At 46.5% G+C, this 143,496-nt stretch overlaps 2 protein-coding genes and 2 pseudogenes across 6 annotated transcripts; 2 read left to right on the top strand and 2 right to left on the bottom strand.

Moving 5' to 3' along the window:
- Positions 1-1,568: 1,568 nt before the first annotated feature.
- On the top strand, positions 1,569-2,861 carry LOC311584170 (WD repeat domain phosphoinositide-interacting protein 2-like; annotated as a pseudogene). The gene has a single exon. The product of its transcript is annotated as a WD repeat domain phosphoinositide-interacting protein 2-like (transcript).
- Positions 2,862-28,157: 25,296 nt separating this feature from the next.
- LOC311584407 (zinc finger protein 124-like) lies at positions 28,158-45,022 on the bottom strand. 2 transcript variants are annotated; one of them, XM_084758679.1, is made up of 5 exons: positions 44,921-45,022; positions 36,326-36,454; positions 34,276-34,402; positions 34,022-34,078; positions 28,158-28,410 (listed from the first exon to the last, which is right to left on the bottom strand). In XM_084758679.1, exons 1-5 carry the CDS (start codon positions 44,921-44,923, stop codon positions 28,388-28,390), a joined length of 339 nt encoding a protein of 112 aa, XP_084614805.1. In that variant the 5' UTR covers positions 44,924-45,022; the 3' UTR covers positions 28,158-28,387. The 2 variants fall into 2 exon arrangements, 1 of the variants encoding a protein (XP_084614805.1); XR_014774856.1 differs by lacking the exons at positions 28,158-28,410; positions 36,326-36,454 and having other exon boundaries at positions 32,422-34,078; positions 44,921-45,004.
- LOC311585020 (SHC SH2 domain-binding protein 1-like) lies at positions 28,716-30,752 on the bottom strand (annotated as a pseudogene). Its single transcript has 2 exons — positions 30,241-30,752; positions 28,716-29,796 (listed from the first exon to the last, which is right to left on the bottom strand). The product of its transcript is annotated as an SHC SH2 domain-binding protein 1-like (transcript).
- Positions 45,023-77,453: 32,431 nt separating the features above from the next.
- On the top strand, positions 77,454-139,483 carry LZTS1 (leucine zipper tumor suppressor 1). 2 transcript variants are annotated; one of them, XM_084759697.1, is made up of 4 exons: positions 77,454-77,690; positions 128,495-128,980; positions 131,464-132,267; positions 135,744-139,483. In XM_084759697.1, exons 2-4 carry the CDS (start codon positions 128,636-128,638, stop codon positions 136,407-136,409), a joined length of 1,815 nt encoding a protein of 604 aa, XP_084615823.1. In that variant the 5' UTR covers positions 77,454-77,690; positions 128,495-128,635; the 3' UTR covers positions 136,410-139,483. The 2 variants fall into 2 exon arrangements, with proteins under 2 accessions (XP_084615823.1, XP_084615824.1); XM_084759698.1 differs by lacking the exon at positions 77,454-77,690 and adding an exon at positions 111,314-111,503.
- The last annotated feature ends 4,013 nt before the right edge of the window (positions 139,484-143,496 follow it).

Below are 143,496 nucleotides of genomic sequence, written 5' to 3'. Positions count from 1 at the left end.
CAAGTGAGCTTCTCGGGGGCAGCCCACTTGGCTTTTACACATCTGACAGGTGGGTGTGTATCCCTGGCTTAGGCAAGGCCCCAAGGATTTTTGCCTCAAGACTGTTTATTGTTGCTCTATTGCCTTTTTATGCTTGTCTCATGTATATGGCATGGCAGAGGGCCTCACTGCCTATTGCTTCACTCTGTTGGGCAGTTTTCCTGCAGATTAGTTTGAAGATTTACCTTCCTGACATAGTGCTGTTTAAACACATTGATGGTTCCATAACCCCTGACAATGATCTTAAAGAATTTCTGACTTTATTCAAGTAATTTTAAATATTTATTTATTTATTTATTATTTATATAGTATGCTGCCTGCATGTGTACCTGTATGCCAGAAGAGGGCACCAGATCTCATTGTACATGGTTGTGAGCCGCCATGTGGTTGCTGGGAATCGAACTCAGGACTTTTGGAAGAGCAGCCAGTGCCGTTACCTTCTGAGCCATCTCTCCAGCCCTCAAGTAACTTAAAAACCTTCCTGCTGAATAACAAAAACTGCTAGGAGCTCTGTGAACCTCCATATGTCAAGCACAGGATTTAAACCAGGAGGGGAAAGAAGACTGAAACTAATAAATAAGGAGATACATTCCTTCTAGGTTTAGTCCAAGGATATGGCCCAAGTGTACACCACTATAAGAAAGACCATATGTGGCCCATTCCTGATTCTTTCTATTGCATTTTGGTCTGAAGATCCTACAGTGGCAGCTCCATGACAGCCATGGCTATCTAGAGAGACACTGTTGCAATACACAAACTGACGGATGGGCTAATGTATGGATAAAAAATCAATAGATGTAGGAATGACTTTTTTTGGGTTATGGTGTCTCTGTGTAACAACTCTGGCTGTCCTGGAACTCACTCTGTAGACGAGGCTGGCCTTGAACTCACATCCATCCACCTGCCTCTGCCTCCCAAGTGCTAGGAGTAAAGGTGTGCGCCACCACCGCTGAGCTGACAAAATAATGTTGTTTATGTTTTTGCTTGTTTATTTGTTTGTTTTTTGTTTTTCTAGACAGGGTTTCTCTGTGTAGCCCTGCCTGTCCTGAACTTGCTTTGTAGACCACACTGTCCTCGAACTCACAGCGATCTGCCTGCCTCTGCCTCCCAAGTGCTGGGATTAAAGGGATGTGCCACCACACCCAGCATGACAAAATAACTTGAATGAGAAACTCACTGGGAGATCCATGAAGCTTCATGAACCAGTATATATAAAGAAAATTACACATTAACTCATTGTCATGATAAACAAAGAAATATTTGGGAAGAAATAACAGCTCAGTTTTCATTAGGAAATAAAGGTTATCAGAAAGTATTAGAATACATATTTAATTTGATTAAAGAGGAAAAGGCTATTCAAAAATATTGATGCCCCAGCTCTGGAGCATAAACAAGAGTGGGGACAGCATGAGGCAGCGCTTAGTGACCATATGGCAAGAGGAGGCCACCGGGCTGTGAGCCAGACCAGGCACAGATCCTGAATGTTGTACTATGCACGCTCCTACGAAAGGGGTCTGAACCCTACACGCATGCGCAGCCTTGAACTTGGAGAGCCAGAGCAGAGAGGCTCTGGTCAGCTCCTGCTCGCCATCTTCAACCAGGATCCCTTAGCTGGTGGCAGCAAGACCGGGTATACATTTTTCTCTCCTTTTTCTGTGGATAAGCTGGAACAGATCTAGGAATGCGCCCACACCGAAGGCGTCTGCACTGTGGCGAGATTGTTCCCAAGCAGCTTGGTGGCCATTGTCAGCCTCAAAGCTCCCAGGAGGCTAAAGGTCTGCCACTTTAAGACGGGAACGGGGATAACGCACTACAGCAACACCGACACGATACTGGCTGAAGCGGAACAGGCAGAGGCTCGTCATGTGGCAGCCAAGAGTCACTCTGTACACACAACATTGGGGACATGAGGGTACTTCATACCTTTCAAGAGACACCCCCCAAACCCTGCAGGCTTGTGTGCACTATCAACAAGCAACGACAGCTGCCACCTAGCGTATCCAAGGCGTGCAGCTGTTACAGAGGCCCGAGTCTTCGACACCATTAACTTGAGAGCTGCAAAAACATGATCCCGGCCCATGACTGTCGCTTAGCAGCCCTGGCTTTTGATGCAAGTGGGACCAAGTTTGCCACTGCTTCTGAGAAGGGGACGGTGATTTCGGCTGTTCTCCATTCCAGAGGGACAAAGGCTGTTTGAGTTCCGGAAAGGAGCGAAAAGGTATGTGAGCATCTGCTCCCTGGCCTTCAGCATGAAGGGCACCTTCCTCTCCTCGTCCAGCAACACCAAAACGGTACACATCTTCCAACCGGAAGTCGTGAGGGAAAAACCTCCAGAAGAGCCCACAACCTGGACCAGCTACTTTGGGAAGGTGCCCATGGCATGTACCAGCTATCCGCCCTCACAAGTGACAGAAATGTTCAACCAGCGCAGGACCTTTGCTACCATCTGCCTGCCGTTCTGTGGCCACAAAAGCATCTTCTCAATAGCCACAATTCAGAACCTGGACCATCAGGAAGGTGGCGAGTGCGCCCTGGTGCGTCAGCACAGGCTCCATGGCAGTGTGAAGATGACTAGGGAAATTGTAGACTCTGCCTCTCATGATTGCCCCTTAGTGACACAGACGTATGACACAGCAGCTGCCAAAGGTGCCTATGCTCCCACTTCCCCAACAAGACTTGGTAAGGGGCAAGACGCCAACTTAGAAGCCGACACAGAGGACCTGGGTGCAGTAGGTGGCGCATGCCTGGAGGATGAAGCCAGCGCCCTGGCCCTGGATGAAGACAATGAACATCCTCCCGGGTCGCTGCGGGGTTACCATTAGGCATGGAGCAGACAAAACTGCAGCCGGCTTGGCGGCATTTGCAGTTGTCTGCGCACTGGTCGTCAGAAGCGCACTCCTTTAGTCCGTACTCTCTGGGAGCTGGGGACGCATGCCGGGTTTCTCCGCCCTGGTTCCTTGGCATGGGTGTGAACCGAGACTTGTCAGCTCTCTTCCTACTGCGTACTGGCCCACAATGGGCATGACTGCCCTTGTCAGGTGAAAGGGCAGTAGTGGCCAATGGGACAGACTGCCCTCTATACTAGTCCATGGATGCTAGTTACTGGGTAACTGAGTGCCTCTGGATTTTTACAAAACAAAATGCAAAGCAAGGTTCCTTTTCTCTTCCTCCTCACATATCCTCCAAGGCTGACACTATGTGGATCGAAGCTTGATTTCTACCAACTTCATTTTCCTGGTCTGTCTTTTTATTTTATTTTATTAATTTATTCATATTACATCTCAATTGTTAGCCCATCCCTTGTGTCCTCCCATTCCTCCCTCCTGCTTCCCCCCTACTCCCCTCCCCTATGTCTGTGACTGAGGGGGACCTCCTCCCCTATATATGCTCTTAGGGTATCGAGTCTCTTCTTGGTAACCTGCTATCCTTGCTCTGAGTGCCACCAGGCTTCCCCATCCAGGGTACATCTGTCTTAATGCTTGGCGAGTGGGACCAAACACCCGCGATGGCTCAGAGACAGCAAAATGAATCCGGAGGATGAGGTTGACAGCACTCACTGTCTCTAATAGTTAGTGGGAAGCCTCACGGTCTAGTGAGTGCTTCGTGCCTGAGTGTATCAGCTCCTCCCTCCTGTCTCACTATCATCATTTATATTATAAGGTTACATTTGAAAAACCCAAGCCCATCGTTTTCAGAGGTTTCGGTGCCATGTAAGAAGCAAATAGAACAGAGATTCTAACCTAGAGTTTTCTGACTGTAAAACTTGAAGCCTTGAATGTGGCGCTGTTCTATTGATGGTGCAGTTCTCTAGGTGTTTCCCCTTGAGGCATCCTCTTCTCCACAGGCGCTAACTCCTGCCCTCCCCTGGAGCCCAGACCCAGCACCTACTCAGAAAGTACTGCTTGGGACACCCAGGCACCAGCTGCGGTGCTAGAGTGAGCACCAGGCTGCTGGAAAGGTGACGCAGGTGTCATGGTGCTGGCAGGATGGGCGGCCAGTCCTGGTCGAGGGTGGTTAGGTTTGCCCAGATTCTGCCATGAGGAGAAGAGAGGAAAAGAGGCTCTGAGATGTCAGCCAGGCCCTTGCAATCCAGGAGAGCCTGGCCAGAACCCAAGCACTTCCTAGCTCCGCCCACCACAGGGGCGGGGTCCTGTTTCCAGATTTGCTACTTTTTCATCCTTTTCATGTGGAACATAAATATCTACCTGTCTCTCTGTCTCTGTCTCTGTCTCTGTCTCTTTCTCCCCCTTCTTCCTTTCCTCCCTCTCTCCCTCCCTCCCCATGGGCTGTGTGTGTGTGTGTGTGTGTGTGTGTGTGTGTGTGTGTGTGTGTTGCTAGGAATGGACCCCAGCACACTGTGTATGGTATGCCAGGTCTGATCTACATCCCCAGTCCCATTTATTATTTTTTTTTACAAAAAAAATTAGTTTTAGTGTGAGTGTTTGCACCATATCTGTGCACTGTGTTCATGCAATACCTATGGAAGCCAGCAGAGGGCATAGGACAGCCTGGAACCAGAGTTGCAGATGGTTTTGAGGTGACATGTGGGTATGTGGGATAAACCCTGCATCTGCTGCAGGAGCAGCAAGTGCTCTTACCACTGAGCCAATTTTTCCAGCCCCAGAAGATAGGACATAGCTGTCTATCTTCCTTCCTTCCTTCCTTCTTTCCTTCCTTTCTTCCTTTTGAGACAGCATCTCACTGTGTAGCCCTGGCCGGCCTTAAACTCATAACCCTAGGTTCTCTGCCTCCTAGGTGGTGGATTGCTGACAGCTCGTAACTGATAAATTCAATCTATGTGATGTGGCTACAGTAGGAAGGGCGTCTGCTCTTTTCTATCTTTTTTATTATTTGATGGCTCAAAGACTAACTTCTTTCCTATTTGTTTGATATTTTCTCGTGTGTGACTGTGATCCCCTCATTTTCTCTTTGCATATTTAGAAGTTATTTTCTCAGTAGTTACCATTTGGGTTACAATAAACACTTCAGGTGATCTAGTTTCAAAGGTTGCCAATTTAGCTTCACAAGAATACAAGTTTTCACTTGTACCTCTCTCTTTCTGCCTTCCTCCGTATGCTGATACTGAGAGATAAAGGCTGTCCTTGCCTCTTTCTTAAGGCAACAAATGAGAGGGTCTTTCTTTTAAAAATCCTTTTATGGCTTTTCCCAGCCAGCGGTCTAAGAGTCCTTCTGTGGGCTCCCTCACTGCCTTATTCTCTCCCTCTGCGGCAGAAGTACCATGTTTGTTGGGGATTTCCTGTTGCTCCCACCAGACCATGAATTGTGAACTATAGCAACCAATTTGAGCTCCCAGCACACAGGAGGGAGTGCACTGCCTGGCCAACAGGAACAAAAATTATGTTGATTCATTATTTGCTCTCAAACCTGAGACCTTCCCTACTCCTGTGACTCACACTGAGATAGAGGTGACCTGGGCTCCTCACATCTGTGATAGAAATGAGGCATCGACCTAGTGTTCTCCTGCGCTAGGAAGTTTCCTGTTCTGAGCTCAGGGGCAATCACTAAGATACAAAGCTAGTACAGATGTTCTCATCCTGTGGGTCGCGACCCCAATCAGATATCCTACATATCAGATATTTTTACATTACGATTTGTAACGGTAGCAAAGTTAGTTGTGCAGTGCCAATAGAATAAACTTTATGGTTGGGCTCACCACAACACGAGGGAGCTGTATTAAAGGGCCACAGTGTTAGGAAGATCAAGAACCAGTGAGCAAGACCTTCATCTGAACTGGCTCTTCAGTGTCGTAGAGTAGTGGAACTAAAACACGGGTGTTGCAAAAGAGAAGATGGTTCTTGGGTTCATCCAACAATCATGATGGACATTGTATATATTGTTCCACTTGGTGATCCAGGAGCCGAAGCTCTTTCCATCCTTTGGCGTCGTGGTCCCCCTAGAGTTCTGTTGTCCTCGCCATGGAGCTGGTGGAGAGGAAAGGCTGTGAAGGAGGCGTCCTAGCTGCCTATGATCTTAACACAGATGTGGCAAATAACTTGGTCTGCCTTCAGTCTGCTGGCTGAAACAATGACGCTACCATTGCCACACTGGCTGCAGGGGAGCAGCATCAAGGCTCCCTTATATGAGCAGTCAGCCCCGTCTCTGTAATTCCTTGCTAGGCCAGGATGCTAATGTCCACTCTTTACATCGTTATCTTCAACAGGTGCATAAAGGAAAACAAAGAGAGAAAGAATATTTGGGAGAGATCAAACTATACTCTGAAATGTAAGTGTTGCATTCATGAGTTACACCTGGACAGAGTTGCATGCTGTGCAGGAGGAGGCCCTCTCTACCAGCTTACAGCCTCAGGAGCTCAGGTTTACCCACGCTCTCCTTTCAGTCGTATTGATGTTCAGAGCCTCCGGGTTGCCCCCTTCTCTTACTGAAGGATAAGCGTTGTCAGTTCCTAGAGAGTTCATTTTCTCCTCCCTGTTCAGACAGTGCTTCTAGGCCTGTGGCTGGCAGACTTCTACTTCTATCTGAGCTCAACAATTTTCACTATCTGCACCATTTTTGACAGGCACCCTTTAGTATGTACATTACACACTAGTGTGTATACTAGTATATAGTGTATTGTGTGTGTGTGTGTGTGTGTGTGTGTGTGTGTGTGTGTGTTCAAGGAGTCACTGGAATGGAAAATTGTAGAGAAGAGGAGAAAATGAGTAAGCAGGGACCACCAAATAACATGGTAGTAAAACCCACACAAAGAGGAAAGAAATTTTCTCAGCGAGAGTGTGATGTGGACTGAGTTACTTCCAACCTCATAGAATGGTGAAAAGCCTGAGACACTCAACTCACTTCCTTACCCTAGAAAACCAAAATGGGTTGGAGAGATGTCTCAGTCGGGAAAGAGCTGTCATGCAAGCACAAAGATCTGAGTTCAGATCCCCAGGCCCCATGTGACCAGAAAGCTGTGTGGTGGCACATAGAGGCAGAAACAGACATGTCACTGGCCATCCAGCCTAGCTGAATAAGAGAGCTCTAGGTTCAGTGAGAGGCCCTAGCTCAGAAAATAAGAGAGAACAACCAAGGAAGACCTCTGACTTCCATGTACACACAGCCACACTGGAATGTGTACACACACATACACACATATGAACATTTACACACACAGTGCACACACCCCAAGGCATTTCCTACATTTTCCATTCTTGGAGGCAGTAGCCTGCTATCCTTCCTCTGAGTGCCACCAGGCCTCCCCATCCAGGGGAAATGGTCAAATATGGGGTACTAAAGTTTGGGTGAAAGTCAGTCCCCACTCTCCAATCAACTGTGGATAATGTCCTGTCCATTGGCTAGATCTGGGTAGAGGTTCAAAGTTTACTGCATGTATTGTCCTTGGCTGGTGCCATAGTTTGAGCAAGACCCCTGCACCCAGATCTGCCTGCCATAGTGTTCCTAATGGAGGCCTTTTTCAAATAGGCTCTTTCATGCTCACATTTGCTTGTCGCCCTAAACTCATTTAAACAAATAGAGCACATGAGACCACTGCTTCTGAGAAATAATTTAGTTGCCCTAAGGGGAATGTTGGCACATTCGTTTCCTCCTCCCAGGAGGGATTTAAAAATGAACAACAGAGGGTTCTGAGTCCCCATTGGGCCGCAATTTAATTTACTCATTTACTCAGCCCTGTCTGCCTCGCTGCCATAGTGTTCTTGTCTGAGAGGCTAATATTCTCTGAGGGAGGGAAGAGGCTGCCTTGGGCTTGGGATCCTGCTCACCTACCTGCCTTGCTAACAGACCTGCCACCATCCCTAGGCTCTGATTCGTGTCTTAGTTCCTCTCTGATACCGCCAGGATTAACTGCTGTAAATAGCAAATTCCCTATTTGAGAATATATATACTCCAGACCTGACTCTAGTCCCCGGGAAACTGACTCCATATGATTGCCTGATTTTTAGGGAGTGACAGAGGGGGCAGAGGAGGACACAGTGGGTAGTTATGTGAGGGAACCTCTGAGGCTGCTCTCAGCATTGTTTTTGCCAGCAAAAAAATGAGTTAGAAAAGGACTGAAGTGCCTTACAGGGCCATTACATCTAGAAGAGGCTTCAGTTATGTTGACTAATTTTTGCCTTTAAGGCTCAATAGATAGAAACTTTGACAATAGCGCCAGTTTTCCTTCTGTGTGGGATGTATTCATGCAAATGTGTGCATGTGTGTGTGGAGGTAGGTGTATGTACACATGTACTCATATGTGCAGTGGCCAGGACTTGACATGAAGTATCTTCCTCTACCATTCTTCACATTTTATTTTATCTTATTTTAGAGGCAGGATCTCACTGTGTAGACCAGGCTGGTCTCAAACTCACAGCAATCCACCTGCCTCTGCCCACTCCATGCTGGGATTGAAGGCGTGCGCCACCACAAGTGGGCCTTTAGTTCTTGACAGGTGTCCTATTGAACCTGGGTCTGCCCAGTTTGGCTAGGCTGGCTAGCTAGCAAGCTCCTAAGATCTTTGTGTCTCTACTCCCGAATGCTGGAGTTATTAATAGCACCACCACACCTAGCCTTTTACATAGAGACTGGTTCTGAACTCAGGTTACCACGCTTGTGTGTGTGGCAAGCACTTTACCTAAACTTCATTTTTCTTAAGGTTCCCTAGGAAGAGGACAAATAGAGCATTAGATCTACACTTCCTACATCCTTGGGACCAACTAACTGTGGGGTGAAAATATTAAAAAATACTGTGTCTATTCTGAGCATATACAGACTTCTTTTTTGGCCATTATTCACTAATTGTATTAGGCATTATAAGTAATCTGGTGATAAATGAAAGTCTATAGGAGGATATCCTAAGCCACACACAAACACGATGCAGTTTCATGTGAGAGACTTGAGCATCTGTGGGTTTTGGCATCTTCAATAGGATGACTGTGCACCTACCTAACAGTGTTGCCGTGGAGATTAGGTGAGTTGGCAGAGTGCTTGTGTAGCATGCTTGAATCCCTGGGATCAATCCTCAGAAGTTAACAAACTAAGTGGAGTCTGTGAAGGCAGGAGGATCAGAAGTCCAAGGTCATCCTCCACTGTATTTAAAGTTTGACACCAGACTTATCTTCCCATTGAACAGAAAACCCTTTCCTTCTTGTATCTTTTGTTGCCACTGTTGCTAACGTTTATATATTTATCATTTTGGAGACAAGAGTCTTCACTGTGCCGCCCAGCTAGCCTCCAAATTTCAGCTTTCCTCCCTCAGCTTCTGGGTGTCCCCATGATCCATATGGAACATGTCAGGGGTTCACTCTGTCACCCCTGCTCTCATTAGAGAGATCTTTCAGCCTTCTCTCTGAAATGGCCTGATCCAGCATGATGTAATGAAGAAGGAAACATTGTGGTTCTGTAGTCCTGGAGGGACCTTGGCTTGGTCTCTTGCCTCTCGGAGAAGCATTAGCAATAGAATTCCACAGGTTTCAATCCAGGAAAACTGTGAGACTACAAATGACATCTAAAGAAGTCTCAGGGGGCTGGAGAGATGGCTCAGAGGTTAAGAGCACTGTCTGTTCTTCCAGAGGTCCTGAGTTCAATTCCCAGCAACTGCACGGTGGCTCACAACCATCTATAATGAGATCTGCTGGGCAGTCACACATGCAGGTACGACATTGTATACATAATAAATAAATATTAAAAAGAAAAAAAAAGAATTCTCACTAGTAGAATAAAGCTGTGATAAAATAGGGGGCTTTTCACTGAGATGGGTGAGACCCAGAGCTTCCCGTTCCTTCTTCCTGGTGAGCCCATCTTCTTCCTTAGGATGCCTTTGAATTTTATCAGAGCAGATAATTGATCTAAATGAACATGGACGGAATAGACCTCCTGGCCTTCGGAGTGGCCAAAGACGCTACTTGAGAGGACCACAGTTCTTGTCTCCTCATTGAATCCCCAGGGGTAGGCTCAGAGCTGAGCAGACTGCCAAGTGGAAGGGCCCTCGCTTGGAGGGGGGAGGGGCGGGCGCAGGCCAGGGAACCAATCCAGAATGGCAGCTTGAGAGGAAGTAGCTGGCTGCCTGTTCTGGAACCCTCTTCGGGTGTTTAGCATGTTCTCTCTCATTAATCCTATTTAAAGCCCTTGCTGCTGTGAGGGAAGGCAGAGAGTCCTGTTTCAACTTGAGCTGTGAGGTTCCCTGTGCCGCCTCTGCTGTAAGGCCAGGGCTCAGGGATGAGGGGAGGGCCAAAGGGCTGGCTGGCTGTCAGTGACATTCAGGAGACAGGCTTGGGCTTCCCCACCCTTCAGGCCTGCTGTTGGCTGGCCAGCCACTGGTACTGTCCTCTGCCAGGAGAGAAGATGCTGGCTGAGAAGACTGGCAAGCTCTTGGCCCTGCTCAGGAAGGTTGTTGGAGAGAGGTAGCTGACTCCTCGCTGAAGTGCAGGACGGAGGCAGGGATAAAATCTAGGGGACTCTTGAGCAAGAGCTTGCCTGGGAAAGCCCTGCAGGTGAGGAGGGCTCTAGAAAAATTTAAAAGCTAAAAATCAAAGCTTTCTTCTTTTAGGGTTCTCATGGAGGCGTGTGAGCTGGGGAAAGGGACTCTTCCCTGCCTCAAAAGGGAGCTGGGGAGATCAGCCTGCTGTTAACAATGTAGGCGTAGCCATTTGCACAGAAAAGAATAGCAAGCTACATTGACCAGCATGTTATTATTTCTGAGAATCCAAAAAGAGATTCCCTTTTGCAAATATCTCCCTGTAACTGACAGTGAGTGCTTGAGTTTCCAGGCCAGTCAACACCCATGGGCAGGGCACAGTGTGAACAGCTTTGTCGTTTTTATTAGCTGATGACAGGGGATTTGTCTGAAAAGCGGAGAAGGTGCCCTCTCCCATTTATATATCACACTGGGTGGTCACCAGGACCCACGGTGCCTGGGGTGCTGCTGAAAGATACACCCTCTGGATTCAGTGCAGGTCTTTAATCCCAAACACTCTGGAGGCAGAAGTGGACAGATCTCTGAGTTCACCCTGCCTGGTCTACCTAGTGAGTTCCAGGCCAGCCATGGCTACCTTGAAAAACAACACAACATGACAAAACCTCCACACAACCAGTTTCCCCTTTGCTGTTTTGAGACAGGTTCTCACTATGTCACCCTAGCTGCTCTTTTTTTTTTTTTTTTTTTTTTTTTTTTTTTGGTTTTTCAAGACAGGGTTTCTCTGTGTAGCCTTGGCTGGCCTGGACTTGCTTTGTAGACAAGTCTGGCCTCAAACTCAGCAATCCACCTGCCTCTGCCTCCGGAGAGTTGGGGTTAAAGGTGTGTGCCGCCATGCCTGGCTCGCCCTGGCTGGTCTTGAATTTCAGTTGCATCTATCTGGGTCCCTTCAGTACTGAGATTACAGGACTGGGCTACCACTCTGGGCTCCTTGCGACTTTTTTTATTAGCATATATTAATTATACATGATGATGGGTTTCATGCATGTGTTGCATGTGACGTAGTTTACCAAAGGCACTGCAATTATCCTTTTTCCCCTCCCACACCTGATCTCCTGTATGTTCCTAGCTTTCTATTTTCCTTTTTTCTCTTTTTTGTGATTCATTTCATTTTATTAGCATTTCTTACAAGATTCTCGGTGAGGGATTCTTTCCAAAAACATGGGACTCTTACCGGGGAATTCTAATTGTTTGTCTGTCAAAGATGCTCCTAGAAATCCTAGATGCTCTTAGAAAACCTAGCAATTCTAGCCAGCAGTGGAGAGAAAGCTCCTGTGTCATGATCAGCCAAACACCTTAGCAACAGCAGAATCTTCCAGTGAGGTCTGATGACTCAGGAGCAAGCGTGATATACCAATAGGAAATGAAACTTGGAAACCCAGGACAAACACTGGCCAAGTGCCCTTTGTAGAGGCACTTACTTTTTTTTTTTAATCTTGATTTTTCCACTCAATAAGATGTGGATAATTAAAGACGTATTTTGTTCACATTTGTCCTGCATGAGTGATACAAGAGGTTGAATGAACCTAAGACCCGTGAACATGAGGTAATTTAGACCCTTGGGTCTGTCAGGCTGTCCTCGTTATCAAGCCTGCCACAAGTCAGTACTCATGTTATCTTGATACACAGCCAACTTCAGTATGATTTGCATTAAACTCTCACAGTGCCAGGCACCATTCTCATTGCCCTGAAAGCAGTTGGGGAAAATGCTACTTTAAGATTTAAAACTCGTGAATTCACCGTGGCCCACACTAGGAGCGAGGAGTGAGAGAGAGGCTTGCTAAGTGCGTTCTGCTCTGGTGAGTAACACCAGGGCCCCCACCTGCACCGCGGCTCACTCGAGGAGCCAGGAGCCAGAGAGACTCATTGTGAGTGCACTCAGGTGAGGGGATCCACAACCCCTCCCACATCCCAAATCCCCTGAGGAGTCAGGAGCTGGAGAGAGGAGTGAAGCCCTACAGAAGCACCACTGAGCGCCAAGCTGAGCCTACTACCTGCCTGCACCCTGCTCCCAGCTCCACCTCTCTGGAACCTCACAGCGACAGGGACACCGAGACTCACCCCTCTGACAAGATCTTGGGATTGTTTGATCTGCGAGGAAGAGCTCACGGAAATTACCAGGACCCATGGTCCACAGCGAGAGCTAAAAATCACGGGGGAGACCAGGGTCCAGGTTGGGAGCGACAGACCACAAGAACTGGAGAACAAAAGGGAAGGACACCAGAAGCTACCACCCAACATCAGAGATAGCAAGATGACTAAAGGACAGCGTAAGAATGCAAACACCAAAATCCAAAATAACTTGGCATCTTCAGATCTAACCTATCCCAAAGAAAACAACCCTGAGAACTCAAACACAAGCTAAATATAATAAAAAGACCTCAAATCCTTAGTAAAGAACATGATAATGGAAGAAACCAATAAAATTCATAATCAAATGCAGGAAGACGCTGCCAAACAGGTAGAAGACATAAAAGAGGCCTATAGAGAGGCACTGGAAAAAATTCAGGAAAATGTAAACAACCAGATGAAGGAAATCAATAAAACAATTCAAGATCTGAAGATAATAATGGAAAGAGTGATGAAAGCATGGACAGAAGAAAAACAGGAATGAGAAACCTTACAGAAGAAAGCAAGCAACACAGAGGTGAGCCTATCCAACAGAATTCAAGAAATGGAGGAACAAATCCTGGGACTAGAAGATACAATCGTAGAACTTGAAGCAACCATCAAAGAAAATGCTAAATCTGAAAAATACCTGACACAAAACATCCAAGAAATCAAGGACAACATGAAAAGACGAAACCTGAGAATAATAGGCATTAAGGAAAGAGAAGCCACCCGACTCCAAGGCCCAGAAAATATCTTTAATAAAATCAAAGAAGAAAATATCCCCAATTTAAAGAAGGAGATGTGCATAAACATACAAGAGACCTACAGATCACCAAATATAATAAGCCAGAAAAGAAAATCTTCCCACCACATAATAATAAAAACACAAAATATACAGAACAAAGAAAAAATATTAAAAGCAGCAAGAGAAAAAGTCAAAATAGCATACAATGGCAAACCTATCAGAATTACACCAAACTTCTCGGTAGAAACCATAAGAGCCAGAAGGGCCTGGTCAGAGGTCCTGCAGACCCTAAGAGAACACAGATGCCAGGCCTGATTACACTACCCAGGGAAACAACAATAGGCTGGTGGATCAATGGAATTGAATTGAAGACTCAGATATGAATCCACACACATATGGTCACTCGATCTTTGACAAAGAAGCTAAATCTATTCAATGAAAAAAGGATAGCATTTTCAACAAATTGTGGTGGTCTAACTGGATGTCTACATGTCAAAAAACGCAATTGGACCCATATTTGTCACTATGCACAAAACTAAAGTCCAAGTGGATTAAAGACCTCAACATAAAACCAGAGACACTAAATTGGTTGGAAGAAAAAGTGCGGAAGAGCCTGGAACACATTGGCATAGGAGACAACTTCCTGAATAGAACACCAACAGCCCAGGCCTTAACATCAACAATTAATATATGGGACCTCATGAGGCTGAGAAGCTTCTGTAAGGCAGGAGACCCTGTCAACAGAACAGAGTGACAGCCTACAGACTGGGAAAAGATCTTCACCAACCCTACATCTGACAAAGGTATAGTATCCAAAACACATAAAGAGCACAAGAAATTAAACACTACCAAATCAAATAACCCAATTGAGAAATGGGGCTCAGAACTAAACAGAGAATTCTCAACAGAGGAATATCAAATGGCTGAGAAACACTTAAAGAAATGCTCAACCTCCTTAGTCATCAGGGAAATGCAAATCAAAACAACTCTGAGATTCCATTTCACACCGATCAGAATGGCTAAGATCAAAAATTCAAGTGACACCACATGCTGGCAAGGATGTGGAGAGAGAGGAAACACTCCTTCATTGCTGGTGGGAATGCAAACTAGTACAGTCACTTTGGAAATCTATCTGGTGCTATCTCAGAAAGCTGGGAATAAGGCTTCCTCAGGACCCAGCTATTCCACACCTTGGAATATGCCCAGAAGATGCTCCAGCACACAACAAGAATATTTGCTCAACCATGTTCATAGCAGCCTTATTCATAATAGCCAGAACATGGAAACAGCCTAAGTGTCCCTCAGAAGAATGGGTAAAGAAACTGTGGTGCATTTACACTATGGAATACTACTCCGCTATTAAAAAGAAAGAATTCCTGAAATTTGTGGACAAATGGATTGAACTAGAAATGATCATAATAAGTGAATTAACCCAGAAGCAGAAAGACTCAAATGGTATATACTCACTTATATCTGCATACTAACCCAAGGGGCATGTCCCATGAAAGTCTTCACTTATCAGGAAAGTGGGACAGAGGGGAGGACATCCTATTGGGATTCTAGGTGAGAGAAGCATGGGAGAATGGGGAAAAAGAAGGATCCGGAGGGTCCTAGAAACCTACAAGAAGAACATTATGATGGGTAGATCTGGGCCAAGGGATCCTGCTCAAACTATAGCACCAGCCAAGGACAATACATGCAGTAAACTTCGATCTAGTAAACTGCACAGATCTAGCCAATGGACAGGACACTCTCCACAGTTGAGTGGAGAGTGGGGTCTGACTTTCACATGAACTCTGGTGCCCCATATTTGACCACGTCCCCTGGATGGGGAGGCCTGGTGGCACTCAGAGGAAGGACAGCAGGCTACCAAGAAGAGACTTGATACCCTATGAGCATATACAGGGGGAGGAGGTCCCCCTCAGTCACAGTCATAGGGGAGGGGAGTAAGGGGAAAATGGGAGGGAGGGTGGACAGGGAGTGTAGGGGACGGGCTACATGGCCAATGTTCAGCCATCTTGTCAGAGCCTAGTTTCCTATTTCTCCAGCAGTCTGCCATTCACCAGAAACTAGCTGACCTTGTCGTAGGTTGGCAGTTAGACACCTGTTGCGGTTTATTGTGGGGGCTGGTCATTCTAGACCACCGAGCTACTCCTTTTCCGGTGAGACTACTGATAAGATCAGATAAAAGGCCAGCTGCCTGTGAGCAGCAGTTCCAGGAGCTTTTTCCTGACTAACCAGATCCTTCACAACTTTCCTGGAATTTCTCTCCTGCAATTATAGTAGCTGTAAAGGTAGATACATGCTGGAACATTCCAGAGTTAGGTATCCATAGCAACCCTTGCTTACGCAAATACTCATGCCTCTGTGCCTATATAAACTCTGTGAAATTTTTCAAAAAACGGGGTTTGATCAGAATGCAGACTTGCCCCCTTCTTCGTGTCTAGTGTTCTGTCTCTATACAGGAAAATTCTCCTCCCGAGTGTTAGTCGAACCCCGGCAGGCCGGGGCATGGGAGGATACAAGGGATGGGATAACAATTGAGATGTAATATGAATAAATTAATAAAATATATTTTTTAAAAAGAGCCACTAATCTAATCTCTATTTGTTTCTACTCTCCAGTGTTCCTGTCCATTAAGAATTATATCCCATTTTCTCAAGTGCTACTGATTCATTTCATTAATTTCTGTTTAGAGAATGTCTCCTACAGCCCAGACTTGGCTCATACTCTGTAATTGCAAATTGCTTTGAACATCTACTCCTGCCTCTGCTGCTCAGTGATGGGAAGACAGTCCTGCAAGGCCTTGGGGGCTCGTCCTTAACTGGTCAGTGAGAAGGAAAGAGGCCAGTGAATGATTGTCCTCGGCCCTCCCTGGCATTTTTTTTTTTTGAGACAGGGTTTCTCTGTGTAGACTTGGCTGTCCTGGACTCGCTTTGTAGACCAGGCTGGCCTCGAACTCACAGAGATCCACCTGCTTTTGCCTCCCAAGTGCTGGGTTTAAAGACATGCACCACCGCCACCTGGCACTTCCCTGGCTTTTATTGGTGAATTACAAATGAGGAGGGGCCTGTGTGAGAAGTGGGTTCACTGGCCAACTTTGAAACTGGTGAGAGCTTTCCTGCTTTGTCAGCGCTTGGGATCACCAATGAGTATTCAGGTAATCAATTGTAGATGATCAATAAATGCCCTGACTCTCCATGTCTTGGGGTCCACAGACCAGGCCAACAAGAATCTGATTAAAGAACTGAACTGATTTCTAGAAACCAAATTACTAAACCTACACTAGGTCAACCAAAACAGAAGATCTGGACAAACTCATGTGGCCATGACTAACAGGTCTGTTACTTTTTTTTCTGCCTGAAAATGTACAGCCTGGGAGAAAGGTGGGAGTAATCCTGGATGTGCCCTTATAGAGATTGCTAGTCCCTGGAGCACATGGGGTCACAACACAGGTTTAAACTTTAAAATATAGTTTTTGAAATTATAATCATATCAGTTTCAAATTCTTTTCCCTCACTCCCATGTATTCCTCCTTGCATTCAATTCCATGGCCTCTTTTTGCTTTGATTGTTGTTACTGTTTGAATTTGCCCTAAGTTTTGCTGCAGGGCTTCCCAGCTAGAAATGGCTGCACTGGACATTCAGTATGAAATTGAGTGAGCACACAAGGGACCCCGAGTCTTCCCAGAGGAACAGGAAGTGCTGTGGGGGGCTGGGAGAATTTCTACTAAAATAAAAAACTTTCATACTAGGGTGGAAGAGCAGAGCTAGGAAGGCCTGTACTGCCTGACATTTGATCTCTGCTCACGCAGTAAGGGAGCTGCTACTGTCCTGAGGCCCAGCTGGGGGCCCCAGCTTAGGAGAGACACTGCCAAGGGTGAGCAATCAGAAGCACCGGGAGAAGGTAGCTTGTGGGTTCCTTCCAGGATTCTCCTCTGGTGCTGTTTCTGGGAGCTGGGAGGGAGACTATCAGCCACACCATAGTGAGTGTGGGAGCCATTGTCCCCAGGTGAGGGGAGCAGGCCAGCTGGACTGTCAGAGCAGATGTTACTGGCATGGACTGTGAAGCAGACTGTTGGTCCATGTGGTGACCTGGGCAGTGTTCCTTGCCTCTCAGCCTCCCTGAGTGTGGATTCCCTGTGGAGAGGGAGGCCCTGTAGCCATGTCTGTGGGATGCTGTGGGGCTATTAATATCACTCTGCAGTGTGCACACACAGACACTGCTTTTGGTGCGTGGTGAGAAGAGACTGGAAAACTGAAGGTCTGGAGTTTAGAAGTTCTGAACCCTGCATTTCACTTTCAGGTTTGTCTTGTAAATCTTACAAATAGTTTAGAGACTGGTAGAAAAGGGGTGACAGGGACCGTCCTTCAGCAACACTTGATTAGCATCTCAGGGCTGGAGACATGGGTTGGTGGTGAAGAGCACTTGGTGCGGGGCTGGAGAGATGGCTCAGAAGTCAAGAGCACTGGCTGTTCTTCAAAAGGTCCTGAGTTCATTTCCCAGCAACCATATGGTGACTCTCAACCGTCTATAATGAGGTCTGATGCCCTCTTCTGGTGTATGGGCACACATGCAGGCAAAATACTGTATGTATAATAAGTAAGTAAATAAATAAACCTTTAAAAAAAAAAGCACTTGGTGCTCTTCCAGAGGACCAGTGTTCAGTTTCCAGGACCCATATCATATGGCTGACAACCTGATAATGTATTATTACCTCCTTGGGTACACACACACACACACACACACACACACACACACACACACACACACACACACACACGAGACAGTGAGAGAGACAGAGACAGAGACAGAGAGACAGAGAAGAGAGAGAGAGAGAGAGAGAGAGAGAGAGAGAGAGAGAGAGAGAGAGAGAGAGAGAGAGAGAGAGCATAGACACAAACATATACCCATTCATATAAACAAAAACTTACCAGGATGCTTGCTGGTGGTACTCACCTTTAACCCCAGCACTCAGGAGGCAGAGGCAGACAGATCTCTGATGTACAGAGTGAATTCTGGGACAGCTAGAGTTACACAGAGAAACCTTGTCTCGAAAAACCGAATAAATAAATAAAACGTAAAATGAAAACTGGAAAAAAAAAAGAATCCATTTAACTTTCAGTGATTCAGGAGAATTCAATTCCAGGGACAAAAGAGATTTCTGAGCTGCAGAGGTTTCTCAGGTGTGCATGGGGTTGTGCGGGTGGATAAGGCAGGTTCCACATCTTGTGCCACAGATCACGTGACAGGAAGCAGACATTAACTTATTCTTCAGTGTCATTTTGTGTGTGGGCTTCACTGGATCTGGGTTTGCCTGAAACCACCAGGGGACATGAGGGGCTACAGAACCACAGTGGACCTTGGTGGTCACATCCATTTCCAGGGAGCAGTCTACAGCAAGGGACTTCTCTGTTTGGAAGAAATTTCAGTAGCTACTGGGTCAAAAACAGCAGGTTAGGGAACACTTGGGTTCATTTTGTGGGGTTTGTAAAGCCTGTATTTAATTTCTTTTTCTTCTTTCATACGATACATCCTGAACAAATCTCTTCATCTTCTTTCAGCTCCCACCCGGCCTCCCCTCTCCCTGTGTCAACTGCTCCTCCCTTTGCCTTCAGAAAAGACCAGGCCTCCCAGTGATATCAACTGCACAAGGCAAAACAAGATGCAATAAGACTAGGCCTAAACCCCTCGTATCCAGGCTACGTGAGGCATCCCATTAGGAGGAAAAGGGTCCCCTGAGCAGGCAGAAGACATCCCCATGCCCCTCTGTCAGGAGTCCCACAGAAGCCCCGCGCTGGACAGTCACAGCATGTATGCAGAGAACCTTGCTCAGACACATGCAGGCTCCGTGGTTGCTGCCTCAGACTCTGTGAGCCCCTGTGTGCCATCCCTAGCTTTTCCTGTGGGTTGTCTTCTCACAGTGTCCTCAGCTCCTCTGCCTCTCACCATCTTCCTTCTCTTCTTCCCCAGGGTTCCTGGAGCTCTGCCTAAAGTTTTCATGTGGCTGTCTGCATCTTCACCCGTTAGCTGCTGGAGGAAGCCTTTCTGAAGACTAGTGGGCTAGGCAGCATCTGTGAATATAGCAGAATATTGCTAGGAAGCATTTAGTTGACTTTTTTCTATTGTCGGTCCTATTTGCTTCAACCCTAGATCTCTGAGCCATCTTCCTTTTGGTTCCTGGCCATCAGGAAGTGTCAGGCATGGGCTCCCTCATATGGTTTGGGCCTTAAGTGAGGCCAGTCATTGGCTGGCTGGCCACACCGACAAGCTCTGGGCCACACTGCCCCAACACGTCTTGAATGCAGGACAGCTTGTGGGTGGAAGGCTCTGTGGCTGGGTTGGTGTGCCAGTCCCAGCACTGGGAGCATAGCCTGCTTACAGAAGATGATTGGTCCAGGTCCTTATCTTCCATTAGTAGGAGACTTTGCTAGGGTAACCCTCCTAGGTTCCCCTGCACTAGGTATCCACGTTGGCCCTAAATGTCCAGCTGTTCCAGTAGTCTCTCCTCACACTCTCACCCTCCGCCCTCCCTCTCCCACCTGATCCATCCTGTTTCCATCCCCACCCCACATCCCAGAACCTCAAGACTCCATTTCCACTTCCCAGGGAGAGCCTTCCTCTCCTCCCCTCAGACCTTTCTACTTCGCCTCTCTGGACTCATAGATTGTAGTGCGATTATCCCTCACGTAACAGCTACTATCTACTTGTACTTGTGAGTACGTACCATATTTGTCTTCCTGGGTTAGCGTTACCGTGCTCAAGATGATGTTATTTTTTTAGTTCCATGCCTTTGCCTGCAAATGTCATGACCCTATTTTTTCTAACAGCTGAGTAATACTCCATTGTTTAAATGGACTACATTTTATTTATCTATTCTTCTATTGACATCTAGGTTGTTTCCGGTTTCTAGCTATTCTGAATAAAGCCACTATGAATTCATTTAATGTTGATTTATATAACTATAGTTTGACACCCAGTGTTCCTTTGGTAGCATGGAGCATATTTTAGGTATATACCCAAGAGTGGTATAGCTGAGTTTTGAGGTCTCAATTCCCAACTTCTGAGGAGCCATGATGTTAATTTCCATAGTGGCTGTAAAATTTGTTCTCCCTACAGGAAATAATGTTGCTCCACGTGCTTGCCAGTATGAGTTGTCACGTATTTTGTTAATCTTAGCCATTTTGACAGGTGTAGGATAGTATCCTAAAATAGTTTTGATTGGATTTCCATGAAGGCTAAGGATATTTGAACATTTTGAGTGTTTCTTGGCCAGTTGAGGGTCCTCTACTGAGAATTCTCTATTTAGATCTGTACCCCATTTTGTAATTGGATTGTTTAGCTGTTTATGTATGGCTTATTGAGTTCCTCATATATTTTGGAGATTAGCCCTCTATTTGATGTGTATTTGATGAAAATCTTTTCTGATTCTGCAGGCTGCCATTTTGCCTTATTGACTGTCCTTTGAATTCTGAGTGTATTTTGTAGCTTTTAAACAAGAATTTTTATACAGAATGAAGGCAGTATTACAACTCCTAGAAGATGTGTTTAGTGAAGCAATCATGAATAGAACATAGAGGATGTGTGCAGTGAAGCAATCCTAGGCAGAGCAAGGAACATCGTCAGTATTTGGCACAGAAAGTTACAAAATTACCCAAGGCGAATGACCTTATTCCAAGGGCAGGTTAAAAATTCTCATGGTCAGTACTATCCACCCTGTATTACTTCAAAGTGTGATTTTAAACTATTTTAAGTCTTTTAAAGATTCCCTTAACCATATACCAAAGGCCACTTTTGATTACACACATATAGCTATATGAAATTTTATTGTTGGGAAAACTTTCAATCATAACTCTATTTTGTAAATAATTCATAAAGCAAAGCACTGGTTCTCATCGAAACAAGATCATGGCTAATGACTCCATCTCAAAGGATGGTCTCTTAATCAATTTCTCAGCCTAGGCTATCAGGAACATCTTGTGAATAGGAAGAGAAAAAGAATTAATGAACGGCCATGAGAATTACGGCTCAATTTTTTTTTCTCCACTAGCCATGGACAATGCATGCAGTAAACTTTGAACCCCTACCCAGATCTAGCCAATGGACAGGACATTCTCCACAGTTGAGTGGAGAGTGGAGACTGACTTTCACACTTACTCTGGTGCCCCATATTTGACCACATCCCGTGGATGGGGAGGCCTCGCAGCACTCAGAGGAAGGATAGCAGGCTACCAAGAAGAGACTTGATACCCTATGATCATATGCTGGGGAGGAGGTCCCCCTCAGTCACAGTGATAGGGGAGGGGAGTAAGGGGAAAGCAGGAGGGAGGTAGGAATGGGAGGATACAAGGGATGGGATAACAATTGAGATGTAATATGAATAAATTAATAAAATATATTAAATATATATAGTTTTTCTCCAGCCAAGAGTTCCACAACTGGTTCCAGGAGACCTCCTTCTGAAGTTAATGCTTCAGTCTGTGGAACTTGTCACACAGAATCTACTGCAGGTGGTGTGGCAGCTTATACTTTGTGACTACAGTCCATCACGGTTGGAAGTCAAAGCTTAAACTCAGTCAGAAGATAAATTTTGGAGGCAGGAATTGATGCAGACACTATGGAGGAATGCTGCTTATTGGTTTGCTCTGAAGACTCATGCTTACGGACTGTTCTTGTACCTCCCAGAATTGCCTGCTCATGGGTGGCACTCCCACATGAGCACACTAAATCCACAGGGATGTGGTCACATATGGAACATCAGAGTTCATGTCAGAGTCATTCCCACTTTCCACACAACTATGGAGGATGTCCTGTCCATTGGCTAGATCAGAGTAGGGGTTCAATGTTTGCTGAATGTATTGTCCTTGGTTGGTGCAGTAGTTTGAGCAGACGCCCCTGGATCCAGATCTGCCCGTCATGATGCTCTTCTTAGAGGTTTCTGGATCCCTCTGGATCCTTCTATTTCCCCACTCTCCCATACTTCTCTCACCTAGAGTCCCAATAGGCGTTCTTCGCGTCTATCCCAATCTCCTGGTAAGTTGAGACTTTCATGGGACATCCCTTTTGGGCTAGTGTTCAATTATAAGTGAGTATATACCATGTGAGTATTTCTGAGTCTAGGTTAACTCACTCCATGTGATCATTTCTAGTTCCAAATATTTGCCCACAAATTTCAGGATTTCCTTGTTTTTAATAGCTAAGTTGTATTCCATAGTGTAAGTGAACCACAACTTCTTTATCCATTATTCGACTGAGGGACATTTAGGTTGTTTCCAGGTTCTGGCTATTACAAATAAGGCTGCTATGAACATGGTATGTCCTTGTTGTGTGCTGGAGCATCTTCTGGGTATAATCCAAGGAGTGAAACACCTGGGTCCTGAGGTAGCCCTATTTCCAGTTTTCTGCAAAAGCGCCAGATTGATTTCCAAAGTGGTTGTACCAGTTTGCACTCCCACCAGCAATGAAGGAGTGTTCCTCTTTCTCCACATCCTTGCCAGCATGTGCTGTCACTTGAGTTTTTGATCTTAGCCATTCTGATGGGTTTAAGATGGAATCTCAGAGTCATTTTGATTTGCATTTCTCTGATGACTAAGGACATTGAGCATTTCTTTAAGTGTTTCTTAGCCATCCGATATTCCTCTTGAGAATTCTGTTTAATTCTGAGTTCCATTTCTTAGTTGGGTTATTTCGTTTGGTTATTTGAGCTCTTTATATATTTTGAATATTAGACCTTCGTCAGATGTAGGGTTGGTAAAGATCTTTTCCCAGTCTGTTGACAGTGTCTCAGCCTCATGAGGTCCCATTTATTAATTGTTGACCTTAAGGCCAGGGCTGTTGGAGTTCTGTTCAGGAAGTTGTATCCTGTGCCAATGAGTCCCAGGCTCTTCTCTACTTTTTCTTCTAACAGATTCAGTGTCTCTGGTTTTATGTTGAGGTCTTTGATGCACTTGGACTTGAGTTTTGTGCATGGTGATAAATATGGGTCTATTTGCATCTTTCTACATGTAGACATCCAGTTGGACCAGCACCATTCGTTGAATATGCTATCCTTTTTCCATTGAATAGATTTGGCTTCTTTGTCAAAAATCAAAATGTCCATATGTGTGTGGATTTAGTTCTGGGTCTTCGATTCGATTCCATTGATCAACCAGCCTATTGCTGTGCCAATACAATGCAGTTTTAATTACTGTTGCTCTATAGTACAGCTTGAGATCAAGTATCGAGATTCCTCCAGAGGATCTTTTATTGTATAGGATTGTTTTGGATATTCTGGGTTTTTTGCTTTTCCATATGAAATTGAGAATTGATCTTTCAATGTCTTTAAAGAATTGTGTAGGTATTTTGATAGGGATTGCATTGAATCTATAAATTGCTTTTGGTAAGATGGCCATTTTTACTATGTTAATTCTCCTGATCCATGAACAAGGGAGATCTTTCCATCTTCTGATGTCATCTTCAATCTCCTTCTTCAGAGATTTGAGGGTTTTTTTTTTTTCAAACAAGTCTTTCACTTGCTCGGTTAGAGTTACTCCTAGGTATTTCATATTGCTTGTGGCCATTAGGAGTGTAGTTCCCCTAATTTCTTCCTCTGTACAAATGTCACTTGTAATAACAAGGCTACTGACTTTTTTGAGTTAATTTTGTATTCCGCCATTTTGCTGAAGATGTTTATCAGCTGTAGGCGTTCTCTGGTGGAAATTTGGGGGTCACTTATGTACACTATCATATCATCTACAAATATGGGATAATTTGACTTCCTCCTTTCCCATTTGGATCCCCTTGATATCCTTTTGTTGTCTTATTGTTCTGGCTAGAACTTTAAGAACTATATTGAGGAGATATGGATAAAGTGGGCAGCCTTGCCTGGTTCCTGATTTTAGAGGAATTTCCTCTTTTTGGAGAAAGTATGTCACTGAAGGTGGGCTTTGGGGGTTCATAAGCAGAAAACAGAAGCTACCCCCCTCTCATTCTCTTCTCTCTGTCTCTCTGTCTCTCTGTCTCTCTCTCTCTCTCTCTCTCTCTGTGTGTGTGTGTGTGTGTGTGTGTGTGTGTGTGTGTGCGCACGGGCGTGCATGCGCGCGCGCACGCGTGTGCCTTCTGGGGATCCAGATGTAGAACTCTTAGTTCTTAGCTACTCTCCAGCACCATGTCTGTTTCCTGCCATGACAGTAATGGACTAAAATGTCTGAAAGTGTAAGCGAGCCCCAATTTAAATGCTTTCTTTTATAAGAATGCCATGGTTATGATATCTCTTCACAGCAATAGAACACAGATTACGACACAAATTAAATTTATATTCACACTTTTGTGTTTGTTTTTTGAGATGGGCCTTACTATGGAACTAACTGGTTAGGTGAGAGTTGCCTCAAACCCATGGTGACCAGCCTGCCAGTGTCTCCCAGGTGCTGTTAATAATGGCATATGCAAACTTTCAAAACAAAATTTGTTTTTTAAAGTGATGGATGATACAGCAAGCAATCATTGACAACTAGTATAAGAAGTATTAGCCAAATTCCTCAATGTTCTTTTTCCTGATATTCAGTTCAGTTTCCTCCCCGACCCCTGTGTGTGTGTGTGTGTGTGTGTGTGTGTGTGACAGGCATTCTTAAAACTGACAGCTATCACACTCCCAGCATATTCAGGTAATCAAGTTTATTCCTTCTCAAGTCTCTGATGGAGTTGAAGACCAGGTAGCTTAGTTTTACAATGAAGCTTAGTTGTTTAGGGATTAAGATGTTTTTAGGTCTAGATAGATATTTTTAATTGATAATAACAAGATGTGATGGAGATTGGTTTACATTCAGAATTTTAGATGCACCAAGATAAAAAAGATGTCTTCTTCAAGGTTGCCAAATCCAAATAGCCAAAACACTAAGAATGAACATTTATATAATTCCTGATTGTGTCATGGTTCTTGCTATAGGTAGTTTATTGTATATATGTGTAATAATATAAATGTATATGTAAAAAAATAAAAATGTTCAATTAATTTAAAAAAACTGACAGTTATCTTTAAGCCTTTGCATTCCAAGTGCTTGAATCAAATTTATGCACCACATGTCCAGCTTGAAAAATAAGTTTTACACTGCAAGTTACCTCTTCCCTTTTTTGAAGGAAATAGGTTTTCATCATTTAATGTGTATTGTTGTTTTGCCTGTGTCTATGTCTGTGTACCCTGTTTTTGCCTGGTGATGAGGGAGGCTGAAAAAGTAGTAAATTCTTCTGAGCCTGGAGTAACAGATAGTTTTGAGCTATATCATATATGTCCTGGGAATGGATCCTGCATACTTTAGAAGCGTCTTTAGTGCTGTTAACTGCTGCGCAGTTTCTTCATCCTGATTTTTCTATTCTGGACCATGTTTCCTGTCCAAGGCAGCCTAGGTCACTAGGGATCAGATGCCTGTTCATTAATAAAGAGTGGAATTCTCTTTCAAATAGGAGAATTAGCCTCAGTGGAGGATGAACTCTACAACTAGCTACCCAGTATGTGGTTATAAGGCCAGTCTTGAATCTATAGACACACAACCAAAAAGAAAGCACCTCAGTGTGATGTGACATATATATGTGCAGACATATGTATATAGGAAAATTACAAAGAAGAAGGTATGGGTTGTAAATGGAGGGGTGACAAGGGAGGAGGAACATGATATGACATTTCAGTTAAAATGAATAAAAATGAAATGTAAACAAAAAAAGGGCTAAAGAGGTGGCTCAGTGTTTAAGGACATTGGGTGCTATCCCAGAGGACCCAGGTTTCATCGCTATTACTCATGTTGCCTAAATATCTGCTGTAATTCCATTCCCAGGGCATCTGATGCCCTCTTCTGGACTTTTCAGGTACTTCCCTCTGACATATATAGGCAAACACCCTGCGGGAACTGGAGGTCAGACACAGTACTGAGCAGAGTCCAGAGCAGTCCTTGCAAAGGTGAAAATGAAATGAGGGAAAGCATTTATTGACCAATAACAATCTTTTGGGGAAAAAACATAACTTGGACCATCTTGTAGCTCTTTGTCTTCCTCCCCAGAGCACCCTCTGGAAGGCTCTTAGCTCCCGTTCCTTTTTTCATGGTTACTCTTGAGAAAAAGAGACACCTCTCAGCCTAGCTGCTTTGCTGATGTGTGCATGGATACATGTATTCTGTTCTTCACTATTGAACAAGAAGCCAGGGGCTGTATGAACTCTTCACTCCTAGAGATTTGCCTATAATGCCTGTGACCATACTGCATTCTCCTTTAATTTTTATGTCGGATTTTAGCCAGTCTGTGCAGAAACCTCATCCAGCAAGACGTATGGAATGTGTGTATTGAAACTTGTGAGCTATAAACATTTTTATTTCCTCAGATGAGGGATGAAATAAGAGCCATACCCAAGCTTTATGAATATGACGGTTGACCCAGAGCATTTCTAACTATGCTTGCTCTAAGACTGGAAGCTTCTACTGTCCCTGTAATCCAATTTTCTGCAAGCTTCAACCTTGAAAGCTTCAGCTTCCAGCCTCCGTCTGCTAACTGAGACCTAGAATATTTTCAGCCTCCCAGACTTGCTGAAGTATAAAATCACCATCTCTGCTTCTTTCTGAACCCTGGCTGGCTGGTTCAAGTCAGCTGTTTCGGGTCAAAACTTCTCTCCAAGCTGACTGACTTAAACTGGATTCTCTCTGCTTTACATTGAACTGCTCTGCTTGGGAAAACTGCCTCTGATATTCACAAACTCAACTGCACTCAACGGAACCAAACTGCACTGAATAGTATTATACTCCTGAATTCTTCTTCTTCTTCTTCTTCTTCTTCTTCTTCTTCTTCTTCTTCTTCTTCTTCTTCTTCTTTTCTCTCTCTCTCTCTCTCTCTCTCTCTCTCTCTCTCTCTCGCTCCCTCTCTCTCTCTCTCTCTCATCCTTAAGTAGGTTTTCTCTCCTGAGAAGTATGTCTTTCCCATCATTTATTCATTCTGTCAAATCTTTCTGATTAGTCGCTTTGTTTCTCAAATAGATACTATTGCTTAGTATTAAAGGTGTATACTAAATTCCAGCCAGAGGGATTAAAGGGGTGTCAAGTCTATAAACCTGCCAGAAGGATAGGATTAAGGGTGCTTATTCCAGCCAGTGGAATTAAAGGTGTACAATAAGTGCATGGCTGTACTCCAGCCAAATAATACAGACCTAGGTCTGTGGGTGTGAACCCTTGCCAGACTAGCTCTGTCTCTACATTAAAATCCCTCCACAACTGCCAAAGAAATCCATAAACTTCTAAAGGATATGAATTGGGAAGATTTTTGACTCCTTGTAGGTGAAACTTTGAATACTTCCCTTAAACCACCCTTAACCCTGTTCAGTCTTTCCTCTGTTCGCTATTTTTTGGCCTGCTTGCCTACGCCACAGGCATCACCTCATCCTATATCCATGCCAAACTAAAGAGCCTTTTAAAAGAAAAGAGAGTAGCGGTGCACATTACCTGTGAGATGTGTGGACGCTGCTGGGATTGGTGAATGATAGGGCTAGGATCACCTTTCTAGAAAGTTGAGCTAACCTTAAGCAGAAAGGAACCATGTCTTTTTTTTTTTCCATCTTGGCTGGTGTCCTCATCACAATGGAAGCAGCCATGTAATTTGGCCCTCTTCTTCCTAACGGTTTCATTTTCTAAAAAAGGAAATGCCATGTGACTTGTTTTGGTTACTGTGGCATAAAATAAAATGCAAGCATCCATAAATTTCCTGTTGCCACTGGGCCCTCAGGGGATTACCACATGCACACTAAGGAGGTTAACAGCAGGCTTCCGTAGTGTGTGTTAGTTTTATTTTGAAGACATTACTACACATAACATGTTTACTGGCTTCCAGAGAGGATTGAAGAATTTTCTTAGCCTTGTGCCTCCAACACTAGTCACATCAAAGGAATCTGGTACTTTAAAAAAATGATTAGGCTTGGAAGTTTCCTGTGAATTTGCACCAGCCTAAAGGCAGTCAAGCACAGGTCCTACAAGAACTGAAAGAATATAACAACCAGTGCTAGAAAAATCTGTTGCCAGCAGGCGGTGATGACAGCTCCAGGTTGGAGATGCAGGTTATGCTGGGTCCTTTTTTTTCCCTAGATAAAAAAAAAATCTCTAATTATTTTACTTTCTTTTTTTTTTTAGAGGGAGGAAAGGGGGGAATGCTGGGTATTGAACCTTGGGCATTGGGCTGTGGGCACATTAGACAAATGCTCTGCTACTGAGCTACATCTACAGCCATATTTTATGTTTTTGCGGCTTTCTTACAAAGGAGTGCTTTGTACGTGATACATGTAGATAGAAGTAAATCTACATCTCATGTACGCTCAATCAAGTACACTTTACATAATATACAGTTATGAAGCAAACCACATAAGCAGCATGATTCTTAGGACAATGTTCAAAATACAGTATTTTGTGAGTTATTGATATTGTTGTAGCTAGCAAAAAAAAATGTGCCAAAACTTCCTTTGCCATTCCATCTAAATTGGTTTCCCATAATTTTAATAAACATCTCCTGTGACATTATGTTGTCATTGGCTTGTGTGATGCCAAGTTCACTCAATCTTTTCTTCATCTGGCCTCTCCGCATGGAAATTGCGTGTAGTTCATTTATAATTTCACAGTTTCCCTTAGCTTGTTCAGAAAAGTCAGCTGTGGCATAAAGTTCCATTTTGCGAGCCACACACTGAGGCATTTTTTTTCCAGATCTAATCCTTCAGTGGCATCCATCTCTCTATTTTTTTGAGCTATATTTTCATCAGTTCCATCTGAGGCATTTTCCTGTAGATCACAGAAAATTGCAGGCTTCACCAAACCACCATAACCCTCATTATTATGTATGATGTTATTTATCATAGATATTTTGGGAATATCATAATGCTCATCAAGGCAGTCTTTAATGAGGATTCCTTCTTTGCAGTGATGGATGCTGTTGTCATTCAGGGTACACTTACTTCCAGGATATATTCCTATACCAGAACCTTTGGCACCATACATATCTGAGTTCTTCATGAAATGGTCTGCTGATGTGCGTACTGTGACTCCTGTAGTTTCACATTGCAGCACACAATTTTCCAGTGTGGTCTTGCCATGGGGAATGATTAAGGTTCCTTCTACAGAATCACGCTGAATAAATTTTATGCTTGAAATTTTAACATCCATACCCATGCAATCCACAAAAGTATCTCCCCTACCCCTCTTTTCTATGACAATATCATCTGGGAGATCATACCCTTCCGACTGAATGCGATCTGCTACGGAGCAGGTGCCATGAGTCGTACAATGGCCAGGACAAATAATGCGTGTCACCCTCATAACAACAGATCACTATGGAACTGAATTTCTGTTTCTTCTTTGCAAGACTCCTCAAAAAACTTGTCCCTGAAGAGAGACCACAGTAGGCCTGTCTTCCTGGTAGAAGAGGCCACATGCGTGACTTTGCCCAGATATTAGAGTTCTTCTGATGACCAAAAACATATCTCAACAAAGGACCCTCAATTAGTTTTAGCTTTTGTTTCATCTGCCCAATCTCAGAATACAAACTTAACCCTTCCACCGTGGAGATATTTTCCTGCTCAGAATCTAAATTACAATTTGACAAACTGCTTCTCAGATTTAGAAATTTCCTGTAACTCCATTCAGAAATTTAGATACACCAAGATAGGAAAGATGTCGTCTTCAAGGCTGCCAAATACAAATAGCCAAAACACTAAGAATATAACATTTATTTAGTTCCTGATTGTGTCATGATTCTTCTTGCTATAGGTAATCTATTATATATGTGTGCAATTATATAAATGTATATGTACAAAAATAAAATAATTTTTAAAAATTTCCTGCGACTCTCTTCACATACAGACAACAGATTGTGGTAGTCAACAGGAGGTCCTGAGGGAATTTGATCTTCAAGTATATCATAATACAATCTCAACCGAGGTTAAACACGTCTGACAAAATACTCATATTCTTCCTCCTCTTCTTCATCCCAACTCCTCCAAATGTGTTTGTAGAAGAACCTGGCACATTCCATTGCAAGTGCCATCTGGTGAAACTCACGTGAGTCATCGGACATCACCCATAACTCCTGCAGAGGCGGTTTAAACTCCTTCAGGCCCAAAAGCTCCTTCCCATTGGCCAAGGTAAAAGTACTCAATTTAGATTCATAGACACATGGGCTCTGCAAGCTTCATTACTGCCTTCAAGGCTGAAAAGTCCACATCTGTAACCTCAACCAGCACCTCAAACACATTAGGGTGCCAGACTGCCCATCATCCAGATGGTTCAAGGACCTTTTCCAAGAAGCTGACTGGGAATTCCTTCACCTCAGAGGCCTTACAGTCAGCTAAAATGTAATCTTGATAGGCTCTGAATCGCTCATAAAATAAAAGTTCATTTGTTTGATAATTTGTGGAAAAAGACTTTTTCCTTCTGGCATCAAAGTGTTTTCGGTAGCACCTGGCTTAACATGATAACCACAATCACTGCATGGATCTGCATCCTGGGATAAACTTGCTAATTATCATCATGTAGGCAAAATATCCTTCCATGCCAGCCATGTGCTTCTCCTCCACCTAACCCATGAAGCAGCTTTCTTCCTCCTCCCCCTCCTCCTCTTCCTCTCTTTGACAAACTGCCTTAGACGTTGGGTTTTAGCACAGCATCAGAAAAGGTACTAATACACATCCATAAAGTTTTACACCCAGATGACTTATTTCAAGTAACTAAAAAAAAGTGTACCTCACCATTTAAATTGATAGTGTTTCGTCCATATGAGTTGGTAGGTGCAAACAAAATAAAGTTGCACAAAAGGTTTGAACAGATGGTTGACAGTTGCCAGATTTTTTTTTCTCCAGAATAAATAATCTGTGGTAAATGTGAGTGTGCTGGCTAAAGATCTTAGCTAATACTTTGTAGTCACAGATTGCCTTCAGTATGAGTTGTTTCATGTCCTCAAAGACAACTGTGAGATGCAAAGGCATCAGTAGACTGATTATATTCATAGAATTCCTCTCCAGTATGTGTTCTTTTATGGTTCCAGAGATAACTGTGAAGTGCAAAGGCTTTACTATGTTGCTTACATAGTTCATAGGGTTTTTCTCCAGTGTGGTTTTTTCCATGATTTTGAAGACTATTGCGACATGCAAAGGCTTTACCACATTGATTACATTCATAGGGTTTCTCTCCAGTATGAATTCTTTCATGCCTTTGAAGATGACTGTGACAGGCAAAAGGCTTTACCACATTCCTTACATTTGTAGGAGTTCTCTTTGGCATGTGTTCTTTTATGGTTTCGGAGATAACTCTGATGTGTAAAGGCTTTACCACATTGATTACATTCATAGGGTTTCTCCCCAGTATGGATTCTTTCATGAATTTGAAGACTTCTGTGACATGCAAACGTTTTAGCACATTGATTACATGCATAAGGTTTCTTGCCAGTATGTGTTCTTTTATGTTTTTGGAGATAACTGTGATGTGCAAAGACTTTACCACATTGATTACATTCATAAGGTTTCTCTCCAGTATGCGTTCTCTTATGTTTTTCAAGATAACTGTGATGTGCCAAGGATTTATCACACTGAGTACATTTGTAGGGTCTCTCTCCAGTATGTGTCCTTTTATGTCTTTGGAGGTGAGTCTGTTGTGAAAAGACTTTATCACATTGATAACACTTGTAGGGTTTCTCTCCAGTATGTGTTCTTTTATGCATTTGGAGATGACTGTGTTGTGAAAGACTTTATTACATTGATTACATTTGTAAGGTTTCTCTCCAGTGTGTGTTCTTTTATGTATCTGGAGATGACTTTGTTGTGAAAAGGCTTTACCACATTGATTACATTTGTATGTTTTTTCTCCAGTATGATTTTTTTCATGATTTGAAAGACTACTATGACATGCAAAGGCTTTACTACATTCATTAAATTTCTCTCCAGTAGGAATTCTTTCATGCCTTTGAAGATGACCGTGATACGTGAAACCTTTACCACACTGAGCATATTCACAGGGTTTCTCTACAGTATGACCTCTTTCATGCCTGCGAAGATAATTGTAAACACTTTACCACATTGATTACACTGATTAATCTTTTTATCCATAAGATTTAATTTTACAGTTTGGTCTAATTTAGTGTAAAGATGAATCAAATTTTAAAGTTTTTATCACATTGCTTACACATATTGTACCTCCTCATTATGAGGGGTGTGTGTGTGTGTGTGTGTGTGTGTGTGTGTGTGTGTGTGAAGGTATCTGTGAAGGTTACAGCCTTCAGTGCATGGTTTACATTTATAGTATCCGTTTTCCATCTGGGTTCTTTTACATCTTTAGAGAGAACTGGTAGCACTCAGGGCTTTACCACAGTGATTGCATTCATAACATTTTCCTCTAATGTGATTCACACTACATTTGCAAAGTGAACCAGGACCAATAGAAGACTTTCATATTCCTTCTATTCATGGGGTGCAGGTATAAAGGATATTGTGCGGTTTAAATCCTGATTTCTGTACCCCATATGTCTGGCTGCAAGCTTTGTTTTGAGAACTCACTGTCTAAATGTTGTGTAAACTCTGCTTCCCAATTGTCCCCCTGATATGTCAATAAAGCAGCTTACAGCCAATCAATGAGCAAGGGAGAGAATAGGGCAGGACTTCCTGCCAGCCAGGGGAGGAGGAGCTAGGATCAGATGTAGGAGAGCCAGGGGACTAAGCCACAGGCGGAGGTGAAAGAAAGATTTTAAAAACTTCAGCTGGAGCAACAAAAGAACTAAAAGCAAGTAACTTGGGGATTGTGGCAAAGATGGAGTCAGGATAGCATAGAGGGTTAAGAACAGAGTTACATTGCCCAAGATCATGCTATAAAGCCATATAAACAAATATAAAAGAGTCTCAGTTATTTGTGTGATGGCCTGGTTAAGACAGAAACTAAGTGAACCAAATACAGTTTTCTAAAAACAACTTCAACAATGGGCCTTTTATGCGGTGTGTGTTTGTTAATATATTCCCAATGAAGCTGGAAACACAGTAAGTTGTAAACTTATATCACATTCAGAAAGTCTAGTTGGTCCACCCATATATCCTCTAGATGTCCTGGGAGAGGGAGAGCTACATTGCCCTTTCCATATCCCTTAAGTTCACATGGTTTCAATCTAATATGACATGATACATGCATTACAGTACAAATAAAGCAAAATTTACCACAAGGCATTGATACTGTTTAATTGTTTTCTCATCCCAGAAAGCTAATAGAAGGATGAAGTTTTCTCCACAACAACTGTCCTGACTCTCTTAAACTGCCCTCTCACTAAACTTTAGTAAGTCACTACGGGTATGTGAGCAGCACAGGCTTTACTGTGAGCTATTTGCTTATTAGAAAGTTTTGGGCCTATGCGTCTCATCTAATCTAAGTGTATATCTTTTCTATTACCTGATGGTATAAAACTAAATGGATTGGCAGCTCTACAGAGTAGTTCTTACCAGGTGGATGATTAAAAAGTTGATAGTTGCTAAGGCATTGCTTCCTTGTCTTAGAGGAATGCCTTGCAAACATGGATCAGCTACTGACATGGAGATACATGGTACTACAGAGCTTACTAATCACCAGTGTAATTTAAGCTGTGCTTATTTACACTGTTGCTTTTCCTTAAAACGTCCAGGACACATTCAAATGTCTTCAAAGGTACATTTGTATCAGCTTGCACAGGAAACTCACCTTCCACATATTGTAGAATTTTGACACTGTTCTTCAATATTGACTCCAATTTATAACCTAAAACAGGTTACCAGAAAATTAATATTATTGATAATCACAGAAAATTTAAGTTACTATCTTCAGTGAACCTTAGAACTATGCCTTATAAATTTATCACATTCTGCTTCTTTCACAATCAAAATTACAGAAGAGCATCAATAACCAAGAAAAACTTGCCTCCATATTTTAAAAAGTAAAAGAAAATTCAGTCTTACCTATAGCAGTGAGGTTCCTGTAGGTCTCCAGCATCACATCTTTGTAGAGATTCTTCTGGGAAGAATCCAGCAAAGCCCACTCTTCCCGAGTGAAGTTTATATGCACATCATCATGGACCACTGCATCCTAAAATATCCCATACATGTGTACAACAGAAAGCATAATACTGTCAACATTGTAAATGAGGACTTTGACAATATATTCATATAACTCTGGTGATTTGCACACTTGTTCCATGACACAGAAGTTCTAATATAATCACCAGGTCATTTTAGAAGGAAACTGAAAAGGAGATTCATCCTGTCGTTTCTGTCCCTTTGAATGGGATACAGCCTTGTAAGAGAAATGCCTATTAACCGACATATAGACAGAGACAAACAAACAGAACAACAGTACTGAGTACATATCAGAGGAACTGTGTGAACAACAGTACTGAGTACATATCAGAGGAACTGTGTGAACAACAGTACTGAGTACATATCAGAGGAACTGTGTGAACAACTACAGACCACAAAAATCCACGGCCAAGCTCCGTAGGTTGGCTCATGCCTTTAATCCTAGCACGCAGAAGGCAGAGGCAGGTGAATGCCACTGAGTTAGAGGGCAGCCTGGGCTGTAGAATGAGTCCCACAACAGCCTGAGGCACTTATCAAGATCCTGCTGTCCCTCTTAAAAAACAAAAACAAAACAAAACAAAACAAAAAAAACCAACAACCAAATAAACAAAAATGAGTGGCAAAGACTCCAAAAGTCTCACTGGAATTCTTACAAAGAATTATGCAGCCACTCCACATCTGTGTGCATCTCCCAGAATCCTCAAGTGTCACAGTTTAAAATATAAGATTATGGGCCCAGGGGTCCCGCTCAAACTAAGGCACCAGCCAAGGACAATACAGGCCGGAAACTTTAAACCCCTACCCAGATCTAGCCAATGGTCAGAACATTCTCCACAGTTGAGTGGAGAGTGGGATATGACATTCACACGTACTCTGGTGCCCCATATTTGACCATGTCCCCTGGAGGGGGAGACCTGGTGGCACTCAGAGGAAGGACAGCAGGTTACCAAGAAGAGACTTGATACCCTATGAGCATATACAGGGGGAAGTAATCCCCCTCAGTCACAGTCATAGGGGAGGGGAATAAGGGGAAAATGGGAGGGAGGGAAGAATAGGAGGATACAAGGGATGGGATAACCATTGAGATGTAACAAGAATAAATTAATTAAAAAAATAAATATTAAAAAAAAATAAAATATAAGATTAATAAAATCTTACTAAAAGAAAATGCATGTTTAAATAGTTAGAGATGGACAGATGAAAATGTAAACAGTGTATATGTAGGTCATAAAAAAAACATAGCATAGGAGATATGAGTCAGGAATAAAGAGCACTGCCTGGTCTTGTAGAGATGGGTTCAATTACCAGTGCTTACATGGGGCCTTGAAACTATCATTAACTCCAAGTTCAGAGGTTCTGAGGCCGTCTTCTGACTACTGTGAACACCAGACACACAACATATGGTGAACATCCACACATACAGGCAAAGGACACATATTCATTAAAAAAAATCAAAACATACAAAAGGCAAAAAGGATATCATGCAATTTCAATCCAACAATTTAGGAGGCTCAGACAGTATTAATGTCACGAACACATGCCATCCTGGGAGATAAAATGATACCCTTTCCCAAAGTTCAAATTTTAAGATGTGGGTAAAGCTCACCACAACAGTACATGCTTGACACCTACAACATATATATATGTTGTGGCTCATAGATGGTTGTGAGCCACCATGTGGTTGCTGGGAATTGAACTCAGGACCTCTGGAAGAGCAGCCAGTGTTCTCAACCACTGAGCCATCTCTCCAGCCCCCTAGCCCACATCTTTAACTCTAGCACTCAGAAGGAGGAATCAGGTGGCTCATGGCCAACCTGGTCTCTGGAGCTACACAGAGAAACACTGCCTTCAAAACCAAAACCAGAAGTCAGAAAAATAAAATAAAAACTAGGCTAAGCAAAATGGCTTAGCAAGGTTTTCTACTATATCTTACGTTATGTAGCAGTAGAGTCTGTAATGGTGGCGGAGGCGTCGCAAGAAAGTAGACACAATGAATCGGAACTACAGTGAGGCTATAGACACTCCCAAAGAGAGTGAGGAACTTCCTCCAGAAAGGCTCCATCTGCCAAGGAACCCATCAGCACCCCCACAGAGAGCCACCAATGAGAGACAAGTATTCATAACTCTACCTGGGAGCTCTCCTGTTCAACCTACTGCTTCTGACCCAGGTCACTACAGGCTCCTGGTCATTCCAAGATGAAAATGTGTTTAAGTCCAAAGATCCTCCTCGTCTATAAAAGCCCCACATTGTTCAAACGTCCAAAGTCTCTTAGAACGCTCAGAGCAATCTCGTAACTGCGGCATCTTGTAAAGTCAGAAGACAAATTACATCTTTCCAACATGCAATACACTTTCCTACTTGAAAAGCGAGGAGAGGGGGCGTGGTGAGGGGAGATTGGACCAAGGCCTGAGACCCAGCAGGGCAAGCAACAAACCCTGTAGCTGTCGCAGACACACGGGGCTTGAGTTTCAGAGGGCTTAGAGGGCTCTATCCCTGCAACTTCTCCTTTCTCTCCCTTCCCCCCTCCTCCTCCCCCCTGTCCTTCTCTCTCTTCCTTTCACTGGTACTTCTACTCCTGCTATGCAGTTTGCTACGGTAGATATCTTCTAGCTTAGGTATCTCCGACACCTTGTGACCTCAGGATGCAAGCCAGGCTCCGCCTTCACAGCTTCATGCAGTGAACTCTTCCAGTCTCCTCACTGAGGCTCTGACTCTGCCAAACGTAGATGAGTGCAACAGTGTAGACCTCAAACCACAGAGAAGAGTCCACACATAATCTTTAAAATTTGCATCTTTCGGGCTGGAGAGATGGCTCAGTGGTTAAGAGGACTGGCTATTCTTCCAGAGGACCCGAGTTCAATCCCCAGTAACCACATGGTGGTTTGCAACCATCTACTGTGAGATATGATGCCCTCTTCTGGTGTGCAGGTGTACAGGCAGGCAGATCACTGTATACATAATAAATAAATAAATAAATCTTTTTTAAAAACTTGCATCTTTCTTGCTTCTAGAACCAATACAAAAAAAAGGGGGGGATCTTGCCAAGTATGGCCTCTATATTAAGATGACACCGCCCCACATGGACCACACTTGTAGCAGGTTCTGTCTGAAGTTGCCTCCTGGGACTACAAATCACTCAGCCTGTTCCTTCCATAAACCGAAGGCTTAGCTGGATGGAGTCTTAACCATTAGGGCACCCTCCCAAGCTTCCAATGCCATGCCGAGCACGGGGCGTCTCTGAAGTGTGCCACTTTCCTTGAAACGCCTGCCTTTGTGGCACTTGACTGCCACCTGAAACTACCTAGTGCTGTTTTTCTCTACAAACCACAGACTTTTTATGTCTTTCTGCCCCACATGTAGTTCTTTTTTTTAGCTATAGACCTGCATGAGTCATCAGTAATAACAATCCAATGTAATCAACATTTCATCTAAGAAATCAACCCATTATTTCTTTTAATACCACCATACTCGATGGCTCAGGGCACGGGCAGAATAAGAAAGAGTTGGAGCCAAATTATCATACAAAAGACCTGTAGCTTCAGTTTTGATGGAGACTACTTCCTGCTGAACTCCCCTGACCTCAACCTCCGCTGTCTGCTTTACTCTCAACAGTCCTGTTCCAAGCCCCATCAGAACAGCTAGCTAAGCTCTGTGTACAGCTCTCCATTGGCCCTGCCATGTAAAGTGCTGCTATCTCCCACCTTTCTCCAAAGACAACATCTGCAGGTTCTTTGCTGCAACAAAATCACTTGTGAGCTGTGATTTTGTTGTTGTTGTTGTTGTTCTAACTGCTTCTTTGTTGCTGTGATTAAATCCTCTACCCAAAAGCAATTTCGAGTACTGCATGGGTCTCTGTGGTTGGTACTGCCAGAACACCAGCCATCAGTGTGGGAACTTAGGTTATAAACTCAAGGTAGAAACTGAAGGCAAACCCCATGTGGGAAACATTGTTTCCTTGCTTTCTTGTTCACTGTCTCATGTCCAGTTGTTAGCACTCTTATCCACCCTAGAGACAACTGCTTAAGGACACTGCCACCTTCAGTGCAAGGGCCCCTCCCACATTAATCATCAAGTAACATGATGTCTCAAAACACAGCGACCAGCCATTCTCATCCGGACATGAGCTCAATTGATGCTTCCTGAGGTGGCTCTGGGCTATGTCATATTAACAGCTGAAGCCAGAGACAACAATATGTGTAAAAAGCTTTTTAAAACCCAAAGCCAATGTGTTAACCATATCAATCGCATAAGTAGCAAAACCTCAAACAATAGCAACAACTGGAAAACACAGATAGGCCGAGAAATCAGGAGAATGGAACCTCAAAATCAAAATCTGAAACTCTTTCTCCACAGAGAGTCCCCAGACAAACAAAACTCAAGGAACTCATAACATAATGTAGTAAATTTTTAGATTATAATAATAGTTAAAGGGTCAATGTTTTCCAGAGATACAATAGAATTAGATGTACAATAAATAAAACCACACAACACAGATGACAACACTGACAAAATGTAACACAAAGACGTACCAACACATATAACATATTCCCTTAGACGAGAATTACAAGATTCTAATCAGATTCAGAATTTTTAAAAAATCACTGGTCAGCCTTACACTGTGCACTCCAATTCTCTCTTTGTCAGTAACAGAAAATGGGTTGGGTGAGGAGGGCTGTTTCACCAAAATCAGAGAGATTTACTCGAAGCATTCTGATGTTCCAACATTGTAGAACATAGTTTTGACTACTAAAAATATGTATATCCTGGGGCTGGAGAGATGGCTCGGAGGTTAAGAGCACCGACAGTTCTTCCAGATGTCCTGAGTTCAATTCCCAGCAACCACATGGTGGCTCACAACTATCTATAATGTGATATGATGCCCTCTTCTGGCCTGTGTGTGTAATGCAGGCAGAGTATTTTATATATACCATATATTATATATATATATAATATACTATATATTATATATAATAAATCATTTTTAAAAATATGTATGACCTTATGGTAAAGGAAAGGACTAGGTTTTGAAAGCAATGGTATATGATTGGCATTGTACAAAGCAATTTGTTTGCCTCTAATTGCTTTATAAGTCATAAGCACCATGAAAACAAGTTTATTCACTTATTTATGGGTATGTTTCTGTGTATGAGAGAATGTCTTCATGTGTACACAGGTGACATATCAGAGAAGAAGGTGTCAGATTCCTGGTATCTGTAGTAGCAGGTGGCTATGAGGCTCCCAATTTGGGTACCGACATCTGAACTCAGGTCATCCTCAAGAACAATACATCCTGAATAACTTAATCTACCCACATAGTATTCTTTATCCAATAAACTAAAAGTCTTTCATAGATTAACAACAACAAAAACTTAAATAGGTAAAGAAGCAAATAAATTATACTTGGAAACATTTTACAAATACCATCATTAGATGTTGAATATGGTCAATCCACAGCATAAATTTAATACAAACCAAAGAAAATCCCCAACAATTTATAACAGGAACGCTGATTTCAAAGCTATATGTGAAGTAGAAAACAGAATGCTCAATAGGATTATAAAGAAATAGTACACACATTGATACAGTGTGACTTCTATACTTAGCACAGAGGTACAGCAAGAATGTGTTCAAAGTCTGTGAAAGAATAAAGGGATGGAGAGGAAAATCCAAGAACAAAAGCATAAAAATATAGTCAAGTTTTAATCAAAGGACCTAAGGTAACTCAGACAGGAAAAATATGATCTTGACCAGTGTTAGCCAACTATTGGTGATTCTGTCTATAGAAATTAAATAGCGGTAGGCCACCTGCAGACCTCCCTCACTCCCTTGGGTCCCGCAGGCAGACACCCACTGGCTGATCGCAGGCCACACCTGTCAGGAACCAGGTAGGCCACCCACCCTAGTCCCACAATCCTCTCCCCTCATCACCATATCCCAGCCCTCAACTTGAGTGGATACTTGATGCTGAACCAGAGGCCACACTGGCCACAAAAAGTCCAGACTCCAACTCAGGTTGATACTCCCTGCTAGATCAGAGGCCACACAGCCTGCAGAACTCTTGTCCCCAACTTGGGTCAAGAATCTCAACCACAGGCCACATAGGTTAGAAGACCAGAAAAGAAACAGAAACCAAGAGATAAAACACCCATCCAACAAATACAGAAATTAGCACCTAAATCTATAATCATCCCAAACTGACAGGTCATCTAAATAAAAATTAAACAGAGAAACACTGCAGATAACAGACACTACAAACCAAATGGACCTAACAGATATCTACAGAACATTACACCCAAGCACAAAAGAATATACCTTCTTCTCAGCAGCTCATGGAACTTACTCCAAAACTGGCCACATACTCAGTCACAAAGCAAGTCTCAGCAGATACAAGAAAACTGAAATAATGCCCAGTATCCTCTCAGACTACCACAGAAATGAAAATAGTAAAAAGCCTACAAAGCCATGGAAACTCAACAACTCTTCTTCATGAATACTGAGTCAAAACCGAAATTAAAAAAAAAAAAAAGAATTAAATACCTCCTATAATTTAATAAAAACAACTACTCAGCATACCCAAACTTATTTGACACTGTGAAATTAGTACAAAGAGGAAACTTTATAGCACTAAATGCCTACAGAAAAAATTTGGAAAGATGTAACACTGCAAATTAACAGCACACCTGAAAGCTAGAGAACAAAGGGATGCAAACACACCCGATAGGAATAGTCAACAAGAGATACTCAAACTGAGGGTTTAAATAAATAAAATAGAAACAAAGAGAACATTATAAAGAATCAATGAAACAAAATTAAAAGGGTTTTTTTTTCTTCTAGTTTTCATTTTAAGTTTTATTTATTTAATTGGTTTTTTGAGACAAGGTTTCTCTGTGCAACCCTGGCTATCTCAGAACTCACTCTGTACCTCAGGCTTGCCTAGACCTCAGAGTACTGTCTGCCTCTGCCTCCTGAGTGCTGGGGTTAAAGGTGTGCACCACCAGCAAGCATCTTGGTAAGTTTTTGTTTACATGTATGTGTATATGTTTGTGTCTATGTGCTCTGTCTATCTGTCTGTCTGTCTGTCTGTCTGTCTGTCTGTCTCTCTCTCTCTCTCTCTCTCTCTCTCTCTCTCTCTCTCTCTGTCTCTCTCTGTCTCTCTCTGTCTCTCTGTCTCTCTCTCTTGTGTGGTGTGTCTGTGGTGTGTGTGTGTGTGTGTACCCAAGGAGGTAATAATACATCATCAAGTTGTCAGCCACATGATATGGGTCCTGGAAACTGAACACTGGTCCTCTGGAAGAGCACTAAGTGCTTTTTTTTTTTTTTAAGGTTTATTTATTTACTTACTTATTATACATACAGTATTTTGCCTGCATGTGTGCCCATACACCAGAAGAGGGCATCAGACCTCATTATAGACGGTTGAGAGCCACCATGTGGTTGCTAGGAAATGAACTCAGGACCTTTTGAAGAACAGCCAGTGCTCTTGACATCTGAGCCATCTCTCCAGCCCTGCATCAAGTGCTCTTAACCACCAACCCATGTCTCCAGCCCTAAGATTCTAATCGAGTGTTGCTGAAGGACGGTCCCCATCACCCTTTTCTACCAGTCTCTAAACTATTTGTAAGATTTACAAGACAAACCTGAAAGTGAAATGCAACGTTCAGAACTTCTAAACGCCAGACCTTCAGTTTTCCAGTCTCTTCCCACCACGCACCAAAAGCAGTGTCTGTGTGTGCACACTGCAGAGTGATATTAATAGCCCCTCAGCATCCCACAGACGTGGATACAGGGCCTCCCTCTCCACAGGGAATCCACACTCAAGGAGGCTGAGAGGCAAGGAACACTGCCCAGGTCACCACATGGACCAACAGTCTGCTTCACAGTCCATGCCAGTAACATCTGCTCTGACAGTCCAGCTGGCCTGCTCCCCTCACCTGGGGACAATGGCTCCCACACTCACTATGGTGTGGCTGATAGTCTCCCTCCCAGCTCCCAGAAACAGCACCAGAGGAGAATCCTGGGAGCAACCCACAAGCTACCTTCTCCCGGTGCTTCTGATTGCTCAGCCTTGGCAGTGTCTCTCCTAAGCTGGGGCCCCCAGCTGGGCCTCAGGACAGTAGCAGCTCCCTTACTGCATGAGCAGAGATCAAATGTCAGGCAGTACAGGCCTTCCTAGCTCTGTTCTTCCACCCTAGTATGAAAGTTTTTTATTTTAGTAGAAATTCTCCCAGTAGTAGAAATTGTGCACACTCAATTTCATACTCAACGTCCAGTGCAGCCATTTCTAGCTGGGAAGCCCTGCAGCAAAACTTAGGGCAAATTCAAACAGTAACAACAATCAAAGCAAAAAGAGGTCATGGAATTGAATGCAAGGAGGAATACATGGGAGTGAGGGAAAAGAATTTGGAAATGATGTAATTATAATTTCAAAAACTATATTTTAACGTTTAAACCTGTATTGTGACCCCATGTGCTCCAGGGACTAGCACTAGCAATCTCTATAAGGGCACACCAAGGATTACTCCCACCTTTCTCCCAGGCGGTACATTTTCAGGCAGAAAAAAAAAAAAAATAACAGTCCTGTTAGTCATGGCCGCATCAGTTTGTCCAGATCTTCTGTTTTGGTTGACCTAGTGTAGGTTTAGTAATTTGGTTTCTAGAAATCAGTTCAGGTCTTTAGTCAGATTCTTGTTGGCCTGGTCTGTGGATCCTAAGACATGGAGAGTCAGGATATTTATTGATCATCTACAATTGATTACCTGAATACTCATTGGTGATCCCAAGCGCTGACAAAGCAGGAAAGCTCTCACCAGTTTCAAAGTTGGCCAGTGAACCCACTTCTCACACAGGCCCCTCCTCATTTGTAATTCAATAAAAGCCAGGGAAGTGCCAGGCGGTGGTGGCACACACCTTTAATCCCAGGACTTGGGAGGCAGAGGCAGGTGGATCTCTGTGAATTTGAGGCCAGCCTGGTCTACAAAGTGAGTCCAGGACAGCCAAGTCTATACAGAGAAATCTTGTCTCAAAAACCAAAACCAAACAAAACCCAGGGAGGGCTGAGGACAATCATTCACTGGCCTCTTTCCTTCTCACTGACCAGTCAAGGACGAGCCCTCAAGGCCTTGCAGGACTGTCTTCCCAGCCCTGGGCAGCAGAGGCAGGAGTAGATGTTCAAAGCAATTTGCAATTACAGAGTATGAGCCAAGCCTGGGCTGTAGGACATTTCTCTAAATAGAAATTAATTAAATAAATCAGGAGCACTTGAGGAAAAAAATAGGATCTAATTCCTAATTACAGGAACACTGGAGAGTAGAAACAAATAAAGATTAGATCAGTGGCTCTTTTAAAGAAAATGAAATTGAAAAAGTGATAACAATAATTGACGTTTTTAAAAAGTTAAAAATAATGTTAAAAGCTCTTAGCTACACTGACTTGGAAAAAGAGTATTCCTTAGTGAAGGGAAGACATTTAATAAGATACCGATTAATCCTGGCCCCTGTGCACAAAGTTAGCTATTGACAGCTGTCACACACAGCTACAGCCGTGAGTGTCTCAAACCTCAGAGCTCACTTAACTGTATCAATCTAGGCTGTTACTGGACCTCCCAAGTGTGTTCCTGGGTTTGAGAAGGAGCTATGTTCCTTCCCCACACATAAAGGACTCAGGGAAAGAATTGCTTGATCAAGCCAGCCCTCAACACAACAGTGTTTTTCCTTTTCTAATAGTTGTCACCTGGGGGTCTTTTTGCCCATCTGGCACCATTATGTTTTTCTCAAGAAGAGAACTGGACATTATGGCACACCAGGCCTTAGTGTTGGTTGTGACCCTGGAATGCCCCTTTGAGCAGCTGGTTAGACTCCTGCCCTTTATATGTGGGGGTTGGACTAGTGGTCGGTTGTATATCCGAGTGGTCTCCTTTGTTACTGCTTGGAGCCAAACGTCTAGACAATCCTGGTGAGCGAACTGTGTATCGCTCTTAGTCTCTAGCAAGCCTGCTTAGCATGCTGCTTATCATCTTTGGGGTGTTTTAGAGGCCACCCTCTCTTAACTAAACCCCACTTTGTGTGACTTATTACCTCTTATGCATGGGTAAATCCTTTACATCGTCAATGATAATCTTCTGCATCACAGCTTATTAGTGGAGCGCAGCCCAACACGTGAGATTATATTTACTGCCTCCACACAATTTAACGACCAATGTTACTCCTAAATGTTGAACACGGAGTGTAGACATTCTAGAGATGCTAGAGGCACTAGCGATCTCTGGGTTTGGCAACCTGCCGCCCTCTCACGCACCATAAGCGTAGAGACGTTGACTACAGGGATGTTTCTACACACAGCCCCTCTTCCCCGCGCTATGGACAGAAGCAGCCCACAGGACTGAAGTCACTCAGAGGGCACAACTCTACGGACCACAAAGGATCACACCTGACACCACATCTGGCTACTAATTCCCAAACAGCCACCGGGCTTGCCCACCACCGGAGTCTCTGCCGCCTTCTCCTCCCCAGACAGCGGCTGCTCGCTCACCATATCGAGGCATCCGAGCTCGCCTGCTCACCCTTCACAGCTCGGAACCATTAGGACTTAACTCTGCTTCAGAACCGAGCCTGGACCTCGCCGCCCGGAAGAGCCCGCCTCCCCTTCTGACTGGCAGTCCGTTTGGAGGGTCTGATTGGCTAGTGAGGCCTGAGTGACAAGAGCAGCTCCTTTAGCATTATAGTATGCTGAAAGGAGTCTGCACAGTGTTTTCTGGCGCTGATTTCCACTCCAGGCGAATACCTTCCCCAGATCTGCAGATATTTGCATTGCCCTGGCTTCCAATAACCCTTCTGTCTTCCTGCACTTCGTAGGAACTTCCTCTTCTTCCTGCTGGACACAATGTGGCTAGCTTGACCTTATACAATATGGAGTGTGATGATTCTCCTGTCCCACATGTAGAAGAGTGCCCACAATATTAACAGTTAAGAAAGGACTTTAGGAAACAAAATGTTTGTTCTACGGCTCCACGCTGATGTCAAGTGACCTGCAGCTACATTTTGTTTGTTTGGTTGGTTGGTTGGCTGGTTTTGGTTTTTCGAGGCAGGGTTTCTCTGTGTAGCCTTGGCTGTCCTGGACTCGCTTTGTAGACCAGGCTGGCCTCGAACTCACAGCAACCCGCCTGCCTCTGCCTCCCTGAATGCTGGGATTAAAGGTGCACGACACCACCGCCTGGGAACCCGTAGCTACATTTAACCTGAAGACAGGGGTACTTCAGATAATCCTGAGAGAAAAGCAGGAACCAGACCACAGACGCAGTGACAGGTCTTTCTCCCACTAGAAGGATGGATGATGGCTCCATTCCTGTAGAAGTTTTCTTCTTGAAATTCAATTCAGTCACTTGAAAAAATTAATAATAATGGAAAGTACAGTCTCCATGGTAAAGTGAATACTTAGAGAGAAATGGTTTTAATGAACACTCTTGTTAGGCAGCGTTCTTCTTGACTGTTAAGATAGAAAAACAAACAAACAAACAACAACAACAACAACAAAACCCATAGCTGTATTAGTCAAGGTTCTCTAGATGAACAGAACTGATAAAATTAATCTCTCTGGGTATGAAGAAAGGGGGTTTATTAGACAAACTCACAGGCTGTGGTCTAACTGGTCCACCAAGGGCTGTCTACCAACTACAAGGTGAACGCCTCCAGGAGCTCAGTCCAGAGTTCAGTTCAGAGGCTGGATGTCTCAGCTGGTCTTCAGTATACAGCAAGATGCCAAAGAAGTAGGCACTGCTGCCGGGAAAGAAGTGAACTGGCTAGCTAGAGATAGAGCAAGCAGGGGGAGGGAGAGAGAGAGGGGGGGGGAGGGAGAGGGAGAGGGAGGGAGAGGGAGAGGGAGAGGGAGGGAGAGAGATCCTTCAATGTCCTCTGTTTATGTAGGCTGCCACCAGAAGGTGTGGCCCACATTCAAGATGGATATTATCACCTCAAAAGATCCAAAAGGGTCTTCCCACTTCAAAAGCTTTAATTAAGAAAATTCCCTCACAGCACGTGCAACTCTTTGGGTTTTAGTCAATTCCAGATGTACTCAATTTGACTACCAACAATAGCCATCACAACAGCCAAGACAGAAGTGCTGAGACAGACTTCTCACCTGTCGGCATGGGGGTCATTGCCAAAGCAATGTTCTTCTAAACAAACAAACAAACAAACAAACAAACAAAAAGGAAGTATGTGGATTGTTCTATTCTACCAGTTAACAAATCCACTTTTGAACATGGTCACAATGTAAAAGCAGAGACATTGGAGGGCATTCTTACCTCACAGTCATACAGAAACATATATATGAATTTTTTTTTAAAGATGGAAGAAAATGCCTCTGGCACATTCATCTTTAACCACAAGGTCTTAACTGAAAAATCAAATTCGTGAGAATAAGAGCACTACCACGTTTTTAAAATTAATTTATTCATATTACATCTCAATGGTTATCCCCTCCTTGTATCCCCCCATTCCTCCCTCCCTCCCATTTTCCCCTTACTCCCCTCCCCTATGACTGTGACTAAGGGGGACCTCTTCCCCCTGTATATGCTCATAGGGCATCAAGTCTCTTCTTGGTAGCCTGCGATCCTTCCTCTGAGTGCCACCAGGCCTCCCCATTCAGGGGACGTGGTCAAATCTGAGGCACCAGAGTACGTGTGAAAGTCAGACCCCACTCTCCACTCAACTGTGGAGAATGTCCTGTCCATTGGCACATAACAAGAAAATTTGCTCAACCATGTTCATAGGAGCCTTAGTCATAATAGCCAGAACGTGTAAACAGCCTAGGTGTCCCTCAGTAGAAGAACGGATAAAGAAACTATGGTCCATTTACACTATGGAATACTACTCAGCATTTAAAAACAAGGAATTCCCGAAATTTGTGGACAAATGGATTGAACTAGAAATGATCATAATGAGTGAGTTAACCCAGAAGCAGAAAGAGTTAAATGGTATATACTCACTTATATCTGGACACTAGCCCAAGGGGCATGTCCCATGAAAGTCTTCACTAGCCACGGTTTTGAGCCAAACTTGAAACAAGCTTGCTTGTACCGGGATGCACCCAGGAGCTAGCCAGGGACTGTCTCCTAAGTTAAAGTTAAGGTTAAATAGAGCAGCCCCTTTCAAGGAGTAAAATCACAAGTATTTGCCAAGCAAGTTTACAAAAGGAAGGCAGTGAGGCAACAAGGAAATACTAGGGGGGGGGAGGGGAATTCTCAAAAAACCACCATGTGGTCACCGAGTGGTTAGGGAGGGTCAAGGGAGGGTCAGAATGGTTTCAAAAACAAGTCAAAGTCATGGGTTGGGTCAGGTCATGCTCCAGGAAACAGATTTAAAAACAGCAACTCAGCTCTTAGAGTCAATGAGAACTTATTTTTAACACTACAGCAAATGGCTCTTATAGTCAAAATGGAGTCATTCACAAGGAAATGACATTGAGAAAGGAGCTTGCTTAGGAGCCAATACTACCTGTTAATCATGACCTGTGAGCAAAAAGATAGATGTATAAATGTGACAATTCTCACACACACACAAAGGACAGAGAGCAAGAATACTGAAAGTATCGAGGAAAAGTCACCTGTTAGCACAGTTATATTGTACTTAGACAAACAGCTGTGTTGAGCTATTCCTGATGAGCTCAGAACCTGGGTGTTTTCACCTCTAAGCAGTCTGGCTCAGAGGAAGGCCACAGATGCTTCTGTACAAGACCAGAAAGAGTTCATTTTCACTAGCCCTGGCTTCTGTCTATCTCAAGACTGCGACATCATTGCAGAGAATCCATTCTTTTTGGTTTTTTACCCTTTATTTTCATTTTGGTTTTGCCTGCCTGTGTCTGTGCACAGTACCCGCAGAAGCCAGCAGAGGGCGGAAGATCCCAGCAACTGGCGTCACCGCACAGCGTTAGCTACCAGTTATGTTCTGGACCTAAAACCTGCATCCTCTGGACGGCACTAGGTGCTCTTGAGGGGACCGCTGCTGAACCCCTGACATGCACTCTGGTGACTACGATTTGGTCACTGTCCTTTGGCTGGGCAGGCTTAGCGGGCACACAGAGAAGGGGGATGCAGGCTTTCCCGATGAGACCTAATAGGCTGTGGCCAGACAGTTGGGGTGGGAGAGTCCTTCCCCCCCACCCCAATCCCCAAAGCTTGGTTCCCATCCCTGGCCCCCCTCCCTGTCAGAGATCTAGGGGAGGGGAATAGGCAGAGGAGGGAGGGAGGGTGGAAACGGGAAGATAAGAACAAGGGGATACCAATCAGGACTTATGTGAATAAATTATAATTAAAAAAAAAAAAGAAGGAAAAAATTTAAAAATAAATAAATAAAAAGAAGTAAGCCATTTCTCTTGTCCTTCCTTTTTTAATTTAAACTTTACTTTTATACTTGCTGGTTAAAGTATATTGCATCACATACCCCCTTTCTTGTCCTCTGTCCATCCTTTGCCAAATTCTTCCTTGTCATGTGTGAAGTACACTCTAACGGAAGACTACGGCATGTTAAGTCTGCTTTCTTTTGTTGTGGTGTGTATATGGTTTGAGGGCTGACCGCATTGCACTGGATAAACAACCAGGGAGTTTACTCCCGCCTGAGGCTGATTCTCCCACTTTCTTTAAGGAGCAAGAAAGTGGGAGTCTGATCCCCTAATTTCCTAGGCTGCCTTGGACAGAAAACATTATCAAGAATAGAAAACTTGGCGTGGAAAATACCTCAGGGGCTAAGAACACTGAGGAGTCTTTGAGAGCAACCAGGTTCCATTCCCAGTACAGACCGGTACGCACAGCAGTTCACAGCTGTCTGTAACTAGTGTCAAGGGTTCCGACACCATCTCCTGGGCTCCCTAGGAAGGCACAAACCCACCAGGTAGGAATGAGGCAAAGTCACATAAGCACTTGTAAAATATGACTGAAAGACTGAAATTCATTTTCTGAAAAGAAGGAAGAGGAGAAGGAGAAAGAGGAGAGGAGGAGGAGAAAGAGGAGAGGAGGAGGAGGAGAAGGAGGAGGAGGAGGAGGAGGAGGAGGAGGAGGAGGAGGAGGAGGAGGAGGAGGAGGAGGAGGAGGAGGAGGAGGAGGAGGAGGAGGAGGAGAGGCACCTCGCACCATAAAACTTATTTTTCAATCTGGGTGTGGTAGTGCATTCCCTTATTCCCAGCACTCAGGACACAGAGGCAGGAAGATCACTGTGAGTTTGAGGAAAGTACACACACACACACATACACACACACAACACACACATACACACACACACTACACACACACACACACACACACACACACACACACACGAAAGAATAAAATTGAATAGTAGAGGAAAAGGAGCATTGGAGAATTGGGACAACATAATGGAAAGTCATTTCAGGTGTTGACAATGATGCCCATAAAAAAAATCATTTTGACAATGAATATTGCCAAGCATGGTAGCCTAACATGCCATTAGCTCCAGCGTGTAGGAGGCAAAGGCAGTCTGCTATCCATGAGCTCAAAACCATCTAAATCTACCTAGTCCCTTTTTTAAATAAGACTGATCTCAAAACAAACAAACAAACAAACAAACCCCAAAATGTTTTTAAAAGAGGGAATATAATTTGTATTTGTTTTCTTAGTTTGAAACATAGTCTCACAGAGAACCTCAGCTGACCTCGATTGGCTATGTATACTATAAATATTAAATCTTTAATAAATACTCATATACCTTTGATCCTGTCCCTTCGGACCATCACTTCTAGCATTTTGGTCTTTTATAGAAGAGGGAGCTGACAGGTAATTTAATATTCTGTGGTTAAAGGCAAAGGAGAATGTTTTTAATGGGGTCCTTCTTCATGTAGTCTAGACTTGTCAATCTTGGCATCACTTCCACCCTCAAAGACATGGGGTCTAAGCTACTTTTTCAGGAGCTATAGTTAGAACAAATTCCTCCCTGGTTTCTGTACGTAGAAGAGGAGATTTTTCTGTATTCTGACCTTCCACAAAACACTTCTGTATAGTTACTTTTATATTGCTGTGGGGGGAAAAAAAACCACGCCATGGTCAGGGCAATTTAGAAAAGAAAGCATTAAATTGGGTTTACAGGTCCAGAGTTAGAGATGATGGTGACAGAATTAAAACCCGGCAGCAGGAGGAGCTGAGAGCTCACATTTTGAACCTTAGGTAGCAGGGAGGCGGCACACTGGGTGTGGTCAGAGGTATTTGTAGCTGCTAAGCCCAGCCTCATGACAACACCTCCTTCAAAAAAAGAGTCCCAGCAACTGGGAAACAAGTATTCAAACATAAAAGTCTATGAAAGCCATTGTCATTTAACCAACACATCTTTTGTCAGCTCTTAGTGACAACTATTTCTTATCTGACCAACTTCTATCATATATATATATTTGGGGGGGGGGGGTTCGAGAAAGGGTCTCTCTGTGTAACCTTGGCTGTCCTAGACTCACTTTGTAGACCAGGCTGGCCTCGAACTCACAGAGATGCGCCTGCCTCTGCCTCCCAAGTGCTGGGATTAAAGGCGTGCGCCACCACCGCCCTGCACTTCTATGATATCTTTAGGTGAAACTGAGACTGTTATGCCTCCAACACACAATGCCTCAGAATAGTAAGCACATGCTCTATTTTTGTGCTGTTCTATACAATGGTCTTGCATGTAACCTTCAGAACAAAGTTTTAGCATCATATTCACGGCCACAGTGCGTTCCTGCCGTGTGCTCCGGCTTGTTAACCTTTGATGATCTTAGTTGTAATTTCTGTTTGGGACCTCAGGTGTCACATCCTGCCTTGCTGCGACATGTCCCGGGAAACTTAGTATTTCAAAGTTAAAAATTCAAGCTAATGTGTGATAATCATTGGAGATTTAGGGTATACCTACCAACGATAGTCACTGCCTATGTTTATTCAGAAAAGAACCTGTGTTACCAATGAAGGCCGATAACCCAGCCTTCGTTGTACAAAAACAATCCTTTTACCTCTAATCTCAAGACATCTCTCAGCTACATGAATTGAGTTTCAACCAGGCACACTACTGAAATTCGCCTGTGCAGTATTCCAAGAAGCAGTGTATGTTTTGCTAGGAAAAGCTAGGAGAGGCAGCTACTCCAGAGCAAAGAAGTGCTGGGGCAAGAGACATGGCTCAGTGGTTAAGAGCACTAACTACTCTCCCAAAGGACCAAGCTTTTTTGTTTTTTCGTTTTTGGTTTTGTTTGTTTATTTGTTTTGGTTTTTCGACATAGGGTTTCTCTGTGTAACAGCTCTGGCTGTCCTGGAACTCGCTCTGTAGTCCAGGCTGTCCTCGAACTCACGGAGATCTACCTGGAAAGGACCAAGTTTTAATTCCCAGCAACCACATGACAGTTCACAACTGTCTGTAACTCTCAGATATGAAACCCTCACACAGGCATTCATGCAAGCAAAACACTAATGCACATAAGATGAAAATAAAGAAGTTATTTTTAAATAAAGAAGCACCATATTTACCTCCCATTTTCCAACAACTTCTATGGTGTGTGTGTGTGTGTGTGTGTCTGTCTGTCTGTCTGTCTGTCTGTCTGTCTGTCTGTTTTAACTTGCATTGAAATGATCACTTTTCTTCGTGAGTGAGTGGGAAGAGATTTTAGAAGTGACTTGCTATCAGCAACATTAAAATTGCATGTCAAGGCACTGGAGAGACAGCCCAACTGTTTGGAGAAGCGGCTGCTCTTCCAGAGGACCCAGGTTTGATGGTTTGATTCCGGGTACCCACAGGTTCCACAGCCATCTGTAACTCCAGGTCCAGGGAATTCAATGCCCTCTTCTGGCCTCTGCAAGCACCAGGCTTGTACACAGGTACATAGACACACAGACAGACAAGACACCCATCCACATAAAACAAATCAGGGGGGAAAGCATGTCAAGAGTCCGGTACAACTGGCCAGTGCTTCAGAAGGTGGTATTATACTGTGATCAGAATATAAGGATTTTCCCCCCGTAAGTCGTGCTATAGGAAGTGGAAATAGGTTTGATTTGCAGAGGACATGTCAGATTGACATCTATGCAAAGTGAGAAGGTCAAGTACACAGAGCTGAGGCCAAGCTGGTTGTCGTCCAGCAGGAGGTACCGGGCAACTGCTATTGAATCACTCACTGGTGAGGGAGGAGGACAGGCTTTGCTTGATGTGATTTGTACCCATCTGTGGGACCTTTTCAAAAATTAGGGCACTTACTTTAATGGCAAAGATCTCCACTGCATTGCTGCATAAAATGTGTATCTACCTGTGTCATGTTCCAACCACAAAAAAAAAAAAAAAGAAAAAAAAAAAAGAAAGAAAGAAAAGAAAAAAGAAAAAAGAAAAAGAAAGAGAGAGAGACAAGGAGACAAGGAAGAAAGGAAGGAGGGAAGGCAGGCCTTATATTATGAACTTCTTTGTAACTTAGACATTTTACAACATGCTCAAGTTTTTCCTCACTTCTTTCCAATATCAATTTTTGAATAATCGCCATGGTAGGATAACACTAACTTCTACAATCTCATTTATATAAAGTGGTTACCCGGCCCTACCTCATCATCTTTACCTAAACGTGTATGTCAACAACTTTATAAATTTTTCTCGTCACTTAGTGGCTGATTTTCTGTCTATCTGGTCAAAGAAGCCAGTTCTAACAGCTGTCACAGTCACAGACATCAGAACGGAAAAAGCACTAGGAAGCAGTGAGGAAAATATACGTTAGTAACACAGACCGCTCAGCCTTGAATGTAGGGTTCACTAACCAAAGTATGTTTCAGTTACACAGAGAAACCATGTTTCAAACAAAACAAAACAAAACAAAGTACGTTTCAAAAGGAAGCCTTGGAGATGCCCCAGGAACTAATGTCCTGGTTCACTTTATTGTGAACAACAGGAAGGGCAGTGGTCTAGTCTCACTCCTCTTTAGCTGATAAAATACCTGAGCCAAAGCAACTCTTGCATGGAAAGCATTAATTTGATTCACAATTCTCATTTATAGGCCTTCATTTTCAAGGCACGGATGCTGAAACTCAAGAGCACATCCCCATCACGCCCACAGTCAAGACCAAAGAGAGAATAAACACGTACTTGCTCGCTTCTGTTTTCTTCACTCTTAGACAACTCAAGGTTCAGCCCAGGGTACAGAGACACCCAGAGTGGGCTAGTTATTTCATACAGTTAACAACTATATAATCTACCACGGCTGAGCACACAAGACAGCCTGATCAACATTTGAACTCTTTCAAAGGGATGTTGCGTTGAGCCGACAGTTAAAACTATCCAGCAAATTCCACAATCAAAAATACCCCTTTCAAAGTTTCCCTTCCCATCCCTGGGCCCCAAAGAATCAAGTTCATCATAACAGAAAACACTTTCAACTTCTTTAATTCCATAGTCTCTAAAATCTCCAACATTAAAAAAAAAAAAATCTAAGGTCTCCTGAATGTGTGCACTTTAAAATTAGCAACAAACAGGAGTAGCATCCCACTGTTCCAAGGGGGAAGAAGAGAGAATTGCAAATAACTAATCATATTTAAGGAAAACCAAGACCTAACAGCTACTGGTGTCACAATTTGCAAATTCTGTGACCCTTTTTTTAAAAAAGATTTATTTATTTTATTTATTGCATATCTGCTTTATCTGCAGAAGAGGGTATCAGATTACATTATAGATGGTTGTGAGCCATTATGTGGTTGCTGGGAACTGAACTCAGGACCTCTGGAAGAGCAGGCGGCGCTCTTAACCACTGAGCCATCTCTCCAGCCCCAAATTCCGTGACCCTTAATGGTAACCTGGGACCAAAAGAACATGTTTCAGGCTCTTCCACGCCCAACCCACACACGGCTTCCCTATCATGCCAGCACCATTCCACACCTGAACACACTTGGTGCTCATCCTATGGTGCAGAAACCACCCTAGTTTCAGGGGTCCACTGCAACCATGTCCTCTCAGGGCCTTTCGGCAGGGATTTCAAATCTGCCGAAGGGCCATCAGATCCCCCATGAACCCTTCAGTTTGGGATCATCCGTGTTTTCAAAACTCAGCATCACATAGATGGTAATTGCTCTACCATGGTCAGTTCAGTATGCGGCCTGGCTTCCTCGGACCACACAGCTGCATGAGCTTTAGCAGTAAAACACAGGCGATGTCAGTTCTGACCCGACACAGCAGGCCATTCTTCAGTGACCCTGTTCTGTGACAGAGGACCAGGACACCAGAAGATGAAGGAGATATGTTAGTTTGGAATCAGAAGGTCTTACACAAGCCATGTCTTATGCCCAGCATGCTCGCTTAGAAGTACAACATCTGACCTCGATCGGACATTCATCTTGGCCTCGCCGCCATGTGAAAAAAAAGAAAAGAAAAAAAAAAAGTACGACATCTTATATACTATTTTTAAGGGAGAAATAGGTGAGGTCAGCAAAAACTACCATACAATGGGATGACATCAGCAGGAAGCTGATGAAGCAAAGTCGTCCAAATTCAACACAGGACACCACTAGAGCATTACAGACGCAGCACCCAGCAGCCTTGGGACTGATGACCATAGGCTAGTATGAGATGAAAAGGTGGGTCCTCATAAGCCAAAGACGATGATCCCCAAAGGCCCTGGCCTCGGGCCTACTGCTGCCAAGCATCCTCCTGCTGTAGCTATATAATATACATCAGGGCCTCGGGGGAAGAGCTGCCAACGCCCCGACCCCGCTTGTTCATGGCACTGGCAAGCACGTTTCTGAAACTACTTTTCTCTACACATCATGGTCTCGGGGAAAACCTTGGAGCAGCCAGACCCCAACACAATCCGGTGGCGCTGATCTCGTTGAGAGTCACAGCTGCCTCCACAGCCGCCGCGCAGTCAGCACGCGCAGGCTCGGAGCCCTTCACTCCGTATCTAAACCATGCGTTGTTCCCTTCTGCAGCCTCGCAAGCCAGGAGGCCTCTGTTGTCAGGGGGCCTGTCCACATCCCTCTGCTCGCCCACAAAAACAGCCCCTCAGTATCTCAGCACCCTCTGGCCTTTACAGCCCGGTCTTCAAAACACCTCCCCAATCCTCTAAGAAAAGAGTCTGGAGGCATAAAAGGCCACAAAGTCACACTGCCCGCCACTAGCAGCCACACTTCTCTAACGTCGATCTCCATTCTATTTCCTTTTTTTAAAATTTTATTTAAATTTATTTATTTATTATGAATACAGTGCTCTGCCTGCATGTACACCTATACTCCAGAAGAGGGCATCAGATCACGTTCTCGATGGTTGTGAGCCACCATGTGGTTGCTGGGAATTGAACTAAAGACCTCTGGAAAAGCAGCCAGTGCTCTTAACCTCTGAGCCATCTCTCCAGCTTTTTTTATTCTTTTATGAGTTATTTATTTATTTATTTATTTATTTATTTATTTATTTATTATGTATACAGTATTCTGCCCACATTATGTCTGCAGGCCAGAAGATGGCACCAGATCTTATTATAAATGGTTTTGAGCCACCATGTGGTTGCTGGGAATTGAACTCAGGACCTCTGGAAGAGCAGGCAGCGCTCTTAACCTCTGAGCCATCTCTCCAGCCTTCCAGTTCCACTTTATGTATTTATTCCTCTTTGTTTATTTGTAAGAACAGCCTGACCAAATCAATTCTACGTAGACATCACTTGGATTGTGATTCCGAGTTCTATCCTGTCAGTTCAGAGATGTCCAGGTAGGAAATCAAGCGTCTACCCACATCACACCCACAGTTTACAGTGAAACGGGGATGAGTGACTGCAGAGCAGGGCAGCCTTAAGTCCCGGCTCTCAGGGGGCCACGGCACTGAGACGTCCGTGAGTTCAAGACCAGGTTGATTTCCTTACTGAGTTCTAGGTCAGCCAGGCTCTGTATTTCAAAGCCAGAGCCAAGAAAACTAATAACGCAACAAAAACCATCTAGGACTGTCAACGATGCTAAAATTATCAATGTCTTAAATTGAAAGTGAAAGGAAACTCAGACAAGTACAAAACAGAAGGCAACTTGAGCAAGCATGAAATTCAAGAGGTTTTTTGTTTGTTTTGATTGTGCGTGTATGTTTTTGTTTTTGGGGGGGGTTTTGTTTTGTTTTGTTTTTTGCTTTTGGGGCCTTCTTTTTATTACAAATGGAATGGAGGACCTCTTTTAAAGCATGTGCCTGTGTTTTGATTGTTGTAGGTGGTTTGGGGTTCATTGTTTGCTATAGGGAATTCCTGCAATCTAAGTACTGTCCAAATGATGCCTTTCCTGGCTTACTGGGTCTGAGGGTTAACTCCTTTAGTCCACATTTGGGATACAAACTTCCCAACTCATTTACAAACTGAGCCTTACAGTTGTATGAACAGTCATCCAATCACATGATGAGGACTTCTGGGTTTTGGGAGATTTGTTTTGTTTTTTTCCAACCATAATCCTACACTGCTGTAGACAAGATTGTGAGGTCAAACATACCAGCTTTCTTTGTCTGGGACCTTAAATTTCTGAGATCAATACACAAAGAAAAAAATTCCTCAGCCAGGTGTGGTGGCACATACCTTTAATCCCAACACTCAGGAGGCAGAGGCAGGCATCCCCTTGCTGTGAGTTCGAGGCCAGCCTGGTCTTACAAAGTGAGTTCAGGACAGCCAAGATAGCGCAGAGAAACCTTGTCTCTGAAAACTAAAAAAAAAAAAAGTAAAATAAAAAAAATCATTCCTCTAGAATCTATAGATACTACCAGTAACAAGGTTGTATTTTTAAGTTGTTAACTTTTTTTTAGATTGCATAACAAGATATCTATAACTCCGTTGACTCTCACATGCATAAATGAACATTGAATGCATGCTTTTCCCAAAGTTCATTAAACAATTCACAGAATAATATCAAGAGACTTTTCAAAAATGTTAATAGTTATATAGTTGACAAATCAGTTGTAGAAACTCATCCTAGAGCAAAGGGCAGCCAGTGGTCAAAAATCCTTGGTGACGTCATGAGGACTTGAATTTTAACTAGACCACACGGCAGTATATCACAAATGCCTATAGCTCGACCTCCTGTGATCTGATAATTCTCTTTGGACTTTTTCAAGCATTCATCTTCATACACAGATGCGCGCGCGCGTGCACACACACACACACACACACACACACACACACAGAGAGAGAGAGAGAGAGAGAGAGAGAGAGAGAACCTGAAACAAACCTTAAAAACAAAACAGATGACTGGCAGTGGTGGCGTACCCCTTTAAACCCAGCACTTGTGAGACAGAGGCAGGTGGGTTGCTGTGAGTTCTAGGCTAGCCTAGTGTACAAAGCAAGTCCAGGATAATCAAGGCTACACAGAGAAATCCTGTCTCAAAAAAACAAAAAAGAAAGAAAGAAAGAAAAGAAAAAGAAAAAAGATCACCTGTTTTTTCCCACAGGGGTAATAGAGTTGTGAAGGATCATAGAAAGACTAGGTAGAGTACTAGAAAAAGTATCCTTTTTTATTTAACTTAAACCTAAAACATAACTCAAATGTTCACCTATTACTAGTATGCAAATGAAATATATCCTACTAAATCTTTGTCACCATCACAAAGCAATAACAAAGTTGATGCACATTAATGAGCACACCCAGAGTATAATAGAAACGGTTGGAAATTTGAGATAAGCCTTTAAACTGAGTTATCTTTGAATTGAGGGATGAAAAAATAATATCAGGCTTAGTAACTGTCATTGTTCTGATGGACAGTGACAATTCTTGGAACATTTTAATGTAACAATCTCAACTTGTAAAACATATCATATTTTCTTAGTATTTTGGCTGTTTTCTGTGGTTTGTTAATTCCTTCTAGTAAAAAAGAATGTGTGCGTTTGTGTGCCATTGTATGCATGTGGAAATCAGATGACAGAGTTTTCCTTCCTCCACCCAGGGTTCTAGAGATCAAATGCAGCCACTCAAACTTGGGAGCTGGTGCCTTGAACTAGTAAGTGACCTCAGCGGTCCTTATTTGGGTTTAAAATATATTTCCTTAGGTGGTGGTGTGCGGATCTGCATATGCTGTAGTCCAAGTGTAGAAACCAGAGAAAATTTTGTGGGAGTCATGTGGTTCTTTTAGGAACTGAATTCAACTCATCAGGCTGGCTTTTGTCTCCCAAGTGCCCATATTAAAAGCATATGCCACCACACCTAGCTTTAGAAACAATATCTATACACGTGTGTGTGCATGCTCACGCACACGTGTGCATCTGTGTATATCTTTTCTCCTATTAGCTTGTAGGTGCAAATGGAATAAAAAGGGATATCAAAAGCCTTAAACAGATTGAGTGCAGCTGTAAGATTTTTTTTTCCCTCCAGGAAATCTAATTGTGTGTAACTGAAGGGAAGTAAGTATGTTGGTCAAAGATCATCCTACGTTCTTCATAGTCATAGATTTTTTTTCAGTGAGCATTATTTTATGACCTCAAAGGCTAATGTAAAATCTACATGTTTCCCCATATTCCTTATACATGAAAAGTTTACTCCTGAATGAATTCTTTCACATCCTAAATGGTAATGTTTGTGGATCCCTGAAAGCATCTTGGTGTGCAGTGAACTAATCTGCAGAGAGGTGGGAAGGAAAACTCGATTTAGCTGGGCTGGATCAAACACTGGGTGGGGGTCTGATGCCAGGTGGTTTATTGAAAGCACATTTAGACATAATACAATTTGGAATAAAGTGTCTTGACGTAATACAATCCTCCATGAACAAGAAGGCATAATTACATCAAAACTCAATGCATGTCATTTCTTCCAGGAAGATGGGTTCTAGAGATGGGCCACATGTATTAGTTGAAGAGCCTTGGGAAGGATCCAGCATGGTCCTTTTTATATATAGTGTAGAGGTCATTTTGGCTATTAACCACCTCCAGTCCTGGTTGTGGGTGCTTCAGGGAGGCCCTGACTATACAGATAATCTAAGGGTCATTTAGACTATTAACCTCTTGGTTGTGGAAATGTCATAAAACCTTGCCCTCCAGATAACAGAGATTACAGGCTATTAATCAACTCCAATTCTAAGCGTTCTGATTAGAAAAACAGGTTATACATTTTTTTTTTGAAAAGACAACCCTATGTGCTTAGCATTCCTGGTTTTCCTAGCGATCTGTGGGTGCAAAGATCTTTGTGTTCCCAACAGTAATGTTTCCATGCCAAGGCTTTACCACAGTATTTACATTTACAGTTTCTCTCCAATGTGAGTTGCTTTATGTCTTGGGAGATAAGTATGACATGCAAAGGCTTTATGACATCGGTTGAATTTAAAATGTTTATTTCTAGCATGACTTTTTGCCACACTGGATTGATTTGAAAGTAAATCATTCGGCAGCTCAACAGTATGACTGTCATGAGGAATAATTAAAATAGTGGCATTCTTTGGTTAAGGTCTTAATATTGTATCTTAGGGAAATGCCTTGAAAATACTGATAAACTACCTTACAATGAGGTACATGATTTTGCAAAAAACAAAAAAAACCAAAAAACAAAAAACAAAAAAAAACCCCAACACATTAGTACTTCTAATTTTTTTGTTTTTTAAATATATTTTATTAATTTATTCATATTACATCTCAATTGTTAGCCCATCCCTTGTATCCTCCCATTCCTCCCTCCTTCCCATTTTCCCCTTACTCCCCTCCCCTATGACTGTGACTGAGGGGGACCTCCTCCCCCTGTATATGCTCGTAGGGTATCAAGTCTCTTCTTGGCCATCAGTACTTCTAAAGCAATGATTATTTACTCTGTTGCATGTCTTAAAATTTCTGGGGCAACTTAAAATTCCTTCCGAGGGACATTTGTATTAACTTGTACATGAAAACTAACTCCATTTTTTCTAGAATTCTGAGAAGGTTCTTCATTGTTGGAGTCTTCACATTACATTCCAAAATACAGTGCCAGAAAAAATAGATAAAATAATTTCGGAAAATTATAAAACATAAGTTTCTATCTTCAGTGAACTTTCAAACATGCCTAATTTATTTTCCACATTCTCCCTTTTCCACAATCTAACTCACTCCACAATCTAATTCACATAAGAACATAGATATCTAAGAAACACTTACTCTTCTACTTAGAATGTGAAGAAAAACTTGCATTGTTACCTACAGTGGTGAGGTTGCTGCAGGTTACCATCATCACATCTTTGTAGGGACTCTTCTGGGAAAGATCTAGCCAAGCATTTCCTTATACACCATGGAATCCCAAAATATTCGTCTACCTTCCACACTCCACTGTCACTTCCATGTGCTCCAACCTTCCTTATTTACAACTCCTCAAGTCCATTACTTACAAATCATTGTGATATGTGCCTCTGGCAAAAGCCTTATGCACACTCCTTCTGGAATAGCTTATATATGTGATGAGAATACAGAGATGGGGGCCTGGAGAGATGGCTCGGAGGGTAAGAGCACCAGCTGCTCTTCCAAAGGTCATGAGTTCAATTCCCAGCAACCATATGATGGCTCACAACCATCTGTGAGGTTTGGTGTCCTCTTCTGCTGTGCAGGCCAGAACACTGTAATCCAACTAACTAAATAAATAAATCTTTAAAAAACAAACAAACAAACAAACAAAAAAGAATATAGAGATGGAAGAAATGAAAGCCAATTGCTATCTGACTTTGTCGAATTAGGTGAAACACAGAAACAGAACACACAAAATGATACAAATACTGAGATTGTAGGAAATGGTGTAATACAAAATTTCAATGCTTCTGCTACAGGAAAACAAATGTCCTTAACGTGATGGGTGTAAGATGTGAAAATACATTACATAGTTGATAACAATTGGAATGTTGGTCTTAATTCATATAGTGTGACAGAAAAAAAAAATTAAACAGAATCATCAAAATAAAAGAAATGAAACAATTGCCCATTAAAAACCTGCTAGGCATGGTGTCACATGACTTTAATCCCAGCACTTGAGAGGCAGAGGCAGGTGGATCATTTGGAATTAGAGGCCAGCAAGTTCAGCACAGCCAGGGCTACACAGAGAAACCCTGTCTCAGAAAAAAAACAAACAAACAAAAGAAAATAATAATAATAATGATGATGATAATGATGATGATAATAATAATAATAATAATTTTTATTTGTTTTGTTTTTTGTTTTTTGTTTTTTTTGAGACAGGGTTTCTCTATGTAGCCGTGGCTGTCCTGGACTCGCTTTGTAGACCAGGCTGGCCTCGAACTCACAGCTATCCACCTGCCTCTGCCTCCCAAGTGCTGGGATTAAAGGCGTGCGCCACCACGCCCGGCTCTAATAATAATAATTTTAAAAAATCCTACCCTGTTCCTCACTGTAAAATGGACATAAACCACCTCTGCAGGCACAGAAAGAAAACAATGAAAGCATTGAGGAAATACAAAATGTAATTATTCCATGATTGATTCTTGGTGCCAATTGAAACAACACATTTTAAAATACTGATTGTGCACACAATAAGAGGATTAGAAAAGACATATATGCTTAACTGGTCCAGCGTGTCATGGACAGTGTCTTAGTCTGGGTTTTCTTGCTGTGAAGAAACACCATGGCCAAGGCACCTCTTGTAAAAGAAAACGTAACTGTGGCTGGCCCACAGGTTCAGAGCTTTAGTCAGCTGTCATCATGGTGGGATGGTGGGGTCCACAACCAGGACCAGAGGTGGCTAACAGCTCAAATGACCTCATTGCTATCCATATGGCTGAGATAAGGCTATTCCCAGTACTGCTTAAAACTGGGCCTGGTGGCATACACACACCTATAATCCCAGTACTTGGGAGATGGAGGCAGGAAGATCAAAAGTTCAAAGTTACATGGTGAGTTCAAAGCCAGCCTGGGCCACATGAGCCCCTGTCTCAGGCCATTTGAGACCCTGTCTTAGTTGGGAGGGGAAATTAAAGTCATATAACTTTTATTATAGTATGATTTTATAATTGCCCTGCTTACATACTAGTTATTGTCAACCTTTTTCTGTGTGTAATTAATTTATTTGTAAATTAAATTTTATCATAGATATATGTGTATAGGAAAACATTACATATAAAATGTATACAACATGTATATACAACATGTATATGTATATGCATATACATACATATGAGTTATTGGTTTGTTTTGTGGGGGTTTTTTGGTTTTCTGTTTTTGTTGTTGTTTGGATTTTGTTTTTTTTGTTTTGTTTTGTTTTGTTTTTTTCGAGACAGGGTTTCTCTGTGTAGCTCTGGCTGTCCTGAACTCATTTTGTAGACCAGGCTGGCCTCAAACTCACAGCGATCCACCTGCCTCTGCTCCCCACTGAGTGGTGGAATTACAGGCGTGTGCCACCAGGCCTGGCCTAATACTGTGTTTTGATGTGATAGTTAGAGATCCCCATCTGCCCTCCCGATCTCAAAGCATTTTGTAACGGCTCTAGGCAAACTCTGAACATAAAAGCCAGCACCAGTCTGAACGTCTGACCGCAGGGATCACAGATGCACACATCTTCTCGCTATCAGAGAAGACCCTCTAAGTGTTCTTCTTGGTGAGCCGTCAGAGGAAAGATTTAGAGACAAGAGGAGAGGACACATGGCAAGCAAATGAACGACCGCCTATGCCAGTACAGGTTTGGAGAGTGTCTTTGTTGATGCACAAGGCATTCCGGTTATAACATGCATCAGTTAAATTAAAAGAAATATATCTCCACTGGCTCAAGTGACAAGTCTCAGGGACAGTGATTCTACAAGCACGCACAGAAAGGCAAAGGTCAGATGCCAGGTCCAAGATGGAGACATAAAGGCATGAAGCCCAGAAAACATAATAATACAGGGAATTAGTGCTCAGTGTAAGCAAGGAGCTGGGTGCTGAGTCCGACACTTTCAGTGAATTTCAGAGTCTGTACATGCGCAATCCTCCTGCGAGAGCTCCTTAGGCGTTTGGCGAATATACGTGTTTTAACACGACGTCATGGTCTCCTCGGTAGCTGACTGGATCAGGACAGTGTCTAATCTAAACAGCGAGAGCTATGCGGGCACACTGGGGTGCCTGAGAAGGGGTGCCTGAGAAGGGGTGCCTGAGAAGGGGCGGCTGAGAAGGGGTGCCTGAGAAGGGGTGCCTGAGAAGGGGAGCCTGAGAAGGGGCGGCTGACTTAATCAGACTGTGCTTTTAACACCAGCAAGTGCAGCTGACAGCACAGCTCACAAGAACAAAGACAGGAGGAGAAGGCATCAGGAAGGAACAGTGGAAAGAAACCATGGGCAGAAGCAGGAAGGGAGTCAGTAGGGAACTCAGGGGGAAGAGGGAGACTCCCAGAGGCAGATGGGACCTGGGGCCGTTCTCCTTTTTGTAGCCGCTGTGGTCACCTCCTCGTTCACAAATAGCAGCTCCTTCTCTGAGGTCTCACAGTGACGTTTTTCTTGTTCTTAAGAGTAAGCCACTAGGAAGTGAGGAAACCCCAGTGCTGGTGTGTTCCCCCTTGCTTGATAACGTGTCTTTGTTAACAAAACAAAACCAAGAAACTAATAATAAAACAAAGCAAAGAAAGAGACTCAAGAAGAGATTTGTCAGAGACCAAAATTTTGGGGCAAAACCAGAAAGGTAAAACTGGACCTGAGTAAGTTCTGAACTGCTTCACTTCCATTTAAAAACAAAAACAAAACAAACAAAAACACAAAGCAGATCTGAGTGGGTAGTAAACAATACTTTAGCTGACTTCTAGGTACCAGAAACTAGGTTCCTGTGTTTGAACACTTGATCTCCATCTGGCAGGACTGTTTTGTGTGGTTATGAAGCCTTGGGGTGGCAGGACCACACAAGGGAAGTGCATCCCTGACAGGGATGGGGCGGGCTGCCTTAGAGCCTGCCCACTACCACCTTGCTTCTGGTCCTTGCTCGGCTTCCTGGTCCACAGAACTTATAGCGAGAGTGCTGTAAGGGGGCTGGAAAGATGGCTCAGAGGTTAAGAGCACTGGCTGCTCTTCCAGAGGTCCTGAGTTCAATTCCCAGCAACCACATGGTGGATCACAATCATCTATAATGTGATCTGATGCCCTCTTTCAGCCTGTAGGAGTACATGCAGGCAGAGTACAATATACACAAAAATAAATACATCTTTAAACAAACAGAATGCTTTAAGATTCCCACACCAGGTCATCACAGAGAAGGCACCACTGGCGATGTTTTCACCACCATCATAGACTGTACCACTCTAAAACAGTGGACCAAAATGAATTATCATGGACTTTTGTTGTTGCTGTTGTTTTGTTGTTTTGTTTTTCGAGACAAGGTTTCTCTGTGTAGCCTTGGCTATCTTGGACTTGCTTGTAGACCAGGCTGGCCTCGAACTCACAGCAATCCACCTGCCTCTGCCTCCCAAGTCAGCACACCCGGCATGAATATCTTGGCCTTAAGACCACCTTAGTCAGACATTTTATTATGGCGACATAAAAAGTACTACCCAAGAGACCAGGACAGGATGTGGTGGGATCTGTCTGGAGTCCCAACACTTTGGAAACAGAGTCATCAATGCCACTTAGAGGCCAGCCTGATCCAGCTACCCCAAGATGGAACCCTGTCTCACAACAAACAAACAAAGAAACCCACAGGTAAATGTGAAAACTTGGCACGATACAGGTGTGCCCAAACACCAAGGGTACCTGGTAGCAAGGACACAGGTTCAGTGCCTTCTCTAATACCATCTCTGGATATTCATGAACCTTTTCCAGGAGCTTGGTTAAGCCGCCATTTCCCCTAAATCATTGCGTTCACCTTACCTTATTTTATTTGTTCGGTACCTACGTGTCTGACTAGATGGAGTGTGGGAGCCCCATGAAGACACACAAACTCACCTTGTTCCCTTCTCTGCTCAGGGCGCCTAGCACAGCACTGAGCAATTGGTGAATGGATGAAGAAACCACGTCACACAGTAATGATAATGGACAGAGGGAGTGTAAATCTGACGAGGAGAAACCTCAGGGAGATTGGATCGTGGCTTTGAGAGAGCTACAAGAAGAAGGTGTCCGTTTATTATCAGGGTTACGCGAGTGGACAGAAGAAGAGCAAACGCTTGGCAGAGCCTGGCGTTCACCTGCCACTCCATAGTGGGCCCTTCCTTTAGGCCTGGAACCACCCATTGCACCATGTCTAAGCTCTACTGTCTCTTACTAGTAAGTCACCGAATATACATTATGGAAACAAATTTGAAGATATCTACTCTATCTCATCTATCTATCTATCTATCTATCTATCTATCTATCTATCTACCTATCATCATCATCATCTATCTCTATGTCTCTATCTCTATCTCTCTGTGGTCTCAAACATGCTAAGCAGGTACCCTACCACAGAGTTACAGCCTTCTCCCTTTTCATACCTTTTCTTTAAAAAAAAACATTTCTTTATTTACTTTACATCCTGATCGAAGCCCCCTCCCTCATCTTCTCCAGGTTGCATCTTCCCTCCCTCTTCCCCTTATCCTTGCTCCCCTTCTCCACAGAAAAGGGAACACACACACACACACACACACACACACACACACACACACGCACGCACGCACTCACGCATGCACACACGCTCGCACTTACTTACCTAAGCACATCAAGTGGCATCAGGACTGTGGCCCTGCAAGGCAGCTTTACCAGGGGGAGGTTTACACCTTTTTTTTTTTATTGAGACAGAGTCTTGCTAAGGTCCCCTTGAACTTGCAATCTTTTAGCCTCCCAGGTATCTGGTACTATAGCCGCACTCCACCAGACTCTGCACGGTCTTTATTTTCATTTGCCTAAACTCCCTAGACTTTAGACATGTTGAAAACAGAATGGTTTGTCTCAGAGAGCAGTGAGTTGTTTGCTAATATAACTCTTCCAGACAAGTTGATGACTACCTGCTGTGTGATGTGGTGAGAATTCTTGCACTGGTGAGATACTGGTCAGGGTGACATGTCACTACATCAATTTCCAGGACACTGTGTGTTTCATTTTGAGTGTCAAGAAGTACGGGGAAAGGGAGGACTAATTTTGTTCTGTGGCTTGTAAGGTAAGCAACAAACCCTCACCATTTTGGTAAGATTTCTCTCCTTTGTTTTCTCAACTGCTCAGGCGGCGGGGGGTGGGGGGGGCCGGGGGGGTAGTAATGGTACTAGGAAGTGGTGTGTGAGATTCAGGAGAGAGATTCTCTGAATTTTGAAAGGGCAAAAACGCACTATACAGTGGTAAGCCTCTGCTCTTGAGGCAGCACAAGGAAGTCTAGAAGGATCCCAGTGGCCGTGCTGATCCTCTGTCAGTCTGAACCAAGTGTGTTGCTCAAACCCCAGACACACCTTAGAGATAGTTTGTATGTGTCTCTCTCTTTCCCTGCCCTGTGTTGTCTTTTTTTCAGAGACAATGATCCCCTTGCTACATAATGTGTAGGAGCAGTTGACTAGGAGTTAATATATAATGTCGCTCCTTTCTTTCTGAGTACAATCCAGCTAGATTATCCTTTTGTGCACATTGATTTTTTTTTCAGTCTCAAGTCTTAAAATAGCATTTTTCCCCCCCAACTGCTTTCAAGGCAATGAGAACGGTGCCTGGCATTGTGGGAGTTTAATGCAAATCATACTGAAGTTGGCTGTGTATCAAGATAACAAGAGTACAGACTTGTGGCAGGCTTGATAACGAGGCCAGCCTGAAAGACCCAAGGGTCGAAATAACCTCACCTTCGCAGGCCGTAGGTTCATTCAGCCTCTTGTATCACTCATGCAGGACAAATGCGAACAAGAGACGTTTTTAATTATCCGCATCTTATTGAGTGGAAAAATCAAGATTAAAAAAAAAAAAAAAGTAAGTGCCTCTACAAAGGGCACTTGGCCAGTGTTTGTCCTGGGTTTCCAAGTTTCATTTCCTATTGGTACATCACGCTTGCTCCTGAGTCATCAGACCTCACTGGAAGATTCTGCTCTTGCCAAGGTGTTTGGCTGATCATGACACAGGAGCTTTCTCTCCACTGCTGGCTAGAATTGCTAGGTTTTCTAAGACCTTTATAGGAGCATCTTTGAAAGACAAACAATTAGAATTCCCCGGTAAGAGTCCCATGTTCCTGCAAAGGACCCCTCACCCAGAATCTTGTAAGAAACTCTAATAAAATGAAATGGGTCACAAAAGAGAGAAAAAAGGAAAATAGAAAGCTAGGAACATACAGGGGATCAGGTGTGGGAGGGGAAAAAGGAGGATAATTGCAGTGCCTATGGTAAACTACGTTACATGCAGCATATGCCCAAAACCCATCATCATGTATATTTATATATGCTAATAAAAAAGTCTCAGGGAGCCCAGAGTGGTAGCCCAGTCCTGTAATCTCAGTACTGAAGAGACCCAGATAGATGCAACTGAAGTTCAAGACCAGCCAGGGCAAGCCGGGCATGGCGGCACACACCTTTAATCCCAACTCTCGGGAGGCAGAGGCAGGCGGGTCGCTGTGAGTTTGAGGCCAGCCTGGTCTACAAAGCAAGTCCAGGCCAGCCAAGGCTACTCAGAGAAACCCTGTCTTGAAAAACCAAAAGAAAAAAACAAAACAAAACCAGCCAGGGAGACAGTGAGAACCTGTCTCAGAACAACAACAAAAGGGAAAGAATCGTTCAAGGGAAACTGGGTGCTTGGAGGTTGTGTCGCTTTGTGTTGTTTTTCAAGGTAGCCTTGGCTACCTTGCCTAGACCAGGCTAGGCAAACTCAGAGATCTGTCCACCTGTGCCTCCAGAGTGTTTGGAATTAAAGGCCTGCACTGAATCCAGAGGGTGCCTCTGTCAGAGCACCCCAGGCACCATGGGTCCTGGTGACCACCCAGTGTGATACATAAATGGAAGAGGGCACCTTCTCCGCTTTTCAGACAAATCCCCTGTCATCAGCTAATAAAAACGACAAAGCTGTTCACACTGTGCCCTGCCCATGGGTGTTGACTGGCCTGGAAACTCAAGCACTCACTGTCAGTTACAGGGAGATATTTGCAAAAGGGAATCTCTTTTTGGATTCTCAGAAATAATAACACGCTGGTCAACGTGGCTTGCTATTCTTTTCTGTGCAAATGGCTACGCCTACATTGTTAACAGCAGGCTGATCTCCCCAGCTCCCTTTTGAGGCAGGGAAGAGTCCCTTTCCCCAGCTCACACGCCTCCATGAGAACCCTAAAAGAAAAAAGCTTTGATTTTTAGCTTTTAAAATTTTCTAGAGCCCTCCTCACCCGCAGTGGGAGAGGGACTTTCCCAGGCAAGCTCTTGCTCAAGAGTCCCCTAGATTTTATCCCTGTCTCCGTCCTGCACTTCAGCGGGGAGTCAGCTACCTCTCCCCAACAACCTTCCTGAGCAGGGCCAAGAGCTTGCCAGCCTTCTCAGCCAGCATCTTCTCCCCTGGCAGAGGACAGTACCACTGGTTGGCCAGCCAACAGCAGGCCTGAAGGGTGGGGAAGCCCAAGCCTGTCTCCTGAATGTCACTGCCAGCCAGCCAGCCCTTTGGCCCTCCCCTCATCCCTGAGCCCTGGCCTTACAGCAGAGGCGGCACAGGGAACCTCACAGCTCAAGTTGAAACAGGACTCTCTGCCTTCCCTCACAGCAGCAAGGGCTTTAAATAGGATTAATGAGAGAGAACATGCTAAACACCCGAAGAGGGTTCCAGAACAGGCAGCCAGCTACTTCCTCTCAAGCTGCCATTCTGGATTGGTTCCCTGGCCTGCGCCCGCCCCTCCCCCCTCCAAGCGAGGGCCCTTCCACTTGGCAGTCTGCTCAGCTCTGAGCCTACCCCTGGGGATTCAATGAGGAGACAAGAACTGTGGTCCTCTCAAGTAGCGTCTTTGGCCACTCCGAAGTCCAGGAGGTCTATTCCATCCATGTTCATTTAGATCAGTTATCTGCTCTGATAAAATTCAAAGGCATCCTAAGGAAGAAGATGGGCTCACCAGGAAGAAGGGCACGGGAAGCTCTGGGTCTCACCCATCTCAGTGGGAAGCCCCCTATTTTTTTTTTTTTTTTTTTTTAAGATTTAGTTGGGCTGGAGAGATGCCTCAGAGGTTAAGAGCACTGGCTGCTCTTCCAGAGGTCCTGAGTTCAATTCCCAGCAACCATATGGTGGCTCATAACCATCTATGATGTAGTCTAATGCTTTCTTCTGGTATGCAGGTGTACATGCAGGCAGAGTACTATATACATAAAAATAAATCTTTAAAGAAAAGATGTAGTTATTATGTATACAATGCTCTGCCTGCATGTGTGACTGCCCACCAGATCTCTTTATAGATGGTTGTATGCCACTGTGCAGTTGCTGGGAATTGAACTCAGGACCTCTGAAAGAACAGACAGTGCTCTTAACCTCTGGACTATCTCTCTAGCCCCTTGAGAATTCTTTTAGATGTCATTTGTAGTCTCACAGTTTTCCTGGATTGAAGCCTGTGGAATTCTATTGCTAATGCTTCTCCGAGAGGCAAGAGACCAAGCCAAGGTCCCTCCAGGACTACAGAACCACAATGTTTCCTTCTTCATTACATCATGCTGGATCAGGCCATTTCAGAGAGGAGAGAAGGCTGAAAGATCTCTCTAATGAGAGCAGGGGTGACAGAGTGAAACCCTGACATGTTCCAGATGGGTCATGGGGACACCCAGAAGCTGAGGGAGGAAAGCTGAAATTTGGAGGCTAGCTGGGCTGCATAGTGAGGATTCTTGTCTCCAAAATGATAAATATATAAATGTTAGCAACAGTGGCAGCAAAAGATACAAGAAGGAAAGGGTTTTCTGTTCAATGGGAAGATAAGTCTGGTGTCAAACTTTAAATACAGTTTGAACTTGGATCCTCCTGCATTCACAGACCACACTTAGTTTGTTAACTTCTGAGGATTGATCCCAAAGATTCAAGCATGCTACACAAGCACTCTACCAACTCACCTAATCTCCATGGCAACACTGTTAGGTAGGTGCACAGTCATCCTACTGAAGATGCCAAAAAACCCACAGATGTTCAAGTCTCTCCCATGAAACTGCATCGTGTTTGTGTGTGGCTTAGGATATCCTCCTATAGACTTTCATTTATCACCAGATTACTTATAATGCCTAATACAATTAGTGAATAATAATAAAATCTGTATATGCTCAGAATAGACACAGTATTTTTAATATTTTCAGCACACAGTTAGTTGGTCCCAAGGATGTAGGAAGTGTAGATCTAATGCTCTATTTGTCCTCTTCCTAGGGAACCTTAAGAAAAATGAAGTTTAGGTAAAGTGCTTGCCACACACACAAGCGTGGTAACCTAAGTTCAGAACCAGTCTCTATGTAAAAGGCTAGGTATGGTGGTGCTATTAGTAACTCCAGCATTCGGGAGTAGAGACACGAAGATCTTAGGAGCTTGCTAGCTAGCCAGCCTAGCCAAACTGGGCAGACCCAGGTTCAATAGGACATCTGTCAAGAACTAAAGGCCCACTTGTGGTGGCACACGCCTTCAATCCCAGCATGGAGTGGGCAGAGGCAGGCGGATTGCTGTGAGTTTGAGACCAGCCTGGTCTACACAGTGAGATCCTGCCTCTAAAATAAGATAAAATAAAATGTGAAGAATGGTAGAGGAAGATACATCATGTCAAGTCCTGGCCACTGCACATATGAGTACATGTGTACATACACCGACCTCCACACACACATGCACACATTTGCATGAACACATCCCACACAGAAGGAAAACTGGCGCTATTGTCAAAGTTTCTATCTATTGAGCCTTAAAGGCAAAAATTAGTCAACATAACTGAAGCCTCTTCTAGATGTAATGGCCCTGTAAGGCACTTCAGTCCTTTTCTAACTCATTTTTTTGCTGGCAAAAACCATGCTGAGAGCAGCCTCAGAGGTTCCCTCACATAACTACCCACTGTGTCCTCCTCTGCCCCCTCTGTCACTCCCTAATAATCAGGCAATCACATGGAGTCAGTTTCCCGGGGACTAGAGTCAGGTCTGGAGTATAGGATATATATATATATTCTCAAATAGGGAATTTGCTATTTACAGCAGTTAACCCTGGCTGTATCAGAGAGGAACTAAGACACGAATCAGAGCCTAGGGATGGTGGCAGGTCTGTTAGCAAGGCAGGTAGGTGAGCAGGATCCCAAGCCTAAGGCAGCCTCTTGCCTCCCCCAGAGAATATTAGCCTCTCAGACAAGAACACTATGGCAGTGAGGCAGACAGGGCTGAGTAAATGAGTAAATTAAATTGCAGCCCAATGGGGACTCAGAACCCTCTGTTGTTCGTTTTTAAAGCCCCTTTGGGAGGAGGAAATGAATGTGCCAACATTCCCCTTAGGGCAACTAAATGGTTTCTCAGAAGCCGTGGTCTCATGTGCTCTATTTGTTTAAATGAGTTTAGGGTGACGAGCAAATGTGAGCATGAAAGAGCCTGTTTGAAAAAGGCCTCCCTCAGAACTGACAAGGGTCATGCCAACTTCTTCGTCCGCATGCCATTCCTCAGCCCTGGGGAGAAATTAGCTCAAAGCCACTTAGCCCATTAGCAGCCAACCACGTGCACGGGAGCAGGCTGAGTGTCACTGGGGAAGTGGTCTTCACTCTTGTCTCTTCATTACATGTTTGCGGACCGCCTGTCATGTGTGGCGTGTTGAACGGAACACTTGAAAATCTAGCAGAAAAGGAAGGCCACCGAGTGGACAATGCCTGGTTGATGGTAGGGTACGCCTATAATCTCAAGACTTAGGAGGTTGAGGCAGAAGGATTTCCATGAGTTTGAGGGCCTAGTTAGTGAACTCCTTGGCTACAAAGTAAAACCCTGTGTTTGTTGCTTTGCTGTTCCTGTGATAAAAACATCATGACCAAAAGCAGCCTATGGAAGTTTATTTTGACTCATGACTCCTGTGGGTCCCTCAACATCTTTGCTCAGGGGCCTTACCATATCCTGTCCTTTACTTGTGGAGATTCGCCAGCCTCACTTGAATGTAGTCACACTTTCTTATCTCGAAGTACAAACTCTGGGTTTGAGGCTTAACATAACACTAAACAGCTGTGTTTGGCTTATGGTTTTGTTATGGTTGGAGAGTGGCAAGCATTGGAACAGGAACAGGAGCAGGAAGCTGAGGTCACATCTTTAAGAGCAAGTATGTGCAGAGTGTGGCCTGGAAGTGCGGTGAGGCTTTATAGTCTCAAATCCACGCTGTGACATCCTTCTCTTGTCAAGGCTGCACCTTCCCGTAACCTCTCCACGCGATGTACCAACCAAGGACCAAGTGTCTAAATGGCTCAATCTATGGGGGCCATCTCTCATTCAAACTAGGCAAACCTTGTCTTTAAAAAAAAAGTCATCACTCCGGTGAACCCCGATGTTTAGCTTAAGAGCTCTGTTAAGCAATTCAGACTTTTACCTGTTGGGCTACTGGTGATTCTGGAACGCTCACTCTGGAGGTCTCTAGCTTGGTGGAGATTGAAGAAATTCTCTGTTCTAGAGAGGCTGAGAACACAGGCATTGATTGGACCTGTAAGGTATAGCTTATATGTAAGGTATCAGACAGACAGAAGAGTGATCTATTATGGCCAAACAGGAAGGGTACTTGGCTGCATGGCTGTCCCTTTCTTTGAGGAAAAAAAAAAGTGATGTACACAGGTCTAACCCAATTTCTAATCAACCCCCTTCTCAAAAGACGAGACAAAGCCAATCCAATCCAGGTAATTTTTTTTTTCCTCTTCCAATCACCACGAGAGGATGTGACCATGCCTGTTCGGTGTCAGGAATGGTTTTTATTGTTCATGAGATGCTAGAATAAAGAGCTTTTTATTTCTCAGTCCAACCCAGGTCTTGAGTGTGACTACTAGACTGATAATGTCAAACTGCCACCATGAAGCTACCATGCTGAGGGCAAAGCTCTGACAAGCACAAGGCAGAGCGAGGGAAGCACTGAAGGCTCCGCACCACTGTGAAGGAATTGACCCGAGCATAAACTCTGCATTTATTCCACTCCTGCTGAAGCCAGCCTGTGTTGGCCTTCTTAGCTACTTGTAAATGGAAACATCCCCAATCCGTCCGTTTACAGCTTCAAACAAACTTGTCAAAGCCATGGCAGAGCTATACTTCAGAACAGGTGACAGCCCAGGATCTTCCTGAGCTAGGATGTTGAATTACAACAGTGTGCTATGTTCTACTGGAAAAAAAAAGAAGGTGGAGAAGTTCACAGAGGCCTGTGCCTTCTGATTTGTCCATAGTGTGGCTCAATCCTGCACTTACATGAAAAGGCTTACTGGAGGATGGTCACCTCATAAACCAGGCCCTCAGCCTTGTGGTACCAAGACTTGGGGAGTGGGCGCAGGAGAATAAGAAATTCAAGGTAATCCTTCTTGACAGCTATTAGTTCAAAGCCAGCTTGTGCCATATGACCTTATCCTAATAACTACTACTACTAATAGCACTGTACTAATAGTAGTAATAGTAGTAGTAATAATAATAATAATAATAATAATAATAACAGCATAAAAATAGGAAACACACAATCTGGTTGTAAGTCAAACAACAAGGACTACTCCTGAGAACCCTTTATGCCACAGAGGCGGTTGTCAAGGACATCCTTCTAAGGTGGGTTTTGCTGGGCGGGCACTAGGTTTTTGAGACGGTTTCACTGGGTAGCTCTGGCTGTCCTGGACTCACTTTGTAGACCAGGCTGGCCTCAAACTCACAGAGATCTGCCTGCCTCTGCCTTGCTGAGTGCTTGGATTACAGGTGTGCACCACCACGCCCAGCAGTGGGGTGGGGGATGGGGGGTGGAGCAGTGGGGGTGAGGGGTGGGGTGTGGGGGTGGGGATGGGGGTGGGGTAATAGTTATACGCATGACAACTAGCCCCTCTTGTCCCATCTTGAGGCAGCCGGGAGACAAGGCAAACACAACCTGTGCATCCTTTAGACCTTGGCGTGGTAGCCTTAACATATTCTCTCTTCTACTTTTGGAGAGTCCCCAGACTCGCTTAAATGTACTCAGCCACAAGGCCCAGGAGTTGTTTTTTTTTGTTTTTGTTTTTGCTTATTATTTACACAGTATTCTGCCCGCACGCCAGAAGAGGGCACCAGATCTCATTACAGATGGTTGTGAGCCACCATGTGGTTGCTGGGAATTGAACTCAGGACCTTTGGAAGAACAGACAGTGCTCCTAACCTCTGAGCCATCTCTCCAGTCCCCAAAGCCCAGGAGTTTTAAACTTAACATAGTATTAAGTGACCACATGGCATTTTATATTTATACCACCTTTGGTTTTATTTATTCTTTACAGTGTCTTCACTGACAGAAAGACAGATAATGCAAGTGTTATAAGACTCATTTTGTTGATGAAAAACTGAGTTTCCAAAAGGTTATGACAGCGTTACATTTGAAGCAAAGGGGCTAAATGTGAGTCTTTTGAATCTGACTCCAAATGTTCCTTTGAGAGACTGTTCTGTGGGACTGGAGAGATGATTCAGAGGTTAAGAGCACTGATTGTTCTTCCAGAGGTCGTGAGTTCAATTCCCGGCAACCACATGGTGGCTCACAACCATCTATACTGTGATCTGGTGTCCTCTTCTGGCCTGCAGGTGTACAAACAGAGTACCGTATACATAATAGTAAATAAATATTTAAAAAAAAAAAAACAATTTTAGACCAGGAAACTTTTTCTTTTTCTTTTGGTTTTTTAAAAGACAGAGTTTCTCTATGTTATCTTAGCTGTCCTGGACTCACTTTGTAGACCAGGGTGGCCTTGAACTCATAGTGCTCCACCTGCCTCTGCCTCCCAAGTGCTGGGATTAAAGGCGTGCACCACCACACCTGGCTTATGGGAGCCATTCTTAACCAAACCCCTATACCAAGTGAGAACATGGAGCCCGTATTTTAGAGGCCAGATAGGTGAGGTGAGAGGAATTTTGTAAGCACTGGCTTTGTATACCAGGTTGATTTAGAACTCAAAAGCCCCTCGCCCCATCCCCTGGAGCATTTGTCTACTGACATGGACTACCATGGTCAAATATGATAAGTTTTTAAAACCCGCCTTTCTAGACCTGACTCAGGCATAGGGCAGTGTGATGGATGCTGCCTTAGATGGATGAGCAAGAGGAAGTAGGCACATCTTGTCGCTGCAGTGCCATATCCCTTGGGATAAACAGTTACTATGGTTTTTGTCTCGCTGGAGGTCGTGTTAGGTGTTTCAGTGTGCAGGCACGTCACTCACATACATGCACTGTACAATCCATCACAGGTGTCTGCTCAGCATTCCATGTCCTCCACTCTCGACACACCTCCCTTTATCTCTGAAGCATCCCTTCCTTCCCTAGGATGCTTCTGCTGCCCCGGGGCACATCCAGTTCCAGCCACACACCGAAACACTGCCAACCTTCTAGGCGCGATAACTGGGTCACAATAAGATGGCACGTGTGCCCAGCCCTCTACCCACAGTGTGGCTGCAGTAAGAGTGCCTCAGTCAGTCGTGGCGAGTCACACTTGCCACTTTCTGAAGGAAAGTCTTGAGCTCAAGGCCAGCCTGGGCTACGTAGTAAGTGTGTCAAAGAAAGAAAGAAAGAAAGAAAGAAAGAAAGAAAGAAAGAAAGAAAGAAAGAGAGTACACTTTGCAGAAGAGGAAGCTGAGGTTTAGCCTGGCATGTGACTTGTGCGAGAGCAAACATATAGACAGTGGTGGGACCAGGAAGCTACAGGATCCTTTGTCCAGTCCTCCGGAATGTCACGTTCCGTGACAAAGTTGAGTCTGACGGAGGTCTAGAGCCTGCTGTCCCTTTGGTCTATCTTCAGAGCCGACTGCTATCTTCAAGTGCCGGGAATGGCTGTTCCTGTGGCCTCCGGTTCATCCAGATTCCTGAGACCCTTTTACCTCTGAGCGGACATGCTTAGGCCAGGCTAGGTTAAGGAGTGGGGCAGAGAGACTGCAAGAAGCCTTAGTCAAAATGGGCATCGTTCTGCCTCTGATGGTTAGAGAGATTTGAGTAAGGATGGCGCTCTAGGTCTGGAACTTGGAGAGGTACAGCTAAGAGCCGGAGAAACACTTCTCAGAACTGATAGCACTGCCCCTGTCTCCGTCTCCCAAGTGCTGGCTGGTTATCTATTTTCCCCCCTTTGGTGTATTCAGGAACCCTAGAATTGAATAATTGAATCAATTGAATTGAATCAATCCAGGGTCAAGACCAAGAGGCAGCGGCAGAGTTTAAAGCAGGAGAGTGTCAGAAACTTTGTGTTTCCCCCATCCTGTTAATGATTCTGTCTCTTCCCTTCCTCTTTACCTGCCCCTTGGCCTGGGCTGATGCTTTCTGGCCAGCAACTCTGCCTTCAGACTGGCCTGCTTCACACACTCTTTCTTACCCTCAGTGTAAGATCAGACAGGCAGTGAAAGAGTGGGGGAAAGGGTGCTGGTTTTCTGTGCCGGAGATCGAAACTAAGGCCTCAGCCTCCACCACTGAGACACTTCTCCACCACGCCACCCGCACCCTCTGTATATTTTCAGTTTATATTTTGAGAAAAGCTTCAACTCTGGTGCTTAGACTGGTATCGAACTCGCTTTGCATCCCCAGGCAGCCGGAATTTATAATCCTCCTGTTCCAGCCCCCGAACTGCTGGGATTACCTGTTTGAACTACTAGGCCCGGCTTTAATAAGTGGCCAAGTTTGAATTGGAAATCCTTGAGGAGTGGAGCGAGGCGGCTTGGCTCAAGTCTGAAGCACAGCAGGATAAAGCAATACCACCTTTAACCCCTCTAGGCCCCTAGATTGGGGCAGAAATACTGGTGAAATCACTGGTAAGATGTAGCAGCAGCAGCAAAGAAGAAGGGAATGAGGGGAAAAAAAAGAATAAAGAAAATCCGAAGGCGAATAGAATGTAGGTAGTGAAAGCGGAAACCGAGAAGATAGTGTAAGATAAAGAAAGGGAGAGAAAGGGAAAGAAAGTCTGAACAGACGGGAGCTCCCGAAACTGCGAACAGGACCGGCGCGGGCTGTAGGGACCAAGGAGCTGGGAGGTGGGAGCAACCCCAGCTGTCAGCCTGGAACAAAGGCCGGGAAGAGAGCAGGACGGGGCGCCGGCAGCGCGAGCCAATGAGTGGGGTTGACGCTGGCCCCGCCCCACCCGTGCCCCGCCCCGCCCCGCCCCTCCCCGCCGGCGGCTGGGGACCTGGCGCAGAAGCCAGCGCGCCCGAGCGAGCGGGCGGGCGCTGGGCGGCTCCGAGGAGCTCCGTGTCCGAAAGTTTCTCTGCTCTTCTGCTGCTCCTGGGTCTTGAGCGCTGTGGGACTCGCCAGGTCCAGCAGCTCTACAGAAAAGGAGACAGAGGCACTACAGAAAATACACTGAAAAATCAAAATCTGCAGCCATTTGCAACGAGACCGGAGGCGCAGGAGGACAGACAGGTAAGGTGCCGGTAACCAGGGTCCTGTTTCTCCATCGCGGAGTGTCTACAGCTATGCCTTCGGCCCAAGGCTCCCCGCAGCCTGCCACTCCGGGAGTCAGTCTCCTTGTCTGTCGGTCTTTGTCTGTCTGTGTCTGCGTCTGTCTAGGTGTCTTTGTTTCTGCATGTAACTGTCGGGCGGGAGAGGTTGGGGCGCGGGGGCGGCGGGGCGCGGGGCGCGCGCGCGCGGGGGGGGGATGTCTTCGCCCTGTCACTGCATGTATTACTGATCTGGCCCCAGCCTGGAGGAAACGACGTGCATCAGTCAATCTTCTGTCTTTGTCTATGAGATGGGTGTCAGCCGGGATGGTGGGGGTGTTGTTTCCTCCCGACCCTGAATTTGATCTTGGAGAAATGCAGTAGGTGATATAGATGTAGAGGTGAAGAAATGAGAGGCGAGGAAGTGAGGCCGCAGGGATTAAGGCCCCAGAAAGACGATGCAGCGGCGGATGGGGACTGGCTAGTGAACTTTACTTTGCTGGCTGGAACTTTGGGGATGCGTTGTGTCTGAAGAGAATAATAAGGAATGAACTTGGACGGACAGACAGACAGACATACAGACACACACACACACACACACACACACACACACACACACACACCTCCTTTTTCTCACTCACCACAGGGAGTCATACCCCCTTTGTCTTCCCACCCATCCTGCCCTGACTTAACTCAGTAGCAACAGGCAACCCAAAAACCAAGGGCCAGGTGACATCTCCCTTTCCCGTGCCATCCTCTTTCCTTGGGATCTGTGAGTATACGGCTCGCCCGCCTGCCCATGCTTGGCCAGGCCTGGGAAGCCTGGGAAAGCACTGCAGACCTGTTGACTTCAGAGTCCTCAATTTCCCACGCACAGGAGACGTTTAGGGATCCAAGCGCCATGCCTTCTGCCCTCAGCCTTTCTGCATGCTCCTTGAATTTCTGGTCAGCATATAAGGAGGCGCTGGGTTCTGGGTAAGGCCCTCATGGAGGCTTCTCCACCAAAGGGTCCCCTCTCTTTCTGGGAAGCACAATTTACTAGAGTCTCAGAGGCCAACCTCAGAGAGATAAGCTGCCTCCATGCAATTCTTCTGGCACCAGACCCTGGAGAGGAGGCTGCTGGTAGGGGCATTTGAGGGTTTGTAACCTGAGCTTCCTTCAAGTTCAAAAACAATTTTCTGCAGGCAGGTGGGGGTGGGGGGTGGGGGGGTGGGGGGGGAGAATGGAGGTGTTTGAAAGGTGTATGCACATGGCCATCAGAGTTGGGTTTTACAGGGGTAGGAGTGTTCATTCAAGGTTGGCACAGAACAGAGTGTGGGCAGGAGTCTGTGGGCAGGGAATACACCCTAATCAGGCAGGGGCCACACCTTGTATTTATCCTGCCCTTTCTTCTGACCATTTTCTGAGCATCATAGACGTTATCTCATTTGTTATCTCCTTTCTCCTCGCAGCATAACTACCAGGTTAGCATAAGATATGATTTACTCCATGTCTGCCAGTGGGGGAAAAAAAACTGAGGCACCAAAAAGGAAGGGGTGTTTCCCCAGGTGCCCTAGGTAATGGGAGCCAAGTCCAGCATTAATGGAGTCCAAAAAGGCATGTCTTAGCCGTGTAGATGTGAGTATAGGGCACTCTCCTGCTACAGGTGAGAAGAACAGTCTGGAAAAAGAGAGGAGAGCATCTTTCCAGGCAGTCTCTATGCAAGCTGAAGGGCCAGACATCTGCTTGCTTTCGCTCAGTGGTTGTCCTTGGATATTTCTAGCAGTCTTGGAGCACGCGCTGCAAGGCAAACCTGCTTTAGCAATTCAGTCTGTGCACTCCCTAGACTGAAGGAGATATTCCTGTCTGGCTCTCTACCCTCAAACGGTTGGCAGGAGCTGAGGTAGAAGAAGTGTGCTGAGGGGAGGAGGCTGGGTGTGCCAGTTCTCGGAGAGTTTGGGGATACACGATTGCCATGCAGTGTTGAAAAGCCAGATGTCTGCATGCATGGGTGAAGATGGAGATGGGCTCTTAACTAGATAAAAATGGCCTTCTATTCCCGAGAGCTTATTTTTGTGCCTTTGTGCTTATTTCACATTCGTTTCACAATTTTTCATTGGATGCTATACATTGCAAGGCTCTGGGACCACATTCAAGCTCAGGAACAAATAGCACGGGCTGGGGGTAGTTTAGTGGAGAGAGTGCTTACCTGTCACGCAGGCAGGGCCTCTGGGTTTGAACCCTGGCACTCCATAAAACTCCATATGGTGGCACAGGATGGTCATCAAGCAATGGTGATCATCAGTCAAAGTGACTGTCGTCAAAAACGGTGGAGATGGGACGATCAGAAATTCAAGGCCGGGTTTGGACCACGTTTGGGAAGTTCAGGATCAGCCTGGGCTGCCGGAGGCAATCTCAAAAGAAGAAAACAATAATACCACAGGGGAAAAAAAAAGCAAATAATGACAAATAATCTATTTCTAAGCAAGGTAAAGTCAACTCCTCTGTGGCTAATGTTGTAACATTGTAACAGTGTGTTTTCATCCACTGAGTGCCATTGCACCTCATCTTTGTTTTAACCGCAGAGATCTGCCACTGTAGCAAAGTCCCCCAGACATCTTTTTCTTAGGTCCACACCCTATACCTTCTTCTGAGACATTTCGACCATTTGGTGCTGTTACCGCACTGACCCACTGGCTCCCCCAAGAACTACAGTTTCTAAAGCAGAGGCCATACAGTGACTTTCCAGCGCAGGGTATAGTGTCTAGGGGCTTGGACTAGGCCCTTCATGTTAGGAAAGAGGACTGGCAGGGAGCCCTGTGTCCAGTGGTAGATTTCTACGGGGCACATTTGACTTACGTGGCCTCTCACCTTCCTTGCTGTGTTATAAGGCTTCTGCCTAGACAAGCCCGCTCCATCCCAGGCCCTACTTCTAACGCTTTACAGTCAAGGGAACCCTCATTCAACCCACAAGAGCAGATGTGGATGGAGAAGGCGCTAGGCCTGAGTTAGACCTGGCGCGTCTGGCACTTGTCCGTTCAGAGCTTCAGAGCCTACAGTTGCCGGGGAATGGTGAAAGGTTTGGCAAAAAGGAAACGTTTCCAGCTGCCGGGGGGGGGCGGGGGGGGGGCGCGGCGCTCTTTCGGCCGTTTAGCAGCTCAGCTCTTTGAATGCTGTGTGAATGGATCTTCCTGATGCGGCACTCGGGACACTCTTGGGAGTCTCTGGGGAATACGAACTGCTGTTGTGTTGAGGGAGGTAAGACTAGTTTCATGTGCTCTTAACATCGGTGTTTATCGTGGCTCGTAATGGCCACTTGTGCTCTCCGGGGGGGGGGGGGGGCGGGAGGGAATGATCATTTCGATTTTTCTTTAGAAGAGCATTACTCAAGGTTGCAAGAACTATACACCTGCCTGGGAAGCAATTTATGTCAAGACTCTTTGAGTTTCCTTCTTCTGGTTAGCTGTTTTGGGACAGGATCTTATGTAACCCAGGTTGGCTTAGAACTGTCTATAGAGCCAGAGATAACCCTGCTCCCTCTGGGCAGGCGCCCCCCTCCCTTCTCTGAAATTACACTTTAAAAGAGAACTTCCAGATATTATCATTGATAACCTCCCAACTGCCCTATGCTCTTCCTTCTGTCGTTTGGCAAGTGGGGACACTGTATAGAGTCAAGGAATACACCCAGGATTTTCAACTGAGTGTTGACTTGAATCTTAGTTGCAACAGAGTGATGAGGCCATTGGGATTCATTCATAATTTTTATTTTCTTCTCGTTTTCGGGGGAGGTGTTAGTGCTAGACATAGAGCCCAGGGCATTGCTAGTACTAAGAATATAGCTCGGCACAGAGTGATTCTCCCAGCCCATGACCTTATTAATTAAACAGATTTAGGCTCCCTAAGTTATTGATGAGAGAGAGAGAGAGAGAGAGAGAGAGAGAGAGAGATATCTTTAAAAGCAAGTCTGACTACCTGGGGTCTCATGTGGTAAAAGGAGAGAACTGCCTCTTACACGGTACCCTTGGCCTCACGGCATGCATATAAATGAATAAACAAACAAATAAATAAATGTAGTCAATTTTTTAATTATAAGAGCTCAGCTATTCCAATAATTATTATAATTTGAAGATGACTACTCCTCAATTTTTTCCCTCAGTTTCACTGTGCTTCTCTTAAAACCCCTAAGTGCTGTATACATATGTCATTTCTGTTAAGCTTGAGTCAAGCCAGGAAGTAAGTAGCTAGGGTGGGATGTTCTATTTGGGGTTTGCTCCAAAGAATGATTTTGATATGTGAGATTTCTCCTGAAATTTAGTCAGTCCATGACGTTGATTGACACAGTCCACGTGGAAATGAGAGCAGATGCTCCCTCACAGGAGCTCAATTAACGCTATGTCACCGGAAAGGCAGGATGCCTCTTGGACCTGTTTCACCTTGTACATAGTAGGTATGTTCCAGAATAAAAACATGGCCACAGGCTCTTTGCTGGGGGTCAGTGCACTGGGTAGAAGCCAGACTCAAGCTTATAACATGTTGAAAATGGGGTGCCAAAGGAAGAAGGAATTGAGGGGCGAATGGAAGGGGACAGCACAGACAGGGGATTGCCCTAACCCAGTACCATAGAAGTCTTTTTTTTTTTTTTTAATGAAGTGACAGGCTAAATTGGCACCTAAGCAGATGTGATGTGGGTTGTGTCCACTACCTGGAACACAGGCTGCTCTTTGCAGACCACCAATAGCTCTGCTTTGTCATTTAATCACTGTGGAGGAGGTGACTGCCCTAAGGGCTGCTGCCAGAACACAGCTTGTTTCTCTCTCTCTCTCTCTCTCTCTCTCTCCCTCCAATTCATTCATTTCCTGATGTTGCTTCTCTTTCTGAAATATGCTTTCCTGTAATACCCATGTACAAAAGCACACGCTCGTCATGTGACACAAACCTTCAGCAACTCTCAACATCCTTAGACCCGAAGATCCACACCTTGTCTTCCTGAGGGCCCTCTCTGTGCCACGATGCCAGGTGTGCTCAGTCAGCCCACACCCTAACACCGAGGAACCTCAATTTCTACCATCCCTAGAGCAGCTTTAGGGGATCTGTGAATTCTTCACAGCTGCAGTTCCTCCCAAGGGAAGGGTCCAGTCTGGGGGAAGCCCCCAGCTTGAGGGACACACAAGAATGGGGTCCCTCAAGTGGAACGGAGGTCGGGTGTGGGAGTGGCCTTTTGCACTTTGCTCTGAAACTCTGCGTGCACCTCTCACTCCCGTCAGACTGACTTCCAGGTGGCTGGTGCAGCAGCTGCCCCAGGCACTCAGGGCAGGGCTGTGTACTTGGCTCAGCGGCCTGCTGCCTTTGGGGGTAGCTTCATTCTCTTTGCTGTTGCAAAGCCATTTGATGCTGAATCGCCCTCCTCCTGGCACCCTGGCCTGCTAAATTGGTCTCAACTTGCTGTACTTCCACCCACCACCTTAGTCATTACTCGCTGGCAGCATTCAGAGTGGGTGTAAAGCAACCGAACATTATATTCCTGCTGTAAAGAGAGAGAATTGAGTATAGACACGCACGGAGAGGGGCGAGAGGAAGACAAAGCTGGGGGGGGCGGGTTGCCAGCACCTTTCCCTGGAGACTCCGGTGACATTGGGTGGTGGGGATGTGTCAGGGAGCTAATGCATCTGAGGGGCTTTTCCTGCTGGCCTGGAAAAAGGAAAGGACAGGAGCCCCAGGGGGAGAGAGAGTCCTTGGATTCTATAATAGGAGCTGGTAGCTGCTATTGAGAGTTTGTCCTACTGTGTTAGGACTTAGCGTTTCAGCTCCGTCTCCCAGCTGAGATGATAAACCCTTTGAAAGAGGACAAGTTACCATGTGTCCAGGGCCCTGGTACAGACTGGATTCGGGTAGCTCCTTAGGTCCTCCTGCGCTATCCAAGGCACGTGGTCAGGAAGAGGAAAGCAATGTTGAGGAATCCTGAAGGGCTTGCCTACCCTTTCCACGAGGAAGTGTCGAGCAGGAAGGAATGCCACGCACGCAGATCACAAGGTGCAGAGAAATTGAAAACTCTGATAATGCCGCCCCCTCCCCAGGCACGGGGGGGGGGGGGTGTGTTTCTCCAGGACACGTAGGATATATATATATATATGCCTCTGTACTGGGGCTTGCAGGAGCTGGATAGGAAAGTGGGTTCTCAGGATGAGCATGCATCTGAGGCTGCAGTAAACAGGACAGAGCAGCCTGGACAGAAATTACTCTACCTTGCTGAGGGCGTGGGTTTGGTTATCCAAGGTGAGGGACCCGCAACATAAATCCAAGGGGCCTTGGGAGCTAGTGTGCTTCTGGACCCGGGATCCTTCCTTCCTGCCCTCTGCTTGAGCAAGAATAATAGAGAAATCCTGAAAAGGGGAGTCCAGCACAACTAAGGAGCCAGGAGCACTAAAATCAGTCAAGGGAAGGAGACCGTGAGCCCCAGGGCTGCACTTGACCTTCCACCAGCCCCTAAGAGACAACCCCATCCTGAGCTGGGGCCACCTTGCCCCTGAGGAGCGGGGTCATGGAGAGCAGTGTTTCAGAAGAGAAGTTGAAATACAAGATAGCGATCTGATCTTATTATTGAGTCCTTCAGATGTTTAGCCACAGGAGTCCTGATGGATGGTGGAAGGACACCTCAGCAGGGCAAGGGGGAGGGGGAAGGGGGAGGAAGAGGGAAGGTTGTACTGGGCTCACATTAGGAGACAACACCCCCTCTTTAACTGATCAAATTCCCCCCAGCCTTAATGCCTCTGTGGCGCCAGCAGACAAACCGCACTGCAGGCAGGTGGGGGGAAAAAAAACAGGAGAGAAGCCCAGAGGAGCCACCCCCACCTCCACCTGCACGGCAAAGAAAACAAGTTACCAAGGCAGGCTGGAGGCCCTGGAAAGAGTTTCCAGCTGCCTTGGGCTCCTCCCCCTTGCCTGACTTGCAGCTGCTCCTGCTCAGATCTCAACAACCCAGTGGCTGGTGGGCAGGTGTGGGCAGCACCCACCGCTTTTCCTCCGTCTCCATGTTATCGTCTATCAGCTTAGGAGAGCTGTGTAGAGAGCCTTCCTGAGCTCTCTCTAACAGGACCTCTGGGCCTCCTGTTGACCTAGGAACCCCCCTGGAGTTGCTTTCACACAGGAACTGCAATCAAGGGTTCAAGGCGAAGGCTCCAAATTGCTCAGAGCTTGCCAGACTTCAAGGATAGAAGAATTCCTAAATAGCATTCTGTCTGTTACACCCACTCTCTGCCCCTCCTCACCCCACAAAAATTCTTCCCCCAAGTTGCTCTTAATCTATTAGCTCTAAGAAGTCTCAGTTTGAAGCCCTAGAGTCCAATTTGTTTTCATTTAATTTCATTCCTGAAAGTCATAGGATAGTGGATAGATTGGAGTCCCTGGTGCTGCTGGTGGTGGTGGTGGTGTGTGTGTGTGTGTGTACATGTGTGTGCGTGTGTGTGTGTAGGGGGGGTGTTGAGACAGTCTTTAGCTCAGGTTGCCCTCAAACTTGCTACGTAGCTGAGAAGGACCTTAAACCTCTGACTGTCCTTTTCATACCTTCCAGGTGTTGAGATTGTAGGTGCACGCCCAGTGTTGTGTAGTGCTGGGAATCAAACCCAGGACGTCATGCCTATTTAGGCAAGCAGCCTCCCAACTGATCTACATCCATGGGCAGTGACAAGCATATAAAAATGCATTGTGGGTAAAATACTCTTTATAAGGCGTTGTGCTGGAGGGCACAGAGCTTGAGAAGGCCTTAGGGAGAAGGATGTGACTGTCACAGGGTTGAAATAGTGGGGTGGTAAGAAGGCGGACAGCAGGCAGCATGGCGAGCCGCCTTGCATGACCTGTCACGTTGGGATCAGATAGAACGGCTCCCAACTGGAAAGTGTGCACGCTGTTTGTTAGACAAAGGCAATGAGTGGGCTGAGGCTAGAGCCACGGAATACAGAAGAGATTCTAGAAAGAATGGTGCTTACTAAAATGCTTTGGGGTTTTTTTGTTTTGTTTTTTGGTTTTTTGTTTGTTTGTTTGTTTTGTTTTGTTTTTTCTTTTTTGGTTTTTCTGAGACAGGGTTTCTCTGTGTAACAGCGTCCTGGCTGTCCTGGACTCGCTTTGTAGACCAGGCCTCTCCTCCTCCCCTCCCCTTGTCTCCTACTTGACAACACACATTCCCACAGCCCCCGTGGTCTGGAAATATTTGGAGTAGCTGAGGCTTCAAGAAGGAGTAAATTCCTCATGTAAGATCAAGGTGCTGGGCCCTGGATTTACTTACCTGAGAAGTAGACATTTCCGCTTTGGACCTGCAGAAAATAAAAAATGGCCACATTAAAAAGAAAACAAGCGAGAGAGATGGTCCATTGGTAAAATGCTTGTGTGGCAAGTGTGGGGACCTGGGTTTGGGTCCCCGAGGCCCAGTGCTGTAAGAGGGAAGGCTGAGACAAACAGATCTGCGGAAGGTGATAGGCCAGCTAACATGGCCTGTGTGGCCTGTGTGGCCAAGTTTCAGGCCAGTGAGCTATCCTGCCTGAAAAACAACAGGTGCGGATGGAACCAGAGAAGTGGCTTAGCATGTAAAATGGTGGTATGGGTTTGAATCTAGAACCCAGATAAGGTTTTCCATAATGTCCTCTGATGTGCGCATACACACACACAGACACACACACACACACACACACACACATGCACACATACACATGCACACACACACACATGCACACATATGCATGCACACATGCACACACACATACATGCACACATGCACACACATGCACACACACATTTTAAGATAGGCACGGCTTGATGACTGGCACCCAAGGTTGTCCTCTGCCCTCTGCAGACGAGCCATGCACATGTGTTCCCACACATGCACCACCATGAATGCACACAAAAGCTGAAACAAGACAACACTGAGGAACACCGAGAGGTCCTGAGAAGGAGGATTTGCCCAGACTCCCTGGTAACAAGTGTTGCCGCATGCAAATTTGTGGACCAAGTATGAGGAGCCAAAAGGTTCCTTGAGATCCTGACTGGCCAAGGGTTGGGCAAGTTTTTCCTGGGGACACAGAGATGCACCGTTGTCTCCCGAGCTAAGAGATTCTCAGAACGACAGTGGTAGCTGTTTCCCTTGGCCTCCATCATCTTCTGCCTGCTTTTCTGCTGTGTGTGTGTGTGTGTGTGTGCACGCGCACGCTTTACACATCTTTCCGTGGGCTTCCGTGCTTTTTCTTGTCCTTCCACAGATCTGAGAAGTGACAGTGAAGGATTGCTGTGCCCATTTGCAATCACTAGAGAGACACACATCCTTGGCACTGTCTCAATGTGTGTAGCTTGCTTGTTGCCAGTCGATGCTCATCTCCACCCAGACAGAGCACACAGAGAGATTCCTCTATGGACAGATACATGTCTTGATGTAGGGTGGGTGGAGCAGGGATGGACAGAGAGGTGGGACAGCCTTCCAGCTCAGTAAAGCAGAGTGGCAGGGCAGCCTTGCCCTACTTCCTCTGGAAGCAGCTGGCCCTTCTAACCTCGAAGCACCCCACCAGCCCAAGGAATGACTGTACTGTGACACCTGGACATGGCACTCCTCAGGGGTCATCTCCAACCGTGCCATGCTGTTTGTCTCCAGGAAGAGTTCCCCTCACGCAGGCGTTAACCTGCTTCCTAGCAGGAGGAGAGCAGAGGAGCCCTAAAGACACGGGTACCAACCCTATAGGTCAGCTAGAGAAGTTGACAGTGATGAAAGAAATAGGGTTTGGAATCAGGCAAACGATTTTGACAAACCAACTGTGATATTTAGTTTTAATTGTCACACTTGACACAGTCAATACTCACCTGGAAGGAGAGTCTCTGTGAAGGATTATTTAGATCAGGCTGGCCTGTGGGCACATCTGTGAGGGACTGGCTTGATTAGCATGTTAGCTATGTGGGGAGGCTCAGACTGTAAGAATGGCCGTAAAGCGAGGAGGGGCATGGGAGAGATTAGAGAGACAAAAAGAGAGGAGGAAGTGATGTTAAACAAATTTAACACACACACACACATGCACATCCAAGACAAGGTTTCTCTGTGTAGCCTTGGCTATTCTGGACTCACTTTGTAGACCACACTGGCCTTGAACTCATAGAGTTCTGCCTCCCAGAGTGCTGGGATGAAAGGCATCAGCCACCACCCCCGGCATGTAATTATATTTTAATTAAAAATTGTTTAATAAAAAAATAAAGGTTGAATCCTAGCAGTCCCTGGCTTTGGGTCCTGGATGGGGCTGCGCAGGGAAAGCGATCTGAGCAGTAGCCATGACTCTGTTCAGTTTCTCTCTGCTCTTGACTGTGAACCCGAATGACTGCTCTGGGGTCCAGCCTTGACTCCCCCTCACTGATGGACTCCACAGCTGGAATTGTAAGCTAACTACCTCTTTATCCCCTAAGTTGATTTTTGCCGGTGCATTTTTATCACAGCAACAGAAATGGAGGTAGGACACAGGTTTTAGAACCTAGCTGTCTGTGTGGCCTATTGCCTGTTTGCTTGTGGGCAAGTCGCTTAGCCTCTCTGAACCCCAGTTTTGTATTTTGCAAAGTGTATTGCGTCTCATACAGCATTGCTGTGGGAATCATCCTATGAGGCAGCGGGAGCGAAATCATGTGAAATGTGGTGGGAGCCCCGTTTGCTGGTGCCCTCCCCCTCCCCCCATTAGTTTCAAAGGAAGCAAAATACTTCCTTAAGCTGAGTTCCCTGTGGGTGAGAGAGGGTCATGAGGCCCTTCATGCTTTAGGGTCAGGCTATATACGATAACATTTGTATCCGTTTACTCTGGTGACCTGCATGACTCCGGTGACCAGAGTCAGTGACTTCTGTAAACTGTGGCAAGGAGCAATATCCAACTTTGTCCCCTTGAATTCCGGCCTATTTGTCCATTTGACTGAACTTAAACGCAGTCTTAACCACGAGAGGATGCTGGGTCTGACAGTGGGTCTCTTGCTCAAAATGGCTAATGCAGAATCCCCAGGCAAAGCAGCGGGTGGGAGGCTAGAGCCTGCGACCCAGAAGCCAGCCGGGCTTTCCTGCTCGCCACCAAAGACACCGAACCTCACCTCAATCAGGATGTGACCAGACCCAGGGTAGGAAGTTCTTCGTCCAACTGACTGTTGTCTGAAGAGGGGTTCACTCCCCTTTTTTTCTATCTCCTCCTGCCTTCTGCTTGGAAGCACTGGCTTTGTTGCTGGCTAATCCCAGGAGTGTGTGTTGGCACCTACGGACAGGAAAGAAAACAAACAAGAGGGAACTTCTCTGTGTGTTCACCCTATGGGGGGGGGGGGTTCTTCATTGCCCACACGGCTGGGTCTGGCTCGAGGCATGCATGGTAGGGTTGAATCCTGCGTGGGAAGCTGAAAAGTTTGTCTCTGCCTAAATAACGTTCGATAAGGTGGGGTGGGGGCAGACTGAGTGGGCCAAGAGAAGCTGCTTCTAACTGCTTCTATTAGGGACACATTTTCCTACCAAGGAAACATCCAAGTGCTCCCACAGGAAATGTGTAGGCTGGAGTTTAATGCACCTTCCAGGAGGGCTCAGGATTGCTTTTTTTTTTTTTTTTGTCTCCTCGGTCGGTGTCCACCCCCTCTAGCCGAGCTCCACACAACACAGCAGAAGAAACTTTTCCCTGCTAAAAGTGTAGCAGTGTGTTGAGGTGACTCCCTTGGAGGTATTACAACTGTTCAAGTGTCCAATCTGAGGCTCTGATGTTGTCACAGTACAGCAATCGCTCACCAATGTGTCAGTATCTACCAGGAACAGGGTGGTGTCCTCTGCTCACACCTGCCTTTCATAGCTGGTGGGAAGCAGAGAAAAGGGAAGCCCAGGCTGTTTGCCCAGCCTAGTTAGTAGAATGCTTGATTCTAGACCTAGGCGTGAGGAAGTTGGCTCTCGCAAGCTGCTCTGAAACCCTGTGAAGCCCAGGCATTTCCCTCCAGGCGGTCACATCCCTCCTACTTAAATTATAAATTATTCAGTGGTGGGAACCACCCATCTGTGGGCGGAGTTCAAAGCCTGCCCTCTGCGCCGGCCCAGGGATGACTATTAAACTCCCACTTGACCTTGCCTCAGAGATTCCCAAGCTGAGGAGAGATAGGAAACTTGTTAATGAAGTACAAGGCAGCCAGGGATTGCCTCTTAACTCGCTCCTTTTGGGACGCCGGCCAGAACTCAAAATCGTGCTGCTGCCTTGAGGTCTCTGCTTAAGATGTCTCCACCCTGGGAGGCGGATTCCAGCTTGTAGGAGACTGCAAAGAGATGGCAGCAAGCCCGTTGTCCTCCTGTCCTTCCCTGCTTTTAAAAACCAGCGACTGAAAGCTCCAGGTCAAGGGACCCGGAAGCTGGCAAGGATCTCCTGGTAACTTCCAATTGCAGGGCTGGTTTAACTGCAGCGCTCATCTTCCGGCCTTGCCCAGACCTGTGCTTTCCGAGACAGCTGGCCTAGGAAATCTGTGATGACAGAGTAAGGGAACCCTCCTTTGACCAGCCACCTGCCTTCTTGGCCTCCCTGCTGAGAGGGCCTTTCTCAATCAGACTTGTCAGGCAAGTCCCTTGCAACCCTGGGTGACCGACAGTAAGGGCCCTCCTAGAGATGTCTGCCATCTCAAGGTTCTGAGACTCAGTGAGTGATCCCAGCATCCCAAGGCAAGCCTGGTGGTACGGACCTGTCATTCCAGCTTTGTGGGAAACCAAGGCGTGCCTGAGCTGCAGAGTAAGTTCAAGACCAGCCTAAGCCAGTTTAGGAAGACCGGATCTCAAAACAAAACAAAACAAACAAACAAAAAACCAGAAATGGGTGTGTGTGTGTGAAGGAACAAAACAGAAAGCCCCCCAAAAGGATTTTATAAAGTATGTCTCTGGATTAAGTAGTTGTGATTCAAGTGTAAATTCGAGGTCTAGCATGGAGTTCAGGTATGTGGTGTACACATGAAAGGACAGTAGACATCTAGTCCCGGTATGGAGACAAACTGATTTTGTCCTCTGGCTTCCACATGTATACACACACTGACACACTCACCACACACACATACACAGGCCTATGCGTGCACAGCACACAACTACCGCTAGCCCATTGTAAAAGTAACTTTTATTCTCCTTGCTCAGTGTTGTCTTGGGAGGTATCCTGCCTCCTACTGCTGGCCTAGGCCTCGTCCTGGAAGCTTCTAGCCTCCATACAGTCTAACTTAGGCCTAGAAAGTTTTCAGCCTCTGAGACTTCCTGCTTAATTAAAAGCTCACCCTTATTCTTTCTGAGTGGTAGGTCCTGCTGCAGGGGGTGGCTGGGGCTTCCCTTCTCCGCACTATATAAACCAGACGTTTTGGTTCCAGGACCCCCTTCCCCGCCCCACCCCCCACCCCCGCCCCACACCCCCCACCTTCCTACCTTCTCTCCTTCCCTTCCCCCCCCACCCCCAGCTCACACGCGCTCCCCCCTACCCTTCCCCCACCTGTGCCACTTCCAATAAACCTACATTTATATATTATAGCTTCGTCACCAATTAGCTCATTCTGTTTATTTAATCAATCACTGAGCTGGAGCTGGGCTGGCTGGTTCAGCTCAGCTGTTCTGGCTCAGATTCTCTTCCCAGCTGATTTACTTAATCTGGCTTCTCTCTCCGCCTGGAATTGCTCTGCTTGGCCTGAAACTAACTCAGCAATCTGCTCTAATCTCCTGGCTTTTTCTTATTTTCTGGCTTATTCCATCTTCACCTGAGCTCTCTCTCTCTCTCTGCAACCCAACTCTCTATGACTGTTCTGGTAAAAGCTGCCTCCTTTCTCTGTAAAATTGCCTCTTAAGTATCTTTCCTTTCCTCTTTTTTCTCTTGGGAGTTGGGTGGATCCTATTCCTTTTCTGCCACTCAATTAGACATCACTTTCTTTTCTTTTCTTTTTTTTTGGGGGGGGGAGGTTTGAGACAGGGTTTCTCTGTGTAGCCTTGGCTGTCCTGGACTAACTTTGTAGACCAGGCTGGCCTCGAACTCACAGAGATCCCCCTGCCTCTGCCTCCTGAGTGCTGGGATTAAAGGCAAGTACCACTGCGCCTGGGTCTAAGTTTTACTTTATCTGATACTTGCTCTGTACCAGGCTGGCTTTGAACTCAGATCTGCTTGCCTCTGTCTCCTAGATTAAAGGCGTGTTTGTATTCCAGCCGGATCACACAGACCTAGAAGATCTTTGGATGGGAGCTCTTGCCAGAACAGCCATGTTCTGAATTAATATTCCTCTACAACCTTGCCTGGGCATGTGGCCCAGTGATAGGCTCAATCCCCCAAACAAATCCCTGCCTGACTTCCTCTCTGTCTCCCACCCTTGGAAACCAACTCCTTCTCACTCTTCCTAGGCCATGCCATTAAGGTGAGAGGGGACTTTGGCTCTCCTCTGTCCCCCCTCCCGCCCCAAGACCAGGAGAAAAGGAGACCTTGCAAGTGCCCCTCTCTAAGCTTCCTAAAGGCTGGAGGAAAAATTGGGGGGGGGGTCATGTAAAGGCAAAGGGAGGCCTGCACTAGGCATGCTAGAGCCAGGAGGGTGTTAGGGTGAGGTTCAACAGAAATGCCTCTAACAGAAGATGGATGAGTCTGATCGTACCCACACCTGGGGTTGGCTTGCTTTAATGCAAAGGAAGCAGAAGGAAATAGGGGATGGTTTTAATGGAACCCCTCTAGGGCCATTCTCTGTATCGTGGAGGGAGGGGCTAGGGCTCCTCCCTCCCACTGTAGCCGCGGAGATGCTACAGTGAACTGGACAGGCTGCCTGTCCTCAGGGAGTTTATAATCTGTTTGCTAGATCAGCAGTTGCTGGGCACTCTCCCAAGAGTCTTCCAATCAGTTCTGCTAATGTCCTTCTGATGCTAATCTTTATTTTAGTCTAGTCCCTAAAGGATCCAAATGAAAAATGTTCTCAAATTCTTCAGATCACAAAGGGATGGGAAAAGAGCCCAGGGCCCCGTGAACCTGTGAGTCTGGAGAAAAATATATGAAGAATTTGAGCCTCAGCAATCTTACACTAATGTCTTGAGTCACCAAGTCCCATATGGTTTGTTTGTTTTTTTTTTTTAATGCCATAAATCAAATTCTTAATTATATACTGGTCCCTTCACAAATGAGCTTTCCCTTGATACTTCCAAAACTTTCTACCCAGGAGAAGGAACAATTAGCTCCAGGTTACAGATAGGAAACTGATACCCAGAGAAATGATCGCAAGGGCCCAAGGCTAAGAGAGAAAGGATCAGAAGGACCACAACTGACCAAGATGAGTGGAGGGGAGAGCACTTTGGAGGGCAGAAGAGGGCAAGGCAGGGAGGGTCTGCAGGGATGTGGAAAACTACTGGGAAATGGTCAGGATCTGGGCGCAAATAAACAGCCCAAACCTGATGCCTTTGTTTACTGGACTGTGGCTGAGCTCTGTTAACCATGGTCTGCATTCGCGGCATGGCATAGACATTGGCCAAGCCTAAAACCCATAGTAATGAGTTTCCTAATACTGTCCCTTTGAGATGGGATGAGGTTTTTCCCCTTGCATCCTTCATGCTTTGTCTAGTACCAGATGCATAAGAAGCCCAAGGCAGCTAACAGGAATCCCTGTCCCTTCACTTGAAGTCAGCTGGTGCTTCAGGTGGGCTCTAGCCTCCTGACTGCTGGGGCAGGGTAGGGGGAGGGGTCAGCCGCTGGATTCCTGAGCTGGGGGAGGGGAGGTTTGCCGACAGCCTTTTCAATGGAGGCTCTTATCAATGTCCGACAGCCTTTTCAATGGAGGCTCTTATCAATATGCGGGGCTTGGTTCTTGGGAGACAGTGGTGGGAGGGTTCCCAGTTGTGAGGGGGAGAGGACAGAAAGACAGACATCCGGTTTCCTGTTCTGCTGACCTGCTAGTCCCTCCCTCTTTGGGGGAAGAAGCTTGCTAGGAAGGGAGACAGCAGAGCCCTGGGGCCAGAGAGAGATTTGAGTTGGGGTCTGAGCTGATACCACATGAGTCGTGCCCAGCGTACACCCTGCTTATGTGAGCACGTGGTGGCTGTGCCTGCTGAGCGGGGGTGATAGCCTAAGCAAGAGGAAGGAGTCGTCATAACAGACATGTGTTCAACCCCTCCATTTATTCTCCTCTACATGTCCATGTGGGTATATGACTGAAGTCTTCCTGCCCCCAGGGATGGCACTGGTTTGGCCAAGTAGAGGGGAAGAGTCACAGCCAGGGGCTGCTCAGGATGGGCGTGCCTGGGGGTCCATCCCCAGATGTACAGAGAGGTGGCAGGAGCCGGGGTAAGCTTAGGAGGTCTGTTGGAGCCAGCGTGGAAAGAGGTTATTGAGGTAGGAAAAGAGGAAGTGAGTGAGTGACGGGGCTTTGTCTCTGACTTCTACTCTGCACTGAGCATCCTCATAATTATGGAGTCCAGCTCTGTGCTGACTGTAAAAAATATGGTTCACATCCCTGCTCCAAGCCCAGTGAGGAGCTGGACCAGAAATGTGAAAGGAATCAAATTTAAAGGCAGGGCATGGTGTGTAGGAACTCAGAGTCCTGGGTCGGCTTCTCATCCCTGTGTGACACTGGGTACGTGTGTGTGTGTGTGTGTGTGTGTGCGTGTATGTGTGGGTGTCCTTTTGGGACGTCTTACCTTGCAAGATTATTGTGAGAAGAAGTATAAATAAGAAACAGTATTGAAGTGTTTGTGTGTGTGTGTGTGTGTGTGTGTGTGTGTGTGTGTGTGTGTGTGTGTCCTTTTGGGACGTCTTACCTTGCAAGATTATTGTGAGAAGAAGTATAAATAAGAAACAGTATTGAAGTGTTTGTGTGTGTGTGTGCGTGTGTGTGCCTGTGTGTATACACACAGGCACACACACGGAAATGCAATCATGTCACAAATGACAAATTTTGGGCTTTCATGTCAAGAGAACACATGGCAAGACCCAGGGCCTTGGCTGAATAAGATGGTACTCTCCTGTAAGTCCATCGCCCAGAAGGGAGAGGCAGGGGAGCAGGGAGTTTGTCCTCTTTCCCTGCTATCCAGGGACTTTGAGGCTGCCTGGGCTGCCTGAGGCCCTGTCTGAAAATTAAAACAGAAGAGACAAGAGCTTTAAAATTACCCCCAGAAACTGCTCTGAAATTTCATTATTGAATATGTATGTCCACCAGAAGAAGGCATCAGCTCCCTTGGGCCTGCAGTCACTGACGGTTGTAAGCTGCCTGTGGAGGCTTCAAATGGAACATGGGACCTATGGAAAAGCAGCGAGTGCTTTAACTGTGGGGTCCTCTTTGCAGACCTATGGAATGGTGACGTGTCTCTCTCTCTCTCTCTCTCATCTGAGCAGAATCACACCGTGCACTCCTCTGTAGGTGGCCCATGCTGCTGTGTCAAGGAGCCACTCTGTTCCCCTCCTTACTATCGGCTCTACGAGTGTACTCATCTGGAAACAGCACACATTAAAATTTCCAGGCTTTTCCACCGGGAGACTCTTAGCAATATTTGGTATTATAAGGCCTTTTCATTTTGTCATTCTAGTCCTTATCCTGAGGCCGTTTCTTAAGACCTTAGCTTGTATTTTCCAGATAACTAATCATAATGGACAACTTTCTTAGCTATCTGTATATCCTATTTACCAAATCACTTGTTTAAATTCTTCACTCATTTTGAACTTGCCTTTTGATGTTTTTACTGAAAATGTATGAGTTCATTTGTGTGTGTGTGTGTGTGTGTGTGTGTGTGTGTGTCTGACAAGTTCTTTTGTCTTGTTTTTGTTTTTTCCAGACAGGGTTTCTCTGTGTAGCCTTGCCTGTCCTGGACTTGCTTTGTAGACCAGGCTGGCCTCGAACTCACAGAGATCTACCTGCCTCTGCCTCCCGAGTGCCAGGATTACAGGCGTGCGCCACCACACCTGGCTCTTCTGTAGTGTTAAGTAAGAATCATGATACATTTTTTTGGGGATGAGAATATAATTGGTAGTTTGGTTTTCTTTTTTCTTTTGGTTTTTCAAGACAGGGTTTCTCTGTGGAGCATTGGCTGTCCTGGACTCGTTTTGTAGACTCAAACTCACATCCTTTGCCTCCCAAGTGCTGGGATCAAAGGCGTGCTCCACCATGCCTGGCTCGTGGTAGTTTGGTTTTCTAACATATTCAAAGCCCTGGTGGCAGTGGCTTCTTCTTCTCCTCCTCTTCCTCCTCCTTCTAAAGATTTATTTACTTGTTTATTTATTTAATGTATATGAGTACTCTGTCTGTACGTACACCTGCAGGCCAGCAGAGGGCATCAGATTCCAGTACAGATGGTTGTGAGCCACCATGTGTTTTCTGGGAATTGAACTCAGGACCTCTGGAAGAGCAGCCATGCTCTTAACCTCTGAGCCGTCTCTTCATCCCAAGCCCTGGGTTTGGTCCCCCTAATCAGCGCCAGGTATGGTGGAACATACCTGTAATCTCAGAGCCTGGGAGATGGAAGCAGGGAGATCAGAAGCTCAAGGTCACACTTGGCTGCAGAGTAACTCTGAGGCCAGCCACGCCCAAATGATACCCTGAGTTTTGTTTTGCTTTGCTTTGCTTTGTTGATGCATTTCATAACTACCTGTAACCCCAACACTTGAAAGGGAGCAAGGCAAGAAATCAGGGGTTAAAGGCCATGTTAACTGCAGAGCAAGTTTGAGGCCACCCACTGACACATGAGACTGTCTCACAAACACCCAAACCAATAGAAATGAGTATTTTGTTTGATTGGTTGGTTGGCTGGTTGGCTGGTTTGATTTGGTCTGGTTTTTGGTTTTGTTTGTTTCTTCTTTGAGAAAGGGTCTCATGTCTCCCAGGCTGACCAAAGTTCACCCTGCAACTGGAGATAGATTTGAACCCTTGATCCCCCTGCTAAATTGCTGGCATCACAGGAATGTGCCACCATGTGCAACTCAGGCACTATCTTGTTTACCTTGACCTCTTACGGCTTGATGTCTGGAAACCAACACCCTCCAGCTTTAGTCTGTATTGATGAGGAGTGGGTGGGTGGTAAGATAAGGAAAAGTGTGGTGTGGGTGAAGATGGGGATTCTGGGACAGGAATCACCTGACCAGCGAATCCCCAGGAAGGGAATCTATGTGCAGACCGTCTCAGATGGACATGGACAGACGTTTTTTAGATAGACAAATGAACTTGGGTACCCCGGTCCTGCCCTTCACAGTGTGGAAAGCTGACATTTTACAAGGTCACCAGGTAAAAACTGTAGAGATCATCCTCAGAGATAAAGAAAGGGACTCCGGGCAGCCAGAGGCCTAACCAACTAGGTCTCACACAAGACAGTAAATTGATTAGAGAATTTTGACACAGCACTTTGAGAGCCACCTCTCCCAGCTCATACGTGTAATCCTGACTGCTGTGTCGGGAGAGGGAGGAAGGAGTATGGCAGCTAGTCTATTGAGACCCTATTACAAAACAGAAGTCAATCACAGCTTATTGATTTCCCGGAGAGGTTTTCTGAGACTGGCAGGTACTAGCTGGGATCTTGATGAGAGGAGCCATGGAGGTTATCAGGTGATAGTGATGCAATGTTGAAATCCACCCTTGGAATGACCTTTGTGCAGAGAGCTGGAGGCAGGGGGAGCAAGCAGGCCACCCTCTAGGCTGTTACTATACACAGCAGAAGACTGTACAAAGGGGATCAGAGGCAGACGGGACACATACAGACGAGAGCTTCTAATGTGGCTAGGGGTCCAGGATCCAATCTACCGGCCAGTCAGTGTATGACACACATACATGGCTCCAGAACATGCCTTTGGAGTTCTTGGTTCTCAATTCTCGCTTTAAAAAAAAAAAAGCAAAAAGTATACACTTGTTTGTTTGTTAGTTTTTTTTTTTAACATTTTCCTCTGCTAATCTTGTGATTAAAACCAAAATAAGAAATTCTTTCCCCTTCAGCCGCTCTGCCGGACCCTCTCTCAGCTGCCACAGGTCCAGGCTCTCACGTATCTTCTGAGGGGCCCCTGAGCCCTGAGTCCTCAGATGGTTGGGCCTTGGCCTTGGTCAGAGCTCATCCTGTCAGCTCAGCCCCTTTCATCTGCCGACTCCCTTTCAAGTGACTCTGTCATGGCCTTGCACCCTCAGTGGGAGTCTGCATTCGGTGGTGAGTGAGTGCTCATCAATAGCCCTTCCTCGTCTTGCCAGTGGCTCGGGTCACTGAGCTCTATACATCTACCCAGTGCACTGTAGGGAGCGGTTGGCAGCCTTCCGGAGAGCACTAGGGAGCACGGACTCAGTCAGGGCATTAACTAGTGACTAGCGTTGCAGAACAAGCCTGGTCACCTGATGATGTCTAGTCCGTTATTATTCCTGTTCTGCCACCAGGGAAGACAGGATGATGGCGAGGGAGATGGTTGGTGGGTAAAGCACTTGCCATGAAGACTGGTGACTTGAAGTTGGTCCCAGCAACCCACAGAAAAGTAGAAGGAGACCACATAAAACTGTCCTCCGACTTCTACACGTACGTTGTGGCTTGTGTATACCCACCTACGCATTGCATGCAGACAATAGTAATGCTTTTATTTATTTATTTTTCTTTTCTTTTTGAGACAGGGTTTCTCTGTGTAGTCTTGGCTGACCTGGACTCACTTAAGAGAGAGATGCTCAGTTGGTAAAGGGCTTGTCGTGCAAGCCTAAGAAGCTGTATTCAATCTCTAACATCTATGTTTGTAAAAAAGAAAAAGCCTGTCAGGGTGATATGTGCTCGTAATCCAGCACTGGGAGGTAGAGGCAGGCGGATGCCAGAGCTTCAGTAACCACCTAGCCTGGCCTAATTGGTGAGATTCTGAAAGAAAAAAAAACCCATGAGCCCACACGCGCGCACGCGCGCGCGCGCGCACACACACACACACACACACACACACACACACACACACGAGGTTGAGCCCCTCAGATTTCCTGTTCAGTTTACCCTCTCTATCTGCAGGTCTTACATCTGTGATTTTGACCAACACCTTGGATCAAAAATATATAGAGAAGGCCGGGCATGGTGGCGCACGCCTTTAATCCCAACACTTGGGAGGCAGAGGCAGGTGGATCGATGTGAGTTCAAGGCCAGCCTGGTCTACAAAGTGAGTCCAGGACAGCCAAGGCTACACAGAGAAACCGTGTCTCAAAAAACCAAAAAAACAAAACAAAACAAAACAAAAACAAAAAAAATATATGTATATGGAAGAACAGTGGTGTCTGTACTGAGCCTGTAGGGACTTAAAGAAATAATCATGATTCTCCATTCACTAAATGACTATTAACATAGCATTTGCATTGTGGCGAGTGTTACAATTAATGCAGAAATGATTTAAAACACAAGAGAGTTGTGAATAGGTCCCGAGAAAATATGCTGCTTTATGGCATGGACTTAAAGCTTGCAGTGGTGGTGTATGTCTGTAATCCCAACAGTAGAGAGGCTGAGGCAGAAGGATTGTGAGTTCAAGACCAGCCTAGACTTCACAGCAAGTTATCAAAAAAACAAAAAACAAAAAAACTGAGGATATAGTATAGTGAGTGGCAGAATTCTTGCCTTAAAGAGAAAAAGGAGGAAGGGGGAAAAAAGGAGAGGGAGGAAGAGGAAAGGGAAAAGATTTGAGTATCCATAAAATTTGCTAGTCCGTGCAGAGATCGAAGGATGCTAGTGTTCCGTTGGCTTTGTTCCGGGTGAAGCCGGTGCTGATTTAGAAGGTTCCCAGTGGTTCTAGCTCTTAAGGAAGTTCAACCTCCAGACTCAATGTGCCCGGTGCACACGCAGAGGAGGTCTGGCTCTGGGCAAGTGGGATGGCCACAGCATCTGAGGCCAGAAGGTGTAATGGGCATTCAGGGCCAGCAGCCTCCCCTCTGTGGCCTGGGCTTGCAGCCTGCAGAGCCTAGATCTTTCCTCTCTTGCTCTAGCCATGCCAGAGACTCTCAGCGTCTCCTCCACACTGTCCTTGTATGGACTCTATGTGCCCCCCAAGACAGCAAGGGAAAGAAAGAGAATTGAGACAGAAACAGATTGTCCACTTGAAAATGGCTCCTAGGTTGCTGCAGTCTCCAGGCCTCCAGCACTGTCTTACTTTGTTTGGGCTGCTTAAAAAAAAAAAAAAGCTAGGCAGTGGTGGCGCATGCCTTTAATCCCAGCTCTCGGGAGGCAGAGGCAGGAGGATCTCTGTGAGTTCGAGGCCAGCCTGGTCTACAAAGTTAGTCCAGGACAGCCAAGGCTACACAGAGAAACCCTGTCTCAAAAAAAAAAAAAAAAAAAATATATATATATATATATATATATATATATATATTATAGACTCTATGGCTTCTAAGCAGCAGATATGTTTTCTCCCATTTCTAAGGGCTGAGAAGTTGAAGATGCAGGTACTCTCAGATTCTGGTTCTGGTGAGTATCCAATTTCTACTTGATGGAGTGTGCCTTCTTGCACAGTCTCTGTGTGATGGGAGGGATGAGGTTGCCTCCTGGGGCCTCTTTGTGTAGGGATACTAAGCCAGTTCCTGAGGGCTCAACCCTTGGGCCCTAACTGCTTGCTAAAAGCCCTCATCCCATTGGTGGCTAGGTTTCAGTATATGAGTGTGTTGGTCTAAACATAATCCCAGCTCCCTGGGGGACTGTAGTAAAGGGATCACAAATTCAAGTCTGTGCTGAGCCGCACAGTGAGTCTGAGGGTAGCCTGGGCAACTTATTCAGACCCTCTCAAATAAAAGCAAACCAAGTGAGAACGTACTGAGACTGTAGCCAGTGCCTGCTTAGCTTGTACTAAATAAACATTAGGTCCAGCACCTCAAAAACCAAGGCAGCAATAACAGAATTCTGGGCCACAGCAAACTACAATCCCCCCCTTTCCCCTTCACACAGTTCCAAATGCACCAAACACCTGAAGATGTCCACTGTTTGTCACCCTAAGAGTAGTGGAGCTACTAGTGATGTCACTTGGCTTGGATTCTCCCACCGCCCCCCAACCCACCCCTCCCACCCCCACCCCAACCCTCCCATCCCCACCCCCTGCCCCTAGGGCCTGTGACACTGCACTCTGGGGACTGTCTGTGGTGAGTGAGCACAGAAGGGAATAGACTAACACCTGTGGATCATCCCGTGTACCATGTTGCTGTATGAGATACATGTGCTGTCATCTTTTGGGAAGAAAAAAAAAAAAAAAACACCAAAAACCCGAGGGTGGCTATATCAATGGTTTTCAACCGAGGAAGATTTTGCTCCCGAGGGATTTGTGGCAATGCCTAGAGACATTTTTAAATGTCATAACTGAGGGTGGGTGAGTACAAATGGCATTTGGGGATGTTTCAGATTTCATATAGACACTAGATCCTTCTACAAAGGATTATAGCCGGGCATTGTCTGTCTATTAGCAGGGACATACTCAGGATGTTGGTCTACAGGTGAGTGCAGCACAGAGTGTTTATAGAAACCTGACAGTAAAGCAGTAAAGGCAATCAGACATGGATATTGTTTACAGTGAACCTCCTTTTTTTTTTTTTTTTCATTCGAGACAGGGTTTCTCTGTGTAATAACCCTGGCTGCCCTAGAATTCTCTTTGTAGTCTAAGCTGGCCTCAAACTCACAGAGATCTGCCTGCCTCTGCCTTCAAGTGCTGGGATTAAAGGTGTGCATCACCATGCCTGAACCTCTTTTTTTCTTTCCTCCTCCTTCTCCTCTTCTTTTTCTTTCTCCTCCTCCTCCTCCTCCTCCTTCTTCTTCTTCTTCAGTTTTTCAAGACTGTGTTTCTTTGTGTAGCCTTGGCTGTCCTGGACATACTTTGTAGACCAGGCTGGCCTTGAACTCACAGCGATCCATGATCCACTTGCCTCTGCTTCCTGAGTGCTGGGATTAAATGCATGCTGCCACCACGTCTGGCAAATTTCTTTCTTTCTTTTCTTTTCTTTTTCTTTTTTAAAGAGGATTTATTTATATATTCTGTATACAGTGTTCTTCATGCACTCCAGAAGAGGGCACCAGATCTCATTACAGATGGTTGGGAGCCTCCATGTGGTTGCTGGGAATTGAACTCAGGACCTCTGGGAGAGCAGATAGAGCTCTTAACCTCTGAGCCATCATCTCTCCAGCCCAAACTTCCTTTTTTCCTAAGAAGAAAACATATACTCTAAAATAGTGATGAACGGTGTTGCATACAAGCTAGTGCGCTAGTTACTGCTGCCCTCATGGAGGCACCCGAGAAAGGCAACCTCAGGGAGGATGGCTTTATACTGGCAGGAAAGGCATAGGTCTAGGAGTGGGGAAAGCTGGTCACAGGCATCAGCAGGCAGGAAACAGAGAGAGATGAATGCTAGTACTCAGCTAACTCTTTCCTTATTCAGTCTGAGACCCCAGCCTGCTGAGCGGTACCACCCCCATTCAAGGTTCTGTCTTCCCACCTCACAGCTCCCTCTAAGCTTGTCACGTTATCCATGAAGATGAGCCACCGTAACAAGTAAAACAAGCGTTAGGTACCGTACGTAATTATGTGCGTGTATACTTTCATGTACCAGTGTCACCAAAACCACACCAGTAATGTGCCGTACTGCATCATTACAACATTTTCTAGGTGATAAGGCTTTTTCAGCTCTACTATAATATTATAAGACTGTTATTGGACACGTGGTTCAGTACTGACCCCACATTATTAATATGGAGCGTGACGTTATCTAGTCTGCTTTGCCTGCCTGCCAAGGCCAAAAAACACAAATGCAAAAGGAAACGTTTGGTTTAAGACAGTTCAGAGGCGTCCCCGAGGCCTCTTGTCAAGGCAAGTCTGGGTTTTTGGTTTTTGTTTTTGTTTTTGTTTTTTTTACAATTTATTATTTATTATTGTGTATACAGAGCTCTGCCTGCATATACATCTGCAGGCCAGAAGAGGGCATCAGATGACATTACAGATGGTTGTGAGCCACCATATGGTTGCTGGGAATTGAACTCATGACCTCTGGAGGAACAGTCAGTGCTCTTAACTGCTGAGCCATCTCTCCAGCCCTAAGTCTGGGTTCTTACCTCCTTCTGTATGAGACTTTCACAGAGACTGGAGTCCGTCTTCTTCTTGGCTAACATTTGAAATCTCTTGAGTCCGTGAAATGGTGGCTTTGGCAGTGTTGGTAGGGTATTCCTAAGAAGCCCATTGGCTTCTGGGCCCATGGGTCCCAGTGGCAATCAGGGAACACTCCCCAGTGAAGGGCCCAATTAGAATAGGCCAGGGAGAGTGAAGGCTTGTTCAGGGGACTGGGGGGGGCGGGGGGTGGCCAGCAGGCATCCTCCAGTGGTCAAGCAGCAGATGGTCAGTAACATGGTCCTTCTTTGATTATTTTTCTCCTATTTTCTAATTCATGGCCTTAGCTTTGTTCTGTTTCCTATAGTCCTAATAATCATCTATCAGTCATCATCTCCAAAAGCCTTACAAAGAGCTGGGGACCCAGCTTGGTGGCAGAGCAGAGCATTTGTCTGGCATCCATGAGACGTTGAGGTGCAGCACCATCCCACGAAACAAAGTTTCAGAGAGCAGAGCTCCTGGTTGTAGGAAGCAGGGATCGGATCGACATAGAAAGAAAAGTGGAAGATGAGTGTACGGAGAGAGCGAGAGAGAGAGAGAGAGAGAGAGAGAGAGAGAGAGAGAGAGAGAGAGAGCGCGCGCAAGCGCGAGCCGTGCATGGCCACATTAAAGGTGGAAAGTGTCTCCAGAGTGGGCTGGTTGAGGAGTGATGGGGAGCCTGCTGCAATATTTGGGCCCAAGTCCCTAACAGTGGCTTAAAGGAGGTGGCTGCCAGGATTGACCTGCCCCTCCTCTCTCTCGCCTCTCAGCAGCCACTCATTCTCCTGCTGTTTCTTGTAATAACGTGAGTACAACAGACTCCCCATCCATTAGAGTTGGGGGGTGGGGGTGGGGGTGGGGAGTAGTTCTCCATTCAGGCCACACTGCCTTCTGTTTCAAGTATCCTCCGTGCTAATGGGGACGTGGGGTCTCGGACACATGTGCACACGTCCCTGTGCATGTGGCTGCTGGGGGAATTGTCCCCCATGAATGGGAATGAACGGGCAGGGACAATGCACTACAGTGAATGAGCAGTTGTAAGGGGGTCTTTCATGAGGCCTGAGTGACAAGCGAACTCCTAGGGAAGGAGCCAGCGGGCACGCTAACCACAGCCACAAAACCCGAGAGGACTTCTCTGCCTCGCGGAAGCAGGCTGCCAGGGGCACTAGAGTCCCTCCAATTAGCAAGATGACCGAGCAGATGGAAGCAAGAAGAAGCCCGCACCCCTATTACTACTGACTGCCCTGAGATCAGGGCCAGTTCTTCCAAGTGAAAGGTGGTGTTAGCTGAGGGGGACAGTGCCTAAGGGAACCAGTCTTTTCACCCCAGGAGGATGTTGTAAGGGCTCCTTCAACTCCCTTCTTAGTGATACTTTTGCTCCTCAGAGGCTAAGTGATATATATTATTCATTATATATATAATATATTCATTGTATATATATTTTAGTTTTTCTTAACAACAACCCACTAACATTGCCTAGACCAACCTCTTTGAGCCTCTCTGACATCTTTCCCATCTTCCCTCCCTCCACGTCCCCAACCCCCACGTCTGCCTAGACAGATTAGCTAGGTATAGGAAGAGATATACATTAGGGTTAATCTAAAAAAAAACTATCCCAAAGGCTTGTGAAGGATGACACGTGGATTAAAAAAAAAAATCATTTTAGAAATAGCTGCGTTAATGAGAAAAATCAAACCACGCAGCAGTGTAAGTGTAGGAAGGTTTCCCAGGGCAACGGGGTGCCAGGGTGGGGTGGGGGGGTGGCAGGGTGGCGGCGGTGGTGGTGTTATTTGACATGGGCCTGGAGGACTAGGCTTTCTGTTGGATAGGGGTGCTGACCCTGGAGCCAAGTTGCGGAAGAGACTCTAGGTGAGCCAACAGCTTTAGCCAGGCCGTGAAGGTGGTCTGTGCTGGGTGCTACCACGAAGAGGACGAATGGGTGGTAGACGAAGAACTGAGCAAAACTGGAAAGTGTCAGGTGCTAAGATGATACACTCTGTGACCAAATTACCTGGCAGACCCACCACCTAAATGAAAATTATTTTGGTTTCAGAGGGAATGGTCCATCATGGCTGGGAGGGCAGGACAGCTCCATGTTCCAAATGTGGCGCCAGCAGCTTGACGTGGCCGTCCCTTACTGTGATGGGTTAGGTGGAGTAGGTGGAGCAGAGCTGGAGGCTGGCCTAACCCACGGATTGGTGACTCTTCTTGCTGGACAGTACGATACCTGCAGATGTAATAAAAACCATCCTTTATCAAGGAAACAGTTCAAGGGTACAATTTGCCATGGCGGCAGAGGCTTGATGCAGCCGGGAACCTCCCGTCCTCAGTTAGAAGCAGAGAACCGAGACTTCCGGTGCTCAGTTAGCTTTCACCTTTTTATTGCAGTCCTGAATTCCAGTCGCTCAGGGAATTGTACCACCTATATTCATGACCGATCTTTATTTCTCACTTAAAAGTTCTCTGGAAAGGGGCTGGAGAGTTGGCTCAGTGGTTATGAGGACTTTGTTGTGCTTGTGATGGTTGCGAAGGACCCGGGTTCAATTCCCAACACCCCCAGTGGGAGGCTCACCATCTCCTCAGTCACCAGCACATGTGGTGCAGGCACACATGAAGGCAAAACTTCGTACACATAAAATAACAAAAATAAGTGTAAAGAGAAAAAAAACTTTTTTTTGGAAATATCCTCCACAGACATGCCCAGAGGTTTATCTCCTGGGTGGTTCTAGGTCCTGTCAATCAATATTAAACATCAGGACCCCTCAAAGGGCCGCTTGTAAGGGCTGATGTCATCAGCCCGGCTTCACACCCCAAAGCCCGTCATTGCCTTAGAAAGCAGCACGAAGAGTTAGGGAGTTGAGTGTCCAAATTCCTGAGCATGGGGCAGCGTAGATTTCAGACCCAAAGCATAACTTCGGCTGTGGAAGGGCCATGGCTGAGTGCTGATTTCTGAAAGGGACTGGGATTGGCGTTTTACAGGCGTTAACTTCTGGTTGCCGCAGAGTAGAAGGTTCCATCCATTGGCTCAGTGTGCGGCTGTTGAGCTCCAGCGGTGTGCCCGGCGCCACACTCAATGGTATGGTTCTGAGCGCGGCAGTCGCCAGGACTTACAGTTGGCTAGCCTTTCTGCTTTCATCGTTCTCTCCGCTTCCAGAGTTTCCAGACTGCATCAAGTCAGAGTTGGCAGTAGGCATGGACGGCACCCTGGGATGGTGCCAGGATGCTGACAAACTGCTTCAGGCTCTGGCTCTGTGGTGGCACCAAAAGAAGAGGGTGCTTTGAGGACAGATTTCGCCCTGCGGTGTCTTTACGGTCACGCACTCTTCATGGTGTTGCGCTCAGCTTTGACATCCAGTATGTGAGACATGTGTAAAGTAATTAAGCCGTTGCACCTTCTATTGAGCCAAATAAGACAAATGTAGCCTAAGAGTACATTACTTCTTTGTTTGTTTTGCTTTTCCACCGTGAATGGATTCTCATTTGTCAGCCTTAATTTTATTGCTTCATACAAAAGACCCTAACTCTGTGTGCCTCTCTCTGTGTTTGTGTGTGTGTCTGTGTGAGTGTGTGTGTGTGTCTGTGTGAGTGTGTGTGTAGTTGCTTCATGTTCCTGGTTTAAAAAAAAAAAAAACAACTTTGATAGTGCCAGGCGTGATGACAGCACTTGGAGGCAGATGCAGGTGAGTCTCTGTGAGTTCACGATCACCCTGTTATACATAGTGTTCTAGGTCAGTCACGCCCAAAGAGTGAGACCCCATCAAAAAATGGTGAATATCGTTGCCTTTTAAACCTTCTTTACAATTTTTAAAAAATTAGGCCCTGGTGTGACATGACTTTAATTCCAACACTCAGAAGGCAGAGTCAGACCTTCTATGAGTGCAAAACTAGGGTGGCCTACCTAGTGCGTTCCAGTCAGAGGTACATAGTGAGGTCCTGACTCTAAAAAACTTTTAAAATTAGTTTTTCTCTTTTGTTTGTTTGCTTGTTTTGGTTTTTTTATTGTTTGTTTGTGTGTGTGTGTGTGTTGTTGTTGTTGTTGTTGTTGAGACAAGAGTTTCTCTGTGTAGCCTTGGCTGTCCTGGACTTGCTTTGTGGACCAGGCTGGCCTCGAACTCACAGCGATCCACTTGCCTCTGCCTCCCAAGTGCTGAGATTAAAGGTGTGCGCCACCACGCCTCGCAAATTAATTATTCTTTAGTTAGTCTTCAAGATGTTTTTCCCCCTGTTATTTATATAAATATATATATATATATATATATATATATATATATATATATATATATCACTTGTTCATAGTTTCCACCTTCTCCCCTACTGTCCCTCCTGACCCCTCCCTTGCTCTCTAAATAAGTCCCTTAAACTGTAATGTCATGCATACATTTATGTATTTTTTCCAATATTGTATGTTATATCATACATATCTGATTCTAGATTCCACATAGAAAAGAAAACATGCTTATTTTTCACTTAATATGATGATTTGAAGTTCCATCCACTTTCCCTGAAAAGTGTCATTTCATTCTTTTTTTTATGGCCGAGTGAAAACGCCATTGTGCCTGTGTGACACATTGGTTTATCCACTCCTCTGCAGTCTGGCCTGATGTCTTTGGCTATTGTGGATACTGCAGCAAGAAACATGAATGTGCAGGTATCTCTGTGGTGTGTTGACTTAGGGTCATTTAGAGTAGTATACTTGATGTGTTTTGTTGTTGTTGTTTTATTTTCAAAACTTGTTTTGAGACAGGATCTTGTTGTGTCTCAGACTGGCTTTGAGCTCATAATGTTCCTGCCTTAGCCTTCTGAGTATTGCAAGCATGCACCAGCACTCTGCGAGCATGCACCAGCGCCCTACGAGCATGCACCAGCACTCTGGGCTGTCTAGTTCTTCCTTCCTTTCTTCCTTTTTTTTTTTTTTTTTTGAGACAAGGTCTCTCTGTGTAGCCTGGGCTGTCCTGGACTGCCATTTTGTAGACCAAGCTGGCCTCAAACTCACAGCGATCCGCCTACCTCTGCCTCCCGAGTGCTGGGATTTGTCTATTTCTTGATAACTGGAAAGCCTCAAATATCTCTTCTCTTGCCCTTTGGAGGTGGTGGGAGTGGGAGAGAGGGTAGGTGTCCACTGACATTAGGATGTACGTGATGCTCCAGCCCCTGAAAGCTGCCTTCCTCTCGACAGTCTCCATGACGGCTTCCACCCATCCTCCGAGGGCCTCAACACCGCAGCTCCTTGCCACCAAGCTTGACTCCTTTTATGAGTCACAGCTCACCCAGTATGTGTTCTACACACAGAAGAATTCCCATCTCAGTGTCCAGCAGCTGTGGTACTAAGATGCAGTTCCCACATTGAGTTTATGCCATCGCCCCTCATCATCACTTCATCTTCATCACAGTCAACTCCCTCTGCAGGGGTGTGTGTGTGGGGGGGTCCCTGACTAACCCCTCCCTCTCCTGGTATTCATCTGGATCAGCTCTTTCATCTTCCACCTTTTCTCCGGCTCCTCTCTTCAGCCCCTCTCTCCAGACTCTTTTCACCCTTCCCTCTCACATCTTCTTAGCCTTCGCTCTACCTGGAAGGTTCTCTCTACTCCTCTACCCCACCCTTGGGCATCTGTAGGGAGGCTGCTGCCTGGGGCGGATGGGTGGGGATGCTGCTACCCCTTCAGGTGCTGTTTACTCTTCCTGCCCCCCTGTGGTTTAATGAATCACTTATCTCCTAGTCTTTGCTGCCTACAAACAAGCCCAAGACCAAATCTTGAGAGGTATCTCAAGTGCAACATACGTGCAGCTACTGGATCTTCCTCGTTTTTAAGTCATCTTAACCCAGCAAGCTACGCGGTGAGGGCCAAGGGTCAGGTCAGTGGGTCTTTGTTGACTAATTTTGTTTTCTGCAAACCCCAGCTTCCTACATGTGCAGGCATACATATCCTCTTGTCCCAACGTTACTCTGGGTTTGTCATGACTTGTGACTGAAGTCTTACACCTCAGGAATTCCAAGGCCCCAGGCAGATTAGGACAGCAGGTGCTCAGTACATCCTAGACCCTTCTCCTGAAACACAGCTTGGAATTCACATAAACCCGTGATCTCATGTCCACACCCACACCCACTGAGGTCGTAACTCCACAGCACAAAGGTCTGACATGAGTCTAGGCCGCAGCACACCACAGACTGACTAGAGGTATAGGCTAGGGTGCTACCAAGGTCCAAGAGTCCAAACGGCCTCCTTAAGATACTTAATTGTTAAAGTATCTTATTTGACGATGCAATTGTTTTCTCAGAGGCTGAATCCTCCATCTGCTAACCTGGGTGTAGTCATAGAAACTTCTAGCATCCATACAATCTAACCCAGGCCTAGAATGTTTTCTGCCTCTGAGACTTAACTGCTGAATAAGCTCAGTCTTTCTAGTTCTTTCTAAACTCCTGCTGGTTGGTTCAGCTCACCTGTTCTGGCTCCGACTCCTCTCCAAGCTGACTGATTCAAACTGGCTTCTCGCAGTTTCTCACTGATTTGCTCTGCTTGGCCGCAGACTAACTCTAGCAATCTGTTCTAATCTTCTGGCTCCTTCTCCTTCTCTGGTTCGTTCCGTCTTTACCTGTGTTTAGCTTGTTCTCTCTTCAACCTGTCTCTGTCAAACTCTCTCAGTATAAAATGCCTCTGAATTTCACCAACTGAACTGCCACAAACTCAGCTCCCCTGCGCTGCCTCTCACCTCACTGACTCACCTGAACTGCCTGAACAGCACTGGCTAGAACTCAGAGACCTGCGTGCTTTGTCTCCAGAACGCTGAGATAAAGATGTGTACCACCATGTCTGGACCTAAGCTTTTTTTTTCTAACCTAAGACGTGTTCTATACCAGGCTGGCCTTGAACTCAGAGCTCCACTAGCCTCTGTCTCCTGGATTAAAGGCATGTCTGTATTCCAGCCAGATCACACAGACCAAGAAGGTCTTTGTGTGTGATCTCTTGCCAGAACAAGCCGTGTTCTAAGTCAAATTCCTCTACAGGTAATCTTCGTTGTCAGCCTCATGGGGTTTCGGATGAGCCAGGAGATGTCAAGCACACCTTTTGTGTGTCTGTGGGAACATTTGCAGAAGGGATGAGTATGCCATGAATGTGAATAGCATCACCTTCTGGGCTGGGTTTGGGGGGAAAGCCAGGAAAATACTGGCATCTCCCTTCCTCTGCTACCTGGCATAAACACCTTCCCTGTCAGGACGGACTGAGCCCTCTAAAACTGAAAGCCACATTTGTCTTCCTTCTAAAAGTTCTCTCAGCTATCACAGCAACATGAAAGTAACTGGTATGGTAAACTTATCTGGTGCATGCCGAGGCCAGGTTTGTCATAACTCTGGGGTCACTTAATACACTCCAAGGACAACCCCTAGGCTGTGGGTTAGGATGGAAATATTCTGTGTTTTGTTTTGTTTTGAGACGGGGTCTTTCTACATAGCCCTTGCTGTCCTGGAACTCAGTATGTAGATCAGCCTGGCCTGGAACTCACAGAGATCTGCCTACCTCTACCTGAGTGCTGGGATTATTGGGCTTTTTTTTTTTTTAAGTGAAAACATTGTGAGCCAGGCATGGTGACCCATGTCTTTAAGTCCAGGACTTGGGAGGCAGAGAGGCAGGTGGATCTCTTGAGTTCCAAGGTCAGCTGAATCTACCAAAGTAACTGCCAGGACAGCTAGGCCTATTATACAAGAGAAACCCTGGCTCATGGAGTCCATGTGGCATAAATGTAAAATCCTATTTCTAAACACTAATAGCAAGTCCTCAGCCAGGAACTGTGCTAGAGGTTGGGAATACAGTATTGGATGAAACTGTTTTATAGTCTGCCAGAGAAGATAAGAAGGCAAGAAAAACTTCACTGTGGCCCAGGGATGCTCTTATAAGAAGGAACAGAGAGAGCGGGACGTGCTGGTGCATGCCTTGTCATCCCAGCACCCAGGAGACTGAGGCCAGAGGCTAGTTGGGGCTGTACACCCAAGTCTTATCTCAAAAAAAAAAAAAAAAAAAAGCAGAGAGAGGGCATGTGTCTTTCAAACACAAAGTCAGCTTCCCTGTGCTGCCTGAGCAGCAGCACCAGGGCTTAGGCATAGGGAGCAGAGCAGGGAAGCCTAGGAGGGTCAGATGAAGAAAAGGAAAGGTATTCAGTGAATTCACAGGGGGATGGAGTAGGAAGAAAGAAAGAGGGAAGGCAGTGACATCATAGGACACAGGGTCTTATGGGGGGAGGGGGGCGGGCTCAGTGGCCACAAAAATTTCTCAGCACTAAAGGTTTCTGCGCATGCAGTCAGAAGTGACCCCAGATGCCCAGTGCCTGTGACTCTTAGGCCTAGTCAGTATAGCTTGGATTAACGGGAGAGGAGCTAGGAGGAAAGGATGGTTTTGTACAGGGGCTTGAAGCCAAACAACCCTACCACTTCCTCATGTAACTTTTGTTATCTGTAAAGGGGACCTCTGTGCTGCCCACTGCTATAGTGACAGGCCCCTGCCGACACACTAGGTACTTAATAAATACTTGGAATGCTGTGACAGTGCACAGTGTTCCTGCCAGCTAATTCCTCCTAGGGTACATTTGTCTACCTGTCAAAGCTACTATGATACAGGTTCTAGAAGGGAGAACTCGGCAGGGCCTGCCCTACCAGCGACATCATGCCAGGCCCAGCCCTGGCCTTGCCCTTGGCTGTGTTCTTGAAAAGTGAGCTGAGCCGTGGCAGCTGAGACAGAAATCCTGGGATCTAGAATCAGCTTTTTTAAGCTGAGGCCTCAAGAAACCCTGTCTCTCATGCTGTGAGTAATGCCTGCCCAAGGTCATTGTAGGGGCAGATGACACCCATAAGGGCGGAGCAGAGAGCACGGGAGCGGTTGATGAGCTGGCTGTGGCCCCTAACGTCCTGGTTGCCTCCTAGGTTCTTTCTTGTAGAGTTAGATGTTTGAGGCTGAGGATGCTGCTGGTCAAGAGCTTGCTCAGAATGCGTGAAGCCCTGGATTTGATCTCTAAGATTGCGTAACCCAGGCGGAGTGGCATATTTCTATGCTCCCAGCACCCTGGAGGTAGGAACAAAAGCACCGGAAGTTCAGGGGGCATTCACAGCCATACAGAAAGATCAAGGCCAGCCTGTAATGCATAGTCCTTGTCTATTCAAAAGAAAATGGTGGGGGCTGGAGAGATGGCTCAGAGGTTAAGAACACTGTCTGCTCTTCCAGAGGGCCTGAGTTCAATTCCCACCAGCCACATGGTGGCTCACAACCGTCTAGGATGAAATCGGGTGCCCTCTTGTGACCCGCAGGTGGACATTATATACATAATAAAGAAATCTTTTTAAAAAGATTAAAAAGATTTAAAAAGATTAAAAAATGGTGATGCCAAAGTTCCTCTGGCATTGGCACCCATGACTGGTCCTTATGGGGAGAAGAGCAGCTGCCCCATGACCTATGTGATATGGTGGACTATATACATGCCAGCTCTCTTGTCTGCTGTCTTGATGGAGTTAACTAGTCAGATGAGTCCAATTCCAATTTACACACTTACCTGATTTCCTGAGGGAAATAAGACACGATGCCTCCTCCTAAGGAGCAGGTCAGGCTGTGACCAGTAAAGCGATAGAGGTGTAAAGAAAATACCTGAACAGTTGGTCTTGTAGTGTGAGTGGGCATCAGAAGCCTGAGCTCTGAGCAGTCTTTTATCTATGTGTGTGTGTGTGTGTGTGTGTGTGTGTGTGTGTGTGTGTGTGTATATAAAATTTATTCATATTACATCTCAATTGTTATCCCATCCCTTATATCCTCCCATTCCTCCCTCCCTCCTGCTTTCCTGCTACTCCCTTATGACTGTGACTGAGGAGGACCTCCTCCCCCTGTATATGCTCATAGGGTATCACATCTCTTCTTGGTAGCCTGCGATCCTTCCTCTGAGTGCCACCAGGTCTCCCCATCCAGGAGACGTGGTCCAATATGGGGCACCAGAGTACATGTGAAAGTCAGTCCCCACTCTCCACTCAACTGTGGAGAATGTCCTGTCCATTGGCTAGATCTGAGCAGTCTTACAGTAGCCTCTGTCCTCAGTCTACCCTTCCCAGCCCCCAGCCAATGGAGGCTTGCGATCTGGGGTTTTATTTCACACAGGATTGGTGCTCTTTTCTTCAAACACAACCAAGCAAGGCAGCAGTGAGGGAAAGGCACTTCTCCACATTCTCTGCACTTGCCTGAGCAGCCTCCCTGGGTCAGAGAAGGTCATTCCCACAGACAGCATAGGAACGTGTGGAAAATTACTGAGACTCTGTGTAGGCACGCTAGGAGAGCATGGGGCCAGAAGTGAGGTCCTGAGGAGTAGCTCTGATGACCTCATGTCCCTGATCTCCACAAGCTTCTTCAGAAGCTTCATAGGTGACAAGGGGACAGATGCTGAGACTGGGGTGGCAGCTGGGTGGCCACCTGCTGATGCCCCAGCCTTCTGAAAAGGTTTGTGGTTTCATTGTCCCACTGTGGAGCAGCTGGCTCTAAGGCCACATGCTCTGAGGGGGTCTCAGGCCGTGTGTTGTGTACGAGGCTGTGGTTCTGACAGTGGTGGGTCCTGGGAAAAGGGTGAGGGGGGGAAGAGACAGGTAACACAGAAGTCACGTACCCTGACTACATCAAATGGTAGTGAGGTTTTTTTTTTAATTAATTTATTTCATTTGCCTGCATGTGTGCCTGTGAAAGAGTGTCGGATCCTCTGAAACCAGAATTACAGACAATTGTGAGCTGCCATGCGGTTGCCGGGAATTGAACTCAGGACCTCTGGAAGAGCAGCCAGTGCTCTTAACCGCTGAGCCATCTCTCCAGCCCTGTGAGAGAGGTTTTCTAAACTCAAGACAGGTAGAGACATCAGGGACGGCCCTTGCTGTGGAGCAGTGGGTGTACCCGCTACTTAAAGGCACCTGCCTCATGGAACCAGACAAAAATCTAACAAGGGTCAGAGCTAGGAGTCTGCGCTTTGCAGTGCAGTGCTTCCTACGCTTTCTAGTCTACCGTTTCGTCCACCATTCTGTGGTCTGGCTTGTGTCCCTTGCTCCAGGACACCCACGCACTCCTGCCTGACACAACGCAACATAAACATACCTGACAAACATACCACACAGTTACCATACCCACTCACCACATACCCACAACGCACGTCCCAACACACACACACACACACACACACACACACCGTTGTCAGTATGAAGAAGGAGCCAGCCTAGGGTAGGGATGAGGGAGTGTCGGAGCAGGAAGAAAGAGGGGTTTACGGCATCTCCCTCATCTCCCTCATATGCTGCTTAATTCATTGCTCGCATCCTTCTCCCACGCCTGCCCCACCACTTGGAATTTTCCTTCCTCCCTGCTTAAGGTAGAACCTTTCTCAGGATCGTATACGTGGCAAAAGGGATTTCTGCCTTTTTCTTGTTTCATCTCTTGTTTACAAGTTACAGATTTCTTCCTGGCCTTTACCGGGCTTCTTGACTGATGATAACATTGGAAGTCTCAGGTTGCTGGGGTGCAGGCTGAAGCCATAATCTCATCTTGAGTCTGATCTGGATATTTTTTTAATGACTTATTATGTATATAGTGTTGTCTTCTGCACATCAGAAGAAGAGGGCACCAGATCTCATTATAGACGGTTGTGAGCCACCATGTGGTTGCTGGAAATTGAACTCAGGGCCGTTGGAAGAACAGCCAGTGCTCTTAACCTCTGAGCCATCTCTCCAGCCCTGATCTGAATATTTTTTTAATGGTACCTTTCAACATGGAATGCGCTATTCCTACCCCCACCTTTCTTAACACAGTTAAAGACAGACACAAGCAGGAAGCAGGTTTAGGGTGCTATGCTTCTGCCTTGCTGATGGCCTCAGACCTGTCACAGACCTTGCTGTGGCTTCCTAGTGTGAGGCCCTGAAGGAATTATTTCCCTGCTTAAAAGTTCTCCCAGAGCTAGGGAGTGCTTGTCTAGAATGCTGAACCCTGGGTCCAGTTCCTAGCGCCTTATAAAGGAGATGTGATGGTCAGTGCCTATAACCCCAGCACATGGGATTTAGGAGCAGGAGGACCAGACAGACACTGAAGGCCATCCTCAGCTATATAGAAATATGCAACCTAGTGCCAAGTTCTTTCTTTGCCAGACAACCCCCAAGGAAGGCTTCTTACCCTGTCTGCCAGATGGACCTCAGGACCAGGATGGGGAGGGGTTGCCTCTGTGATGGCACAGGAGGGAGGGACCCCAACAGACTCTGTATTCAGGGATGACATTAGCCATGGGTTCCTTGCCTCTGGCTTTTGGGATGGAATGGGATGGGTAAGTCAGTAGAAAGGATCTCCATATAGACCTGGAAGCAGTGACTGGAAAATTGAGAATTTTGTAGAGAGCCACAGATGCACTCCTCAGTGTTAAAGACCTTCAGGGATTCAGGGAGCTTGAGACATCTCCACCCAGGTAGAGACTCGAGATACCTGATTGGCCAAATGCTGACCAAAGGCCAACTCTGGTGCCCAGAGCCAAGAATGTCATGGTGCTAACAGTATGTCAACACACCCTTTCCCCAAACCCATGGATGTTTCGTCACCAGTTTTTCCAGACCCTTCCCAACCTGATCTTGGCCTCAGAGCCATTTATGTCTGCCGATAAGAACTGGCAAAGTATCTCACCAGCTGTCCAACCCTTCTTGGTGTTCTTATAAGTTCTGATCTATAAGATCAGATTCTGTGTTCATTGGTCCATCTGTCCATCTGTCCATCTGTCCATCTGTCCCATGCCAGTACTGCCCATGCTGCCAGGCATTGTCGTCACCCAGAGCACCAAGAACCACGTCTGTGAAAGAATGCTTTTGGCTTGCTTTTTGTGGGAGCAGCTACAGCAAGGGCAGCAGGGTAAAATTTGCATGAGCCTTGGGTGTACCTGGGCCCTGCTGCTTGAAGTGGGGAAGGTTGCCAATCATATTCCTGAGGCGAGATGTCAGTCAGCTGCTGCTGCGACACAAGCTGCCCACCGGTATGAAGGAAGGCTCAGCTGGCAGCAGGACGCTGCCTGCCGACCTGCACACAAAAGGCTGCCAAGGCAGAGTGGCTTTTTGATTTCTGCAGAGCAGTGAGAGGCAGAATTGCTTCTGATTGTGCCGTGGAATGACTCAGCCAGCCGGTGATTACCCTTTCACTTTCTGCCTTGCCTCGGCATCCAAGTTCAGTTAATTGAGAGCTGTGTGGGCCCCAGCTCTCAGCCCACCAGCAGCCTGCCCCCCCAGTTAGCACTTAGGCGCCCTCAGCCTTGCCTCTCCCCTCCCACGCTCTCCGCCCTTTCTTCCTCCATTACTGCGTCTCTTTCATTCATCTGTTCACTCCGAAAGTAGGCATTCGGCTCTGGCCATGGAACCCTCCAGGCGTCTGAAGCTTGCAAGCTGGGCTCACCTCTTCCATAGCCTTGCTCCCCACCTCAACCCTACCCCGAAGCAAATGCGGACAGGGAGCTGAAACATTGGGGCGAGCCCTGGATCGGTGAAGCTGGACCAGGCAGGGCGGCAAGCTGGAGGGGAGGGGTCGGAAGGGTACACAGTTAGCCCGGGGAACATGACCCGTAGCCCCTGAGAGACCTCTTTAGGAGAGCTGCCTGGAGGCCCACCCTGCCATCTGGTACAGCTGACAGATGCCTCAGACTAATTTTCATGGGTCTGCAAGATTGAGTTGCCTTCCTACTAGAGGCAGGGGCATTTCTGCCCAGGAGGAGATGCTGTGAACTCATCCCTTGTAGCAAGAGGGAAAATGTAGGGAGATCCTTTTTTGAAGGGTGTGTGTGTGCATGTGTTCATGTGTGGGGTGTGTGTGTGTGTGTGTGTGTGTGTGTGTGTGTGTGTGTGTGTGTGCGCGCGCGTGTGCGCTTTTATGTGGCTTCTAGAGTTTGAGACCCTGGCCCTCAGCCTTGCACCACAAATGCCTTATCCACTGGGCCATTTCCCCGGGGCCAGGACTCACTGTTCTAACTTGAAGACATATGAGTGTGGTAGTCCTTGCGTCTTTCCACACTCCCTTCTAGTTTCGTGTCAGGTTGGCAGTCACTGGATTAGTTTCCTTTCCTTTATGGCAAAGGTACCTTGACAAAGGAAACCTCAGGAAGGAAGAAAGGGTTTATCTTGGCTCCCAGTGGACAGGCTCAGAGAGGCATCACGAAGCAATCCACATTCTTTTTAGTTACTTATGGGATAGGGGCCCAACTGGGTTGCAAATCCAGATGGGGAAGAAGGGGAAGGGTGGCACGTACTGTTCCCCCCTCCTACCCCCCCCCAGCTGTGTGTGAAGGGGGAAGTGTGAGGAGAGCGTGTGTGAAGGGGAAATCCTGGCAGCAGGAGCAGGAGCCAGCTGTGTCATATTGCCTCTGCAAGACAGGAGGAAGAGAAGGGCAAACCAAGCGCGCCTCGCTCACTTCTTTTCATACAGTCAGGGGCTCTAAGGCTGTGGAGTTGCAACACCTGCATCATCCAGGCTAGAACTCTCTCAACACATCCCTCCAGGTCTTTCCCCTAGAGCCTGTCTGGTTCATGGTGCTAGCCATCACGGTCTGCCAACGGCTTATAGCTATATATTTTCCTTCGATGCTGGTGATGGCCGGGGGGTGGGGGGTGGGGGGTGGGGGTGCTGTCAGCTGTGGTTATCTGACACTCAGGGGAATGGAGATCCTTATTGATAAAGATTCTCATGCCATATGGAGGTGGGTCCACCTATCTGTGGTCCTTTGTTGAGAGCGGGTAAGGTGTGCAGTGATGTGGGGCCCGACAAATGGAGCTGAATGGTTTCTCCCTGTGCATTGAGGGCCCTGCCAGTCCAGAAAGTCAACTGAGGGGGTCTAGAGGTGGAGTGAGGCAGAACTCAAATCAATTAGGGTTTCTTTCCTTCCAGCTTAGCAGCTATTGTGGCTCATCACAGAGAGCAGTGGTCCCTCACACTGGACTTGGAAGCAAAGGAAAGTGTTAAAGCACACGGCTAGAAACGGTGGCCTGGCCAGACAGCCTGCCCTGCCAGGATGTCTGAGAGATGGGGCAGACAACTGCAGTCTGAACATTTACCTCCTACACAAAAAGCATGTAAAAGCATTCCTATACTAGGGCCAGAGGGGCCCTGGCTCTAAGCAACTTGGCAAACTTGAGTATCTTGGCCTTTCAGCTGAATCTGTGTTGCTATTTAAATTTCCACTTGAGTCTCTGTACCTGGCATCTCTATCAGATCCTTGGAAACAGAAAGCCAGGCTTAACATTTCTTTGTCTTGGCCAAAGACTTTGACGAGACTTCTTTGGGGTGGTAGAGGGGAACTTCACTTCTTTCCAGGGTGATCAGTTAGCTCAGGCATCTGCTTGGAGCAGGAAGATGAGCAATGGGCCAAACCAGGCGGTGACTTCAGCTTCCCTTGCAGAGGAAATGGCTGAGAGCAGATGCTAGACCTCAGGAGAAGCCTGCTTTCTACCACACTTGCCCATGGCCTGCCCCTAGGAGTGAGTTCGGTAGAGAGAGCATAATATAGGAAAAATAAGGATGTGGTTCCAATAGCCAAGATTAGAACCTTTTTTTTCTTTCTTTCTTTCTTTTTTTGTTTTTTGTTTTTTGTTTTGTTTTGTTTTGTTTTTTGTTTTTTCGAGACAGGGTTTCTCTGTATAGCCTTGGCTGTCCTGGACTCACTTTGTAGACCAGGCTGGCCTCGAACTCACAGTGATTCGCCTGCCTCTGCCTCCCTAGTGCTGGATAGAACTTTTTCTTAAAGGGAAGGGGGGGAGGGGGAGGTATGTGGCAGAGTTCTTACCCTACCCGGAAGCTGCCAGCCATGCCTCAAAACAGGGTTCACAAAAACAATCACACAGATATCCCCCCCATGCACTCGTTCCCCCCTCTCATAGTGAAACACACGCAGGCTGACATAATCATGCTCTCACTCTCAAACTCATATATGTTCACACATACACACTTGCCCACCCACGTAGTCGCACAGTCATGCTTGTACACCCACATAGTTACACCGGCACACATGCATGTATACTCATATACAGAGTCACACACGGTGTTGCTCAGAGTCACCTACGTTCTCACAAAGACAAGTGTGTTCACACTTGTGCACATAGTCATGGTCACTTATATATGCTCTCATATACTTTACATTCTCACAGGCTTACACACACACACACACACACACACACACACACACTCCTGTCCGTATATTACCGTATAGAACAGTTAGTGCTACTTGTTGGCTGGTCTCGTCTATAAATGAAACCCAGCTGGCCTTGTCCCATTAGTATCTAAAAAGTGTGCTGTTGGCCTGGAACGTGAGGTACAGTCCCTTCCCGCTCGAGCGTCAGTATAGCCTCTGTATCAGGAAGGACGTAGGCATAGGATGTCCAGTGTCCTTCTGGCTCTCATGTTATGGAAGCACCCCCGGACATGCTCGCTGTCCCTCCCGGCTGCTGCAGGGTTGCAGAAGTTCTTCTAATGAAAGCTTCTTCATTTCCCGGGCTCCTCCTACCCAGTCCACACTGATGGCCCTGCCCTTGCCTTCCTGTGACTGGGAAAAGTGTGATTTCGGGGCTCTGTGTCTCATCTTCCTGTCTTCCTTTTTGGCTAATAAGGGGCTCAGGTGTCAGCTGTCCTGGAGGGATTCAACTAAAGACCGGGGCCTATAAAACCTGGATAGCTTTCAAGACCCTCCATGGAATAAAACTTCAGAAAACCTCTCACGTGGATGTCAAAGTTGTCATATATAAGAGAGTTTTTGCAGCACCATGGCTAGGCCCCAGCGATGTGAAGAGCTAGCGCACCACAGATGCACCCAGGCAATAGGTGGTGTAGCCTTATACAACAAAACATTTGTTTTTTAAAGTATTTTTTTATGAATTTTTACATTTTTAATTTTATGTGCCTTGGAGTTTTGCCTGCATGTATGTCTATGTGAGAGTGTCAGATCTTGGGTTACAGACAGCTGTGAGCCGCCATGTGGGTGCTGGGATTTGAACCCAGGTCCTATGGAAGGGAAGTCAGTGCCCTTAACCACTGAGCCATCTCTCCAACCCCGGTAACATAACATCCGTATAAGAATCACATAACATTCATACAGAATGTGTTGAAACGTTTTATGATCCAAAAAAGATTCCTGTCAGCAGGGATGACGAAGTGGCAGAGTGGTTAAGTCTATGGGCTGCCAAAAATATTCCTGCCAGATTCCTGGCATTGGCTTCCCTTGAGGAGAGAGCTTGGGGTAAGAGTTGGGGAAAGTGGGGCGTGGGGATTCACCTCTGCCATGTTTTATTTCTGAAATCAGCACGTCAGCATCTTAACAATCGTCAAATACTTCAAGGAGTGCTTGAGTTAGTTTTTTTTTTTCCTAATTTTAAAATTAATTTTCTGAGCCAGGCAGTGGCGGGTGGCACATACCTATCCTGTCAGCACTCAGGAGGCAGGGGTGGATCTCGGAGTTCGAGGCCATCCTGGTTTACAGAGTGAGATCCAGGAGAGCAACAGCTACATAGAGAAAGAAACCCTGTCTCAAAAAACAAAACAAACAGAAACAACAAGAAAAGATTTATTTCCTGTGAATTAATTTCCTGTGAATGACTGGTGCATGCCTGTGTGTGTGTGTGTGTGTGTGTGTGTGTGTGTGTGTGTGTGTGTGTGTGTGTGTGTGTACACGTTCCTGGTGCACTTAGGGGTCAGAGGAAGGTATTGGAAAACCTAAAACTGGAGTTAACAGACTGCTGTGAACCACAGTGTGGGTTGTAGGAACTGAATCAGGTCCCTTGGGTTAATTTGGTAAGTGTTTCAACTTTTAAAAAACACTGTATTAGGGCTGGAGAGATGGCTCAAAGGTTAAGCACACTGACTGCTCTTCCGAAGGTCCCGAGTTCGATTCCCAGCAACCACATGGTGACTCACAGCCATCTATAATGTGATCTGATGCCCTCTTCTGGACTGCAGGTATACATGAGACAGAGCATTGTATACATAATAGTAAATAAATAAATCTTAAAAAAAAAAATTCCCTGGCCTAGAGATTCCTATGGAAGTCTGTCTTAACCATGTTCACATCTTAGGAACTAAGGCAGCTAGCTGGGCTTGTGGGTGATCTGAGGTCACGACACTTATTTTCTTTGCTTTCCCACCCTGCCCTTGCTCCCATCTCCCATCTTTCCGGTCCCCAGAGGGAAGCAGCAAAGCCAAGGTCACCCAAGGCCAAACTCTCTCCCCAAAGTTCATATTGGAGCTGGATGAAGTCATGGGGTTTTTTGTTTGTTTGCTTTATTTTTGTTTTGTTGCTGTTGTTGTTTTGTTTTTGTTTTTGGAGACAGATTTCTTTGTTTAGCCTTGGCTATCCTGGAACTCTCTGTAGGCAAGGCTAGTCTCAGACTCACAGAGATCCACCTGCCTCTACCTCCTGAGTGCTGGGACTAAAAGTGTGTGCCACCACCGCTCAGTGATGTATTTATATTTTTAAACTAGGCCAATCAAGGGTCAGGCATTAGTGACCAAGGGACCCTCAGAAGTCTTAGCCAAGAGGTTGTAGGGTTCATTTTTTATGACAAGGGGGACAGTAATTCTTATTACATTCTCAAGAAATCTAAAAATATAAAAGTGAATTAAATTCAGCCTCATGTTGTGATTGGAAACTAAGCCAAAGGAAGACTAAAGGCCTGCACTGATGGAGGCGAGAATTCAGCCTTGTACTGTGGTCCGTGCTTGCTTCAAGCTTGGATTGATTCAGGAGCATGGCAGCCCATGTGTGGGGTCTGTGCGGGACCCCATGTAGGGCCCACAGCATCTCTGGCAACTGTTCCTGAACACAGCAAGAGGGCCCGCAGCGTGGCTGTGAGTGCCAGAGCAGAAGCCACTTTGTCTTTACCTACCTCACCTCCTCCAGCCCAGCCCCCTCCCCGGAGAAGAAAGAGCAACAGAGGAAAGGTGGGCAGTGGAAGGGAGAGAAGCAAGTGGCCAGGCAGCCAGACCCTGCTCGTCCTGAGCTTGGCCAGTGACTTGTCTGGCTGTGTTGGGGAGAAGAAAAGGATGGACATGCCTCTATGTCCAGAACCTCCCCTAGGCCTGACGTCTATGTATGTTGTGGGCGACTCCAACTGCTTTACTCCACGGGAAGGAAGACCATTGGTTTGGAGTTCAGCTCCACGCCTTTCCTTCCCCTTTCTGGAAGGGAGACGCACAGGAATGTTAGCACCTCTGTGTCAGCCCTGATTGCCTTTGGAGAGGAGAGTGCAGTACAGGAATGGAGAAGCTGCCGAGGCATCTCGCCCCTGTTCCAGCCTAAGGGTCAGACTGGGGGCTTTGGTCATCTAGACCGTTCTAGATGTGCAGGGCTGAGGCTGTGAGGCTCGGTGCAAGCTGGGGTTGGAGGAGGAGTGCATACTGGTGATGCTGTGGAGGGGGAAGAGGGGCTCGTGCGTTCCCTCAGGAAGGGATTCGGGGATGTGGAGGCTGCTTTGGATCCCTCTTGCCTGTGGAGCTCTGCAGGCGTGCTGTCTGCTGCTCACAGGAACTCCTCTGTCAAGTTCCTAAGAGCTCGTGCAGCCCCGGCTACCCTGCCACACTCTGAGTGGCTGCTGCTTCTTCCTTTCCCCTTCCTTCATCTCTTTAGATCTTTGTGGCCCCTGCTTTTCCTCTCGGCCCGTGAAGACTTGTTTCAAAGGCATTGGAAGGCGCCCCCTTTGCCCCGTCCTTGCAGAGGAGACAGCAAGTCTGATGGGTGATGGGGACGGGGGAGAATTAAGGCTGAATTAATTACCGCCAGGTTTGCTGGACAGCTCTCTGAGTCGATGGTGGAACATGTCTAGACACTTATGGAGTAATAAGCTTGGTTTCAAGTGGATCACAGAGTAATCTTGAACCTCACAGCTCCCTGCATGTTAAGTAAGACCTGAGGGCGTGTGCAGAGTGTGTGAGCTAAGTAAGGGAGGGGACAGTGAGACCTGAGGCCGTGTGCAGAGTGTATGGGCTAAGGGAGGGGACAGTGAGAGCTGAGGCCGTGTGCACAGTGTGTGGGCTAAGGGGCAGGGCTGCTCTGCTTGGGACCAGGGGTGGCCATCCTTTGCTCACTCCTCTCCTTTACTCCCAATGGTCTTTGCCTTCTCTCAGCCCAGCACCAAACTTGGGTTTGGCGAGTCACCCAGCTTGCCACTCAGAGAGCCCGGAAGGAACCTTTCCGGTATTTGTGCCTAAAGGAAATGCAGGTGTGGCTGGAGGCTCCAGCCTTGTCTTCTCCTTTTAGTTTCCCTCTCCACCCTAGAGACTCACCTTGGTCACTGGCACAGGAACCAAGCACGTCCAAGTCATGTCAGCCCACGGCAGCACAGCTATGTGTGTGTCTAATGGGCAGTAACTGCAGAGCTGAGTTCAATCTCTGCATTGCCTGGGGGTGAGTTCCCTGACCGACGCCCCACACAGCAATTCAGTTCTCTGAGCTGCTGCTGACTAACCTTCCTCAGTTTTGTTCTGTGAGCCACAGATACAAAGTGCTTGTTGCCGTGGCTCTCAAATTCTGGTGGGGGTATTGTGATAAGAGTGTTCTAGGCTAAAGGGAATATTAAATGGGAAGTAAGCGGGTCCGTTAGAGAAAGCCGAGGAGGAGCTGTGCTTTGCTAGGGTAGCAGGAGCGGAGCTGAGAACGAAGGGTGAGCGTGACTTCCTTGGAGCTACAAGAAGGCTAGGCTAGTGAACAGGAGGGGAACATGCCCTAAGTGGACCAAGCCTCTTGTGTTCAGTGCGTAGAGAGAAGAGGTGTGGCTGATCCTGTGGACGTCAGTAAAGGATGCAGGGTGTGGAGGGGCATCCTAAGTTTTACCGGAGATCTATGGGAAGCCCGGAAGGGTTTGCCTTGTACATGCACAAGTGTTTGTGACATGTGTAGCAAAAAAACGGCGAAGAGGCATTGGCCACCTCCCCATTGACTCAAGAGCCTGGGTAAGAGGAGATGGCAGGCACAGCAGAGCCTTAAGCAGATTTGTTTAGTACACTTATCACGTATCCTCCTTATTTGCAGCACTATGTCTGGCGGAAGCAACTTAAGAGAGGGAGGGAAGGCTGAATTCATCTTAAGAGTTTAGGAGGGGCGTAGCCCATCAAGCCGAAGAAAGCATGGTGGCTAAGAGTGTGTTGCTGGGGTGCTCCACACAGCTGTGCACATGTGTGTGTGTGTGCTGTGTACTAAACAGTCAGAGAAGGTGGGTTACATATTGAAACTTTTCTCAGCCAAAGCCAGTGAGTGGTCTGGCCTCACGATATTGCATGTATAGTTCTCACAAATGTACACTTGGTGTGCCAGGGAGAAGGAGCTACCTGCTCAAGGATAATGGGGCCGGCAAGATGGTTCACTGGGTTGAGGCACTTCACCCAAAATTCAGGAGAGCCTTTTGACCAGAGGTGGTCCTGTATGTGGACAGCAGTGGGCTGTACGCCTGCTGTGACTGGAGGGCTGAGCTGAGTTAAAGAGGAAAGAAAAAAAAAGACATTTGGCCAATGTCAACTCCAAGGTTAACAGAGGAACTCTTGAGCTCCTAGGAAGGGCAGTACTGGGCTATTGCATTTAAAGGAAAGAGAAATCATTTCAGAAAATGTGGTGTGGGCTAGGAAGATTGAAAAAAGATGAACACTGGCAAGGATCCCATGAAAGTAAAAATAAAAGATGCCAGTGAAAATGCCCACCACTTACTGTTTGCCTGCTATCACTATGCACTCAGGAGATGTCACAGGCTCCTTGCTCATGGTGGTACTGTACAGATGGTGCCTTGTGGCCCCTCCAGGCTAGATTGACTGTTTCTTTGAGTATAAGAGGCCACCAATTTAGCAGAACACTTTCTACAGTGAAGTTACGTGCAATAAACTTGCACAGCGAAGTCTGATCTCGCTGTGCTTCCATGAGTGGAATTTGGAGTGTATTTGATCCAAGCTTCTTCATACTTCAGGTGGCGGGACAGGTATGGATCCAAGCCATGATAGTTGGCCTGCAGCCGCCTTCACCCGTGCACGTACATTGCCGCTTCCCTGAGAGAACACAGGTCTCTTCTGCATCACCTGCCTTAGCGAGCTGGTAGTCACTGTCCCCTGGAGTCAGTCTTATGTCTTCCAACTGAGAAATGCATCGTCCCCCTGTACAGTCTCCACACTGCCTTTTGGAAATGTGTGATTTTTGCCTACTCCTGTGTGTGTGTGTGTGTGTGTGTGTGTGTGTGTGTGTGTGTGTCACTGCGTTTCGCTGTCCAGTTATTAAGCATTGATTACAAAGAGAGACTCCTATTAATTTTTAAATTATTTTAAAATATTTTTATAAATTAGTGTGCACAGCTTGGGCGAGGTTGTTAAACAGTTTACTTCCCAAATCATGGCTAACAGTGACATAACTGAAGATCCAAAACCAAGTTGATCATGTCCTTTTCAGAGTTCGAGGCCACAATTCCTCATCTCTTTTTCCTCCCTTGAACCATCTCCCACCAAACATTTATTCTCATCACTTCATCAAAAGCACTCTTTTTTGTTTGTTGTTTGGTTGGTTTGGTTTGGTTTTTATTATTTTGTTGAAACGGGGTTTCTCTGTGAAACAGCCTTGCCTGTCCTAGAACTTGCTTTATAGACCAGGCTGGCCTGGAACTCACAAAGATCTGCCAATCTCTGCCTCCCAAATGCTGGGATTAAAGGCGTGTGCCACCCCCCTAAGGCCCCCCCAACCCCCAGCTCAAAAGCACTCTTGTCTATGACACCTGCATGCGAGCACATCTGTTGCCTGACTCTCACTTGCAGACTTACTAACCGCATCTGGGTGAATCCCTGCCCTTCCTCACTATGGGAGCTCTCTTGATTTCCTTCCTCTGTCTCTCACCTTCCTGCCTCCTGAGCTTGCTCCCTGAACCCATCCCTGGACTCATCTGTCTGCATCTGAATAGCTCCGTGATCAGCTGTCTCTACATGCTTAACTGTTGGAATTCTGCTTCAGTCTGCCTACCTGTGATGTCATTGCCTACCCATCATGGGGGCGTGGCCCTGCCTAGTATATAAAAGGGCAGACCTACCTCTCTTATCCCCTTACTCCCCCTCTCCCCCTCCCGCTACCTCTTTCTCTTTTCCTCTGTCTCTGTCTCTGCTTCTGTCTCTGTCTCTGTCTGTCTCTGGGGCGCCCCTCCCCCCTTTCCTTCTCTCTCCATGCTCATTTAATAAACCTCATATAATATAATATCTGCTGCCTGGCATCTTATTATTTTATCACCTTATTTTTTAAATGATCACACTAGCATCCTCGGCCTGTCAGCCTGCAGCTCCAGTGCCTCCCTCCCGGCCTGCAGCCTGCAGCCTGCTTCGTCAAGGCTGGGTGCCCAGTGGGTTTTACGAATGCACAGTCTTAACTAACAAGCCCCTGTTCTTCGTGTTCCTCCGCTCAGCTTACCTACTGTGGCTTGGCTTCCGATCGGTCCTGTTTCAGTGAGCGACAAATCCCTGCTTCCGGTTGCTCCATAAAAAAAGTAACATTTTAAAAAGTTAATTCTCGATGTTAATTGATTTGCTTTATTCTCTCTTTTTTATTTATTTTGCGTGTGTGTGTGTGTGTGTGTGTGTGTGTGTGTGTGTGTGCGCGCGCGCGTGCGCACTAGGGATAGAACCCGGGTCCTTGTGCACATTAGGCAACTGCCCTACTGTTGATGGAATTTTGAATAAAAACCTGGACTCTGGCAGTCCCAATAAGCTAGGCTCTGCCACCCATCCCCAGTATATCAACTAAAGAGACAAGCACTAGTGAAAACTCAGAGGAAGGACATTTATTTAATATGGTCATGCTGGGAGGAGAAATAAATGCACAGTGAGTGACACTCCTTTTCTAAGCCTGTCTTCAGAGTAGCTGATTGGAGGTTTGACTAGAGGGCTAGGGGTACACATAACTCATGGCCTTCATTGATTGTCTCCTGCAGGGTGCTCCAATAAGTTGACTCCCCCTCCCCCATCCCCTACCCCTACCCCAAGATTCCCAGGAAAATGTTAATTACTGGGACCGTTTGCTTCAGTGTCTCTCATGAGTTTCATCTCTGTTGCCAGGGCAGTCACGTTATCAATGAGCTACACCCTATACCCGCCAGCCTCGCAGAGAAACCCCCTCCCCCGGACCTCACAGAGACCCGCCCCCACCCCCCCACACCCCCCGGAGCTGTACTTGACTTCTCTTTCTCTCACTCACTTTACCAAATCCTTTAGCAAATCCTCTCAGACCAGCCTTGAAAGTACATGTAAAACCGGGTCTCTGCTTCTTCAGCCCAACTGCACCCATCACTCAAACAGCCACGCCCCTCAACAACCTCTGGACCCAGCTGCCTCGGTGGCCCCTCCTCAGCACAGGAGGTGCAGCTGTCCCCGGCTTACATCGCTGGGGCTCCTTCTTTCTGTCTTGGTCAAGCTAAAATCCCTGAGGTCGCCCAAGCTCCCTGCTCCATGGCACCTTCCGCCCGCTGTTCCTTCTGCAGCCTTCCCTGGCGACCCAGTGGCTCTCCCGTGACAATGCTATCCAGCCTGGTCCCAAGGAGCACACTCTGCTTTAAGCACTCAGGCCTTGGGTTCTTTTAAATTCTTGAAGCTTTGGCCTTCCCAGATCCCCATGGCCTGCGTCTCAGTTTCTGGAACCCTCTTCTAATACAACTCCGACATCACTGTTGCTGTCTCAGAAAGGCCGGAAACAGGATAATTTATAAAGAATACAGGCCTGTTCAGGGCACAGTTTTGAAGCCTAAGAATTTCAAGGAGGGTAGGGTTTTCGCATCTGGTCAGGTCCTTCTTGTTGTAGAGAGGGGTGCTCTCCATGGTCCTCCCCTGAGGGAGGGAGGGGGTGGACAGGGCAGCAGGTTTCCAGATAGAGCAAGTATCCAAATGTCTCTTTTTCCTGCTCCTGCCCCTCCTCCACTTCCTCCACATTCCCCTTTCTCCTTTTCTAAAAAAGACAAGTTCTTACTATGAAGCCTAGGCTTTTTCAGTATCTTTTTTTAAAGATATATTTATTTATTATTACGTATAAAGTACTCTGGCTGCACATACACCTGCAGGCCAGAAGAGGGCACGAGATCACATTAGAGATGGTTATGAGCCAGCATGTGGTTGCTGGGAATTGAACTCAGGACCTCTTGGAATAGCAGTCAGTGCTCTTAACCTCTGAGCCATCTCTCCAGCCCAGCTTTTTCAGTCTTTAATTTGGCATGCAGCCTAGCCCTGAACTCTCCATCCTCCTGTCTCTACCCTCCAAGTTTTGGGATTATAGGCATGTGCTATCACATGTTGGGTGTCCGGGACTCACTTTGTAGACCAGGTTGGCCTTGAACTAACTCATGGAGATCCACCTGCCTCTGCCGCTTGGAGCACTGGGATTACAGGTGTGTGGCACCATACCCGACTGGAGATTGAATTTCTATATACAAATACTGAGGGGTCCACCTTAATCCCAGCACCCCCTGGGCATACAGAACTCTGTTCTTCCCCCTCAACCCCTCTACATAAGCATCCTGGCTTCTTAGCAGGGCACGGGTATGGACGTCTATCCATATGATACCATATATGGGTCCCACAATTATGTGCAGTGCCTCAGTTTTCAATGTATGCGCAATGGACAACACCTCCCACTAATATCAGAATGATACACTCATAGACAAAGCAGAGCTAGAGTCCGAGGTACACTTCTCTACCATCCAGGTTTCCATGAGAGGAATAACACTCCTGACATCATCATAATGACAGTGCTATGCCTGGATCTGTGATCTCTCTGCTTCTCTTCCCAGGTCCATGGCTCTCCCAGGCTCTGAGAAGACTTTGCTCTGACCACAGTCCCCTGGCTGAGCCAGGCAGGACTACATTTTGCTGCTCCAGTCTCTCCAGATCCCTGGTCTATCCTCCAGGCCCTGGGCTACGCACGTGTCGCCATGGGCAGTGTCAGCAGCCTTATCTCAGGCCACAGTTTCCACAGCAAGCACTGCCGCGCGTCACAGTACAAGGCGCGCAAATCCTCCCACCTCAAGAAGCTCAACCGGTACTCGGATGGACTGCTGAGGTTTGGCTTCTCCCAGGACTCAGGGCGTGGCAAGTCTGGCTCCAAAATGGGAAAAAGCGAAGACTTCTTCTACATCAAAGTCAGCCAGAAGGCCCGTGGCTCCCACCGCCCAGACTACACAGCCCTGTCCAGTGGGGATATGGGGGGCCAGGCCGGGGTAGATTTTGACCCAGGCACCCCTCCTAAGCTCATGCCTTTCTCCAATCAGCTGGAAATGGTAAGTGGGGGTTCTTTGACAAAGGCCTTTGAGTAGGAAGAGGGTGGAGATTTGGGACAGCATGACAAGTGGCAGGGATGGATGCCCAAGCCTTTAGATCTCCCAAAAAGCCAGAGCAGCAGCGGTGAGAGCGGAAGTATTTGGCCTCACTGCAGACATCAGGAGTCTATCCCCTAAACCAGAAATCTCAGGTTTGCCCTGCAACAAAGGGCAGAGGGGGAAATGGAAACATTTCTGAACATCGCTGGGACATAACCTCCATGGTTCAGGTAGACCAGATGGCAGAAAGTTTACAGGCCTGGGAAGAAGAGAGGCTCCGTTGTCCCCTGGAAGAGTGGACGGATGAGGATGCTCTCTAGGGGGCGTGACGGAGGTGAGCATTCTCCCTAGTGTCTCTGTCCTACCTGTGGCTGGAGTTAGGGCCCTGGGATCTTGTTCTTATCAAATGAGCAAGGGTACCCACAAAGAGCTCTGGGTGTTCAGAAATCTAGCTCCTCCAACAGCCTCACTAGTGCACACTGGACCCAGTTCACCTGTTCGGTCTCCATCCCCCACTCTGTGGCACAGTCAACGGCATAAAAAGCACGGGTTAAAAACCACTTACCTGGGGCTGGAGAGATGGCTCAGCAGTTAAGAGCACTAACTGCTCTTCCAGAGGTCCTGAGTTCAATTCCCAGCAACCACATGGTGGCTCACAACCATCTATAATGTGATCTGATCATACTGTATACATAATAAATAAATCTTAAAAAAAATAAAAAATAAAAAAAAACCAAACCACTTACCTAGAATGCTTGGGAACAGGAATGTCAGGGGTCTCAGTGTTGTTTTCTTTCGAATCATAAAATATCTGCACAGACACGATGAGATATCTAAGCATAACAGTCATTTGTGTTTTGTAGACACCACACACACACACACACACACACACACACACACACACACACACACATACTTTATGTACAAGGCAAGACCTCCTAATGTGTGGATTTTTTCACTCTGGGCATCTTGTCCGGATCCAAACCCTTGTAGATTCTGGAGCATTTTCAGATCTGGGATTTGAGGACCTGGGATGTTCAAGCTAGAATAAGAAGGATTGCCCGTGTTTGTACAAAGCTTTCTAAACAAAGACTTTGTGAAAGGCAGGGTTGTCCGCTGAGGGAGACTTCAAGTTTCAGGAAGGGTTGTTAATCCTGATGGTCTTCCCACCTGGGCTGGAAGTAGTTAGTGGTTTCCAGTGGTTATGCTATATCTCAGTGGAAGAGTGAGGGGAAGGAGTGATGAGCTTACACAGCCGCTGTTCTTACTGCGCCATTCCTTGGTTCTCAACCAACCTCTCCAGAGGGCTGGGACCAGGTGCACAGCGCCTAGGCCATCGCTGAAGACATTCTTAGATACTGAGCTTCTGTCTCTCTGTGTCTCTCTGTCTGTCTCTCTATGTCTCTGTCTGAGTCTCTCTGTCTGTCTGTCTGTCTCTCTCTTTCTCTCTCTCTCTCTCTGTGTGTGTGTGTGTGTGTGTGTGTGGTTTTACTATGTAACCCTGGCTTCCTGAAACTTACTAGGTAGCCCAGGGTGGCCTGGAACTCACAGAGGTCTGTTTGCCTCTGCCCCCCAAGGTAAGTGACTAGAGGAGTGTGCCATCGTGTCCAGCCTTAGAATGTATATATGTGGACTGCATGTGAGCCTGCTGCCCACAGAAGCTTGAAGAGTGTGTCAGAGTCCGTGGAAATGGAGTTACGCGATGGTTGTAAGCCATTACATGAGTATAGAAAATAGCATCCAGGTCATCTGGGTGAGCAGCCAGAGCTCTTAACTGCTGCCTCCAGCTCCCTCAGCGGGTTTCTTAAGAGTCATGCGCTGAGGTGGGTGAGATAGCTCAGCAGTTGAGGGCTTGCCACCAAGCCTGCCAACCTGACCCCTACATGGTGAAAGGAGAGGACTTCAGTAACTTGTCCTCTGATCTCCATATGTATGCTGTGGCATGTGTGTAACACACACACACATATACATACACACACATGCGCACACACATGCACACACATATACATACACACATGCACACACACATACACACCCATGCACACACATATACACATACACACATATACACACATATACATACACATATATACACATATACATACACACATACACATGCACACACACATATACACAAACACGCATACACACACATGCACACACATACACATGCACACATATACACACATACACACACGTATACACATACACACATATATATACATACAAACACACATGTACACAAGAAAGCTCTTCTCTACCCAGCCAGGCTAGAGCTCATGACAAGGTGTGCTGTGGCTGCCGACCAAGAAGGGTGTCACGTGGGCTACAGGCTCAGGTGGGCTCATGAGGGTGGCACAGCGCCCCCTACAGTGAGAAAAGGTGAGATGCGTGTGGCTGGGACCCTCAACTCTCGGGTTGTTTTTTTTTTTTTTCTTCCCCAGAATTCAGATAAGGGGGCAGTGAGGCCCACTGCCTTCAAGCCTGTGCTGCCGCGATCAGGGGCCATCCTCCACTCTTCGCCCGAGAATACCAGCCACCAGCTTCACCCCATGCCCCCGGATAAGCCCAAGGAACAGGAACTGAAGCCGGGCCTGTGCTCAGGGGCACTGTCCGACTCAGGCCGGAACTCCATGTCCAGCCTGCCCACACATAGCACCACCAGCAGCTACCAGCTGGATCCCCTGGTTACCCCCGTGGGGCCTACCAGCCGTTTTGGGGGCTCAGCCCACAACATCACACAAGGTATCATCCTTCAGGACAGCAACATGATGAGCCTGAAGGCTCTGTCGTTCTCTGACGGGGGCAGCAAGCTGGCTCACCCAGGCAAGGCGGACAAGGGCTCATCCTGCGTGCGCTCCCCGCTCTCCACGGACGAGTGCACGGTCCACGAGCTGGAGCAGAAGCTGTTGCAGAGGGAGACCGCGCTGCAGAAGCTCCAGCGCAGCTTCGATGAGAAGGAGTTCGCCGCCTCCGGCCAGACCTTCGAGGAGCGGCCGCGGCGGATCAGGGATGAACTGGAGTGCCCGGAACCCAAGGGCAAGCTCAAGCCGGCCTCCTCGCAGAAGAGCCAGCGCACGCAGCAGGTGCTCCAGCTGCAGGTGCTCCAGCTGCAGCAGGAGAAACGGCAGCTGCGGCAGGAGCTGGAGAGCGTGATGAAGGAGCAGGACCTGCTGGAGACCAAGCTGAGGTCCTATGAGCGGGAGAAAACCAGCTTCGCCCCTGCGCTGGAGGAGACCCAATGGGAGGTAAGACCCCCGACTGGGCCTGTCAGGGCTTTGCTGATAGCCGCCACATCAGGCGGTAGCAACACTAAAGTGCTCAGGCCAGGGCTGCTAAAGGGACAGCTTTATGACCAAGGAAGAGACTCCTGAATGAACTACCACCAGCGTGGGGGATGCTTGGTCAGCTCTGTGTTTCACGCTCTTCCTGTCGCCATGTCTTCCCTATGGCCCTCAGTCATTGAACTGACTACCTTAGTCTTTGATGGGAAAGCCAAAACCTAGACAAGGGAGGCTCTCTGCCAGGCTGCCTGAGGGCTGACCTCACTTACGAGACACTGGAAAGATGCATATTCGCGCGTGTGTTCATTGAGTCTGAGGGCCAGAGAGAAGGAATGGGTCTATTTGATTCTTTGAGGGAAGGAGCCCTCAGTTCCGCCATCAGTGATTGGTCTCAGCGATGAGATTGCGCTGAGATTTAAACATAGGGCAGAGAGAAAAAGGACAAACAAACATAGCATTGCACTTCGGGGAAAGAAAGATACTGGGGTTTAAACCCAAGGCCTCCCTCACATTTGCTAGAAAGGACTCTCACCGAGGATGTATTTGCGCACCCTTTTCATCACTTTGGAGGGAATCCTGTGACAGCAGCTTTTCCCTCTGAGCAACCCCATCGTGGCCCAGGCAGGCAGGTAGGGTATGTGCACATCAGTGCTGTCGTTCACTCCAGAGAAAAGTATGGAAGGAAGGATGGGCCGTTGTTCTAATTGTATGGATTAGCATCAGGCCTGCATGGGGTGGCCCAGCAGCAGCAGCAGCAGCAGCAGCAGCAGCAGCAGCAGCAGCAGCAGCAGCATAGCACTGACTTCCGGGAGCTCCCTGCCCTCACCCTGTGAAGTGACAAGTAGTCACAGGAAGGATGAGGAAAGGGACCTTTGGTGCATCTCAGAGATAAGCAGTGAGTGTTGGCCTTTGTCATCCATCCTTATGGTCCAGCCTGGAACTAAGCTGTACATTGCCATGGTCTTGTACCCCACCTTGGTTAGTCAGGGTTCTTAGCAAAACCAACCAACAAAAACAGTTCTAAATAATGAAAGAAATACTGTTTTATAAACCCATTTAATTTACAGAGAATTTAGAAAGCGCCATCTTCTTCCATCTAATGCTTATAGCAACCATACTGTAAAGTAGGCATGTTACAGTGTTTTGGTTTATAAGTAAGGGATCTGACACACAGATTTGCTATGGTAGCGAATAGCTGGTTAAGTGACTTGGTTAACATCTGCTACATATAAAAAGATCAATGCTAGGATTTAACTCTAAGAATGTGGAGCAGAAGTTCACATTTTTATTATTTATTAGGGGAGGGGAGTGGCACATATGTATGTTGTAGCCCAAATGTGGAAGTCAGAGGTCAACTTTCCAGAACTGTTTGTTTGTTTGTTTTCTTTCCACCATGTGGGTCTCAGGGATGGAAGTCAGCGCATCAGGGTTGGAGACAAATGTGTTTACCCTGTGAGCCATTTTGCCCTCAGCATCCCCAGACTTCACGTTTTTTAATTGCTTGTTGCCTCTTGGTTAACATGTGCCAGCTTCACCCGGTGCATAGTGACCCAATCCAGATGCAAAGCCTGTGCTTTGATGTGACTGTGTCCTGGCTCCCTCTGTCACACTAATGTGGGCTTGGTGTGGGGATTCAGACTTTCTTTTTTCTTTGTCATGACAGCAAAACGCACAAGACGTGCAATTTACAAAGAGGAAAAGGTTGATTCGATTCACTCACAGTGCTGGTAGTTTTACTTCATAACTGGTTGGCTAACACACCCTGGTTGCTTTGGGCCGGTGATGAAACGGCTTGTCGTGGTGGGAGCGTGTGGGCATGCAATTGTCACCTCATGGACGAGAAGCAAAGGAGAGAACAAAGAATGGTCCAGGATCCCCTCCAAGGGCCAGTGACCCACCACACTCATTAGAGGTTCCACAACCTCACACTGGAAACCTTTTTAAAAAAAATAATTTTATTATATTTTATTTTTTGTATGTTCATTGGTGTTTTGCCTGCATGTATGTCTGTGTGAGGGTGTCAGATCTTGGAGTTACAGATAGTTGTGAGCTGCCATGTGGGTGCTGGGAATTGAACCCGGGTCCTTTGGAAGAGCAGTCAGTGCTCTTAACCGCTGAGCCACCTCTCCAGCCCCCCTACACTGGAAACCTTTAAGGTGTGGGCTTTGGGAGATAGGCAAGATCTGGACCTGGCCGTGTCAGGACATTTTGTGCTCTAGCTGTGCATGGAGGTGATGGAGGTGATGGAGGTGATGAAGGTGATGGAGGTGATGGAGGTGATGAAGGTGATGGAGATGATGGAGGTGATGGAGGTGATGGAGATGATGGAGGTCATGGAGGTGATGGAGGTGATGGAGGTGATGGAGATGATGGAGGTGATGGAGATGATGGAGGTCATGGAGGTGATGGAGGTGATGGAGGTGATGGAGATGATGGAGGTGAGACTCTGTGTTCTCTGCATTGGTCAGTGTTTCACTGAGAGCAAAGTGGGAGTGTTCCTGGGAGAGGAAAAGAGGAAATACAAGGGCATTGGCCTCTGGTTTGGTTCCAAGAGGCCATCCTATAGTGCCAAGGCTCTGGCCTTCATTTGCTAGTCTGATTTTTCTCACCCATCTTCTTATATTTTTTAATTTTAATTTTAATTTTTTAAATTATTATTTTTGTTTTTTGGTTCATGGTAGGGATCAAATCCAGGGTTTCATGCATACTAGGCATAGACTTTTTTTTTTCCTCTTACTTTTTCTTTTCCTTCATGCTTTCTTTCTCTTTTTTAGTCAGAGGTGAGGAGAGGGATCTGAGACAGGCTTAATATGCATAGGCTGGTGCTGGTGTATACCACCACCCTAAACCACATCACGACCCCACGTAATACTTATCACCCCAAAGAGCCAAGACCCCAGAGACACAATGATCTGATTTCATTGTGCTCTTGGCCCAACTTTGATGGCCAATGGGTGTCGAAGTGCTCGCAAAGCCAGGGAGGAAGGAAGACCACAGTTCATCGTTTGGCAGATGCATACTGGATACTGCCGTGAGCCAGGCTGTATGGCTAGCCTTTGGGGTGCATACAGCAGGACGCCATGAAATGGTCCTACCGCAGAGGTGAATGCAGGGGTGGATGCATGCAGGGGTGAGGTATTTGGCCCCCCGAAGCCAGTATCCCTGGTGTTAAGGCAGATGATGGAGTGGGAGCAGTAAGCAGAGTAAGCCGTTGACTGTTGAGTTGTACATAGCTTTGGGTTTGGGCACAGGCTGTTATCTGGAGCCGGAACTGGAGAGAGAGGTAGGTAGTTGTAAATCCACGCATGACAACTGCACTCAAGGCAGCCTGTCAGGAGCAGCCTGAACCCTTTAGGACGTTCACATATGACACTGTGCTGAGGATTATGCCAATGACCTCTGGCACTGACTCTCACCTGTTCTCACCCCGCCCTCCGCAGGTGTGCCAGAAGTCAGGCGAGATCTCCCTGCTGAAGCAGCAGCTCAAAGAGTCCCAGCTGGAGGTGACCGCGAAGGCCAGCGAGATCCTCAGTCTGAAGGCACAGCTCAAGGATGCCCGGGCCAAGCTGGAGGGAATGGAATTGAAAACGCAGGACTTGGAGAGCGCCCTGCGCACCAAGGGGCTGGAGCTGGAAGTCTGCGAGAACGAACTGCAGCGCAAGAAGAACGAGGCGGAGCTGCTGAGGGAGAAAGTGAACATCTTGGAGCAGGAGCTGCTGGAGCTACGGGCCCAGCAGGCTGCCGCGCATCGAGACGCTGTGTCCCTGGGGCCTCTGGGGGTTGGCCCCACTTTCTCAGAGGACATCCCCGCTCTGCAGCGGGAGCTGGAGAGCCTGCGCGCTGAGCTGAAGGAGGAGCGGCAAGGCCACGCCCAGATGTCCACGGGCTTCCAGCATGAGCGGTTGGTGTGGAAAGAGGAGAAGGAGAAAGTGATTCGGTACCAGAAACAGCTGCAGCAGAGCTACTTGGCCATGTACCAGCGCAACCAGCGCCTAGAGAAGGCCCTGCAGCAGCTGTCCCGAGGGGATGGTGCCGGCGAGCCCTTCGAAATTGACCTGGACGGAGCTGACATCCCCTATGAGGACATCATAGCCACTGAGATCTGAGGGGCTGCCCAGGGGGACGGAGGGTTTGGGAACTGGACACCAGAACGCAGGGAGGACCCGAGCCGTTCAAAGAGGCATTTTTTGAGCCCCTCTGAGAGAAGCCACCTCTGGGGCCCAGACCAACGAGTCCCCAGTGGTAGGTGAGGGTCACCACATAGCCTTTCCTCCGCTCTTTCCTTTTTCAGCTTCACTTAACCTGCTGCTTATTAAACCTTGATCTCTGAACCCCAGGCTCTTCCGGAGATATGTTCAGGGAGTGTTACGTAATATAGTTGAGGTTTCCCTCGACTTTGGTCTCATTCATAGTGAGAAAGGCACTCCACCAGGGAAGGGAGCAACTGCCATATAGGCCGAATGGCCACCCCAAACCAGAAGCATCTTCCCTGTCGTCATCCCCTGGGCATACTGGGATGCCTTGGGAATAGAAAGAAGCCATGAGTAACCAGAAGCCTTGGACACTGTCTTCACTACGGCCTTTTCTTCTCTGCCTGTGGAGGTGGAGGGGTTGGGTTGCCACCCAGCTTAGCCAGCAAGTTGGGGGAGGAAGGCATGGATGGACAGTCCTGCATTACGGAACCTTCACAGGCCTCAAGAGGCGGTGGTGAAGGGAGAGGAGCAAGGCAGAACAGTGGGGCCAAGTCTAAAATGAGCCGCACAGCCCCTGTGACCTCAGTGGTCCCTCTTTTTTAAAGCCATAGACATTGGGGTCCCAGGTCGGGCACAGGGTAATGACATGAGGCATAGATTCCCAGCTGTTCCAGGGGAGCCTCCTCATCTCTGCAGGCCTGGCCAAGGCAGGGGCTTCCCTAAATAGTTAGTTCAGTTGGACAGCAGCCAAAATGGAATGGTTTTTCCTTCCTGAACCTCAGGCTCTTGCTTGAGCCTGGACATCAGTCGCCTCCCTTGCCTATAGCCCAAGTCAGCAGCATCTCTTTCCCTGCAGCATCTTCCGTGTTCTCTTCTGAGTGTCCATAGATTGGGAAGGGTCACCAGAGTGCTGCAAGCCCAGGCGGGAGAGATACGGGGGCCTCATGAATACCCCAGGCCACCCACTCTCTTCCCTTCTGTGTAGAGCCTCATGCTGTAAAGAATCCGTCTACAGAGCAATGTGTGAACCGGTGAGAGCCTGGACTTGTCTCTTGGAGATAATGCAGAGCTAGTGGCCAGAGGGAAGTACAGTTACTTCGTTCAAGGAATTCTCTTCCCTTGCCTCCCCCCCCTTCCCTTCTGTATTTTCCAAAGCAAGGCAGAGCAAGCAGGCAGCCAGGCTGCTCCATATTCTATTTTTGGTTCTTACCACAGCTGTTGTTGGTAGGACACCCAGCCCTTGCTGAATTCCTGAGCCATGTGCTTGCCTGGTGGGCGGGATCCAGGGTATGGGAGATGTAAGGGAGGCTCTGGGTATTTGGCAGTCCAGGAACCAAACCGAGTTCTACCTCCCTAGTGCTGGCCCTTGGAGTCCCTGGGTGGCCCTTAGCCCCAGTGACTTGTCTTCCCTGTGTCTGCAGGCTAGGTACATCCCCTGTAGGTGGCAGTGCTTTCTGTCCCTGGGCTTATCCTGGGCCTCTCCTACTACTGACTTTGAATGACCCGCGCTGTTTTCTGCTATACCATTGCCAGTGGTCACAACGCTCGATTTAAACCTGGAATCTACAGGCCAAAGATGACAACTCCCACTGTCATACCCTCCACCGAGGACAGGTCACAGCTCTGTTAGAAAAGTCCCATGGCCTTTAGTCCTTTGTTTTCCTACCAGTCTGTGCCTTGTTTGAATCCTTCTTCCCAAGCTGGGTGTGGTGGCGCACGCCTTTAATCCCAGCACTCGGGAGGCAGAGGCAGGCAGATCGCTGTGAGTTCGAGGCCAGCCTGGGCTACAAAAGTGAGCCCAGGACGGCCAAGGCTAACACAGAGAGATCCTGTCTCGAAAAAACCAAAAACCAAAAACAAAACATCGAGTTCTTCTTCCCATTGAAACTGTCCAACAGAGGGAGAGCAAGATGGGGGTTAGTGTCCCCCTCCCTAGATTGGAGGATGCCATCTTTTGAAAGAACAGCCGGTAGCCCAGTGCTGTCCCATGGAGTCCTTGCTCAGGAAGAAGCAGGCGCCTGTGCCGGGGGGCTGTGGCAGTTAAGCACAAACCTTTGCACTCTGTTATCTGTATGGGTGCCTTCTGCTCACAGGGGGTTTTGCCCAAGTCACTGCCTGGTGGCCCTGCCCCAGGTTATCTTTGAGACCCGTGCCTGGGACTTGTCCAACAGTTCAAGAGGGCAGGCCACCTTCCAAGACTGCTATCATCTCAAGATCCCAAGATGCAACTGTGCTGTCACCTAGTAACCTTGCCTTGCTCTGGGCTTTCCTTCCTTCTCTGCCCTAAGGCAATCTCACTACTTGTGGTCCATGCCCATGTCCGAAGGCTCAGAATGAAAAGTGACGGAGCAGGGACTCTGGTGTGGCAAGTGGCCTGCCATGCTTTGTCTCCCAGATCTCTACTGTTCCCCAGAGGTGCCGGGTCTGGGAATGCTGCTGCTCTCCGAAGAAGGAACACTGGCTAGCATCGCCTCACCAGGAGGGCCTGCCTCCCGTCCTGTAGTGCCCAGACCCCCGTGGGGGCACCTCCTTGCTCACTTCTGTCTTGCTCAGTCCTCTAGGTGCACAGGGCAACATTTGTGGGGCTTGGCATTTCTGCTCCGAGAGACACTTGCTGATTCTGTTGTCCTTGGCTCCAGCCTGGGTTGTGTCTCAGGTGAGAATGTTCAAAGGAAAGCCAGGCTAGATCAGAGAGTACCCTAGGACCGGAACTCTCCTCAGATGCCACATAACAGGCTGCAGAACCCCTCTGTGGAGCTTGGTGTCCCCTTTTGACCACTCTGGAGCCCTTGGCAGAGGGTGGCCTCAGATGGACTGGCATTTGGAAGACTGTGTACATAGCTATTTTTCTCTCCCTTGTTTCTGGTTTGCTATGCTCTTGACGGCTTCATTTTGTTTTATTTTTGATGTTCTTTGTTGGCTCTGTAAACTATTTCTGGTAATTTTATGATTTTTATTTATGAATAAAGAATGCCATTTCTCATGTCTTCACTGTTCCTTTTGTCTCTTAAGCTAATCTCTGCTCTTCTGCTGTGATGTGGCAGGCGACTCCTGGTGGCCTCTTCCTGTGGAAACAGAAAGGCAGTGTCCCTTCATGCCAGTTGTGGTCCTTACTTAGAGGCTGTGAGGAAGGCAGTTCTGGGGTGTGGAGAACCCCGCTCTCATCAGTCTGGTGTTCTTACTTGTGACATGGGTCTTGGGCTGACCACGAGGAAAGAGGGAGGGGACCAGGGGGCCAGTGACTTCAAACATGCCTCTTCCCAACACCAGTCTCTCAGCACCCCCGCCACCAGCTGCTGGCCTCATAGCCAGTCTTTGGCCTATTGCATGTGGCTTTTTGGCAAGGGAGTAGAGTAACTATTGCTGTCACTCCTCCAGGCCCCTAGGTGGGAATGCTGTCACCATAGCTACCATCTGTCCTGTCTGCCTGGTACTAACTACTCTACCTGGTTCACCTTGATGGGCCTTTCCTGTTTTGGGTTCAGATCTTAAGCCTCAAAGATAGCTACCATGGTAACAGGTGACAGAGGGACACACAAAGAGAATTAAAGGCCTATGGATAAAACGGTGCCTCTGGTAAAGGAAGGTCAGTAGAGACTGATGCTAGGGAAGGTGGTCAGGTCCTCTTCCTAGCCCCAGCTAGATGTGTGCTATTCATAATAGCCTACCCAAACATGACAAGCTGCATGACTGGCCCTCCCCTTCACTGGGGGGTAGACTGAAGAGAATTAGGCAGAAGAGCCATGCTGCCAACTTGAGCATAAGCTCAGAAGTCTTGGCAGCTTCCACTTTAACATTCTTGGGAGCCCTGGGCTGCCACGTCTGAAGCCTCTTATTCTGCCAGTGCAAAAAGATCACTTACCCCAGCATCCAAGCATCCCACCTAGGACCACCCAGGACCCAGCCAAAGGCACATACAGCAAGGATTTCTTCAGTGACCCTGCTAGCCTCATAACCCCCAGAACCATGACACTTAAAAATATTTTTAAAGATGTATTTATTTTTATATACACAGGAAGAGCTCTGCCAAGGCTGCCACACTGAAGAGAGGCATTAAAGTGGGGAGCACTTTGTCTCCCAGTACCACCTCCCCATCCCATGCTGATCCAAACAAGGAGGGGCAGGGGGTGGGGGTGGGGCGGGGAGAGAGAGGGGGGGCCATAGCAACAAACAACTCAGCCTCCATCAGGCTGCACAGACAGCACACAGTTGCAGCCGATATTTTTATCCAACTGTCTTAAAGTCTGTGCGTACCATGTGTGAGGAGGGAGGAAGGCGAGTCTGTGATGTGATCCTCCCCGAGCACCCTCCGCGGCACGTCCTTACTCAGTTAATTCTGGAAGGCCATGCTGTCCCCAAGTTCCTCCCCGACCCGGGTGTTGTTTGCCTCTCCTTCCTGAGTGCTGAGATCAAAGACATGTGCCACCACTCCCAATACTCCGGAAGCAGAGGCAGATGGAGTTCAAGGTCAGCCTGGTCTACGTAGTGAGGACTTTATAGAGAGACCATGTCTCAGAAAACCAACCAAGCGAAAGAATCCTTTCTTCTTAGAGTGTTTACATTCTCCAAGCAAACAGCTTTTTTTTTTTTTACAAGGGCCATAGCACGGTGGCACATGCTGGCTGTGTAGACGGTGATGTGTCTGAAGGAGATGTGGCAAGGGGAATCTCAGCTTGGATCTCAGATCCTTTCTCTTGAGACTCTCTTGTCTCAGAGCCTTGGTAAACATCTGTCTACTGAGGGGACCTCCAAGCTCTCCTCTATGTTATATCATTAAGAAAGATATGCCAGGGCTGGAGAGATGGCTCAGCGGTTAAGAGCACTGTCTGCTCTCCCAGAGGCTCTGAGTTCAATTCCCAGCACCCACACGGCAGCTCAGAACTGTCTGTAACTCCAGTTCCAGAGGATCCGACACCCTCTCACAGACGTGCATGCAAGCAAAACACCAATGTAAATAAAATAAATAAATAAAGATATGCCACCACTCAACACGTATGTACAAGAGTTATTATAGAAGGGAGGAAGAAAAGGGGGCGTAAGGGGCCGCCCCTTAGGGAGACAGACATCGAGAGGGAAGCCAAAGAAGTGACAGAGAGAGCACATGCAGTGACAGGTTGGTCCTTTTATATCTGTTGCACAGCTGAATCATGTCTGGCAGCAGCAGGTGATGACATCAGAGGTTGCTAAGCAACCTAGAGGCAGGCTAGTGGGGCTGCTAGATGTTAACACTCAGACGGCTGTGCCCCGAGCTACTATGCCACCCCCAGTCTCTACCCAGGTAACCTATAACCTCAGCTACTTTCCGTCTAAAACAAGGCCCACCACCTCCCGATGGCCTTTGGGAAGCATCAAGCATTGCCTGTGTTCTTCCAAGCATGGAAGCAGAGGCTTTGTGAGGTGCTGTGATCCTTGCAGGGTTGCTAGCATCACACTGCTTCTTGGCTTCTTTCTAGGTAAGTAAATTTAAAAAAAAAGAAAGAAAGAAGGAAAGAAAGAAAGAAAGAAAGAAAGAAAGAAAGAATCAGTGTTGGGGATGAAACCCAGGGCCGTGCACACACTAGGCAAGAGCTCTAGCACTGAGATTGCACCCAGCCTTCGATGGCTAATTTGACAAGGAAATGCTGACCTTCGAGAACTTTACCCATACGTTATCGTTGTTGCCGTTGGCCGGGGATGCATTAGCCACGCTAGGCAGAAGTCTGCTCAGCCTGTTGTATGATCCGTGTCTCCTGCACAGCTCTGTTCTACCAGCCTTGCCTTGTACTCGCTCGTCTTCCCTACCCAGTCAGAACCCAGATTCCCTGCCAAGTCCTTAAAGCTCATCCGCTCCCCCTTCTTATATCTGTTGGCCAGTCTGAGGTCAGCAAGGAGTCAGAGAACATTCCAAGTATGCTAGACGCTTGCAAGTAGAGCCCTCTCCTCTTAGCAGATAGAGAAAGAAGGCCCAGATAGATAGCAGATGTGTGGCCTGTTTCAAGGTCAAAGAGGTTGGTTCACTGTAGACCTGGTCACCTGTGACCCCATGACTGACCTCACTTGTTCTCTGCCCCCATTCTAGGCCCGTTAATCCACGACGGCTAACAGGTGACCGCTCCCCGATCTTCTTCCGTCAGGCAGCAGCCTTTTCTCATCTCAAAACCTTCAGTGACTCCCACTGATCTCAAAAGGTCAAAAGGTCAGCCCTCTTAGCTGTCTCTACAACCATGGGGTTCGGAAGTTCCCTAAAAGAAACGTAATTGAGGGCTGGAGAGATGGCTCAGCGGTTAAGAGCATTGACTGCTCTTCCAAAGGATCCAGGCAGCTCACAACTGTCTGTAACTCCAAGATCTGACACCCTCACACAGACATACATGCAGACAAAACACCAATGCACATAAAATAAAAATAAAATAAATTAAAAAAAAAAAAAAAAAGAAGCCGGGCATGGTTGCGCACACCTGTAATCCCAGCACTTGGGAGGCAGAGGCAGGCAGATCGCTGTGAGTTCGAGGCCAACCTGGTCTACAAAGTGACTCCAGGACAGCCAAGGCTACACAGAGAGACCTTGTCTCAAAAAAACCAAAACAAAAAACAAAAAAACAACAACAACAAAAAACCAAAAAAAAAAAAAAAAAAAGAAAGAAAGAAACGTAATCAACCCTGAGGGATTTCTCTTAATCCCTAACGGAAGGGGCCCAGTCTGCCCTTCAGTCCTGGACTCCCCAACCCACACAGCATGGTGCAGCGTCTGGGTTGGCTAAATTCACCCCCAGACTCCCCTGGCACTGAGCAGTGTGACATGAGTGACTTAACCTCTCTGTGACTCCCAGGGTGGCTGGGTCATTAAGTGTGATAAATGCTCTCCAACTATCAGTGTTATTGCTATCACGTCGCAGTTGAATGTTGCTGGCTGTCGGCTCTACGTCACTGTTTCAGGCCCTGATGAAATCATGCTGCACCGGTGCTCTCTGCGGTGCAGGATCTCTGCCCTGTGAGGACAGCTGTTCTTATCTTCTATCCT

Source organism: Acomys minous, assembly GCF_964271855.1.
Source record: "Acomys minous genome assembly, chromosome: 15".
NCBI classification, from domain to species: Eukaryota; Metazoa; Chordata; class Mammalia; order Rodentia; family Muridae; genus Acomys; species Acomys minous.
The sequence above is the reverse complement of the archived record's forward strand: the minus strand, read 5'-3'. Positions and strand labels throughout refer to the sequence as shown.

What these genes read in the sequence shown, in the direction of transcription:
- LOC311584407 (XM_084758679.1), bottom strand. An exon ending in AGACTCTACTGCTACATAAC is followed by an intron (nt 34,403 to 36,325) that starts GTAAGATATAGT and finishes GGGATATTTTAG; the next exon opens with GATGCAGTGGTCCATGATGA. An exon ending in CAGGAACCTCACTGCTATAG is followed by an intron (nt 34,079 to 34,275) that starts GTAAGACTGAAT and finishes AACCTGTTTTAG; the next exon opens with GTTATAAATTGGAGTCAATA.
- LZTS1 (XM_084759697.1), top strand. Translation starts at nt 128,636, where the DNA reads ATGGGCAGTGTCAGCAGCCTTATCTCAGGCCACAGTTTCCACAGCAAG. An exon ending in TCTCCAATCAGCTGGAAATG is followed by an intron (nt 128,981 to 131,463) that starts GTAAGTGGGGGT and finishes TTTCTTCCCCAG; the next exon opens with AATTCAGATAAGGGGGCAGT. An exon ending in TGGAGGAGACCCAATGGGAG is followed by an intron (nt 132,268 to 135,743) that starts GTAAGACCCCCG and finishes CGCCCTCCGCAG; the next exon opens with GTGTGCCAGAAGTCAGGCGA.